We start from the raw sequence: 110,246 nt of genomic DNA, 5'->3' as shown, positions 1-110,246 counted from the left end.
TGTGGTGGTCCTGTGGGGGTGCTGATCATTGAAGAACAATAATAATAAATATTAATATTAAGCTCAACTTATATAGGGCCTTTCCCAAACCCAAGGATGAATTGGGAGAAAGCATGCAGTGTAACATATCACTGGATTAGGAACACCTACAGTACACTGTATTTACATTAATTGTCCATTTTATCAGCTCAACTGGCCACATAGGAGCACTTTGTTGTTCTACAGACTGTAGTCCGCCTGTTTCTCTGCATTCTTTCTTATTCAGAAAAAAGCAACTATAAAGAATGTGTCATAATCAACCTATTTACCAACCTGTTCATCATTTCAGTAAAACATATACTCATGCTAGAGAAAGGCAAAAAATTAAACAAGCGATACCCACCTATAAATTTCTTTCTGTCAGGGTTCTGTCAAGTGCGAAATCTAAAGAGTTTCTAAGAGTTGAGACCCCATATGTAAACTAGATTCATATTTTTTAGTCAGGGAATTACAACATGCACGTTGTAGTATACACAGTCCAAGCAGACTTTAGAAAAAACAAGCAGTGGTGTATATGTAGGCTATATTAGCTTTTTATTATCATTTGCAAGTCACAGTAGTTCTCCGCTTTTCATGAACTTAACAGGACGGCTCAGAACTCTGCAACACTTACACATGTGTATCAAAGCACTAGGATCTGAACCTGCTGTAAAAAAGAATTAATAATGAACCAGTCATGACCTACGGCTCTGGCCCAATGAGTGGGTTTGAAGGAAGATGAGAATCTGATTTTTGATTGGGAGTCACCACTGTGCTCACTGCTCATTTGCATGGAATTGAGCTGGATCCTGTTGCTAAATTTGTCCATTTCACGTTGCTCTGTTCCTCTTTTTGCTTGTGTACATGCATGGTAAGGGGGCAGAGAATCACTGCTGACAAACACACAGACACACACACACACACACACGCACACACACACACAGCATTTTGAAATTAATGTGTTTGTGACAGAGTCACATTATGCTTTTTATTAGCAGCAATATTTCTACACATTACCAGGACACAATTACACATACAGTGCTTGCTAATATAATAACAAGTTTTAAGATATTGGAGCAGAAAGCAGGCAGCATTTATAGAAGTATTAATTTCAAGCATAACTCTGTGCCTTCTCACTCAGAATACTGCCATAGTAGATAGCAATCTGCTTGTTTTAGATATAGCCATACACACGAAACGCCAACTGACCGTTGTCATTTCTGCAGCACAATATTGGCCAAACCTCATATATGAAAATCTACAGACAAAATAAATGTGTTAACACGTCCATTGTTGACCTCTTTAGACGTTAATATATGCCATCTCTAGGTGAAATTTCTTGACAGGTTTTGGCCCTTTTGGCCTTCCATAGTAAAGACGCACCACTTTTGCGAATAAACTTCGAATAACTTAGGCTCCTATGATCAGGTGCAGCATCAAAACAAGCAAAAATGGAGAGATTTGAGTGGATTTTTACTTTGATCAGAGTAGTTTTTACAGTCTCATATCAAAAACACACTTCATATCAAAAAGGTTAGTTTGATATTTATCTGTTGAGATTTTCTTTTCTTTTAAAGTTGGTATTTGGATTTTGGATTTGGATTTGGATAAGTCAATTCTTCTCAGATTGTTATATGCTTCTTTTCATAATTAGCAGAAATCTGCTGGAAATTGGGTTTTTCTGGCCTGATGTTAATTAAATATTCACATTTGATGATGCTTCATTATGTTGCCCAAATTTACAATCTACAAAGAGGATACCCTTAAAAATAATTTTCCAAACAGTAATGACATTTACTATTTGTGACTCTTCAGAATATATGTTCTTATGCTTTTAAAAAACTTTTCAGCTGAGGCACAAAGTCTCATTCAGGCACATTTCAACTGCATATGTTTATATTTTAACAAGAGCTGTCTCTGTACCATGAGGTCTTAATCCTGGTTGATTATTTCTATGTTTTTAAGGACAAGTTTATATTTTCTTTAAACTTTTAGACCACACTTTAAATTTAAACAAGACCTCATGTATGACTGGAGTGATGCCACTAGAGGGTACAATTGTACAGATGATGACAATTCAATAATTGAAGTGAGAATTTGTCATCCAGAACAAATCGTCAAAACTTCACCTCTTTTGGCTGAATGTCATCAAATCCTCACAAAAATGTTCCGACATCCAGTGGAAAACACGATTATACAAAATTATTTATTTTACAGGAGTAATATGTTTGTTATATATTTTTTATTGATTTTTCCATCATTGCATATCATATTGCACTAGGGGAAATAACTATTAATTCACTCTGTCTGCAATTATATGAGATGTGTGCATGCAATAATGCCTATACTATATGTATGCCTATATGCCTATGCCTATAATAATGCATATACTACTATGGTCTCTTAACACTGGTATGGCCAGTGGATTCTAAATCGTCAATCAGTCGTAAGTACTTAATAAGGCACAAAGATTGAGCTGTACCTGTAGGCCTTAAAAAATGTGTGGTTTGAGTACTCTGGGGAACTAGCCTCTGTGGTGACAGAGCACATACATACCACTTGTAGTTGGACAGCTGCTGAGCTTAGAATGATTGCCTGGAAAAAACAGCTTTTTTTGGCTGGAAACTTTTCAGGAGGAAGGATTTATGTGCCTTCATGTAGCTTCTTAACTTCCTCCACTAAGAGAAGCTAGATGATTTACTGATATTTATATTCTGCAGTCTGCACTGATCTTTAACCTGGTATGACTCAGACAGACAAAAAGCAGAGCATAAGAACAGAATGCTAGACAAGTTTTTGTTTAAGTTGTCAGCAAAAAAACATTGGTTCCTGGGAAAAAAAATTAATGGGTGTCTAAGACATGAAGAAAGATTAATGGCTTCTTGATGTAGGGTTAGGCAGAATTAGACCATGCAATCACCATCACAATAATGCTGTCACAGACAGAAATCACAAATCATGAAACAGTTGTTTTATTTGACTGAGGTAGTATAGATCTTTGGCATATATTACACACACACACACACACAGACACACACACACACACGCATATATATATATATATATATATATATATATATATATATATATATATATATATATAAAGAGAGAGAGAGAGAGAGAGAGAGAGAGAGCTTATATAACTAAACAAATAAAACTTAAGAAAATACTTATAAACATAAGTTGTAAAATTTAATGAACAAAATTGTACATTACATGTGAGGAAAAAGTTAGGTCACCCCTACGTTTATTACTGTTTAAAATGTCTATATTTAGAATCAGGTGCACTACATCAGCTGCAAATGATTAGACCATCGTTAAAGAGGACATTCGAGGAGGCTATTATTAAAACCCCAGACATTAGTTTGATTTGCCCTTGATTGTTAAAGTGAGTGGTATCACCATGCCAAGAGCTAAAGGCCTTTCTGAGGCCTTCAGAAAGAAGGTTATAGATGTATATAGAACCTGTTATAGAAGTTTGGGAATGGATGTAAAAAAAGATCTCAGAACAATTGTAAATTATTTTCCGGACAATAGAATGGCTTATTTCTAAGTGGAGAATATTTAAACCACCTGCCAGCATGGCCAGGTCAGGCCATCCTAAAAAATTCAGTCCAAGAGCAGACCGCAAGATGCATAAAGAAGTCTCCAACAATCCTAAAATGTCATTGTGGGACCTACAAGTGGCTCTGGCCACAGTTGATGTCAAGGTACATACATCTACCATCAGGAAACGACTGCACAAGGAGGAAACCCTTTCTATCAAAATACATCAGGGCAAGACTAAAGAGACTAAAGAGTTTGCCAGAAAGCACACAGACAAAGACCAGGACTTCTGGAACAATGTGCTTTGGACAGATGAATCCTAAGCTGAATTATTTGGACACAGTAACAGAAGACGACCAGCACAGCATTTGAGCACAAGAAGCCCGTACCAGTTGTGAAGCATGGAGGTGGAAATGTTATAGTTTGGGGCTGCTTTGCTGCAACAGTGCCTGGCAAGCTCTCCATCATAGAATCTGCTATGAATTCTTCACTGTTTCAGAGGGTGCTTAAGGAAAATGTGAGACTATCTTTCCAAAAACCGAAGCTGACATGGGCTATGACTATATGCTGTATCATATAAAGAGCAGCAGAAAATAGCCGAGTAACATGAGAAATGAATCAAGTTTGGACGTATATTCCTAGCTATGGATTGGGACAATAAAATATTCATCCTGTAAGAGAAAATAAAGTTTGAACAAGGCAGAAATAGATAATTGCTCTTAATGAAGCATCAAGACAATATTATTTTGCTATGATATAGTTCAGATATCTTATTATGTCAAGATTCTGAGGTATGGGGTCTGCTGACTGATTACTAAGTACACATTTTTATGGTAATGAGGTAATCAGGTTTAATCTGTTAATTTAGCAGTCAATAATCAAGATTTGCACATCACTCTCAGTATCAGTAAATGAAGAAAAAGCCAGAGGAAATACATTCTTAACTGTTATCGTCAAACATCTTCTTCTTTGCCATCATTGCATCAGTGCATCACACATAAGAGTGCAGCCTTTTAATTATTTACACTCCTGATATTAATCTGCCTCCTCCATTCCACTGGTAGTGTTTTTATGACTTCAGAACTGTGTAAACTTTACATCAACAGAGCAGATCTCCTCCTTTTGCATTTCTCTCCAAGCACCACCGTCTGCTCTGCCCACCACCCATGACTAGACAGGCAAGTATTTCTAACGGCAAACTGAAATTTCTCAAAGCAAATGTAGCACATATCCCATATTTACTGATCCTACAGTAACTCACAATTGAAGCAAAGTCTATGTAAAGTCATAATTCCACCTCTGTCTTGTTGCTTTTTCTAGTTTCATATTCAGTTCTGTTTGAGTTGGACTGGCTTTACTACTGGAGGTACTATTTTATGTATAATCTGAGATTATCTTTATTATATATTTATTATATATATTATATATTTAATATATTAATCCAGGATTAATTTGCAATGTGTGTAATTTTTAAAAAAATATGATCTCCACAGATGAACATATTGTAGTTAAATAATCTAATAAGATGAGGATGATATGGCAATATTTATTCATTAATTCATCGCTTATCCAGTTCGGGGTCACGGTGGGTTTGGAGCCTACCCGGAAACACTGGGCACAAGTCCTTCCGGCAATATTTAAGCAAAACTTATTTATTAGCAAAAGCACAAAAAAAAGCTCAAATATCATGGACATGCGGGTAATATAAAGCTCTGGTCTGTGAGAAACAAAACAGATAATACTTGTAAGTATTAATATAGGTAATATGGCAATAATCACAATAATAATAATAATAAAAAAACAGCATATCTATGGGAGAAAACCAAAACACTTCAGTAGGAAAACATTCCACAAAATTATAAATAGGTGAATGGTTATGAATAGAGGTGAATGGTTAATTCAGAAGTGTGGTTAATTGTGTTTTCAAGCAGCTTTATCATAAAATGTTAACATTAGCATTCTACTTGAAGAAAGAGTCAGAAATATCCACTAATCTAAATATAATTGGACTACCTCAGTGTCTCTTTTCCATCCCAAAATATTTTTTTGACTTCTACCATACCTGACTGAATCACCATGTAGACCAAGCAGCTAATGTTAGCTAACATTGTAATTAAATATTCAAATGTAGCCTGATGTGAGGCTGCATATTATTAGCACTACAGGAACAGATTTTACTGTAAAGCAGCAAAGTGTAGGAGATGAGAGTGCAATTTATGTATTTTATTCCCTTTGTATTCTTGTGCTCTAGCGAGATCTCTCTAAATGGGAACAGCAGAAAATTTCTGTAAACAAAGTGTGACTTCACCTCAACTCCGTCTCTGAAATGAAGTTTTATTTCCCCAAATAAACAAGCTCAGTTACACTGGTGGCAAACGCTGATACCAGACAGAGTTTGTTTACCCTAGCCATTTTATTTGGATACAGTAGTACAGTAAAAGTACAGTGCATTAGCTATTAGGTTTCATGACTTCAGCAAATAGCCCTTAGCATCATTGCAAACTAATAAAACAAATGTGGTGCTAGGTACAAAGACCAAAAACACCTGAATGTACAAATATCATCAATGGACAAAGAAAAGATAAAAAGCCCAAAAACCACAAAGAAACAACTAACAAAGGCATTCTTTACTAAAGAGACTAGAGGAATAAAAAATGTAAAGAAAAAGACAGACTGAAGAACATCATAAACCTGAAACACAAATTACCAACAAAGATAAAGACTATGAGCAAGGCACCTAACCTCCATCTGCTCCCTGGGTGCCGGTGATGGCTGCCTTAGTGTGTGTTTTTGTGTGTGTGTTTTCACTGCCATGGATGGGTTAAATGTGGAAAACACATTTAGTTATTTGTTTTAGCATGATAAATAATTGCACATTTAAACGTTGTTGTGTGTGTCAGGTAGATAGGGCACAAATCCTCCTATCTCCTATCAAATCCTTATTTTAGAGGCTGGGGTTCTTGGGATATTTTGCCTCATATGGATTTGAGATTTTATCACTGCCTTTAAACATATTGCAGGAATAACAGGAGCAAAAACATTCCCTGTTGAAACCTGTGTGTGTGTGTGTGTGTGGTGAATGGTTAGGACATTAAGCAAAACAATTGGTGGACAGTTTTATGTTCAGTCTTTGAAATGTGATATGATGGACACACACAGAGACTTTTCTTTCATTTTTTTAAATCCCTTAGACTGCATTTCATCTTTTACCCTCTGCAACTCCTGCACTACATTCTCTACTCCCTGCAACTCCTTACCTTAATGTCTTTGTATTTACATCTCTGTCTGTAAAGCCCAGTTTGTGAATGCAATTGTTCACTCTTAACTACTACAACTTTTCTGAAATTGTAAATTATAATCTGCTTTAAATTTTGTTGTTTATGTAGTTGTTGATATTATTATATGAAACATCTGACATTTATACATTTATATATGGAGGGTTCATTCATTCATTGTCTGTAACCACTTATACAGTTCAGAGTCGTGGTGGGTCCGTAGCCTACCCAGAATCATTGGACGCAAGGCAGGAATACCTTGGAGGGAGTCCTTCACAGTGTGACACACTCACACATTCACTCACACACAGGGACACTTTTGAATCACCAATCCACCTACCAACATGTGTTTTTGGACCGTGGGAGGAAACTGGAGCACCTGGAGGAAACCCACGAGGACAAAGGGAGAACACACCAAACTCCTCACAGAAAGTCACCCGGAGCGGGACTTGAACCCACAACCTCCAGGTACCTGGAGCTGTGTAACTGTGAAACCCCCTGTTGCACCACCATCACCCATGAATATTTTTTTTCTCCTTATTTGTTTAGATAATAGAACAAGAGAGAATTTTGTTGCAACTTTGATTTTTGGTACAAGGTGAAGACAAAACTACATCTTCACAGATGCAAAGTTATTCGTAGTTACACAGACCCTTGAGAGCTCTCACATATTTATAATAGAGTTTTGCAAACAACAAAGAGAGAAATCCGTAAAATAAAGAAACCGACACTATTGTGTAAAATGAGCTTTAATACTGCCAGTTCCTTTTACCAATAATATTTATAGGCTTTTGTGATACAGATACAGCCATAAAAATACAGCCATAAAACTGCTATAAACTATCAAAAAGCAATGAAAAATGTAAAGCATTTTACTGTGAATCTTTGCTGAAATGTAACCATGCAAAAATTGAGACCAACTAGAGTGTAGCAAGTTTGTGTGTGTATGTAATATTAAGGCACATTAAAAGTCAATACTCACATTTTACCTCATATTTTGGTGCAAACAGTAATCAAGTATGGAACAATATTTTATACATATAAAACTGTTTTTGAATTACTGTAAAAATGATATAAGCATTTTCTTTTGTCAGTGTAAACAAATAAATAATTATTTACAATCTCCATGTACTGCAAGCAACAATTCAGATGTAAATTAACTGAATTGTAAGCCACAGAAATAAGTTACAAAAAAAATTATAATACAGTGGAAATATAAACGTCTTCATTCCAATGTGTTGATACAATAGCCAGAACATGGAACATAAAAAAGAAGAATGAATAACAATTCTGACAAAAAAAAAAAAATACATTTGAAGAAACAACAGAACTTTAACAAAACAATGTGCAAGTAAAGCAGTTTTTGATGGAGAGTTCATTACATGCTAGATTGTAAATGCTAGACTGTAGGCAAAGATATGTAAAAAAAAGAAAAATCAGCACTCTGTCTCCTGCTACAGGTTTGTCCATTTTTATAAGAACAAATAATGTGGTTATACACAGAACTGGTCTGTTATTGCTTCTCTGTGCATCATTCTGATCTGCGTTTTTCCATCCCTTCCCTGCTGATAATGGAAACTTAGATATTCCATCTTGTTGATGGGTGTCCTCAATATAATTGTTCAAAAGTACTTACTGACTGGCATTACACTCTTTTATATGCTTCATGGCTTGTATTTTTCAGTTATCTAGACAAAGAGAAAGAATTCATTATTTAGAATCACAGCCCATTCAGCTTTACTTTTTCCCACTCTCCATCTACTAATAACATTTAACTACAGCCTGAGATATGTCATACAAACCTATTTTTATTTATTTTTATATATGTTTTAAAATTATTATTATTTTATTTATTATTATTTTTTGCAGCATGCAATTTGCAATCTATTATCTCATGTTTTTAGTGAGTAGCTACATGTTCTTTTTATTGCATTAAAAAAAACTTTTCCATGAAGGTATTTGTAGTTATTTTCCTTATTATGACTCATTTTGTATGGTTTGCTGTGGCAAATCCACTTCACAGTCAAATAGCCTGTAAACACCATATTTTACTCTGTGGGCTCAGTGATTCGGATTGCATTCAGATTTCACTTGACCACATAGAAACCAAGGCGTATACACCCCTAGGATACATCATGATTGAAATAATGCAAACCAACTGCTTTCTCCCGTGGATCACTGCCACAATCACAACAGTTGCAAAATCTTTACCTCTGCTAGAGCAGACCCATTTGTTTTAAATTGTTTCTTCCCATGTCTGAAATTGTATAATACAGTGGTTTTACTCAGTAAGAAACCATATATTCTTTGAGAAATAAAACCAGAACAGCATGTGTTGACATTCTTTTTACAGAAAGTTATAGACAGTTAAACTGGGGACCAAATTTACTTCATATTTTAAATGCAATAATGCAGAATTCCAAAATTCCAAAACATGCATTACTTGGTAATTTAAATGCCTTGAGGTTGAGAAACTTTGATGTACAGTACCAGTCAAAAGTTTGGACACTACTAATTTGCCATTGGCGTATTAGAGCTATTTACTCTATAGAACTGTGTACCAGGGCCTGCCGCTGCACAACTCAAGTTATGATCTCAAACAGTTCTACAAATTAACTCTTGATGAGCCTCATGAAGCTGATTGAGAGAATGCAGAGAGTGTGCAAAACTCTCATCAAAGCAAAAGGTGGCTACTTTGAAGAAACTAAAGTATAAAACTTATTTTGGTTTGTTTAACACTTTTTTGTTCCTTCATAGTTTTAATGTCTTCTGTATTCATTTACAATGTAGAAAATAATAAAAAACAAACAAAACCCAGAACATGTCTAAATTTTTGACTGGTGCTCTACATTCACAATATGCCCCAAAACAAAGGAAACCCTCACTGAGTGGGTATGTCCAAATATTTTGCTAGTACTGTACTTTGCTTCATATGTCAGGAGAAGGTCAGTTAAGTAGCATTCAAAATAACCAACCACAAACCATAGTTTTTATTCTAAAAAATAGGACTACCACTAAAATAAATCTGGAGAAAAGTCTACTTAATGTTATCTAAATACAACATATATTCTTTGAAGTAAAAAGTTGATTGCTTTAGCAGCTCACCATATAATGCTTTCCTTTAAGCTATTATACTCGCAATAGCATGCTAACAATTAACAAAATAAATAAATAAATAAATAAATTTGTTAAATTTGTTGTTTACATTTCATGTTCAATTACTTTTTAACTCACAGTTCATGAAAGTACAGGTGCATCTCAGTAAATAAGAATATCATCAAAAATTTTATTATTTTAGTAATTCAGTTCAAAAGTGAAACTTGTATATTATATAGATGCATTACAAAGAGTGATCTGTTTCAAGCGTTTAATTCTTTTAATGATTAAAGCTTACAGCCAATGAAAACCCAAAATCATTATTTCAGAAAATTTAAATATTATATAAGACCAATTAAAAAAATTATTTTGTGATAATACAGAAATGTTGGTTTACTGAAAAGTATGCACAGTATTTGCACTCAATACTTGGTTGGGGCTCCTTTTGCATGAATTACTGAATCAATGCAGCTTGGCATGGAGGTGATCAGCCTGTGGCACTGCTGAAGTATTATGGAAGCCCAGGTTGCTTTGATAGCGGCCTTCAGCTCGTCTGAATTGTTGGGTCTGGTGTCACTCATCTTCCTCTTGACTCTGTTCTCTATGGGGTTTAGGTCAGGTGAGTTTACTGGCCAATCAAGTACAGTGATACTGTGGTCATTAAACCAAGTATTGGTACTTTTGTCAGTGTGGACAGATGCCATGTCCTGCTGGAAAATGAAATCCGCATCTCAATAAAGCTTGTCAGCAGAGGGAAGCGCTAACTTTGGACTTGATATAACACAGTGGACCAACACCAGCAGGTGACATGGCTCCCCAAACCATCATTGATTGTGGAAACTTTGCACTAGGCTCAAGCAGCTTGGAATGTGTGCCTCTCCACTCTTCCTCCATACACTGAGACATTGATTTCCAAATAAAACGCAAAATTTACTTTCATCTGAAAACAAGACTTTGGACACTGAGCAACAGTCCAGTTCCTTTTTTTCCTTGGCCCAGGTAAGACACTTCTGGTGTTGTCTCTGGGTCATTAGTGGTTTGACACAAGGAATGTGACAGCTGTGGAAATGTCCTGGATACGTCTGTGTGTGGTGGCTCTTGAAGCACTGACTCCAGCAGCAGTCCACTCCTTGTGAATCTCCCCCAAATTTTTGAATGGCCTTTTCTTGACAATACTTTCAAGGTTGCGGTTTTCCCTGTAGCTTGTGCACCTTTTTTCTACCACACTTTTTCCTTCCACACAACTTTCCATTAATTTGCTTGGATACAATAGGGAGATGTCAATGACTAGATTCTGGACATCTGTCAAGTTAACAGTCTTCCCCATGTTTGTGTAGCCTACTGAACCTGACTAAAGGACCATTTTAAAGGCTTAGGAAACATTTGCAGGTATTTTGTGTTGATTATTTGGACTTTCTGAGATAATGAGTTTTGGGATTTCATTGGCTGTGAGCCATAATCATCAATGTTAAAAGAAATAAACGCTTGAAATAGATCACTCTGTTTTTTTAATTGAATTACTAAAATTAATCAACTTTTTGATGATATTCCAATTTACTGAGATTACCTGTATTATGGTGTTACCATCCGGATCTGTTGGCAATGCTTCAAGTGTTCACTGTCAGATACTGCTTCCTGTTTCCCTGTGTCCATGTGCTTTGTGCCACATGTATTGTTCTAAGCTTCTCCTTTCCTAGGCATGTGTTCTTTACCAGTGTCCAGGGGTATTCCACAAAGCAGGATTTCTCAGTTTAGCCAGTCAAGCCTGTCTGATAAGAACAGAGATGAGGGAAATTCTTTTTGGACAGTCCTCAGTTTTTGGCTTAAGTTAGCTGGCTAACAAAGAAATCCTGCTTTGTGGAATACCCCAAGGGATTGTTCAACGTGCCGCAAGTTCCGCAGTGCTGGCACTAGTTGTGTCTGTTCTTTGTTTGCGTAGATCTTTTTATCTGAAACACGCACTGTGGAGAGTCTGGTTTTGTTTTTTAGTTTCTATGGTTCTGTGTCATTTAAGTTTCATCTGCAACTGCATCAATCCATTTTTTGACTCAGTTACTTGGTATGCTTAGTGTAAATAGCATGGTGTTGCTTTGTGTAAAGAGTGTGATGTTACTATAAATATAAACATTATAATCCTGTTGTTTGCACTTAGTGTAAACAACATTTGCCAAATGTTTCAGTCCTCCTTCTGAGATGCACTGACACATTAAAATTCATTCACACATGAAGAAAATCTCAATGGAACTATAACATCCCAATAGATTTTTTTTCACAGCATATATGAGATTTAGAGAGGTATATTTTTGTACATGGTTCCTGGAAGATACCTGAAGCTGCCAACCACATCTACAAATTCTAAAATTAAAATTTAAGTTTATATCCTGCTGTTGTCTTTACTTGTTTACTTGTCAGTCACAGATAATTATAATAAGTTAAATTGTTCATTTTGAATATCATTGTTGAAAAGATTCTGAATTAGAAACGAGAATATATCTGATTTGAAAATTTGAAGTGTTAGGCCAATCCTTTTTTCATTGAAGTGGCAATACTTTTACTGTAGTATTCTTTAAGTTACTCTTCTCACATTTTGCTCACATATTTAATCAAAATATTGAATTTCGCTGAAGCTCATGAGAATAATTTGTGTAGTCCCTATAGTTTGCCATGCAATTGAGTAAATATTTTTGTTTGCAACATGCCTGATTTAGATTATTTACATAATTACAAAGCCCAGTAAATCAACACTTTAGACTGCAAAATCAAGTATAAGTTGCCTCTTTGTGCAACGATTTTAGCAGCGTTCTGTGAAAAATGTTTTTTTTTTTGGGGGGGGGGGGGGGGGGGGGGCTGGGTGGCAGGGGTGGATGTAGTTCAGATTTGGGAAAGTTTATCCAATCTCACAATTGTAGGTGCTCTTGGTGAATGCACAGATCAAAATTTAAATAAACCAAAAGTATAGCTTTATATCATGCTACTCATTTACATTCACTCACCTCGACATTCATATTTAAGGTCAGAGAAGAACACCAGTTCCTGTGAAAACACAAACAATCCTAATCGTCCTCCTGCGAATGTCTTGTCATAGACCGGCCCTGAGTCTGCCATTATTTGCTTCCCCTCATACACCACCACTCTGAAAAAAGAGAATGTAATGTATCATGTAATATAGCATATAATATTTTGTAACTAATTTCAGTTTAATCAAGCAGATTATATACAAATTTACAATTAACAGCAGTTTATAAATAATGTTTAATATTTAAGGTGTGATTTTTTTTTTTGCTTAACTAAAAACAGAAACTTAATCTGAAATAAAAATTGTTCTGGCTGTCTGTGACATTCAGGATTGATTGCAAAATTATTTGAATTCATTTGAACTTAAGTGGCCTAGTACCTAATTACTTTCAAGACTGTATAAACATATACATATATGTTCCTTAGCTTAGCTTGGCTTAGTTATTTTTTAGCTCTATCAATGCTGTCCTTATCCAGGTCCTTAGAGTTAAAGGGGCAATCTGTAATATCAAGTGTTTAAAATGGAATCTACAATACAGATTTAAAGCCGTGGAGAGAGCTATCAATCCCCTCCCCTGAGAAAGAGAATGCTGCAGACTGGAGACACAAAGGGGAGAGTTCTTGATTGAGGAAACTCTCAATAACTTTTTGCATCAGCCACTGAAAAACTGCTACTGGCTAATCACATTTTGCATTGGCCAATTGCAGATTGCAAAGAGCTGTCTGTCATATTTTCCCCCTAAGTTCAGCCACTAGTATTTTCACAAGGTTGCTTATCTCTTTAAACCTTAAAATTTACACTTGGAGATTCTTGCATGGACTTCCACAAGCCAGACAATAACCTAGAGGTGGGGAAATGTGACACAGCTATATATTTTTTTTGTTCTTTATTAAGCACATATGTGAAAAAGAACAAGTTTTAAAAGAATATTGGGTGGATTGGAGACTCAAAGGTGTATATAGGTGTGAATGTGTGACTAAATGTGTGAGTGTTTGTCACCCTGTGAAGGACTGGTGCCCAGTGATTCCGGGTAGGCTCCGGACCCTCCACGACCCTGAACTGGGTAAGCGGTTTCAGACAATGAATGGATGAATGAATGAATGGAATTTGGGGTTAATTGCAAGCATGAATTCTCAGTTGCATCTTGCAAAGGGAAATATGTGAGGTTTTTCAAACAACTCTTACTTGTTTAAAACCCATACGCAATGAAGAGACACTCTCATTTGCCTTAATATTTTTACAACAAACAAATGACGGTATTTACATTTTTTAATCATGTTATCATTCACCTTCTTTATATAAAACACACAAAACACAGTATTAAACACCTTTCAATAGTAACTATGCATCACTTATTTTAATCTATACATAGGAATCTATTTCGGAAATTACTAGCTTACCTTTTTAGGAGAAAATTAGCCAATTCTGGATTTGTCTTGTTGTGTTTCTAAGCTGCCTCCATCTTTCAAACACACGGAAGAACACTGAGGCTAGTCCAGTAAAATCTAACATTATCTCTGTTCACTTCATGGCTGAAAGACTCTGTGTTTGTGTGAGCATTAGTATGCACTGGCAACCTGGTGGGTTTGGACTGTAATATAATTGGACAGAGGGCAGGGTCTCATTCTATAACTCTGGTAAAGCTCCACTCCAGATCGGGCACTTCTTAGTGAGAATATACTGGCTTCAGCACTGATCTCAGTGATGGCAGTACTTCAACAGCCTGTTTCCTTAATCTATGATGACACACCCTGGATATTTATCATTTAGTACAGCAAATATATTGCATATTGCTCCTTTAACTATAAAATTTGCAGAGATTGTTTTCCTTCTGTATGCCTTTCTTTTGTTTTCCTTTTTTTAAACACCCTTCCACTGTTCCAAAAAAAAAAAAAAAAAAAAAAAGGCAGCTCAAGACAAATGTGTTATTTTAATTAAATCCTATCATCTTTCTTGTCATTACTATTATTACCTGATGAATCCAGTCTTGGGTCTGTGAATGAGATGCCACCTGTATGCAGTGTAATCCTTCCAGCCAATGTTTTTAGGGTCATGCCACAGAGTGTGAACCTGTAAAAATACAAATGAGCATTCATTGGATAGTCAGTCAGTGTGGTGGTCACACACACATTACTTGTTTGGTACCACCAAAAATATATATCTTCAGTACCTGTAGACAAATATACAGTATGTATCATATTCCACTGCAGTTACATTGTCTCAGTTTTACCACCACTTTGCTTTTCATATTATTATTTTTAAAATTTATAAATATGCCACCTGACCAAAAATGCAGTTGGTGAGCCTTAATACCAAAAGATGTTTTACTGTATTGCTTACCTGACCAGAAGTGTTCCCAGTGTGCCAGAGGGCATTGCGCAGGCTCTCACCAGTGCCTGTGGTAGAGTTGACCACTTTCAAAGAGACCCCTGATATACCAACAGCCTTTGAAGGCTTTTCTTCCCAGTATGTTTGAGTGATCTGCTTCCACATAACCACATAGAAGCGGCCACTCGATTGGTAGGCAAATACAAAACCAGCATAATCGTCATCCCTGTCAGTGTTCACATAAAACGTACCACTAAAATCCACAGCGGTGAACTCATCATAACCTGGAGAAGAAATAGAAGCACAGGAAATTAAGCATTGACCAACAGAATTTTTTAAATGCAATATCTGAGGTTTTTCAAACTCACCCACTGCAATGCCAGGGTCGGAGTTGGCTGTCTGAACCAGCTCTTTGCCCTGATGCCTGACAACCCAGTTCGGATCAATTTGTGTGGTGCCCTTGGGATCCAAATGCACCATCTGGAACTTTCTGAAGTCAGTTATACTAATGGCACTGTTTTCTGGACACACATCCAAGTAGTCCGGGATGCTGTCATTGTCAAAATCGTCTTTACACACATCACCTCGACCATTGCCTGAGAATACAGTTATATTTTGTAAGAAATCACTCACTATTGTTGTGCTTATGTGCTTTTGTCTGTGTTTGAGCTTCTGTGCTCTTTTGTATTTTCCCCTTTTTAAATCTGTTGACATTTTCCTGCTGTGACCTCTGTTTCTCTTTTTATTCATTAGCTTTGCACCTGCCTCTTTATTTAAATTTGGCTCTTAATCTTTTCAGTCATTAGGCAAAGAAACTAAGGATGATATGACAATGCCTAAAGTAATAAAAAAAATAAAAATAATGAAGTTTATTAAAATCAGACCGGAGATTTCAAATCAACCCTAGGCAGAGGCTCTTGTTTGAATGTCAGAGTTTTTAAATATCTTTTAACTGAGAAAGAAGTAGTTTGTTCTCCTTCATCATTTTGTTATTGCAGTGGGGCCTGACTTGACTATATCAAATAAACATGCACAATGAGGTGTGAAAAAGCCTAAAGAATCTGTCAACTTGTTCTCCTTGTTCACCTGTGTGCAGTTATTACCAACTAAACAAACTCCAGATGACCCTATTGAATCTGGGAGTTGCTGAAAAATCAGAAGCCTTTTTCAACCCTGCGATATTGAGATTGACCTAGGTGGTCAATGCTGCACGTATATGACCATGACATCAGCTTTAACCTCTGTGTACACTAACTCTGTCATGGTGTAATTTAAAATCAAAGAGTGTATATCAGAAAGTGTCAGAGAAAGTGAAGAAAATCTGCAAAATATGATGCAAAAATGTGTCTATTTGATTTTGTAACAGCTAAATTGTATATGTAACATATAGGCACAAATACATACGTACCATATATGTACAGATTTCACAATGCACTTTTAATGCTCCTAGATAATTGTCTGCCAGAGACACATGAAGTACCTACTTCTGTCTACAGATGAATATGTGTAAGTTCTTCCATAATTATTTTGAAAATGTTTTTGTTTGTGTTTAATGGTCAGTGTTTCGTTCTGTTTTTGTTTCTCATTTATTTGTTTGTTTTGCTAGACGTGCTATATTCTCCTCCATGTGTTTATTTTCTGTTGTTATGTTTTTTGTAAATGTTTTATTATATGTAATATAAAACTGTTTGCAACCTAATAAAATCATGCAAAATATTGTTAAAGTCTTTCTTCTATAATTCTGCGCATTTGTACAGAAAATGCCTACTTCATATGATGAAATTTGAAGCAATTAAATCATGCCCATTTGTATTTTATTCTAAGGTACAATTATAATTTTTTTTATTATTATTATTAAATGATTTCTTGAAAATGTTTAAAGGAAAGGCTTACTTTGCATAAACGTATTAATTTTGTGCCAGTCAAGACATTTAACAGCTACCATTAGAGAAATTAAATCAATAACAGGGTGGCACAGTGGCGCAAGAGAAATTATCGCTGTCACACTGCTCCAGGGTCCTGAGATTGTGGGTTTTAGCCCTGTCTTGGGTGACTGTCTGTGAGGAGTTTATGTGCTCCAGGTGCTCCGGTTTCCTCCCACAGTCCAAAAAGGCACACTGGTTGATTGGCTATGCTAAATTGTCCATAGGTGTGAGTGTGTGGTGCCCTGCAAAGGACTCATGCCTCATCCAGGGTGTGTTCCTGCCTTGAACACAGTGATTCCGTGTAGAACACGCTGTGACCCTGAAGTTGATAATGGTAGCTTTTCAGATATTGTTGTTGGCACTGAAAATAATTATAATTTGAATTAATTTGCATGTAACCAAAGACCCTCTGACACTTTCACCCACCATCTGAGTCTACTTGGTCTTTGTTTGGCACCAGCCTACAGTTATCTTTGTCATCAGGAATTCCATCATTATCATCATCTGGATCACAAGCATCTCCTTTCCCATCTTTGTCATGATCAGCCTGGTTGGCATTAGGAATATAAGGGCAGTTATCTAGGTTGTTCTGATGGCCGTCATCATCAATGTCATGATTGTTGTCACACTGGTCTCCAACTAAGTCATTATCTGTGTCAGCCTGTTGAGAAATATAAGAACAAAAATAAACTGCTCATGTTTAACATTCACTACATATTGGGCCTAACCTGTAGACAAGACCTAAGCATAGTCTTGAACTAAATTGCCAAACAATGTCAATGGACACATAGTCCAATCTCAGGTTTCATCTCAGAAAATCAGCTGTTCATGCTAAATGTTTTTATGCATATGTTTACATGCTTATGTATTTGTTTGCTGCATGCAGCTTTAAGGAACTAGCATCCCTTTGTACCTGATCAGGATTATGAAGTAGAGGACAGTTATCACATTGGTCTCCTACTCCATCCTTATCTGTGTCCTTCTGGTCAATGTTGTATACATATGGGCAGTTGTCCTGTTCATTTAGGACCTCTGTAACACAATCAATATGTAATATTATAGTGACAGTGATTTTCAAATTGCCATTTAATTTTAAAACAGTTTATAAATTAAATTATACCATCTCCATCAATGTCCACAGAGCAGGCATCTCCTTCCCCATTATTATCTGTATCAATCTGAGCTGGATTATGTTCATATGGGCAATTATCACAGCGATCGCCTACATCGTCCTTATCATAATCAAACTGCCTGGGGTTAAAAAGCAGTGCGCAGTTGTCCTGGTGAAAACAAGGAATTAAATTTAATGTGTGCAGGTATCAAATTGTAATAATGAATGACATATTATAAACATTTTTACTGATAAAACATAATACAGCAAAACCATAAATCTGAACATTAATTAAGTGCTTCAAAAGAGAATAACATTTACTCTTTCATCAATGATTCCATCGTTATCATCATCCTTATCACAGGCATCTCCTTGACCATCCTTGTCAAAGTCCTCCTGACCAGAGTTGGGAAGGTTGGGGCAGTTGTCCTGGATTATATAAAAAAAAAAAAACAGCATTTCCAGGGCAAGAATAAATTAGTATTCCAAAATTTTGGACAGAGGCCTTTATACCACCGTGTTGCCTCATCTCTACCAAAACCACTCTGTAAAGGTATGGGAACTGAGGAGACCAATTGTTCAAGTTGTTTAAGTAAAAGTTTTTCCCATTCTTGCTTATTATTAGGATTTCAGCTACTCAATATCTTGGGGCCTATATTACAATTTTTGTTGTTTCATAACATACCAGATTTTACTAGATTAAAACCACTTTGTAAACACCAGATTTATTAGTAGAATGTGTGTATGTTAGTAAATGCCAGTGGTTCCAAAATGGGAGAGTGTACACTCTTTTTTTTTTACAATCAGCATACCATTGCCCATGATTTTCAAAATCTCTACAGAAATACAAAAAAAAAAAAAAAAATAATAATAATAAAAAACACCTAAAAAACCCATTCATACATTCAAATCAGCACCTTTTATTTTTGTTCTGTAAAATTGCTTACTTGGGGGAGCTTATAATGGGGTATTAGATTGACAATGCAATCTCAAAGCTGAGTTATACTTTCACTGCAGATTATCCCACATGACTCTTATAATGCGGAAACCTGCATGAAAAAGTGTTTTATACTTGACACAATGTGCTTCTATTAATTTTGGGTGATTTGAATATCTATATGGTCTCTCACAGAAGGATAAATGCATGTGGAGTTTTTCCTGCTCTACTAGAGCTCCTTCAAATGTGTATGTATTGTATGAAGCAAGATATAAAAATTTGTGGGTGCATGACTATGCACAGTGAAAGTGCGCAGGGCCAACGCTAGTTTTAAATTCAATGCTTGGATGATTTAGGGCTTAAAAATTTCTGTATGTAATATTCCAGTGTCCAAGGAGCCAAGCACAGACAACATCTGTGCACGGATTGGAATAGCATGGGATCTTTTAGATTCCCTTCTCAAAGCTGGCAGTAAAATGTTGCACAAATGCAAAACAATGGATTTTGATAGTTAACAGCAATTAACCAGTGAGTTAGCTGGTCATCTCTCAGCTAATAAACCTGTACGATATGGTTCAGTGGTTCTCAACTGTGGTATGCGTACCACCGGTGGTACATGAAGCAGCAAGATGGTACATGAAATGACCTTGAAAAATGTACTACTTAATTAAGGTAATAAAAACTGAAAATCTAAGGATTTCGTGTGTAAATGAGGAAGAACCAGGTGTGCAGATGTTTCTGTGGTAAGACTCATGGGTGGTACTTAAAGTTTTGGTTTGATAATGTCTGGTACTTGGTCTCAAAAATGCCTGAGAACCACTGATCTAGATGCTAATGTTCACTGTGCATAGCTCTGCCTGTTAAATCCAGCAACATTGCAAGATCAGCCATTCACACAGGTGGGCATTGCAGACCCTAAAAAAATTTATTTTTAAATAATCCACATGAGTAAGAAAGTATATATATCCCTGCAGCTACTGAAATTTAAAGGCTGAGTAACAAGCTGTTCTTTGCTTGCTGAAATGCAAATTATCTGGATGGCAGCATGTTGCTCTAAACTTCTATATTATCATTCAGCATTAAAAGGGCACACACAGATGTGCAAGGCACTCATGCCATGTGCACTAATTCACCCTCACATAACCACAGATGCTTGTTTTTGTGCATTTATTACAAGCCAGATTGTCCCTCTAATATTTAGCCTGGAAAATGCAACATCCATGATTCCAAAATTAATTTCAAATTTATAATTTTGGACCACAGGACAATTTTCCACTTCACCCAAGTCCGTCTTAAATGAGCTTGTGCTCGGAGAAGATCATTGGCATTTCTGGATCCTCTTTATATATTCTTTCTTCTTTGCATTTGCAAAGTGTGATGCTCTTTTTAAACCAAATCATGTCATTAACCTTTTGCACATTCACAGTATTTTGTTGTCCCATCCCAACTTTTATGGAACAATCAATTGTATAAAAAAATAAAAAAGCTTTGAAATTAAAAATGGGCAAATATATATACATATAAAAATGTATAATAATAAATGTCTTATTATTCTCTCTCTTTCTCTCTCTCTCTCTCTCTCTCTCTCTATATATATATATATATATATATGACTAAAATAATTTGTACATCATTGCATTCTCTTTTTATTTACATTCTGTAGAGCATCCCAAAATTTCTGGGAAAAGGGTTTGTAGTTTCTCTCATGCTAGTAGAGAACCTGCCACATTAGAGGCTAAGGAAGCATTGTGGAGCAATTGCTACTGTTGGACAAATTTGATAATTGGTGTAAGCCCATTTGAATCACAGTCACTTCAGTTTGTGTTTAGTGTGTAAATACCAATATCCTTTCTTCAAGCCATGTACATAAAGTGTAAAAAGTGCAGACACTGTTTACTCTAGAAGGAGGACTATTAGAATGAAATCCAAGTGATGTCAGCATACCTTTTTGCAGTGGTAGGTGGCATTTGCTCTGCACACCAAATTGTGGTTGGGCCAACCATCCAGGTCGGGGTCTTCTTCACAGATAAAACCATCACCAGCATAGCCAATCTTACACTCACATTTAAACATGGGGTCACTGAAGTGGCCAAGGTATATGCACTCAGCAAACCTGTGACAGTTATGTTTTTTGTCCTTGCATGGGTTTTCGGGTTCACACATCTGTAAAACAAGGAACAGAGAAACTGCAAACATATTTCATTTGCATCAACATTTCTGTTTATGGAGAAATGTCTGTGATTTAATAAAATAAGCCACATTTAACAAAAGAGTCACATTGGTAAAACCTCAGGTGGGTAATGTCCCTTAACTAATAAACTGTAACTGGGACAGTGACAATTAGTGTTTAATTTTGGCCCTTTACTATTAATTTTATTTAAGCAACTTCTAAATGCATGAGGATATTACCAATGATTTCTAATATGTTAATGAAAGGCTAAAGTGCCTTACAGTGTCAAGTCTACATTTGTCTCCTATTCAAGCAGATATGAGACTGATCTAGCATGAATGCAAAGTAATTAGGAAGTTGGTATACATGACTGAGCTAAATTGTACACAATAGAAACTATACAAGGCCTTTTTAAGTCACAGACTGAAATAGAGTTTTTTTTTTCTTTTTTAATTTGTCACATTTTTTTTCATGTTCTGTATAGTTCCTCTGTTATGTGTTCTTTGTGTGTTTAGACTTAAGTTTTATTGAAATAAATCATGTCTGGCTATGTATGCTGCGTTTAAATTTATTTAAGATATATTACAAGATACATTGACAATACTCAGCACTGCAAACTGTATCAAATAGGTGGTTGGTCCTTTCCAGCAGCTCAACACAAAACGAATTGGCTTGATTTTATTTTAAGACAATCCAGTTAGCTTATATCTAATATCTGAACTCTATAAATAAATTTTATTATCAAACTAATTCTAGTGACTGGATTACCTGAAAAGTACACACTTATTAAACTGGAAAAATTGTTTTTAAGTTAGTACACCAGTGTGCTTGAATACTTCACAGGAATCTCAGCTGACTCATTGATTAATTTATGCGGCACGGTGGCGCAGCAGGTAGTGTCGCAGTCACACAGCTCCAGGGAACCGGAGGTTGTGGGTTCGATTTCTCGCTCCGGGTGACTGTCTGTTCTCCCCGTGTGGGTTTGCTCTGTGTGCTCTGGTTTCCTCCCACAGTCCAAAAACACACATTGGTAGGTGGATTGGTGACTCAAAAGTGTCCGTAGGTGTGAGTGTGTGAGTTGCCCTGTGAAGAACTGGCGCCCCCTCCAGGGTGTAATCCTGCCTTGCGCCCAATGATTCCAGGTAGGCTCTGGACCCACCATGACCCTGAATTGGATAAGCGGTTACAGAAGATGGATAATTTACAACAGCATTTTCGGGCCACTTCTTAAATCGAACACTAGTTAAGATTCAGTATTTTTCCCCTGGGCTCCCCTTACAGATGCAAAGTGCAATTCACTTTTACAGCACTGTCCTAAAATCATGTGGTTTACCAATAGCTACCAACTGCCTTTGGAACATTTTAGTGACCAGATTGGATTCTTTACTCACAGCTCAGGATGGAGAAGGTGGGGATATAAAATTGTCTAGAAAATGTAGAGTCTCAATTAATGTCTCTTTACCACTTTGGTACTGTAGAGTGACCACATTACTATTGTCACTGCATCTAACATACAGTTGAACTTATGATCCCATTACTCATCAGCAAAACCAAATATTCCAGAACTCTTCATTTGGGGTAGTTTCTCATGCCCTACCCTAAGGGAGCAACATGCCATATGTTTTTTTGGGAACATAACCTTGGTCTTAGACTTGGAGGCATTAATCTGCATACTGACTGCTTCACACTCAGCTGCCATCTTTTCAAACACATGGTTACGAAGATGCCAGAAGGACAACATCATCTGCAAATAGTAGAGATGGCACCTTCCGAGCCCCCTGATGAAAGCCCTCCTAATTTGCCAACCTGTTCATGAATATTATAAACAGGATTAAATAGATGGCACAACATTTTATTTGAAGTAACTCTGTGGACTGAAGGCTTGCAGGACCTCGTTGTGGCTCTGACAGCACTCTTCTTGGTCTGCTTGTCTCTCTTTCCTTATGCTTGGCAATGGGGAGACAGTGGGGGTGCACCAGATCTGTTTTTGTGTAATTTTATTCATGTGATGCAAACATATGCCTTCAACAGATGCCACAGTCCCCAGCCCCAAGGCCGACTACACCACACTGCCAAAGCTTACGCACTGCTTTTCTTATGATGCTCTATTCCATTTTAGCAGCTGTTCTGCATTTCCACAAATGCAATCATCCATGATGCTCTTGTTCATCTTTCGGACAGTGGGTAGAAGAAATTTTAAACATTTTATTTAATGAGCAAGTTTTCTTTCTGACATAGAAAAGAGTGAAAATCACTCTGCATTCTATATCCCATATAACAGTTTAGCATTATATCATTTTTTTATGTCATTCCTAGTGGTAAATAAACCTGCCCCTGTCAAATAGAACAGTGGCCTCATTAGACCTGATTTGGGGGGCCCTATCAGAAGCAGTTTTTGTATTATGTTTGATTTGGTGGCATGTGTCAGTGGACCTGCCTACCTGGGGCCACCTACAGATTCAAAAATACATTTATTTTGATTTCTAATTTTTAAAATCTCTGCTATTAAAGAAATAAATGATAACAGACTGAGTTGTGTGAGAAATGTTGTGTGAGACTGAGAACTGGAGAAATGTCTGTGATTTAATAAAATAAGCGAGTCACATTGGTAAAGCCTCAGGCAGGTAATGACCCTCAACAACCAGTGACAATTTGTGTGTAATTTTGGCCCTTTACTATTAATTTTATTTATGCAAATTCTTAATGCATGAGGATATTACCAGTGATTTCTAATATGTTAATGCAATGCTAAAGTGGCTTACAGAATCAAGTCTACATTTGTCTCCCATTCAAGTAGATATGAGCCTGATCTAGCATGAATGCAAAGTAATTAGGAAGTAGGTATAAATGACTGAATTGTACATTATGAAAGTAGGTTTGGGTATTCTCTGCTATTAAAGAAATAAATTATACCAGACTGTGTTGTGTTCTTTTAATTTCTCCAAACAGCTTTAAAGGTTCTCTAGCAGCTATAAAATCTAGAATGAGGCAAATTATTATTTCTAGGTTATATAAGAAAGTTTGCATTAGCATATGCCATTGTAATCATATAGACACACAGATTAAAACCATCAAGTTTAACTGGACTATCAGTGGTTTGCCAATACACGATAAATTCAGATCTGCAGAGCAGTTTTGGGGGGAAAAGTTCTCGAAATCTATTAATGCAATCTGACTGGCTGTGTAGTAATGGTGTGGGATTACAGCTTACTGTGATTTGATTAGTATTGTTCACAGGGGAGGGACTGTAGTTCAGGAGGCACTGGAGACTTAGACACTGTTCATGGCTTTAATGCCTCATGAGCTGAGATGGGTCTTTTTCTGCTTATACTCTACTTGGAACCTACTCAACTCAGCTTGGCTCTTTTGCTTTTCCACTGGCCAAATCTTTTTTAGTCCCTGCTCGCTTACAGTTCCAACCGAGCGGAGTTGGTACTAAACCATGATGTGTAATCCTTGCATAGTGCTAAAAAACCTGTCAATCACCACGAAATGCAGAGCTCCAGGACACAATAGCCACTTGTAAAATCTCTGAAGTTACAGCGGTGGTCACATGTTTTTATCCGACTCACAATGGCAGCTCGTAACATTATCCCGAGATGTTATGACGAGGTTCAAACGCTCCATGGGTCAGTGGCTGACATAAATCTCTAGCGAAAGTAGAACATGCAACAAGAAAAAGGAGATGTGTTCAGTCCAAAAAAAAAAAAAAAAAAAAAAAAAAACCATACAAACACACGAGTAAACAGTGCCTAACATTACTGATGACATTGCTGTGATTTTCAAAGCATGCGGTTCCTGTTAGAGACAGGGGTATGCATTTCATTTCATGCATCCATTTCCCGGGCGAGCATTGCTCGTGGAAAATCTATCACTAAAAAGCAAGTAGAGCCTAGCCCTGTCGAGTCTTATTGAGGCAAGCCAATCCCATGCAGTGGAAAAGTACCTTTTGTTTAAAGCTACACTGATTTAATATGAAAGGTTATTGGCACGGCATGGAGTGTACCGTGTCTTGTGTGAAATTTGTTTGCTAGCACTATAGCTGTTAGCATTTGGATCACCTACAATTGCACAACACCCAATGAGTTAAAGCCCTTCAGAGGTATTAAAACTGCCCATAGCTAATTTCATTGCCCACTGATGGTTTAGAACTTGAAAGTGTGTTTCTGGGACTTGGTGGTGAATTTATGTAATGCATGCCCTGTGAAGCCCCTAATGCAACAAGACACTTTCGACATGAGTTGGAATAAATTGAAGTGAGCAAGAGCAGTAGGTGGTGTCCTGGCTCCCATGACTAATACCAGTTGTGAGATGAATGTGCTTTAATTCCACTCATAAGAAATTTGACTTTTTGGGACTTTAATCTATCTGGATAACAGGTCATAAAACTCCCCTCCAGGCTCTATTTATGACACAAGGTCTCCAGGGGGCAAGAAAGGAATTCGGCTTAAACCCCAAAGTCAGAGACTCTATAAATGATTAACTTCTTCCCTCTGTGAAATGGCTTATAAAGACTGTTAAAACTAAAGACTCAAACAGTCCTTGATTTCATTAAAGGTTTATCACAATTTTTAATGTTCAAAATAATTAAAAAATAATTCCAGTTGGACAATCAGAATTGGAATTATAATTATGTATTTAAATGACCTTTTGTTTGAACTTTTATTCATGAATCACCAGCATCTTCACATATCAGCTATCTGCTAGATATTATGTGGGTGTCATTTGGTTAAGAATTTTGTAAAACATTATGCTTGGTCTGGATGATATTAGTTTGTGTTAACATTTAATCTTTTATACTGCATCCTAATTCATCTCTCTCAAATGTAATCAACTTGCTCTAGGCTATTGTGAAATAACTACACTTAGGTTAGAAACTCATGTGTAGGGTTGATTTAGCAATATTCAGCAATATTGGTTGGTAATAATTGCAAAAGCATGATTCAGAGATGTAAAAATTGAAAAATTGAATATTCATTCACCAGAAAGATTGCAGGATTCATTGTGCTGTTCCTTTGTCTAGTCAAAGGTCATAAATTGTCACCATATCAGGGAAGTTCTAGTCCAAAAGGACCTCTGAAAACATCCAATCAGAATTAGAACAGGGGCAGTTTTTCAGTCAGATTTGGAGTTTTGTAGTCAGTTTAGTGCTATGTAATATAGTGCTGAGGAGGAAGAGATAAGCACCAAGGAGAAGAACAGAACATAGGAAAGAGAGTGTAGAAAGGAACAAGAGAACTGCAGAAATGAAGTGAGAGAAGAGAATTAGTAGATTCACATCAAGGTGTGAAGTTTTACACATCCCAAGTATGAAAGAGACCTCAGACCTCGGAAAACTGAAAACTGTAGAACAAGAGCTTGAATCCCAGCCTTTGAGTTAATAATGTGTAATATAATTATTTGAAAATAAAAGGGATAGATAGTGGTAATACTTTATTTCAATGGCCAATTTTAGACATGCTTTATCCTTAAATTTAATTCAATAAAATGTTTAACTTGGACTCTAAAATTCACAGTCACGCTAGCCCTAACCAAATCTTAAATCCCACCCCTACAATAGCTTGTTTTACCAGATAGTTTATTAGTAATTTCAGCATTTGCCTATAGCGGAATAATACATTGAACCACAAATTTCATTCTACAGTTGTCTAATTTCACATAATTATTTTGGTAATGGCGTTAAATTAACCTGCTTGTTGTTTTTTGCCGCTTCAACTCCCATGCCAAAGGGCTGGTTGCCTTTGTAGCGTGTAGGACACGGAAGGCAGTGGAATCCTGGGTCTGTGTTCATGCAGCGCTGGCTCCCACCCACTCTGAAGCACACATCAGGAACTAGATCACACTATAAATAAAATATACAATGTTGTAATAGATGTGTAATAGTGTTGCACAAACACTGTAAATGCAACCACTTCCAAAATCACAAGGAAAATATTTCAAACTTTACTAGAGAATCTAATTTTATGTTGAAATCCAATCATTAATTTTCTTGAAACACTTCATCCTGTTTAAGGTCACATTGGGTCCAGGAACCTACCAGGAATCACTGGTAGCAAGGCAAGAACACACAGTGCATCACACATTTAAGCATTTATACACCCACTCATTATGTACAATTTGTATAGCCAATTCACCTTTCTTGCACTTGCACCTGGAGGAAACCCCCACAAACCAGAGAGAACAGACAGTGATCCGAGGCCAACTTTTAACCCATAAACCCAGGACCCTGGAACTGTGTGACAGCGATACTACATGTTGCCTAGAAGTTATAATTAATAAACAAATTTAGAATTTGATGCATTCAAAACGCCAAGACATTTGAGGCATAATTACCAATGTGGTACATCACTTTTCCTTTTCATTACACTTTTTGAATATTTTTGAATTATGGATAATAATTGTTGCAGTTTTGCAAGTGGAATATTTGCCCATTCATGCTTGATACAAGACTTCATGTGCTCAAGAGTCCATTGTCTGAATCTCCTCTTCATTATGCTCCATAGTAGACAGATCTGAACTGCAAGAAGGTCAATACTGTTGACTAATTACACACTAAGGTATGGAACGGTTATGGTAATCAATTAACAGTTAAAGATCTAAGAAATATCATGCTGCAGTTGATTCGAACCTTTGTTCAGTTTGGTCTGGACTGAGACCTGCTTATTTCATCAGAACAAGCGTTTGTTCCTGGGTCTAAACAGAGCATGTGTAAAATCAACTGTCAAAGGTCTCCAACATGACTCAGAACTGAAATTTCTTCTCTTTGATATTTAACTAAACTGATGGCTAAATAATATTTCATCTCCTTCCTGGTCTGTCTTTCTGTCTTTTCCAAGTGTCTTTGTCTTGTGCTCCTTTGTTTTGTTCTTGTCTCTGTCTTAGTACCTCCTTGTCATTAGTGTCATCCCACCTGTGCCTATTTTGTAGCATAACATTATATTATATAACATTATATTATATAATGTTATATTATCATAATATTTCCCAGGTGTTCATTGTCTGTGGTATTGTGAGTATATATACCCCTTTGTTTTCAGTGTTTCTTGTCTGCTCTTATATGTGTATGATGCCCTTTGCACATATGCACAGAAACCCATAAATATTCATCCAGGAACTTATCCTCCTAGTAAAGACTCAGGGTAAAGTCAAAGTCAGTGCATGTGAGATCGGTGTGGAAAACGTTCCAGAGATTCTCCTGGAAACCAATCGGGGACATCTTCAGACCCGATGCTCAGGAGTTCCTCTGAAAATTCTCTGAAGTTCATGTGTGAAAGAGGCATGAGCGTTTGCTTCTCCTCACATCAGTTCACTGTTGTTTTCTGTTTGTTTCCATCTAGTGTAAAGATTATTTTAGTTTATGCACTCTTGTGTTGTTTTTGGTGTTTATTTGTTTTTAATACATTACTTCTACGTACATCCGCTTTCTTGTTCTTGAACAACTGTGACACTGAATGGTAGCATTTGTTTTGGTTTAAGATGCTGGTGCTCTGGTATGGCATCTACTAGCAATGTTATAGTGGATTATGGATATAACACCTTTAAAACAAACACAAATCAACTCCCAGAGCTATTATATTTTGTGTTAAATTCTTTTTTTTTTGTTATCTATATTTCCAGCTCTCTTTTTATTGCTTTCATTTCCTTTGCACTTTAATTCTCTTTTTATTTCTGTTTTGTTTCTTTTGATCTCTTTTCTTTTAGTTATTCTTTTTCCAGAGATACCCCTCCTCTAGAGGACATCCCCAGATCCCCCCATTCCAACAGCATTATTGCCATGGAACTCACAGATGAGATGTAGGTCCAAAATGTGGCATGCTGGAACCTATAAGCACTCCTCCAGACTGTAGCTCTCCCAGCCTACTAAATACTGGTCATGTCCCCAGGTACAGGAGCATAGCATAGCATAACACGTGGGGTGGTTCTGCATACTCTGTGGTAGACGCAGCCCGTAAGTGAAAGTGTTAATTCATAGAACCACTTTAAACTGACTAGTATATCCAGGTGCCAACTTCTGGGACTCCACAAAGTGGGGAGGGTTGTGGGTGGAGCAACTGCCTGACCCACTGCCCTGGAAGGAAGGTAGCCCCTCATCTTTCCCAAAGCAGGACCTGCTTCCTCATCTCTGTAAAGGCTTGGAGGGAATCACAGGGATTCTGCCTTTCCTGCCAACCATGCAGCATGTATATTTCAGCAACCAGGAATCTGACCTGCTAGTCAACTATTTGTAAATGGTAACCATTTACAACTCACATTCAAAGGTTGACATACTCAAGGATGAATGCCAAAGGGTATTAGTGGCATATCTGGCACACAGCAATTGTTCTGCCCCGAAGGAGACGTTAGATGATAGCAACACAGTGTCCAACCCAGGTCCTGGTTGACCTGTGTGGTTTGGCCAAAGGATTACGGGTGGAAGTCTGATGAAGAAAGACTCACTGTGGCACACATAAGGCTTTCCAAAAATGGAATCATTGGAAATTGTATCTAGACAATACGTTGTATTAGGAGGTCAGCTGTCTCTGTGGCAGAAGGATGTTTGGACAAGGCCACAAAATTACAGGCCTTTGAGGCCAATCAACAATGACCAGGATAATTCCTTCATTTATTGTTGTCTTTAACAAATTATACAGTTAACCGATCGCTGTGGGTCCAGGGCCTACCCTGAATCATCGGGCGCAAGGTGGGAACACACCCTGGACAGGGCGCCAGTCTATCACATGGCACCACACACTCACACATTCACTCATGAATTTCCAAATCAATGTGATTATATTTATCACAGTCGCATGATGGGTTTTCATTTAATGCCACCTGAGGCCTTGAAGATCATGTAAATTTATGTGTTTTCCAGTCCACCCTACAGAGACATTTTTTTCTGGATTCTGTGATTTTTTTTTTTACAAATTTCAACTTGATTTGTAATTTAATAAAAAAATTTCCAAGTGAAGTAATCACAATGTCCCAACTTTTCTTGTATTAATACATACAACAGTACCAGAACAGTGTGGACATTTTGTAAAATAAATAAAATGAATTCTGTGGGGAAAAAATCAATTTAATTTACAAAGACAAGAAAAATATTACCAGTGTTTTTACTGACCAACTTGATTTTGTTTTCAAAGAAACTTATGATGTGCACCAGAGAAATGTGGTAGAGAATGATGGTCAATAATGTGGTGTCACAGTGTATAGAGTCCTGAAAATGAGTGTGTTTAGGAGTGGGGTTGCCACTTTCATGCATGAAGGTGTGCTTTGAGTTTACACCAGCTGCTCGGACTTGTGGGAAATGGTTAATTAAAAGTCCACATGAGTTTTAAACAGACTTTATTGTGGGGTTATTAGTGGCAAAGTGTCAAGTGCACAGATGTCTTTGCCAGCTAATTCATGGAGCACATCACTGGTTGGCTGGGTGAAAGGCACAGATTGTGGTTATGATGTGAGCTGGGCAGTGTCAAGCTGATGGCAATGGTGGACACAGGCTCAACAGTGTCTATCCTTACATTCAGAGTAGTGAAATAGACGGGAGGGACATGTGGTGAGAATAAAACAATGAGAATTGCTCTGTCTCAGGAGAATTGCTGGAGGCGGCGGGGAGCCTGAGGCTGCTCATAAAACTGAAACGGTGTGTTGTCCACCACGATTTCTGGATAGCACCCATTAAAGACCAGTGGATCTTGGAATATCCTCACCACTCTCTGAGCCCACATTGACCTTAGACGCTGAATGCTGCAGGCCCTTGGAATTAGTGTACAGCTGCTGCAGGTGAAAACTGAAGCAGCAAGGGTAACAGAGAGAGGTGACCATGATGACAACCACAAGTGACAGAGTGCAGGGTCCACCAGGGACCATACTCAGTTAGTACTTAGGGATCCATTGGATCCATTACCCAGTACACCAGGGGATCACCATCACCCAGTACTACATCCTCAACTGATTGAGTTAGCTCAAGACAGCCGGAGTGGTACACCTAAGCCTCACAAGGGTCCTGCCAGAGTGACTTACGCTGCGGTGTGGGTACTGTGGGCTAGCAGCTGTGACGGCCTAGTAGTTACGGGAGCTACTGTCAACTTGTATAGATCTGCACAGTGACTGATATGATGAAGCACTAGATCAACACTGCAGATTCCACACTGATTAAGCTTAGGCCACACCTCCTACCCCAGGGTTAAGCAACAAATTGAGGGGGAAAAAATGTCCAAGGGGTGGCACCATCTGGAGTGATCGAGCCGTCAAGTAGCTCCGGCTTGTGTAATGTCCCGGCCTTTGGAAAGGCTGATGGAAAAGGTGCTGGCCAAAATTCCTAGAGATCGCTGTGTGGTATACATTTACTTTGGAATTGTAAATTGGAAGTGCTTGAAGCTAAAGCTACACCCCAAGAAATGCAGCCTGCTGTGTTACAGAGTGAATGAACAAGGTGGAAGCAGTGCAGCAGTAGCTCACACCCACCAACCTGGAGCAGCTTATGAGTTTCTTGGGGCTGGCATCGTACTACCAGATTTATTAAGGCTATGTAAACACCAGATTTTTTAGTAGAACATTGTATACCAAATATTCACAAATTGGTATACAAAAGTGGGGGGGCCTACCATTACCATAATCCATCTCCATGAATGTCCAATAACCACCATATAAAGAAGCGCACATGGTTTGTTATTATTTTCTTATTTTTTAATTTTGGGCAATCTCTACGATGTCTCACAGAGGTATAAATGCCTGTGGGTTTGTTCCTGCTTTGCAAGAACTCTTCATGATGATTTCATTTTTTTTTATGAAGCAAAAAATATATATCTGAAGTGCACAAACGCGTGAGGCACTGACACTGCGAATGACTAATTTTGGCTCACTCACCCTCATAGGAGTTCCAGTGCGTCATGTACAAACATAGCTTAAAATTCCTAAGATTAAGCTCGGATGATTGAGGACTTACAAATTCCTGTCTGTATAACGTCCCATTTTACAAGGAGCCAAGTACAGAGAGCACCTGTGCAAGTTCGGGAACAGCATTGGATTGGACTCTCTTTTCAAAGCTGGTTCTGAAATATTGCACAAATACAGAAGGATGTATTTCGACTGACGAGCAAGTCATCGCTCAATTAATAAAACATAAACATGTTTCGTCTCCAAAAACGCTATAAATTTCTCAGTGCGGATTTGTTTGTGTAAAGCTGGCAGCAGCACAAGAGTTGATATTACAGACCTAAATCCTTTTACCTTGAAATAATCCACATTAAGCAATAGACCACATGAGTATTACATTAGCGAAAAATTTCCCTTTAGTTACTCCATGTTGCTCTTAATAAAAGCATGCATTAGGCAGAGGACTGTTTTGTCAAATTTCATTAGATTTTATTTTATTTCACTTATTTTAATAACATTTTTCTTGCTTTTTTTGATAGTTCAGTCAAGTCAGATGACACTTTCAGCATATTTTTACGTGTTTTCAGGACCAGATGTAAATTTTGTTCAGACCTATGAACATTTTGACGAATCCGGGTATTTACATAAAAATGGTTTAGGAATGATACACACAAAATTGTTCAGCTCATGTTTCATCAATGAGGGCCATTCTGTGTTCCCTAGTTGTTAATTTTGTGTGTTTGCATGCTGGAACAAGTCTGTATTCCTTGTTTTCCTGTGTTTATATTAAATCCCCACCTCCGCGATAGCTTATGTCTCCTCATCTCCTCCCTTATGTGACAAAGCAACACTCCAAAACAAAAATTTGGAATGCCACAAAATGATAATAAAAAGTTTATAGAATATTCACTGTTTGGAAGCCTTACATTAAGGTGAATATACAAGGTATAAAAAGAAGCATTCACCAGAGGTACCAAAAGTCTCTGCAATCAAAAATAAGTCATTGCTCATCACTTTATGCCAAACTTCAGTTCAAAATTGTCACGCCTACATCCCAGGACTCCATTTCCCAGAACGCACCAAACAGTCACATGACTATCCACCAGTCTCCCTCACCAGAATTCTTATCATGCACACCTGTTTGTATCCCTATATATACTCCAATCCCTGTATTGTTCACTGCTGAGTATTGCCGTGGTTTGTCCCAGCATACAAAGCGTTCCCTTGAAACTAGTCCAACGAAATCCTGTTGCCTGCTCCTTGTATGTTATTTCGGTTTACGTCTCTTGCCTCGTCCCTTTTGGTATTGTTTGCATTCATCGGTATTTGGACTCGGATTTTTGACTACGCTTATCGCTTCTTCCCTGAGGTACTGTTTGCTCCTTGTGATTGAACCTTGTTTTGGTTTTTCGACTACTCTTTTTGATAAGCGTTAATAAAATGTTTACTGTGATCCGCAAGTGTCAGCTCTCTGTCTGGTCCTGACAGAATACTCAGCCAAACATGCAGACAGCGGACACGGATGCCGTTAGAATGGCTATAACTAGCCAGGGCCAGATGCTAGATCAACACCAACAAATGCTAGCTAGTGTGACCCAATCGGTCGACTCTCTCGCTCAACAACAACAGAGCCAACAGCTTCAACTTAAACAAGTGTTGGAGAGTGTTAGCGCCCTTATAGCCCGTTTTGCAGCTCCTAGCCCTAACCCTAATCCTCCCACAGAGTCTGCTAACTCTACGTCATGCTATCCTGTCAGTAAACCGGAAATTTGAAGGTGATCCGGCTAAATGTAGCGGGTTTTTACTACAATGTTCAATATTTTTTGAGAATTCGCCTCCCAGTAATGATCAGGCAAAAATCGCTTTTTTGGTCTCCCGTCTGTCTGGTAAGGCACTTGAGTGGGCCACCGCAATTTGGGACAATATTGTCAATAACACATATCCCAAATTTGTCACTACATTCCGTGAGGTATTTGACCACGCTAAGGAGGGACGTTCCTGTGGTGAGATTCTTCTCACTCTTAAGCAGGGAGCTCGAACAGCAGTTGAGTATGCGTTAGAGTTTCGGACTATTGCGGCTGGGAGTGGGTAGAATGAACCTGCATTAATAAATGTTTTTCGGAATGGTCTCAATCCAGAGATACTTAGAGAACTGGCCTGTCGAGATGACGGATTATCCCTGGATCAGCTAATCTCTTTATCAATCCGCCTAGACCAACTCCTTCAGAAACGGCCCCGGACTCTGGGTCAGAGACAAAACATGTTGAAGCATCAATCCATTCCTGGTTTTTATTACTGCTCGGTACAAAGTTTCAGTCAAACTCCCTGTCCTAGTCTTCCTCCGGAGCCTATGCAGTGTGACACTATGTGGCTTTCACAAGTGGAACTCCTGCGTCGACTCCACTGTAGATTATGTCTATACTGCGGAGGATCTGATCATATCCGACGTTATTGACTAGAGGACTTTGACCCACTACCACAGCTAGAACTGGAGAAAATCATCTACTCGTCAAATTGTACGACCTGCACACTTGATGCAATACTAACAAAACTATTTAAAGAAGTATTACCAGTCATAATCAATCCCATTTTAACAATCATAAATTCGTCCCTTAGACTAGGTCACATACCCAAAGCATTTAAACTAGCAGTTATTAAGCCCCTGATCAAAAAACCGAATCTTGATCCTAGTGTACTATCCAATTACAGACCCATCTCTAACCTTCCCTTCATATCTAACAACTTAGGTCATACTTGCATAAGAATAACATATATGAAAAATTTCAATCTGGTTTTAGGCCACACCATAGCACCGAAACAGCTTTAGTTAAGATAACAAACGACCTTCTTCTCGCCTCTGATCGAGGCTGCGTATCCATGCTAGTTCTACTAGACTTCAGTGCAGCTTTCGATACAATTGATCATACTATTCTGCTAGAAAGATTAAAAAACATGGTTGGAATAACAGGAACAGACCTATCATGGTTTAAGTCTTACCTCACAGATCGCTATCAGTTTGTAAACGTAAATAATGTTTCTTCTACTCATACAAAAATGAGATTTGGAGTTCCCCAAGGCTCCATTTTAGGACCTTTACTATTCATATTATACATGCTGCCACTGGGTAGAGTTATTAGCAGGCATGGCATTACCTTCCACAGTTATGCAGATGACACACAGTTATACATATCAGCCAAACCAGGCGACAAACCAACACTAAAGAAAATGGAGGACTGTGTTAAAGAAGTGAAGCATTGGATGTCATACAATTTCCTTCTGCTAAACAGCAACAAAACCGAGGTTCTCCTTCTAGGTCCAAAACCTGCTATAAATAAGGTATCAGACTTAATACATAATTTTGACTTACCTGTTCTCCCGAGCTCATCAGCTAAAAATCTGGGTGTTATAATTGATTCAGATCTATCATTTGATCAGCATATAGGTAACATTACAAGAACAGCTTTCCTACATCTTCGGAACCTCGCTAAGTTAAGAAATTCCTTATCCCTCCCAGATGCGGAAAAATTAGTTCACGCTTTTATTACATCAAGATTAGATTATTGCAATGCACTTTTATCAGGATGCTCCAGCAGAAACTTGAGTAAACTCCAGTTAATTCAAAATGCTGCAGCCAGGGTCCTCACTAAAACTAGAAAATTTGATCATATCAGCCCAGTCTTATCGGCCCTTCACTGGCTTCCAGTTAAATTCCGTATTGATTACAAAATTCTTTTACTCACGTATAATTCCTTACAAGGTCTCGCCCCTGAATACTTGCAAGACCTCATCACACACTATGAACCACCAAGTTACTCAGATCTCAGGGCACCGGCCTCTTACTAGTACCCAGAATTCATAAGACTTCAGCGGGGGGGAAAGCCTTCTCCTACAAAGCCCCTCAGCTCTGGAACAATCTTCCAGCTAGTGTTCGGGATGCAGACACAGTCACTATGTTTAAGTCTAGGCTCAAAACACACTTGTTCAGTTTAGCCTTTGGCAACTAACCTCTGTCTAGTTTAAGGGTGTCATTTCAGGAACACATGGACATGGAGAATCAGGGTAAACCTGGATGATGTGCTCACAATTTCTCTTGCTTGGAACGAAAGGATGTCTTTGCCTGAGCTCCTTCTGGTTTCCCTACTCCCAGTCTGTTACAGTCTGATCCGTCACTACACTAAAGAAAATATTCACATGCTCTTATTCTCTGCTGCACTCAACTAAACTAACTGCTTCCCTTTTACTGTTTTACTGTTTTCTGAGAGAATGGTGGCCCACTGATGGAAGATTGTTTGCTGGATTCTCCTGCAGACCAGACCAGACCAGACCAGCTGCTCACCTTATTATTATTATTATTATTATTATTATGTAGCATAATGACACTTCATTGGTGATCATTTAAAATTCAATCTATAGTTTGATCAGAGGAGGATGGGTCCCTTTTGTGAGTCTTGGTTCCTCCCAAGGTTTCTTCCTCCAGCCTCGAGGGAGTTTTTCCTTGCCACTGTCGCCTTCGGCTTGCTTGCATTGGGCTTTGATTTAAATGTTCTGTTTTGAAACTGTGACGCTGCTTTGTGACAACGTCAGTTGTAAAAGGCGCTATACAAATAAATTTGATTTGATTTGATTTGATTGTACAAGACGTCCTCAGCGAGGTCCGACTCAAAATCCGGGGAGGACTTCACATGCTAACGTGGTGAGTGTACCCACAAAGGGGTTAATTTCAAAATCCTTCCTCATACCAGTCACTGTATACTGCCAAGGAACTTCTCTTGTCGTTCCAGCATTAATTGATTCCGGAGCCGAAGGAAACTTCATTCACCAATCCCTCATCACCCGGCTGAAAATCAAAGTCCAAGTCCGAGCTCTCGATGGCTTTCCCATTGGAGGAGATCTTATCTCTCAAGAGACAGTTCCTGTCTGGTTCCAAACCAGTTTCTTGCATTATGAGTGGCTTTCGTTTCTAGTATTACCCAAGGTGGATTTTCAGATCATTTTAGGAGTTCCTTGGTTAGAGACTCATAACCCAGTTATATCATGGAGTCAGCGCGAGATCATGTCCTGGTCCACTTTCTGTCAATCCAATTGTTTAGCCCTGAATCACATTTCTATCCATGCCATGTCAGTGGAGAGCCCTGATTCAAATTTACCTGTACAAATTCCCCCCGAATATTCTCAGTACTCAGAAGTATTCAGTAAAGTCAAAGCTATAAAATTACCTCCACATAGAACCTATGACTATGCCATAGAACTCATAGAGGGAGCTACTTTACCTAAATCACGTATTTACCCGCTTAATTTAGAGGAGGAGAGAGTCATTGAGGAATATGTTGAGGAAGCTTTGGCACAAGGGTTTATTCGCCCATCTAAGTCTCCAGTAGCATCTGTGTTCTTCTTTGTCAAAAAAAAAAAAGATAGAGGATTAAGGCCCTGTATAGACTATCGTGCCCTTAACGATATTACTAAGAAATTTGCATATCCACTACCCTTTATTCCTGTAGCATTAGAATAATTAAGAGGTGCTACAATTTTCACTAAGCTAGATCTTCGTAGTGGGCGGCACGGTGGCGCAGCAGGTAGTGTCGCAGTCACACAGCTCCAGGGGCCTGGAGGTTGTGGGTTCGATTCCAGCTCCGGGTGACTGTCTGTGAGGAGTTGGTGTGTTCTCCCCGTGTCCGCGTGGGTTTCCTCCGGGTGCTCCGGTTTCCTCCCACAGTCCAAAAACACACGTTGCAGGTGGATTGGCGACTCGAAAGTGTCCGTAGGTGTGAGTGAATGTGTGTCTGTGTTGCCCTGTGAAGGACTGGCGTCCCTTCCAGGGTGTATTCCCGCCTTGCGCCAAATGATTCCAGGTAGGCTCTGGACCCCCCGCGACCCTAAATTGGATAAGCGGTTACAGATAATGGATGGATGGATGGATGGATAGATCTTCGTAGTGCCTACAATCTCGTCCGAATTAAGGAGGGCGATGAATAGGAAAACAGCGTTTAGTAGTACTAAAGGTCACTATGAATATCTGGTAATGAGCTATGGGCTAGCAAACGCCCCGTCAGTGTTTCAGGCATCTATAAATGATATATTCAGGGATATGTTAGGAAGATTTGTAATAGCATATATTGATGATATCTTGATTTACTCCCCAGATGTCAATATGCACATAACTCAAGTCAGTCAGGTGCTTCAATGTCTTAAAGAGAACAATCTTTATGTCAAGGGAGAAAAATGTGAATTTAACCAGCAAACCATTTCATTTCTAGGGTATGTCATCAGCGTGTCTGGTATAGTTATGGACGACCAGAAAGTGGAAGCTGTTGTGAACTGGCCAGTCCCGAAAAACGTTAAAGATCTTATATAGAAGATTTATTAGTTCTATTGCAGCACCACTTACTGTGTTACTGAAGGGTAGTCCCCAACGGTTGTGTTGGTCCTCTCAGGCACAGGGTTCATTTGACCGTCTCAAGAGTGCTTTCACTACTGCTCCCATTTTAAAGCATCCAGATCCCGAACTTCCCTTCGTTGTTGAGGTCGATGCATCGGAGACAGGTATAGGGACAGTACTATCCCAGCACAGTGGAGAAGTTCCAAAGTTATGCCCTATTGCTTTTTTTCCACACAAATTATCACCTGTGGAACGAAACTATGGCATAGGAGAGAGAACTTCTGGCGGTAAAATTAGCTCTGGAGGAATGGAGGCACTGGCTAGAAGGTTCTTTACATTCCTTCACGGTTCTAACAGACCACAAGAATCTAGAATATCTCCGTACAGCAAAACGAATGAATTCTCGTCAAGCCAGGTGGTCACAGTTTTTTCTCTAGGTTTCTGTTTTCCATTACGTTCCGTCCAGGTAGTCGTAACATTAAGGCGGATGCGCTCTCTTGTATAAATCAGAATGAACCAAGGGAGAACTTTGAACAATTCACAGACTTTATATTACCTCCTTCCGTCTCTGTGTCGGCCATTAGATGGGAACTAGATGAACAAATTGAACAAGAAAATGGGTCTAAAGGGGTGCCTGAAGATTGTCCTGAAGGCAAAACGTATGTACCACCTAAACTTAGAGACAGGTTGATTACCTGGGCCCATTCGTCCCTGTCATCTGGTCACCCAGGAGAGAGACGCACTACACAGCTTATTCTTGCACGTTATTGGTGGGAGACATTAAGAGCTGATTTTCATCAGTTTATTGCGTCGTGTTCAGTTTGTACCCAGTCAAAGACACCTAAAACTCTTCCTGCAGGTAAATTAATGCCTCTACCGGTTCCGGAACGTCCCTGGTCACATCTAGCCCTTGACTTTGTCACAGACTTACCTCTATCTGAAGGTAGTACTACAGTATTCACTGTTATTGATTGGTTCTCTAGGGGGTTTATTTTCATACCGTTTCCATCACTACCCACTCCCCTAGATACAGCTAAGACTATTTACACACACGTGTTTCGTCATTATGGAATTCCTGAAGATATCTTATCTGATCGAGGTCCTCAGTTTACATCACGTGTCTGGAAGGCATTCTTTGAACACTTAGGAGTTAATGTTAGTCTTACCTCTGGGTATCATCCCCAGAGCAATGGTCAGTGTGAGCGGGCCAATCAAGAACTGGGAATTTTTACATATGTATTGCCATCAGAATCCTCAGGACTGGTCTCAGTACTTGGTGTGGGCTGAAATAGCTCAACTCCCTGGTGAATTCAACTACAGGACTCACCCCATTTCAGTGTATTTTAGATTATCAACCCCTGTTGGCACCCTGGACTGCAGTGATCTCTGGAATTCCATCAGTGGACACGCAGATGAGATGCAGTGAAGAGGTGTGGGAAGAAACTAACCAACACATATCAGAGGTCCTTTCCCGATATAAACAGGCTGATAAACACAGATCCAGTTCTCCTTCATTCCAGATTGGGGAATGGGTGTGGTTGGCTACTAAGGATATTAGGTTTGAGGGGAGGTGCAGGAAACTCCTGCCCAAGTATATTGGTCCTTTCCGTGTTTCTGGTAAAATCAATGAAGTTTCCTATAAGTTGGAGCTTCCTGCTCAATATCGTATTGCTAATTCTTTTCATGTGTCTCTCCTCAAACCTGTGGTTCCAGGACCTTTGAACGAGGTGCTGCCAGACGATGTTCCGCCCACGGCTGTTGACTTTGGGGACTCTTCAACTTATGCTGTGCGTGAGGTGCTGGATTCACGTAGATGTGGGGGGTGGGGGGGTTCTTCAGTATCTTATTGATTGGGAGGGGTACAGTCCAGAGGAGCGTTCGTGGGTACCTGCAAAGGATGTTTATGACCCGGGTCTCGTGTTGGCATTCCACTCCCGCTATCCTGAGAAGCCGGCTCCCCGTCCCAGAGGTCGCCCTAGAGGATCATTCTCCAGTCCCACTCTGTCCCGTCTTACGTCTAGATCCAGAAACCCACGTCAGTCTCAGCCCTCCGCATGTGCAGCCGTCCCTAGCTCCGGTAACTCCATTCCGCTGGGTGGTCGTCGTTGTGGCTGTCCTTGTTCCAGGCCTCCTCCGGTGCCTTCGGGGGGGGGGGGGGGGGGGGGTCTCCCTCACCAGAATTCTAATCATGCACACCTGTTTGTATCCCTATATATACTCCAATCCCTGTATTGTTCACTGCTGAGTATTGCTGTGGTTTGTCCCAGCGTACAAAGCGTTCCCTTGAAACTAGTCTAACGATATCCTGTTGCCTACTCCTTGTATGTTATTTCGGTTTACGTCTCTTGCCTCGTCCCTTTTGGTATTGTTTGCATTCATCGGTATTTGGACTCTACCTCAGGGAAGAAGCGATAAGTGTAGTCAAAAATCAGGCACTGTTTGCTCCTTCTGATTGAACCTTGTTTGTTTTTCGACTACTCTTTTGGATAAGCGTTAATAAACTGTTTACTGTGATCCGCAAGTGTCAGCTCTCTGTCTGGTCCTGACAAAACAAAATATTCCTCAATGCAAGATAGTAAAGAATTCATTATCTACTGCACTTAATATTGTGAAATGATTCTGGAAATCTGGAGAAATGCCAATCCTTCTAATTTAATGGTGGACAGCAATGTTGAATACGCATGAATTTTGAGTCCTCAGCTGGCACGGCATGAGAAACTGTCATGAACAGTTGCCACTGCTTCAAGAAATGCAACCTGAAAGTGGATTACTCAAGGACAAATCCATACTTCAATTCTATTCAAAGTGTTTATAAGTTTAACGGAAGCAGGCCTCATCCGAGATGTTCCAAAATGGAAGAAATGTATGCCATGGTCAGAGAAGTCCATGTTTCTGCTTGTTTTCATAAAACAGGGAAGTGATGTTTGCCATGCTAATAGCAAAAGCGACCATCTAGACTGTTATCAGCAATAAATACAATCAACACATGCCATCAACACAATGGATTTTTCAGAAAAATCCAAGGTTATTTAAGCAAGACAATGCCAGGCTTCATTCTGTACATCCTACAACAACATGGCTTTGTAGCCAAAGACTGTATGTGCTTGACTGGCTTTTTTGCTGTCCCTATTTATGTCCTGTGGTGCATCATGAAGAGATGTATTAGGCAAAAGCAATCATGGACTTTTGAGCCTCAGAAGTCTTGTATCAAGATGCATCTGTTCCAATTTGTTAGTGTGTTGTAGGTATCAAATTCATAATATTTACATAAATGTGCTTATATTTAAAAAAATACACTTGAAGGTCTTCAGAGAAAACTGGAATTCTTTTCTTTGTGCCTTTGTCAGTTAAATAAAAGTTTCAGTAAAATATATTATACAATACATTTTTTGTATGCACACACACACACACACACACACACACACACAAATCTAATCTCATTGAATCATATATATGCTATATGCACCAATTTAATAGCACCATAGAATGGCACGTTTGTTATACCATGCTGATTACATTAACATACTCTTACACAGTCCTTTCCACTCTTACCTCATTGACATCCTCACAAATTGTTCCATTACCATGGAAACCAACAGGGCAGAGACCACATTTCCAAGTGCCATCCGGGGCACTTGTGCAGTCCACCCCTCTGAAACAGGGACTGGACAGACAGCCATCTAACAGAGAAAAAACGAGTTAGTAAGAACGAGTGACAGTGTGAGAGAGGAAAGAAAAGATAAAAAAATAATTCCGAGAGGAAAGAGAGAGAAAGAGTACAGGGTGAATGAATGCGTGAAAGTGAAAGGTTGGGAGAAAGAAAAAGAAAAATGAAATGATAAAAAAGTAATTGTAAAAGAGAACAAAAGTATATTAGAGAAAGTAATACAATAAAAAGATTGAGTCAATGAAAGAAAGGAGATAAAGTGGTGGAACAGTGAAAGCGAGAGGGGCCAAAAGAGAAAAAGCAATAAAATTAGAGAGAGAGGAGAAATGTAAAGGGAAAGAAGAGAGTGAAAAGAGAGAGACCCAGCCCTTTGGAAATCTAATTAATTATATTACATTTTAATAAGTTCAGTCATAAACTCAGGAACCCAAAATAAGATAATGAACATTTAATCATCTAAATATTTCCACTTGTTCCCTGGCAGCCAGCTTTAACAGTGATAATCAATGTGTGTTAAAGAAAGAGCATGAATCTTTCCAGTTCTGAAAAAATATATATAAATAATAACAGGGCACAGTGCCTGCTGTTAACTTACCTACAGGGCAGTCTTGCTTGTTGCAGACCTCCATGTCCTTGCCCTCTCCTGAGCACCTCTTACCACCATGCTGAGGCTGGGGGCTGTTACACACTCGAGTTCGACTCCTCATGCCACCTCCGCAGGTGGCTGAGCATACTGCCCAGGGGGACCATGGGCCCCAGCCTCCATCAACTTTAAACATAAGGTCATGGACTTGGAAAAATGCCAATGTGCAAACAGACATTTCATACCAAAATTCATGAAAGCTAACACCAATTAATGTAACATACAGGTGCTGGCCATAACATTAGAATATCATGAAAAAGTTGATTTATTTCAGTAATTCCATTCAAAAAGTGACACTTGCATATTATACACATTCACTACACACAGACTGATATATTTCAAGTTTTATTTATTTTAATTTGATGATTATAACTGACAACTGAGGGCGGCACGGTGGCGCAGCAGGTAGTGTCGCAGTCACACAGCTCCAGGGGCCTGGAGGTTGTGGGTTCGATTCCCGCTCCGGGTGACTGTCTGTGAGGAGTTGGTGTGTTCTCCCTGTGTCTGCGTGGGTTTCCTCCGGGTGCTCCGGTTTCCTCCCACAGTCCAAAAACACACGTTGCAGGTGGATTGGCGACTCGAAAGTGTCCGTAGATGTGAGTGTGTGAGTGAATGTGTGTGTGTCTGTGTTGCCCTGTGAAGGACTGGCGCCCCCTCCAGGGTGTATTCCCGCCTTGCGCCCGATGATTCCAGGTAGGCTCTGGACCCCCCGCGACCCTAAATTGGATAAGCGGTTACAGATAATGGATGGATGGAACTGACAACTGAAAACCCCAAATCCAGTATCTCAGAAAATTTGAATATTGTGAAAAGGTTCAATATTGAAGACACCTGGTGCCAAACTCTAATCAGCTAATTAACTCAAAACACCTGCAAAGGCCTTTAATAGTCTCTCAGTCTAGTTCTGTAGGCTACACAATCATGGGGACTGTGTAAGGACTGTGTAAAAGACGTGAAAGGCTGGATTTTGCGTAACTTCCTCCTTCTAAACAGTAATAAAACAGAAGTCCTGCTTTTGGGTCCAAAAGTGGCAAGAAATACATTTTCAGATTTAATTTTAAATCTCGCTGACTTTCCAGTTAAACCTGGTTCAGCAGCAAAAAATCTTGGTGTCATAATTGACCCGGATTTATCATTTGATCAACACATAGGCAGTATCACTAGGACAGCTTTTTTACATCTTCACAATATTGCTAAGATTAGAAATGCCTTATCCCTTCAGGATGCAGAAACATTAGTACATGCCTTTATTACTTCAAGGCTTGACTACTGTAACGCACTACTGTCAGGATGCACCAGCAGCAATTTAAGAAAACTTCAACTAGTTCAAAATGCTGCAGCTAGGGTCCTCACTAAAACTAGAAAATTTGAACATATCAGTCCAGTTCTATCATCACTTCATTGGCTGCCTGTTAAATTCCGCATTGACTACAAAATTTTGTTATTAACATATAAAGCTCCACATGGGCTTGCTCCTGAATACCTTCAAGATAAAATTTCCTATTATGAGCCTCCACGTTTACTCAGATCACAGAATACTGGATTTTTAATTGTTCCCAGTATTCAGAAGCCTCAGCTGGTGGAAGAGCCTTTTCTTATAAAGCCCCCAAACTCTGGAATGATCTTCCAGAAAATGTTCGGGACTCAGACACAGTCGCAATCTTCAAATCTAGGCTAAAAACTAATTTGTTTAGTTTATCTTTTGGTAGCTAATGCTCCCCCATAGATAAAGGCAGCAGATCCGGGGGGTCCATGGACACAGGGAATTATAGTAAACTGAGACGCTGGTGCTGTTGTCCCGCCGCTTCTCGCGATCACTCAGGTTTGTTGATGGTGGATCGGAGGGATGCTAGTGTTTCAGGATGCTCCCGTGTCTGTATGTCCTTCTGGTTCTCTCCTTTTAGTTAAAGCTGTCATAGTCATAGTCATTTACATCTTTCCGAGTAAACGACTGCCCACCTGTCCATCTGGACACTGATGGATGACTGTCGAGATCCTCCTCCACGCTTCAGATCAGCTGCCCACGCTCCAGCAACCACCAAGTGTCTTGAAGCTGCCCCTACACCGAAGTTCTCACGGACTACTAACTATTATTACCAGTAGATTGACCAGAGGAGGATGGGTCACCCCTTGTGATCCTTGGTTCCTCCCAAGGTTTCTTCCTCTTTTCCTTGCCACTGTTGCCCCTGGCTTGCTCACTTGAGGGTTTTACATTTTGTTTTTTACATTTCATGTCAAATCTTTGTCTTACTGGAATTCTGTGAAGCTGCTTTGTGACAACATCAGTTGTGAAAAGCGCTATATAAATAAATTTCATTTGATTTGATTTGATGCCTTGACTTGACAGTTGTCCAAAAGACGACCACTGACACCTTACACAAGCAGGGCAAGACACTAAAGAGGCTGGCTGTTCACAGCTCTGTGTCCAAGCACATTAATAGAGAGGCGAAGGGATGGAAAAATGTGGTAGAAGAAAGTGTACAAGCAATAGGGATAACCGCACCCTGGAGAGGATTGTGAAACAAAACCCATTCAAAAATGTGGGGGAGATTCACAAAGACAGGACTGCAGCTGGAGTCAGTGCTTCAGGAACCACCACGCACAGACGTATGCAAGACATGGGTTTCAGCTGTTGCATTCCTTGTTTCAAGCCACTCTTGAAAAAGAGATAGAGTCAGAATCATCTCACCTGGGCTAAAGACAAAAAGGACTGGACTGCTGCTGAGTGGTCCAAAGTTATGTGCTCTGATGAAAGTAAATTTTGCACTTCCTTTGGAAATCAAGGTCCCAGAGTCTGGAGGAAGAGAGGAGAGGCACGGAATCCATGTTGCTAGAGGTCCAGTGTAAAGTTTCCACAGTCAGTGATGGTTTGGGGTGCCATGTCACCTGCTGGTGTTTGTCCACTGTGTTTTCTGAGGTCCAAGGTCAACGCGGCCATCTACCAGGAAGTTTTAGAGCACTTCATGCTTCCTGCTGCTGACCAAATTTATGGAGAGGCAGATTTCATTTTCCAACCGGACTTGGCTGACCTTAACCCCAGAGAAAATCTATGGGGTATTGTGAAGAGGAAGATGCAATACGCTAGACCCAACAATGCAGAAGAGCTGAAGGCCACTATCAGAGCAACCTGGGCTTTCATAACACCTGAGCAGTGCCACAGACTGATCGACTCCATGCCACGCCACATTGCTGCAGTAATTCAGGCAAAAGGAGCCCTAACTATATATTGAGTGCTGTACATGCTCATACTTTTCATGTTCATACTTTTCAGTTAGCCAGCATTTCTAAAAATCCTTTTTTTTGTATTGGTCTTAAATAATATTCTAATTTTCTGAGATGCAGAATTTGGGGTTTTCATTAGTTGTCAGTTATAATCATCAAATTAAAAGAAAATACACTTAAAATATTTTAGTCTGTGTGTAATGAATGAGTATAATATGCAAGTTAAATTTTTTGAATGGAATTATTGAAATGAATCAACTATAACTTGATATTCTAATTTTATGACCAATATCTGTAAATTGTATTTACTCTTGCTTTTTAGCTTTAATATGTTGTTAGAAAGCCACAAATAATGAGACCTTTGGTTTTCTGTATATAATATTCCAGTGGATAATATGCAGTTGAAAAACTCTGAATGGGATCACTCACTGGGACAGGGCCTGGATTCACAATACTGTGTCTCTCTGCCACTGCCTTCACAATCCTTCCCTCCAAGCTGGGGCACAGGGGAATTACAATGGCGGATTCGGGTAATCTGCCCTGCTCCACACGTCACAGAACAGGAGGACCAAGGAGACCATAAACTCCAGCCACCCTCTTGACGAACTGTAAAAAGCCAGATTGGGTATTTTCTTTTATATCCATAGGCATCCAAAGAGTTCTTTATATATTACTTTACAAATTCTGTACTGTGATATTAAAAAAAATGTGAAACGTCACTTCCAGGTCCAAACTACTGCTCGGTATTAGAGGTGGGCAATATCAGGAATTTTGGTATCGATCCGATACCAAGTAAATACAGGGCCAGTATCACTGATCTCAATACCGATACCGCTAGTCTTTACCACATGACAGTGCCATGGCAAAAGAATGGAGGGGGGATGCATGCTACTCTTTGCCACATGTTGGTGCAACAGCAAAATACAGGGCGAGGATGGGGGTTGCGCTACCCTGCGCTGTGTCACACACAAACAGAGAGTAGATTTACATGAATCCGCGTGCGCAGCAGTCACTGCGTGCGGGAGAGAAAAAAGCTTGAGTATCAATCTTTTTACACAAGTATTGCTCAATATCAATACCAGCGTTGGTATCGATATTATCGATATTTCGATCGATCCGCCCACCTCTACTCGGTATAGATAGTCATTTTGCAGCTAGATTTAGTGAATTTTCAGACCTTCTAGCAAATTATTATGAAGAAAATAGTGCCTTTCTTTACAAATCTTAGCTACTTTATATTAGATCATCGATAGTACAACTCTTTTGTAAGTCGCTTTGGATAAAAGCATCTGCCAAATGCATAAATGTAAATGTAAATGTCATTAGAACACCAGGACTGGTCATGTGCGGGAGGCGTCTCACTCCGCGGCTCCTGTACTTCCAGAGACGGAACAAAGGGAGACACGGAGAAACCAAGATAACAATTAATCGAGATATTCAGCTTTAATCAAACCATAAACCCATGCCTTATGAATGTATGAGATGAGACCAAAGGCGCAATTGGACCCGGAAATGGCAAAACGTCACGCGTTGCCTTACACTTAACAAGCAGATAGCCCTGCAATTTAGAGCCTAATGAATAGCTTGGTGAAATGCTACAATGAATGCCCTAAGAAAAAAACTGGGACTAGATGGGTGCAATTGTTCAATGAGTGTTTGAACAATGTTTGTTCTAAATGAAAATAAAGAAGGATGCAATCATATAATGTTAACTGCGTCTCCATATTTTTTTCTTATGTTCTCCCAGGAAGGAAGATTTATTTTGAAGAGTGCATAAAATCTTAAGTGCTGTATTTTATGACAGTTATGTAAATGTATCCTATTACCAATAGGTCACACCTAGTTTCTTAGCAGAATATAACCATATGTACCATTGCTGTTCATGTAGAGCTAATAAAAGCATGTTAGCATGTCAAGAATCAAGAAAAGCTTGATTCTGCTGTAATGTATAATAGAGTGTCATCCATGTACTGCTGGATTTTCTTACCTCGGCTGTCACATTTGGCCAGGCTGCACGTGCGGGTCTGGATGGATGAACCACTGCAGGTGTTGCTGGTGGCATCACATGACCTGCCTCTCTGCTGAGTGCCGACCCCACATGTGACTGTGCACTCTGTCCACTCTGACCAAGGTGACCAGCCATCTTCACTGTCCTTAGCTAAACATGTACACACACACACACACACACACACTAACTAAATAGTACAAGAAAAACCAAGCAGAATCTGGTTTGATTTTGCTATAACCAGTACACTCCTTGCCATTTTAGAAATGTTTAGAAAAATGAGGCAAGGCTGAGCCAAGGCTTTTTAGATGCTGTGTTATACACTGACTGTAAAATTCTGAGCCCACGCTAACCACTTCAAAGGGTGGAATCATCCCTTATTGGCCCTTAAAACATTGCAACAACAATGGGTGGATGGCCTTTAGTATATAACAAGCTATAAAATAATGAAAGTGATGTATCCTTAAATTCACTAAACAGTGACTCACACAGCAGACTGGCTCAGTCATAGGGAAGTCCAGCTCAGTCTCTGCATACAGCTGTGTGTAGGGAGGCCAACAATGTCTGTTCAGTTTAACACAAATTAAATAGACTTTCACACACATGTCTTACGATCATTGAAAAGAGAGTGACTTGATTTCCCTAGTGTTCTGTGCCAGTCGTATCCTATGCATGGATAGGCAAAACCAATAGTTTTGTTTTCAGACTGTTACTAAGTACTACCAGTGATATATCTTGAGTATCTCAATCAATATCTTGGGTATCTTGATATAATTTCTGCACATAAACATGTGAAAATATGTTTGTGAATATTAAAGGGAAAGTAATTCCTATCATTCACCATTATTTACTACAATCACAAAAGCAATCTCTACAGGAGACGACTATTCATTGGATGATGGTTATCTGAGTAAGCTCCTAATACTCAACATAGCAGTTTTTACTGATAAAGATATAAATATTAAAATTCCCCTGGATTTTTTTGTTCTGGAGAAATTTACATGTACATGTGGTAGCTGCAACAACAAGAAGAACATTTTTGTTTTTGCTATCTGTGACAAACACAAAAAACAAATGTGAGATTTTTTACGCAGTGGCTTCAAATACGTTGTTGGCTTTGAGTCTTGGGTTTATTGGCCTCTCTGGGGCGGACTACAGCCAAGTGAATGTTTTCCTAAAAGGACATTCATGTTACTCACACATGCATGTAGGGCAGCACTCTCCTTCCAGGAATGCAGGAGTGGCACAGGCCACAGGAGGACAAGTAATCTGGTGACACACTATCTTCGACTCCTACCAAAAAAAAAGAGGGGAATAAAACAGGAATGGAGCTAAAATAAAGAGTGGTACAAAATGGTATTTATTAAAACTTACGTAATAAACTCAAATTAAGTTGTAACACAGGGAGCTTATTAACCTGACAGGTACACTTGGTGCAGCTATCCACCACCCAGTCCTCCTTGTCCTCAAACAGACGGCCATCTTGCCAGCACATGTGCTTGTCTTTGATGTTCTTCATGTTTCCAAGAGCTTCCTTTATTACTGTGTTTTCCTCAGTCTGAGAGACACACAGATCAATAGGATGACACAAACATTAGGTAAGAAAGTGTATGTTCATTACATAATTGTCTTCCAAACTGTGAGTGACATGGCCAAAAAAAAGAAAAAAAAAAACCACCACAAAACTGAACTGCATAAGCAGTTACAAACAATGAACATATGAATGAATGTGGATTGCACAGAAACTAACTACTTTCTTTCAGACTGGTGCTGACAGGATCCAGGTGTCACAGTCAAAAACAATGCATTGTTAACAATGGTAGAATATATACTGAAGAGTACAATTTTGGGAGGGTGCAGCATTAAATTCTTCATGCATGTTGTTCCTATCACCACCATTTGTTTTCACTCCTAACAATTTAAAATAATAAGATAAAATAATTTCAAGGTTCTGGAGGTTTTTTCTAGGACAGTGAAATTGTTGTTAGTGAATGGGATGGAAGTCAGCAAGAACAGAAAGAAACACAAGTAGATTTTTTTTCATCCTTTTTAATTCAGCAGCAACAGCAATGAATAAAAGTTTGAGTGGGTCTGTGCAAAAACATGCTTATTCATGAGAGATTTCTGGATTAAGATGGAAATTATTTGCATATGTTTGTGTGTGTGTGGTTAGAGTCTTGCAAAATGTTGCACCACTCTGTCTGCATGAGCCTCAGGGACCAGCTGTATGCAGCGGCTAAATTTCCCAGAGATCATTGCCTAGACTCCCTCACTGCTGGGGCCTCCCAAAGGAAGAATGTGTGTGTGTGTGTGTGTGTGTGTGTGTTTAGTCTAAATGCCCGACAACATTTAGTTCTCAATTACAGCCAAGGGATCACTTCCTAATGTCCTGATAAAATAAGCCATAAAACGCAGCCACTGGAAAGTGTGCCATTATTATAATTTCAGTTAAAATAACCGATTACAAACATTCATAGGTAGAGAAAAATATAACATTGTTTTAAAACCTAATCTTGTTTTGACAATAATTTACCGCTAGTTATGCTGCACGTATTCAGTTTAAATTGTGGATTAGCTGCTTATTTATGGTCAGCCACATTAAATCCAGTAAATTAGAAATATGATATTTACATTTAATATGAAGTAGAATGATACTGTTTTATGAAAAAATAAATACCTTTTTTTTATTCATAGCCATACATTTACAAATATATCAATGCCTACTCAATAAGAACACAGTAAACATCAAAACCCACAAATGTCTGAACATTTCTGCTGCAAACTCCTACTGAAAAAACTGCTGCTGCTTTATCTAAACTCCAGGCAGCCAAGTTAGAGGAGTGGATATAAACCAGAAGCTGGCAGAGTTACAGCACCAGCAAAAGAACACAAGCATAAAACATAAATGTAAATGTGCTTTATTATAATCATACACAAGATAAGATGTAAAACATCCTATGCCGATCCATTAGAGTGTCACACAGGGCCCACCACACTTCCTACCTGCAGCCACCGAAATTCCTGTTGAATCCTACACCTCAACACTAAGGCTGCTGTGGCCATTTAAGATCCGATCAGCAACCAGCTACCGTTAACAACTACGGTTACTCATTGAGCCCAGCCCCTGAGTACACAAACCACCCACTGTATCACTACCTCTTCACAGTGGTTATCAGGCAGGCACCTCCTCTCGTTTGTGTTTTGCTGAATTAAGCTCACAACAGAAAGCTTATAGTTATAGTGTTGCTTGTTCAATTAAATTTTGCCTCCGCATTTAACTAATGTGTGAAAACACACACCCACACACACACACACAAGTACACGAGGGGAAGTAAATGCAGCAGCCATACCAGCCCCATTGGAGCAGTTAGGGTACAGAGAGAGCTGTTTTTTCACCTCGCCTACCCCCAAATTTCCTGTCAGACAAGGAGATTGCGGCAGCCTACCTGTCCCAAGCTAACTTCTCTTGATATTAGGCTATGGCTGGCCTCAACTGAAAGAAAGCATAATTGAGCAACTGTACAAGCCGTTAGATGACCGAGAATGTAAAGCCCTTTCTCAGAACTGATCAGAGAATTGTGACTAGAAATGCACTGATCAACTAGCTGGTGTCTGGAATTGGCCGGATTTCAATGTGAAAATGACGACTGATCATACTCATATAACCAGTTGTGTGCCATTCACATTTAACGCACGAGGGTGAAAGCAACACAAACACAAACAAGGAGCACTGCGGTAATGTGGTTAGAGCTGCAAATTGTTCTGATGGACAGAAAACATAGAAGTAGTGTTGCAGTCACACATCTCCAGGTCCATGGATTTTAGAAAGAAAAAAAATCTGCCAGATATATTCTCAAAAAAAAAAAAAAAAAAAAAAAAAACGAAAATTGGAATCAGCCAATTTCCAATATTAAGAGTCTTAAGCAGCAAATAGGAGCACAGACTTCCTAATCTTGTAATTATTTCTTCAAAGGTCTTTAAAAGACTAGGCTCCAGTATGATTAATGATGGAATGGCAAGCCATATTCCAGATTCCATTCCCAAACTTTCAACATAATTGCCTTACCCACTGCACCCCCACGCCACCCTAACCAAAGGTCAGTTATATCTAACCCTAGACAAGCATTGGATACTTCCCAATTGTCTTGAAAAGTACCCCTGTCACTGAGAAAAAGAATCTGAAATATGAACATATGATATTTTGGTATCCATATCGCCTTATATATTTGCCAGCACATACATTTGAGATATCTTTTGGGTTGTATCCTATATAAACTAGCTATGGACACAAAACACTTTTGTACATCCCTCTAATAAGACCATCTGCTAAATGTCAAAAATGTAGTTGTGAAATGGCTAAGATGGTAGGCCAGTAATACTCCATCTCAGCTGTGATTGCTCTAAGACTGCAAGGGAAGCTCAGCTTCCCCTAAATTGTAAATAAATAAGTGATCAAATATATACTGTTGTTAGTATGTGTCATTGAATAAATATGCACTGCAACGTGCTCAACCTTTGTTCAGATTCAGCTTCTTATCACTGGTATAGACGCGGCTTTCCTCTCAATCATTCCTGCAGCTTCAGTGCTTTAAACGGTGTGGATGCTGAGCGTCCACAGAGTTCAATAGCGAAGCAGCAAAGTGCAGCAAAACGAGACGAGTCATTGGATAAATGCTGGGCTTTGTCCCGCCCATTGGATGCTCAGCGTCTCTGGGGGTCTATGGGGCAGTGGGCTGGCTTCGTCTGGCCCGGACGCTCAGCTTCTGCATGATGATTGGATGATCTGTCTGAGGCTGAATCCCTTTTTGATTGACAGCGAAATGAGCGAATCAGTGATCCTTTGGTGTAAAGATCCATGGGAGCACAGGCGGACACACTTCACATGGGCCAAGGCCGTTTAAGCAGCCTAGCTCTGATGGCTATTGAGAGGACACTAGTCAAGTCCCTGGAAAAGACACCTTGTTGGTACGACGGGGTCAAAGATCATTTTCTTAAAAAGGAACGAAGGTTAGAATTTACATATAAATAAACCTACACATTTTATGATGTAGGCCGAAATTGAGCTTCCCCTCCTTGAAAGACCAGCATCCGCCACTGCTCCATCTGTAGTGGAACACCTCTCGTCTGCAGCTAAAGCTATGTGTAGAAAGTTAAGTCTCTTCTAACAGTGCAGAGTCCCATAAAAATCTACTTTAGGTCTGTGGCGGACCTGTCTCACAGACTGTTTGGCGTACAGGCACAGGCCCTGGATTTCTTTGTAAAGAAACCTTTACAAATAAAACAATGATTTTTTTATTAAATATTTTTGAATATTTATTTTACATAAAGTCCCTAATGATTTTTGTAGTTGAAGTTGACTTTACTGCTTTTCCATATCGAGCTTGCTCGATTGGCTCTTACTGCTGAAGGGCGGGACTATATCCGTTAACAGAATCCATGTTCAGTGTTACGAGAATTTCAATCGGTAATCGTTCCCTTCTCATTAATGTTTCTGGTCCCAAAAGTGTCCAAAAAGTGCTTTTATCACACCCCTTGGGTTATTTTTATTGGCCCCAGGACATAAGCAACTTATTGGAGATATATGAATATTGTTAACAACCCGCCAGAACACATTGCTGGAATCAGGGCCCAAAATTCCATCCGATCACCTTCCTAATTATAATTCTAATGGTCAGCTTCATGCACATGTGTGAAAGGCTACACCGTTTAATACAGCAGCGTATTGTGCATGGCATGTTTACCCTGTCTGGTGTGAAATTGGCTTAAGCACATTTTTACGAAAAAATATTTTTTTACCCATTATCATATAAAGACAAAACAAATGTGGGGGAGAATTATTTAAATGCATGGTGGTAAGTTGTGTGTTTCCTGATCTCCTAAAGAACACAGATGTTATTCTGGATGCATTGCAAAGGATTGAGACCAGATGTGGTAAGCCCTTTGAAATTCCTTTGGACAATTTTTGGTGTGGCGCTGTGGAACATACAGAAGCCTTTATGTCACTGGAAGACCCAGTTAGAAACCTGACAGATCATCTTCAGATTTAACCCACCAAATGTACCATACACTGCTGACATAAAATATGTTAAAGTGGTTCTCAAAGGATTAAATATGTTAAATGGCTCTCCAAATAGTATTGGAGAATCAGACTGCAAATGAATCTGTACTGCACACTGTCCTGATAGCGGGTGAGGGCATCATTAATTCAAAGCCTCTCTGAAACATCTAATCAGTCACTGATCCAAACACATTCATTCAAAATCTGTTGCTGAGCTACAATGATAAACCTCTCCCTCAAGCCACCTACTCATCAAGTGCATGGTGTTCTCAGTAGACGATACTGGCGACACAGCCAGATTGAATTTCATCTGCAGTCATCTGCTAGACCATGATCCACTTGTGAAGAAGTAATGGTGGTTCACCCTCAGTTGCCAGTAGCTAAGTGTCTCAATGGCAGAATAACAAATACCTATCCCCAGAACGAATGTACAGCAAACATATAGGTCAAAATTGGGACATCTAACAAAACAAAATATATATCAACTTAGAACACTGCATGGTGAGTTGGTGAGCTGGTGGTATTGGCATTTGTACTCATTCTCATTCATTAGCAGGGATTCAAACTCGCAAAGTCCCTAGGTTTGAAACTTTGAATATACAAATCCATTTATTGTTCTTTCTTTTTTGTTATGCAACATAGTCTATGCACCATATTCCAGCAACTTTTGTGAACGGACAAACGGTCTTTGGAAAATCCAAATGTCCAGCTTATACACACATTTAAGTTTCTTTGCCAAATCTTTCTCAGGAATGGCTTGTAAAGCCTCACAATTGTTGACCTTCTATTGTGTTAATTAAATTCCACTTTAACGTGCATGTGCAGCAAGATCTTTGACCATTTGTACAGCTTCAACTTGCTATGGCAGGCTCTTCAATCCATCACCTACATAGCAGTTTCCTAGTACAGACCATGCATGCAAAGGCTGAAACGGGGAGGTGATCTCATGTATATATTTGGGCAGAAGTTCAGGGTGGCTTCCGAATGAGTATAAAGCCAAACCTCCCATTGGATAGATGAATACAAGAAGAAGTTTAGAGATGGGGTGGAGGTGGGCGTGCTCCTACTCCCAACATTTTTTTATTAAATAACTTCCATTATTGTAAACACAATAATATGCTTGTTGTCTTGTGCTGTTTTTCAAAGAGCACAGCAGGCATAGTTTGCAGATGATACTGCTCCAAACATATGAACAATTGACCACCACAAGAACCTAAGAAAATATTTATCTCCTTCTGCAACTCTGACTTGACATAATATGGACTTGACATCAGTCATAAATGCTTGTCTAAATTGTAGCAGAATGCAGATTAAAGAACTAGTAAGTCTTTTCTTACTTTACAAGAGACCTTGTGGCGGATCACTTTTTAGAATAACTATTTAGATTTAGTCACTGATAACGCATCCAACATGGTTTTTGCTGCTGCTGGTGTCAACGCTACTACTGAAGATTAAAAGGCATTACTGCATTTTCTACTGCAGCCCAATCGCAAAACACTTGTTTGAAGAGAAGCAGAAGCTACTTGGTCTGCCAAAACACAAGTTAAATGGACGTGAGCACCAGGTGGAATAGTGAATGTGAGATGGTTGACAGGTTTCTGGAGCAACAGCCTGCAGTCTGTGCCCCTTTACTGTCTCCTCAGGTAAGCAGAGGAGAGTCTGTCACCTATATTCTCAGTGAAGCGGACTTCTTACATGTAGAGGATGTTATCAAGGCCCTAAAGCCAATGAATATATATATATATATATATATATATATATATATATATATATATATATAAATATAATGAATGTATATACATATATACTCACTTGTCAGAGAGAGCAGCCTCTACATCTGTTTAATTGCTCCTTTACTGCTTTACCCAGGACACTAAGGACAGTTTCATAAATTATCTGGGAAATAATGCCAGTGATCAAAGGGACCATCAGCAAGAGATACACTAGCAAGCAGGAGAGAAACACACTTTTCACTGGGGAGGAGACGGTGAAGGCATACTGAAAATTGCTGAGGCTGCATAATTCTGCCATTATACTTCTTAGACATTTGCACTTCCACATATTGTCATGATTTCACTGTTTTTTTTGACCACAAAGAAATGTGAACATTTTAAAAACCAAGTTTGTGGGTTTTGTACAAATTGTGTGTCAAAAATGGATATACAATGGACCCAGTGGAAGTTGCTCTTGTAAAAGCTCTGAAGGATAGAAAACAGTTATAATTCTAATATAGTCCAGGAAGCTCAAATGCTCATGCAGACTGTTTATCAAGAATGCCTTTAGACATGAGAAATACATGCTGACTTGTTCACAGCAAATGCAACCTGAGATTCTGGAAGAAGTCTGCAAAACAATGTCCATAACACATTAAGAGAGAAAAGTTTGGCTGTGCCCAATGATCTCTCAACAAATTCCAAACGGTCATACCACCCCTTACCATCCACAGGGGAATGATCAAGTTAAGAGATCCAACCATACTCTGCTGGCCATGTTATGCAATCTCACAGATGAAGCGAAGGCAGACTGGAAAAGCTCTCCATCCCAACAACACCAGCTCTTCCCACCATGAGTATGTCCATAAGTGGAGAAAGAGAATAGCTGAAGCTTATGAATTGGCGTCAAAATTGGTTTAGCAAAGTTGAAGGAGAGGAAAGGACAGCTATGACCTAAAGGTAACTGTTTAATCAGGAATGCTCGATTTGAGACACTGAATGGTGTGGCAGCGAGGAAGACCACCCCTCCTCCCAATGACAGTGTTGTACCTTACAACAGCTGATGTGAGGAAAACTCTACACAGAGTTAAGCCACGGAAAGCTGCAGGACCTGACAACATTCCTGGTAGAGTGCTCTGGGAATGTGCAGACGAGCTCACAGATGTCTTCACCGACATCTTCAACATCTCCCTGAGCTGTGCCACCGTCCCAACATGTCTCAAGGCAACCACCATCATACCTGTGCCCAAAAAGTCATCTGTGTCCTGCCTCAATGATTACCATCCCAATGCACTCACACTCAATGCCTGCATTGTTAGATCCCCTGCAGTTTGCGTACCGTCCCAACCGCTCAACAGATGACACTATATCCACCACCCTTCACCTGCCACTCACCCACCTGGACAATAAAGACACATGTTCGAATGCTGTTCATAGACTTTAGTTCAGCATTGAACACAATCATTCCTCAGCACCTGATCGGAAAGTTGAACTGACTGGGCCTGAAGATTTTTCTCTGCAATTGGATTCTGTTCTTCCTGACTGTGGTGGGTCTCATCAGTAAGAATGATGAGTCAGCGAACAGAGAGGAAGTTCAATGGTTAACAGACTGGTGTAGAAAACTGTCTCTGAGTGTAGACAAGACCAAAGAGATGGCCGTGGACAAGGCGCGATCACGTTCCACTACACATCGACAACTTCACTGAAGAGATTGTCAAGAGCAACAAGTTCCTTGTAGTTCACCTGGCAGAGGATCTTACCTAGTCCCCTTAACACTAACACCATAGCCAAAAAAGCCCAGCATCTCTAATTTCTGCAAAAGGCTTAGGAAGGCACATCTCCCACCTTTCATCCTCACCATATTCTACAGAGGAACTGTTGAGAGCATCCTGAGCAGCTGCATAACTGCCTGGTTTGGGAACGGCATCATATCGGATCGCAAATACCTGCAGCGAGTAGTGAGGACACTACTCGTTTAGCACAAAAAGTAAGGAAATTTGTGTAGATTATTTTTTTTTTTTAACAATGCCTCTTGGCAATAAATCTTTTACTGTTGGAATTTCCCTTTTAAATGGTGTCACATTTGTAAGGAATATGCATTTGTGGGATGAGCAGTAGAGCTTAGTATGTCGGTTGCGCCCATGAAATATTTTCCAAAATAGCTCTTTCCCTGCAACTTCCTACCTGTTGAGAAACCCCTTCAAGAAAAGGAAGGCACCAATAACAAAGACAAAGAGTAAAAAAATAAATAATTGACACAATGAACCTGTTCTGGGGATCAGTCCTAAGATAAGAATGACATACAGCAATATAGTTTAGAACCGCTGCACAGTGGTGCACCAAACCAAGTCAACAGTAACATCAGGGTAGAAGCTCCTGAATATCAGCTGCAAACTGTTACAGTTGACCTGCTAAGGAAGGTCACATGGAGAAAGCAGATCCATAATTACAGAGTAGGCAGGAATAGAGGAACAATGTGAAGGGTTGACAGCACAGGACACCCCTGAAATCTGTTAAAGAAAGAGTGGACTGAGTTTGGGGGATGTTGGGTTGACATTACATTTTGTAGGGGAGAGTATGATATAACATTACAAAAATATAGAATTGAAAATGCAGAGCAAGAATTGCCTGTATGGTTTTAAAACCCTTATAAACTGATTTTAACATATTATTCGGACCTATGGCTTTGTTTGGTGAATATCTCATGATTATGTGATTGGTAAATTCAGTTAGATGTACATTACTGTCACTAAAAGTACAAACAATTTAAATGTCTTTTTAAACGTACAAGAGTTTTTTTAGAATCCACCTTTTCCCCCCAAAGGTACATTACATTGTCTTCTCCAGAACGAGAAGTGAATATTTTTAATATTTCAATATAGAACTGTGTAAAATTAAAGAACATAATCTAAGTCTTGGAGATGAAATGGGGCATAAGAAATCAACAAAACTTTTAAAGGATTTAAAATTAGTAATTTTGGAGCATTTTTATTGGTCCATTCATCATGAAACTTTAGCACAATGTGAAAGAAAGCTGCTGTGTTCACATTATGTAGAAAAATGGACAAAAATGGACATGCATGTTTTTTTATTGGACACAGACCAAACTATGGAGATTCATGTCTGTGCATTTGATTTGGAAAGTGTTCCCTGTCCAGGCCTTGATAAAGCCCAAGTGACTATTGTAGTGAATATTGTATTGAATGCCTTGTTCTATGCTTCCAAGCACACAAACGTGTTAAACGTGGATGAAGCATGTAAACCATGTGCTTGATTTAAAGTATTGATACTCAAGGTAAAATATTACTCCAGTTAGAGATCCACATTTTAGATCTCCACCTGAGTAAAAGTACAAAAGTATTTACCATCAAATGTACTTAAATTTCAAACGTAAAAATACTACTTATAACAAGACTCCTGCTTAATCAGCATATTGTGGGTGAAAAGACATTGTCACTGGCTTACTACCAGACATCGATTCTGCTGTGTGTTTATAATGGCCAGAGTTAGACTTTGTGTAAGTGTAACTGAAGCTTATATATATATATATATATAAAAGCAATATATGACTTTTATCATGCAGTCAACATGATCAATGTGAATATTCCACCTCAGCCCATGTGTGTGTGCATTTGTCTGTGAGAAGAGAGAGAGGTGCACATATGAGATTGCCTCTGAGAGAAGAGAGAGGTGTGCATGTATATTTGGCTGTGAGAGGAGAGAGAGAGCGAGAGAGAGAGAGAGAGAGAGAGAGAGAGAGAGAGAGAGGTGAGACTTGTTTTCATGACAGGAGACAAAAAAACCCTTCTTACATAGTATTCATTTAAACTGCAAATAAATGGTCTTTGCTCTCATCCCAAGCATCAGAAAAATGTGATGTCATTTTGCTTTGTAACTAGCAGCATGAATTATTTGACATAGCAAAAATGCCCTACTGAATGGTTGTTTTTTTAAAGACTATTGACAAAATTGACAAAAGTTTTTAAATGCATTTTTTGAACTCTGGGAAAATACATCACTAAAGTCTATCACACAGTCTTTAACAAATGAGCCATCAACAAAAGGGCAAGTTGATTTTGCAGTCATATCAGCCACCCTGTATCTAGCGATGGTACACACACAAGACTCCTTTCATCTCTTTTCAAACACTTTATATTGTCTCACCAGTTGCTTTATTAGTGTTTAAATCTTGGACTTTCTGTCCTCACCTTGGAGAGTTTTGGGTGTTTTGTTTGGTAATGCCCCTGTAAAATTCCTTTGCTATGCATTCTAAACCTGTGGTACGTATGCGTCTGTTCTGGGTTAAATTTTCTGTTTGAAACCAACTTTTCTTTAGTTACTCGTGCTACGTTTGACAAAGTCATGCTACCAATGAAATACACTACATGCACATTACATGCACATACTTTGCAAGTCAACTTCAAAGTTCATTCACACATCTAGTCATTATAATTATACACACGAAATATAAAATGTTTCTTATCCCATAACCTTCTAGGTGGAACCACAACATTTTGAAGGTCATAAAACCAATACACTGTTGCCTGTACATTTGGGACAGAATTTAGGTATTAGAAATTCATCCTAAAGTGTCTGTAAACATTTGTGAAGAAATTTCAAGCTACAATATTTTGTAAGGTCACAGAGAATGTAATGTATTAGTCCATCTGGAATCAAGAAATGCATTCTCAAAACTAATTCTTTAAAGATCTATTTCAGTGCAAATACATAGGAAAGCTCACAAAGTGGCTTCATCAGGTCATTGGATTCCTCCTTTTACAATATGGCACACTTCTACCTCCCTTCCAGAAGGAGCATTATTTCACACATTTCACCAAAACAACCAGGAAGAAACACATACACTTTCCCCGTCTTATCACAAAAGAGGCCAGGAACTATTAACAATCACCACAAATAATGTAAATTTAAGGCAGCAATATACTGAAGGTATCAGTGGGACTTATGCAAGGTAGCAGTGCATTTAAATTAGAAGTGTATTAAAGGGACCTGTGTATTCAATGTTCCAGTGATACAAAGTAATACTAAATATATTGTAGCAGTGCATTTAAGGCATAAGCAGATTGAAGGTTCAAGTGATTTCAAGTAGCAGAAAATAAAACATATCCATGAATTTAAGGTAGCAGTGGATTTAAGATGCCTTTATATTTAAAAGATAGTATTCTGTAACTTGTTTTAATGTAACAGTAGATTTAAGGTATCAGCAGATTTAAGTTTAGAGGGATGTAAGGTATCAGAAGATTTAATGTTTCAGCAGATTTAAAGTATCAACAAATTTAAGGTTCAAGTGCTTTTCGATGACCTATTATTTAAGGAATCACTGGGTTTAATATAACCAGATTCACCATAGCCATAGATTTAATGTAACAGTATATTTAATGTGATAGTGTATAGAATGTTTTTAAAACACAAGGCACTAACTACTGATTGATTTTTTATGATAAGAAAAAGTGAGGGTGATCAAAATGAATTGCATTGTTCCAGTTAAATATTTCCTTGATAAACATTTGGTGAACTCTGTATTTTTTAGAAGGATATTCTTTAAAAAATGTAATAGTGTAAGTAAATGTTATATAATGACAAATATTAAACTGAATCAATATTGAAAAATGTATCATTAAAAACATTTTGGCCATTTCACCCAGCTCTAGAACTAGTTGATTTAATGTGGCAGTAAACTTAAGTTGGCAGTGGATTAAATGTAGCAGTTTTTGGGTATACAGTGTATGTAAGTGTGTAAATAAAAATAAAGCAATGATTTACCACTTTCTGTAGGCCATCCATAAGGTTACCAACCACAATACGCAGACCCTTGAGCTCCTTAAACATAAGGCTGAGTTCTTCACAGGAGCGCTCACATGTGTCTGCAATGGTCTTTTCTGTCTTTTGGTCAATGTAATTCATGGATATGGCTGGACTGACATCGACAAATACTGCATTCTCGCTGAACATGTTCTCTTGTTCTGAGAGGGAAACAAAATTAAATTATACATAATTTAGCTATAGTAATACTATTGTTAATATATTTATTATATATGGATGAATTTGACTAAATTCAAAATACATTAATTCAAACATCAAAAATATGGTTCAAGAAGAATGTAAAGTGGCATTTTTGTCATAAATCACTTAGCATCAAACACAATGGAGTGATCGTTTTATAAGGTAAACCACATACCATACAGATACACTTTATATGTTTGCAAATACTAAAAATAACCACCAGTTGCTGCAGTTTATAAGCACACATCATTCATTAATTATGATAGAAGAGCAGATATGTAGGTAGTGGATCTGTAATACAAATATAAAAATGGAATGTGTATCAGTGGATTTGCTGTTTTCTTTTTTAAATCACATGACTGCACATTAAACAAAAAAGTAATCATAAACAACAGAGGAGCTTCAAACCTTGACTTATCATCATTTAGTTTTAGGGGACGACATCAGCTATGACAGAACACAATTAATTCTGTGATGACTTCATGTAAACTTCATCATGGAAATGATGAGAACATGCATAGTCCCTGTCTCAGGATATCCCTGCACCATACACTTCTTTGTGTCCTCCCCAGCCTCCAAATAATGATCACCCTCCACTGTCTCACATCTTCCCTCCTCATCCAGACTTCACAGCTGATGAGGTTACAAGGGAGCTACACTACACTAGCAAAACTTACATGCAGGAAAAGCAGCACAGGCCCAGTTGTTGTCAGCGCTAAGTACAGAAGGCCAGTGTGGAGCAGTAATGTGATGTTCGCCAGTATATCTACAAACTCAATTTAAGACTGCAGAGCTTGCTCTTGAAGACCAGCACTGTTCCAGTACCAAGGATCAAGAACTCAAGGGATCAATTAACTGAATAATTACAGACTAGCAGAACTGACATCACAACGGTCAGTTGAAAGACCTCCATTTGGAAACCATTGTTTGGAGTCATCTCAGGGCAATGGTGTGAGGGGCATTGTCTCCCTTACATTTTGTCAATCAGCCACAAGTTAGGGTTGAGGACACTGCTATGTCCTTGACCTGGCAATAGCTGGGAGAACTGTGAGTGTTATGTTCTTTGACATTTCTAGTCCCTTCAGCACAATCCAGCCTTCCTGTTGAGGGCATAGGAAGAACATGCCTTAGTGTCCTGGATCACCGACTTACCTGACAGGAAGTCCTCTGTACTTGAGACAGAACTGTGTGTTAGAGCAATAAATCAATCATCAATTTTTTTATATATATATTGCACATTTCACAACAAAAAATGTCATCACAAAGCAGCTTTACGGAGATCCAGTTCCAAGCACCAGTTCCACTAGGCAGAACACCAGGAACAGGGCATCTCGATTCATGAGAAACAGGAAAGAAAACCCAAGAGCAGGGGAAAAAGAAGTGGGGTTAGTAGGTTCGTGGCAAAACAGTAGAAAAATCACCCTACAGGAAAAAAGTGGTTCAGAGACCAGGCAAAAGTGCACAGTAACAGGCAGGCAACAGTCATGAGGGAGAGAAAGAAAGACAAGAGAATGTGCAGTCTGGTAAATCAGCAAACTTACTTATATACCTAATAATTAGATGCTTTAATAAAGGCAGTAAAAGACATGCTAGACATGCAGAAAATGTAGGTTTTTTGTCTAGAGTTAAAGATTGAGTGTTTGTCTGAGCCCCAAACAGTAACAGGAAGGCTATTCCAGAGCTGAGGAACATTATTATAATCATGTGAGGAACTAAGTGTATACCAGCATGTAGAGATTTATATACCAAGAGGAGTATTATATGGTCAATGTAAAATGTAAAATATAAAAGAATGCCAGTGTACGGATGAAAAAACAATATTTCAAATTTTCTAGCTTCGGTGAGCACACTAACTGCTGCATAATTGAATAGCTATTTTTTATCTTTTAAGGATATGTTGAATTTTGGTAATATTATGCAAGTGAATCCGAATCCGTTAATTTTTTTAACGAAGTTACTGGGAATTAATGAGAAATTAGACAGGCTGGGTCACATGTTATATGAATCCTGTATTCATAATGCATTACAAATATATTATATGGCATACATAATAGCTTATGATTAATGTTATGCCTGTACATAACACTCTATAAAGTATGAATATGTGACTTTATAAATTCAAGTGTTATTATGTAATATAGTATCCATTCACAGGAGCATTTTTCATACTGTAGCAGCGCTGGAATCTGAGCATGGCTGAGATCACACAGTGGAGCTTCTAGTATGCTCCACAGCCTCCCCCTGTGCATTGTTTTGGGGTTTTGTTGGGGATGTTGCTTTGTGTGTTTTACACCATGTGGGAGACTTATGAAGTGGCTGGTGATGCTTTGCCACTCATGATCGTACATCAACTCCAACACCAAGCCCAAATACTGCCTTGTTCCTATTCCTATGATCAGGACAATAAAGGGCATATGTCAATCGTCACACATGAGCCACACGAACACTTCCAAACACGCAAAACAACAACACCAACCCACATAAAACACAACGAGACAAAACCCCAAAACAACTCCTAAAACTATAAACATGGGAGGCTGTGATTCAGCAGTATGTTCTTATGAATGGAATTATAGTGCATTATAACAACTGCTTATTTAAAGCTGCACTCTCATAATTTATAAAGTGTTATGAACATAGCTACAATATTATAAGGTATTATGTGTGCCATATAATGATTTATAAATGTATTTATAATGCATTATGCATACAAGAAGTGTTATCATGAAGGGATAACAATCAGTCAAATCAGATCTTTTAATTCCTACTAGATTTTCCAGCATATCAAGTAACATCACATGATCTATGGTTTCAAAAGCTGCACTATGTCAAACAACACCAGGATAGGGATACAGCCCCTATCAAGTGAAAGGATAGGTAATTGATCACTCTTGTTGGAGTTGACTGTACAGTTCTGGGGCTCCAGTGGACTGTTCTTGTTCCCTTTCTGTTCACTTTTTACACCTCTGATTTCAGGTATGCTTCTGAGACATACCACCTACAAATGTTCTCAGATGACACTGCTATTGAAGGAAGAGGAATATATGAGCATGGTGAACAAATTTGTGGACTGGTGCCAGCACAACCATCTCCAACTTTATGGCAGGAAGACAAAGGAGCTTGAAGTGGATTTTACAAAGAAAAATCTCCTCCACTTTACTCCGGACACTTCGTCTGTAATTTCCTAATCCACGCATCTGTACAATTGTACATCTGTTTCACTAGTGAATCTTTTTTATGACTATGTTTAAGGTTTTATTTAGTTCTGTTTTATTTTTCTTATATATTTGAACTTGTTTTTATTTTATTTAAGACACTGTGATGTGTTGTAACACACCTGTTTCCTTTCAGGGGTTAATAAATGGGTTAGTTATCTTAAACTTTACATTTAGTCAGAAATACTTTATTGATCCCAGGGGGAAATTGCAATTATTACAGTAGGAGCCAGTTGTAAAAGAATAAACACTCTAATAAAAATTTAACACAAAAGGAATTTTTTACAATATGTACACATCTATAATAATAAATACGGATATACTGTATACAGCAGTATGAGTATTGCACATTTGAGTTGTTACACTCATAATTAAAAAATTTGTTCTATTGTAATTACTGTACATGTGAAAGGTGTCGTGCTTTAAGTGTGGAGTTATTTAGAAAATGATATGCCAATACAATGTGAACGTTCTGTTTCTTATAAAACACTGGAAGGTATTCCTTCATATAGCACTGCCTAAGTTTCATGCAGGCCTGGCACGTTCATAATTCTCAGAAATGAGCCATGGAGACAGCCTCTGTCTGCTTCCAGATTTTCCAAGGTTTCATAAAAGGGATCAGAATCTTTCCAGAACACAGTCCAAATTTAGCCCTTAGAGCTGCTCAAAGGCAGCGAGTCTGCTTGTGCTTGGCTGTAGGCTTTTTTATGCTTTTGTCTGTCTGTTCAGATGGGGGGACGTGATTTTTCAATGAAAGCACACGGTTTACATATATAAGCTTTTGAGACTGAAAAAGAAAATCAGAGAAAATGTGTGGCAGTTATAATTTACGTTTTCGTCCTGCTCTCACTTGGTTGATAAACACTCAATACAAGCTACACAGAAATAACATTTCATATTGAAGTCCCAGAGCATGTCCAAGAAATGAGGAATACGAAAAGTCAAAGGAATGCTGATCATTCAGCCAAGAATCACATAAGGTTGTAGCAGCCATTTCAAGGTCACTTGTGTAAATTTTTGCAGATAAATGTAAGACAAGATACCCTAAATCACAGAGTGGGGTTGGCTCAACACAATGTCTTCGTATGCACTTTTACTAAGTCTGCTTGTCTCATTCAAATCTCCTAGGGGTTTCTATCACTGTCGAGATGTGAATGTATGTGTGTTCGTTTGAGAGAGAGAGAGAGAGAGAGAGAGAGAGAGAGAGAGAGAGAGAGAGAGAGAGAGAGAGAGAGAGAACATAGTTGCATTTTATGGTTGTAGATAGGTACTGCTCAGAGACAGTTATACTTAGAAGTCTGTTTATATGGAGAATGCCATACTGAATATAGTCTTAAGTCCCAGAATTTGTTATTAAACTTTGTAGCCATGATACTCAACTGCTGGATCCAACTACAGAAATTAAACTGAGAAAAAAACACAAGAAACAAAAAAATAGGTAAGCCCTGTCCAGTGTGTGTTCCTGCCTTGACAAGTGGTTGCACAAAATGAATGAATGAAAAATAGGTACTTCATCACCTTAGATCATATACCTACCATAGATAAACACACTGACATTACTGCTTATTACTAAGAACAACGTGGCACTCTGTTTATGGCCACATCCACAAGGTACAAGACCAAGCATTCACCATGGAGAGCATTCCACTGTGATGAGTGATAAATAAATGAAAATTCTTTGAAACTATTTCCTATTTATTCCCATTTTTTCACTACATTTCCTTAATTTAGACTAATCATTTGACAGCTCTTTGTCAACTTTGGTATGCTTGGAATGAGAACAGTTACAGGCAGTTTTGTTCTAGAAAAGGCTTTTGCCATTTGTGATTTACTGAGTTATCTTGCTGAAATGCACGAGTGAGTATGGTATCTTGCCGGGGAGGGAGTGGGCCTCATGGATGGGCCAGGTTTAAACAAAAAAGGGAAGCGCAAACTGTCTCTGGGCAGCTCATAGAACAGGGCATAGTGTGATTATAAAGCTCTCAGATCACCTATGTTTCCTCAAGGTTTCTTCCTCATGAACTGGGAGATTTTCCTTTCCAATGGCAAAGTCACTTGGGGCTAGGTCACCTTGAGTTAGGGCCAGGATTCTGTAAAGCTTCGTTAAGATGCCACCAGTCGCATAAAGCACTCTATGTAAAATTGAGTTGATTATAATGTTTTCTCATATATTAAGCCATTTAAAGCATTTTAGGTTTCTTAAGTTACATGTAAATTTTATTTCATATTTTCTGTTGAGGATTTAGAATGTGCTGGATGTAGGATGTGGCAGGTGTCTCAGTTTATTTAGAGCTTATGCAGCCATTGTTAGATATTTTACTTTGGTCTGTGTTTCCCTAAATGAAAACATTGTGACTAAATAACAATGTATGTTGTCTTGTTAATTGAACTTCAAAATATTCCCTTTTTTAAAACCTTTTTTTTTTTTTTTTACATTTTTAAACCATGTTTGGTGGTAACATCCTGGTTACATTATCCTTACCAGGCTTGGCATGCTCACAGCCCTTGTTTCTCATAATATCTTCCACTGGTGTACTAAAAATGAAGCGGACATTCTGTAGCAAGCCCTGAAAGGCAAGACAGGTGTTATTAATTTGCTAATCTACAACAGCAAAAGTATGAGAAACACTTTCATATCTATCAGCATAATACTCAGAACAAAGTTTAGTGAATATAACCTTGTGGCTTTTTGAGTACTACACACGTTATTTGAAATAAAAAGTGGGCTACTACTTGCCATATTTATTTCCAGCAAGCCATTTTGCAAAGAAGAAGGCTTCTGGAGGTACAAGAGACACTTACCCTGAAGTGATTCTCCCTGAGTGATCCCTTGGCCACATACATCTTGCTGCCATCCAACTGCAAGTGCTTGTAGAAACGCTCATCCAGGATGAAGCTGTCTATGAGGGTGCAGCCCACATAAAGGTCTGCGTTCTCCCCATGAACATGTAGTGTGATGTTTTTCCACTGTGAGTCTGACAAATTCACATTCTTGAAGGACATTACATTCTGAGAGCTCTCTATCCAGTAAACCAGGTCCAGAGTGTTGGCATGTCCATTGGACACAATCTCAAACTGGCGGCCACCATCAGGTCCTTCCAGGCCCATCAGGGTGCCTCGGGAACCCTGGTCCTGGCGTATGGAGGCCACAAACACAAAGCCTTTGTTGTCCCTGATCTGCTTTAGGAGCTGATGGAGAATCGGGGCACTGACTGATGGAACATGATCGAAACGAATAAAGCGATATGCTGGCAAATCCCAGCCATGACCCTTGAAGATCTTGGCACCAATTGTCTTTCTAGTGATGTGGCTGATCTCGAAGAGGTCAAAACTGGACTCATAATCCATTTGGCTTTCTTCAAATTAATAAAAACCAAAAAGTTGGCCACCACAGTTTTATATAATGAACTGCTAGTTAATTAAGTAATGGACCAGATAATATCTGAAGCTTAAATCGCAGACCTAATTTATTTATATATATATATATATATATATATATATATATATATATATATATATATATATATATATATATATATATAAACACACAATAATCTAAGAATGATCTAAATGGAAAGCATAACTATTATTACATTTTCATAAAAACAGCAAGACATGTAACATTTATTATCCTGACCGAATAAGTAAAAGAAAGAATAAATAAGGAAAATAGCTGTTGGATTACCTTGAGGTAGTACTGTGGAGCATATTAACAGCATTGGCAGTAACAAAGGAATCCCCCTGAGTATCATATTTCCTTCAAAATATAAAACATTTAATGCATTATGTATATATTTGTTTTACTTGTAGATATCTGGACAGACACTGCGGTTTTTACAAGTATATAATACATTACAAAAATAAACGTACCATAACGTCTACAACAGCATGAACTGAAAACGTGTAGCTTTGAATTCACTCATGAATAAAATACATCAACACAAGTTTCGGAAAACTCAAATAAAACTGTCGGCAGCATTTATACCTTTCTCAGAAAATACATTTTTGTTACCCTCTGAGACACACGCTAGAAAGAAATATAAGTAAGATTTACCTGGTAAATGTCCAATCCCAATAAAATGGCAAAACTCTCCTCTGAGAAACAAAAAGAAAGTGGTCTTAAATTTGACCAATATATAATAATATAACGTTAATGCAGGTCGCGTCGCAGTCCACGCAGTAGATCCACACAAGTCTTCACTTAAATGGTGTGAGAGATTACGGTGCACTGTCGTAGAGGTTATATATAGGCAAAACTGGTTGTCAGTATATGAATATGAGATCTGTGGTTCTGCTCTTGTGGCATCATTTACTGAAGTCCGTTCCGTCGGCGTTTAAAGTCTACGTGCGCTACCTGTGTGTGATGCACATACACTTATTTCCCCACCCGTACTCCGAAAGCCCGCCCTCCTGGCCGTGTGTACGAACCATTAAAGGCAGAGTATGTGGCTTTTAATAAAATCACTTTTTGTTATATATCTTGAAATGCTCTTTACAAACTTCACTAAAACAGACTGATCAAATGTCTTCTTAGGTACGAGTAAAAACTCCACCCTGTAATTTCACTCTGACCGTTAAATCACCCTCAGAGCCATAGCAATCAGCCTGTGTCCATGCACGCGCACTGCCTTGAGGAATGTGCTGACAAAAATAAATAAATAATTAAAAAAAAACTCTCAAGGTCAAGGTTTCAAACGAAAAGAGGCAAACCAGACTCATCATAAGTGTAGCTGGTGGTTATTTTCTACATTCATTGGTGTTGCATGTGTATGAGACGTGAGGTACGATTTGAACACGGTCTGACTCTCTGTTACAGTAATCGGTTTGGACAGGAACAGGTGGAAGAACTTGAGGGACAGTTATGTTCACTTCCAAAAAACTCACTAAAAGGAGTGGGTAAGTAGGCAAGAAAATGTATGTTATTTTTTTTTCTACGGGATGCCAAACACCTCTAAAGTTATTTGTTTACTATGGGAACCTCTAGCGCAGAAAGAAACAATGAGCAGAGTAGAGAGAACCAATGAGCAGAGAAGAGGGAACCAATGAGCAGAGAAGAGGGAACCAATGAGCAGTGCAGTGAGACCCAGTGAACAGTGCAGCATGACCCAGTGACAACTATTTTTGTATATTGCTCACCTTGAAAACACTCCGTATGAATATTGTGGCAGCACCAAGTATGCCTTTTGTTACTTATGGTTTGTTTTGTAGGTTAATTTAGGAGTTTTTGTGTTGTGTGCTTGTGGGTGGGGGGTTGCGTTTGTGTTGTTGGACTTGATGTGTGGCAGTCTCTATTGGCGAAGTATTATTCACCCTCCAAGGGTAGGTAAGAGTCTCTGCCTCTTCCGTCATACAACCAGCCCAGATTGCTGTTGTTCACTTTCTTCTTTCTGCTTAGTGCCCTTGGAAGGACACTTAAATAAAGTGACCAAGCACAGTAATGGCTAAGTTTAATTTCTCTGCATCAGAGAACGCCACAATATGAATACGCATAAACTGAATACATTGAGTCTGCTTTTTTAGATATTTACCAATTCACACTAACCAGTCAATGTGAATTTGTAATAAGTTTCAAAGGGTTTTGTATTTATTATGGTTCAGCAGAAAGCTCAAATAAATATATACAGGGGTTGGATAATGAAACTGAAACACCTGGTTTTAGACCACAATAATTTATTATTATGGTGTAGGACCTCCTTTTGCGACCAATACAGCGTCAATTTGTCTTGGGAATGACATATACAAGTCCTGCACAGTGGTCAGAGGGATTTTAAGCCATTCTTCTTGCAGGACAGTGGCCAGGTCACTATGTGATGCTGGTGGAGGAAAACGTTTCCTGACTCGCTCCTCCAAAACAACTCAAAGTGGCTCAATAATATTTAGATCTGGTGACTGTGCAGGCCATGGGAGATGCACTTTCATGTTCATCAAATCAATCTTTCACCAGTCTTGCTGTATGTATTGGTGCATTGTCATCCTGATACATGGCACCGCCTTCAGGATTCAATCTTTGAACCATTGGTCCTTCAGAATGGTTTGGTAGTCCTTGGCAGAGACGTGCCCATCTAGCACAAGTATTGGGCCAAGGGAATGCCATGATATGGCTGCCCAAACCATCACTGATCCACCCTCATGCTTCACTCTGGGCATGCAACAGTCTGGGTGGTACGCTTCTTTAGGGCTTCTCCACACCGTAACTCTCCAGGATGTGGGGAAAACAGTAAAGGTGGACTCATCAGAGAACAATACATGTTTCACATTGTCCACAGCCAAGATTTGGGCTCCTTGCACCATTGAAACTGTTTGGCATTTGCATGAGTGACCAAAGGTTTGACTATAGCAGCCCGGCCGTGTATATTGACCCTGTGGAGCTCCCGACGGACAGTTCTGGTGGAAACAGGAGAGTTGAGGTGCACATATAATTCTGCCGTGATTTGGGCAGCCGTGGCTTTATGTTTTTTGTATAAAATTGGGGTTAGCACCCGAATATTCCTTTCAGACACCTTCCTCTTGCTTCCACAGTTAATCCTGTTGGATGTGTTTCGTCCTTCTTGGTGGTATGCTGACATTACCCTGGATACCGTGGCTCTTGATACATCACAAGGACTGGGTGTCTTGCAAGACGTGCACCAACAATTTGTCCTCTTTTGAACTCTGGTATGTCACACATAATGTTGTGTGCATTGCAATATGTTTTCTCTTACCCTCTGCTAATTTAACCTTCACACCCAGATTGGCCACCAGGCTGGTCCAATTGAGCCATGAAACCCCCCACACAAAAATGACAGGTGTTTCAGTTTCATTGTCCATCCCCTGTATATTTGCATGTTCAAATGGGTCTTGTTGTGGTGAAATGGTTCTTCATATGATGAAAAATCTGTTGGAAAAAGTTTATTATAAAATGTATTTATCAATGCTTTAAAACGGTTACAGATAATCCATGATACATGGTTTATTTCATGTGATTCTATGACTGAGAGTTGTTATATGTATTCATCCATTCATTCTTTTTCTGTTACCATTTTATCCTGTTCAGCATTGCGGTGGGGCTGGAGCCTACTCTGAGTCACTGGGAGCAAGACATGAGCATCAGTCCCTCACTGGGCTTCACACAGGGAGGACCAGGGCGGAGTAAGGGATTGATTTATTAATATTAAAGAAACATTTTAAAACAATTGTGGAGGTTCTTTTAGCCAGTTACTGTTGCCAGAGTTCTGACAAACACTAGACCTGGTAACCCTGCCAGTTGTTGAAGACAAGTGAATCACAGCCGTCAGCAAAAGAAAGTGGTTAAACTTCAACAGAGTCAGCATCATCGATTGCTGGTGAACATCAGAGAGATGTTTCAGGTGAGTCCACACTAGTGAGTGGGTGAATTGGTAGATGTAATAAACAAATGTTAGCTGCGGTTAGCTCACTGGCTAAGGTCAGAACCCTTGAGATAGGGCTCTGGTTACTCTGAAAGTTAATAAAGTAAGATTTGTGTCTTGTAAGATATGTGTCTGGCTCTGCCAAAGTGACTTAAGAGTTTTATTCTGACCCATTCAAATAGAAGAAATCCAGACTTTTGTACCTGTTTAATGCTATAATAAAATGTTAAACTAAGAAACAGTGATTAAGACTTCACAGATGTAAAGTTATTTACATTTTTTATTTAATATATTAGACAATAAGTAAAATATGGCCAAGTTATTGTGCTAACTGATACAAATGTAAGCATTTTATTAATGCTATGTAAAATTTGAATGGCAAAAATTTAAATTACTTAGTAATTTAAAATTTAAATTACTTTTATCATACTCCAAAACTAAAATGGAAATTATCATACTTTTTATATGATTAACTTTGTTCTAATTGTTGCACTGCATCCAGATGGTATACTGAATATATGTAATGTAATTAAAAACAGAATCGGAAAGCAAGCCATGAAGGTGCTTTTAAAATGGAAGTTTGCCTTGTGTATGAATTTTGCAATTCTACAATTACAGTGTTTTAGCTCCTTTTTATTTTATTCTCCAATTATCAGGACCACCACAGAGCTGGTGGATGACTTTCAGTGGCAATGATGGTAGTGTGTTAGTGTGTGTTGTCCTGGCATGATTGGATCAGACAGAAGTGATGAAGTTTATCAACCCCTAGGTTTCACTCCACAATGTTAGCGTCTTTGTTGGGGGCAGAAATGAAAATTAGTCAGCAATTATTATGATATGCACATAGAATGCACATAGATGTGTTTAGGAATTCTGTTGTCTCAGATGGCTTGAAAAAGAGTTCATGACCAGAAAAACAGTTTGTATCACTATTGTGAATGGACAAATAAATCTTCAGAGGTGAGCAGAGTTTTGGACATTTGGGTTACGCCCTGGATTTTTTCAATATTTGGTTCTGCCCATGTAAACATATAAAAAAAAAGAACATATAAAAAAACAGCGACCCAATGTGGGGTTTGAACCCACAACCCCAGAACCTTGGAGCTGTGTGAAAGCAACACTACCTGATGCACTACTCTGTCTCCGGCTGTGATATTTCCCAATATTTATATAAAGGTAAAGACATTTTTGGCACCAATAACACTTTTCAATATTAACCTTTCATTCATTCATTCACTTATTGTCTGTAACCGCTTATCCAGCTTAGGGTCATAGTGGGTCCAGAGCCTACTCTGAATCACTCAGAGGGGGCGCCAGTCTTTCACAGGGTGACACACACTCACACCTATGGACACTCTATTTTTGGACCGTGGGAGGAAACGAGAGCACCCGGAGGAAACCCACGTGGACACAGGGAGAACACACCAAACTCTTCACAGTCACCCGGAGCAGGGCTTGAGCCCACAACCTCAGGACCTTAGAGTTGTGTGAAAGCAACACTACCTGCTGTGCCACCGTGCCACAACCAATATTAACCTTAAAATATTTTAATAATAGAAGAAGAAATAGGGTGAACTTGACCAGTTGTTTGCCAAATAGTGAGCCTAAATTTGTTAAGCCAGATCTTTCTGGTCTATCATTTTTCTGATAGTTTTATATGATTTATATAAGGTTTCTTTTCCAAGAGCTAAATGGCTGCCAATTCATGGAACTACCAGCTGCTTGCCAAGCCCAGTGCAGGAGACAGCTCTTGTCAGAATTAGGGGAAACACAAACAAACAAACACTTTTACTTCTATAAAATCAAAGGGTTTTTTTTCTTTTGAATGGTGTTCAGTTTCTCAGGGGAAGCACACACAGATGTCTCTCCATGCTGTAGATGATTCTGGAACCCACAAATACATCTCAAATTAATTTGGGATTCAGCATGTTTAGATTGTGCTCTTGTGTGACATATTTCCATGCTTTCCATAGTGGTAGACATTTCTTCAGATTTAATAAATGATGAGGTTAATGTTTGCGTATTTTAGTCCCTGGTTATGTGCCATGTGTATTGTTGGCAAAAATCCCCATCTTGCCTGGAAAGAATTAGTTTTTGTACAGACTTCCCTCTGTGGTGTTAGACTAGAACAGCCTGTATATTTCACTACTGGAATAAGACATTCCAAGAGATTTGCTTTGGGGTGCAGTGCAGTTCCCAGATCTTTTCCAACACCAATGAATCATGTGACAGCTTTGCTCTGTTTCAAAGAATAAACAACCAGGCTATTTCCTTATAAGGTCATAATGACTATGATATTATCTTTGCTCATAAACCGTCAGAAGTTTAGTTTTTTTTAGTTAAAAAATCCAGTAATTAAATTTGAGCCAAAACACATGGCAGATAAAATGGTCTTATTGAAGTGTTATTGAAAAAGCTTAAAGTTTAGACCCATAAAGTGTCTTGACTTCTCATGGCAGTACAAAATTTTGTTATGTAATAAGTTTGTGTAAAGGACCACCTGCAAAACAGAGAAAGTTGCAGGAACAACACAGCCCCATTATTATGATTTCAGATGTCTTCTCTAGTTTCAGAGGAGGAGATTAGGGTTTTTTTCAGACAAGGTTTATTCAGTTCTTCTCAGTCAATTCGGCAGGGCGATTGTTCGTGACAATTGACTTGTCAGATGCTAATATTAATACAGACATTTACCCCCCACCCCTACACCCCATGTGGGGAATCTGAAATCTGCTGATAGCTGCAATTATTGCAATTAAATGACATGTTCTTCACTAAATAGGGTGAGGAGCTTTTTGCATTTCTGCCAGAAAAATGTTGGTTTCGTGTGGGCGGGAGGCCAAAAGAGACAAAAAATAAATAAATAAATAAACAAACAGATCCGTGTTGACGTGTCCTCAGTTGTGGCAGAGATAAGGACAAGTTACCGCCTTTTTTGCTCTGCTTTTCTATATGTTGCACTCGCCTGTTCTGATGGGTTGTGCTACCTTGTTGAAATGTGCAACATTGCAGCTCTGCTCATGCTCAGACCAAAAATTTTAATGTTTCTATGTTTTTTGTATTTAATATATTTTTCCTCATATAAATGGATTTTGGCTGTGCATATCTCTTGCTTATACTTCTATGGGCAGCATCTTCTGATACACTACATTTATCTTACCATGCTGTTTTATTTAAACAGCTGTTCGTATAAAAGTACACCATGACAGCTCATTTCGACAAGGTAGATCATTCATTCATTATCTGTAACCGCTTATCCAGTTCAGGGTCGTGGTGGGTCCAGAGCCTACCTGGAATCATTGGGTGCAAGGCGGGAATACACCCTGGAGGGGGCGCCAGTCCTTCACAGGGCAACAAACACACACCAATCCACCTACCAACATGTGTTTTGGACTGTGGGAGAAAACCCACGCAGACACGAGGAGAACACACCAATTCCTCACAGATAGTCACCCGGAGCGGGAATCGAACCCACAACCTCCAGGCCCCTGGAGCTGTGTGGCTGCGCCACCGTGCTGCCCCCAAGGTAGATCAACTTGTCAGAAAACCTAGAAACAACTTCAACCCATCAACTCTACTGGACAATGAATGATATACATCAACATCAATTTTTAACTATCAAATACACTGGATTTGTGGAGTGTTGTTGGAGTAAAGGGATCAATTCAAATAACCTTGCCCTGTGAGAGCTACACATTTTGTCAGGTTTTTAGGTAATTTCCTTTGAATTTAAGGAGCTTTTTAAGGACTCGTGAATTGAATAAATATTAAATTCCTTTCATTTTTAATTATTTTGTTTATTTTTGTGATTATTTGTGCAACTTTTGCATAGTATGCAAAAAAAAAAACTCTAGTATGCACAATAAAAATAAAACCCTAGTATGCACAAATAAAACTAGTGGTTGTTCCTCGCTCATTTCATAAACTGATAACATGTTTGCATAATTGTAACATTCACAACCTCACAAGAAAAAAATCTATGAGTATCCTCTTTGTCCGCCACCCTGTTCACAACGGCACAATAATTTTATTTGCTGTGGTGCCTCGAGAAAGCTCACCTACTGAACAGAATATTTGTGGTCTTCTACCCCTGAGCCCATTCTCAAACTGCATCCCAGTGCAGTATGGTTTTTGTTTCAGACTGGAGAGCATGCCAACAGATGGTGAAAACTGCCCAACATACCATTGGTACTCTAAACACAATTGGCAAACCTTTTCATTTGCGCTGCTAATGCAGAGAGAAAATCATTAGTGTGGCTTGCCATCCTAATCATGGACTATTTACCCTTCTCCCATCTGGAAAGTGTTATAGAAACACATGTAGGCTCAGGAAGAGCTTCTTCCTTGAGACTGACACTGCTGAACTCCAAACCTCCATTCTATTAGCAACATTGCAGTCATTGCTTTATAGTAATTTAACCTGATCATGTATTTTACACTAATTGTATTTTGCACAGTGTAGCATGTTGGTGCAACAGGTAGAGTTGCTGTCACAGCTCCAGGGTCCTGGGGTTGTGGCTTTGAGGCCCGTTCCTGGCGACAACCTTGTTCTCCCCCTGTCCATGTGGATTTCCTGCAGGTGCTCTAGTTTCCTCCCATGGTCCAAAAACACGTCAGTAGGTGGATTAGCTACTCACAAGTGGCCATAGGTGTGTCAGCGTGTGAATGAATGTTGCCCTGCAAAGGACTGGTGCCCCCTCCAGGTAATGGCAGACACGAAAATACTGCTTTCTCTTCCACCTTAAAAACTCCTGTAAATTAAACTTATAAAGTTACTATTGCGCTGTGTTGTTTCAGCTGAGGTCGTTTACTTACTTACATTCAGGGCACATTTTTTGTGTGTTTTTCCCCATGCTCCTGACCTGTAGGAACCTGTTTTTCTACACTCCTGTCCAAGAGAGAACATCTATTTTGAATCGCCTATGCGCCAGTGAACTGTGCGCACTCGTGACGTCGCTGACCTGTATTCACAAGAATAGAGAATGACTACACACTGCATCCACAAAGTGAGTCCCCTCATCACAGTAACTACTCCTGTTCTCCCTGGATATCTATATTCCATGTTGGTTTGCATCTTTTGTGTTGGTGATTGTAAACCTTTGGATGTGCTTTTGGTGATGGAAAAGCACCAAGTAAATATGATTTTTTTTATAATTGAAATGTTCCATGTTTGTTTCTTGAGTGACTTGCATGATAATGTGAGCTGTTATGGCATTATGAGTTTGTTGTGAATGAGTCAATGTGGCCCCTGGAGCTGGTCAATGTGGATTTATTTTTTCAAATTTTGCTAAGGTGGGGTTGAGGCAGAAAAGAAGGTGATGCTGTATGGAGTCCCAAAAGAGTTTAAATTATGGCTATGCCTTAACTCTCTTGTGTCCTTGAACATCCACCCTTTTTGACTAATGTATGTGTTAATAATGTGTGTAAGGAATTGACATAAATTACGTCGTCTCTTTGTTGTCTCTGTGTATATTTTCTGCTTGTCTTTGTAACAGCATACTAAACAATAACTATTAAAAGCTTATTTGTAACATTAATATTCAAATAACACTGTTATACTTTTGTTTTGTAAAATAAAGTTATAATCCTTACACAAACTATATCCTTACTCAGTGTTATCACTGAGAGTATTAAAGAATGTTACATTTTAACACTTCATTTAACACAATGTTGCTATAACACTGGTGAATTTGCTGTGATAGTTATTTATTTATTGTAATTCAAATTAACCATTTTTTTCTAAAGTGGCAAAATAATGTTTGTTATTGTTATGTTTGGATAGTATACAAAATAAATAACATCTCAGTTAATAAGTAATGTGTTATTTATTGATATAACTTTTTTCCTAAAACACTACAGAAGTGCCATGATCCCCTACTCTTAGCCTTAGGATGTCATCACCTCCCTAAAGCTGGGATCAGACATCAAAAGACCATTTCATCTTTACAATGAAAAGGTGTTACTGACACATACTGATCTACAGTAATTATCGTATAATGTTTATAGCATAACCACAATAATAATAATAAAAAAATTTAATTATGCATGTTATTCATGTAAAAAATATGCAATATAATCTTAAGCACATAAAGAATAAAAGAAAGGCTAACCTTTGCGACACCTGTTGGTAGAAAGAGAAGCACAGCCTTGAAATCCCTACTGGCAGGGAGACTTACATTTTCACTCAGAATGAAATCAATCTAAAAACTAGCCTTGACAGAAATTATTCAAAATATTAAAGGATCCTTAAAAGGGCAATTCTAGGAAAAGCCATGACAGGAGGGCTATGGAATTCAATCCAGTGCAACAATTTTTTTCCCTAAAGGGTTGCCTTGGTAAAATGACCAGTGCTTGATGTTATTAAGTGAATACATAAAAATATATTTTAGAAAATAACACATGAAGGAACCTGTAAAATAATCAAATGATTTTGGTTTCCAAGAACGTTAATAGCTTTTAAAATCACAAATAGTGCAGTGTTATTTATTTATTGCTTATCTAAAACGGATGTCACCAAAATAAATGTTATTTTCATGTTTTTTTTTATGTAGTTTTCATAGACCCTAATTTTATATTAATAATTTATACACATTAAAATCACAAGTCATACAGTGTTGTCATTTTTTTATTTTAAATAAGACTTTTATTTCACAAATGTCATTTTAAGGGCACCTCAGTTATTCCTGAAATGTATACAGTAAATAAAGACTGATTCTGAAACGTTCACAGATGACGCAAAATGTGTTTGGGTGCTGTTGAGGTTCACAGTTTGGGTCAGAACTCTGAAGGCACACATTCTTTGTGACCGGCAGATCGCTGCCCAGCAACACAATGCATGTGGTTTACGTGTTGTCTTCGTTGAAAATAAACTGGGGAATACACACAGCAGGTACATGCTAATATACACAGAGGAGTGAAACGTAGGCTTTGTTTTGATCCTTTTGGGACCCCATAAGGTTGAAGGGAAGGGCGTTGCAGATTTACTGTTTATGTTTGGCTTTAAGAGGTTAGTGCGACATCTGCTGGAAAAATCTCGGGTAGTGCACCTTTAAGGATGAGTATCGGGCCAATTTGTGCATTCTATAAGACACTAGTAAATGTGTGTTTGTCAGTATCCAGACAAGGTGAGTGCAGTAGGGTAGTTCATGCGATGATTCATGCACTTTTCACGGTCGATGAACAATGAGTGTGTTTTGCAGTTGATGTCTTTCTCCAGAATCATCCTGCTTTCCTCCAGCTGAGCCAAGGAGCAGCGAGCTTCAGAGAGCTGCTGCCGCAGAAGACTAACACTGCTTGAGATCTCCTCCAGCTCATTCAGCAAACTAATACACATACAAAGAGAGCAAGTTTTTAATGTGATTCCTTTTAGTATTTAAAAAATATTTATTAAAATAAGTGGAGACATTCCAATAAAAATGTATTTACTAAAATTTCAGTTAATACATTAGTGTTGTTCATTCTGAACCTCAGGTGTCAAATCCAATGAGAAATAGAATTGTCTGTCACATGCAACTGGAAATGAGTCTACAATTGTTTGGGAATTCAGTACCATCCCAAAAGAGAAAGGTATTCAAGTGCTATTGGTGAGCAAGTTGTAAAGAGAGCAATGTAGTGAGCCTTTAGCGGGACCACAGTGGCAGTGAATTTTAAACCCTGGTTTATAACAGAAGAGTGAAAATGTGCAATGAATGTCTGAAACAAATAAAACACATTAATCACATCAAACTTCATTAGACATTTGAAAGCACACCCAGATAGGTCTGTTTAATTTACATTCAGTGCTTAGCCTTCATTCCAGTGATATACATTACAGTGCTTTTCCATCTCTCTACCCGCATTGTACTCTGGCTTGACATACAGCTGTATCTTAATGAATCTGAATATCATGAAAAAGTGAATTTATTTCAGTAATTCAATTCAAAACGTGAAACAGACCGAGTGATCTATTTTAAGCATTTATTTATTTAAAGGTAGATTATTATGGCTTACAGCCAATGAAAAACCGAAAGTCATTATATTAGAAAATTTTAATAGTAAGACCAATTAAATTAATTGATTAATACAGAAATGTATTTGCACTCAATACTTGGTCAATGCAACGTGGCAGGGAGGCGATCAGCCTGTGGCACTGCTGAGGTGTTATGGAAGCCCAGGTTGCTTTGATAGCGGCCTTCAGCTCGTCGGCATCATTGGGTCTGGTGTCTCTCACCTTCCTTTTGACAATATACCATAGGTTCTCTATGCAGTTTAGGTCAGGTGAGTTTGCTGGCCAATCAAGCACAGTAATACTGTGGTTATTAAACGAGGTATTGGCACTGTTGGCAGTTTGGACAGGTGCCAATTCCTGCTAGAAAATTAAATCCACATCTCCATAAAGCTTGTCAGCAGAAGGAAGCAGGAAGTTCTCTACAATTTCCTGCACTTTGGACTTGATATAATACAGTGGACTAACACCAGCAGATGACATGGCTCCCCAAACCATCACTGATTGTGGAAACTTTATACTAGGCTCAAGCAGCTTGGATTGTGTGTTCGCAGCAGTCCACTCCTTGTGAATTTTTGAGTGGCCTTTTCTTGACAATCCTTTCAAGGCTGCAGTTACCCTGTTGCTTGTGCACTTTGTTCTACCACACTTTTTCCTTCCATACAACTTTCCATTAATATGTTTGGATACAGCAGGAGGGTGTCAATGACTGGATTCTGGACATGTCAAGTTAGCAGTCTTCCCCATGTTTGTGTAGCCTACTGAAACTGACAAAGGGACCATTTTAAAGGTGTAGGAAACATTTGCAGGTGTTTTGTGTTGATTATTCTAATTTTCTGAGACTTTTGAGTTTCCATTGGCTGTAAGCCACAATCATCAGCATTAAAATAAATAAATGCTTGAAATAGATCACTATCTTTGTAATGAATCTATATATTAGTTTCAATTTTGAATTGAATTACTTGAAATAAATTAACTTTATGATGATATTCTAATTTACTATGATGCACCTGTAGTTACTATACACATGACAAAGTTAATCTTTTGTGTTTTACTTTTAATCTGAATATAAAAGTAGTTATTTTTATGCTACACTTACAATATATTCATTCATTATCTGTAACCATCCATCCATCCATTATCTGTAACCACTTATCCAATTCAGGGTCACGGTGGGTCCAGAGCCTACCTGGAATCATTGGGCGCAAGGCGGGAATACACCCTGGAGGGGGCGCCAGTCCTTCACAGGGCAACACACACATTCACTCACCCCTACAGACACTATTGAGTCACCAATCCACCTACCAACATGCGTTTTTGGACTGTGGGAGGAAACCGGAGCACCCAGCGGAAACCCACGTGGACATGGGGAGAACACCCGGAGCAGGAATCGAACCCACAACCTCCAGGTTCTTGGAGCTGTGTGACGCTACCTGCTGCGCCACCGTGTCGCCACTTACAATATAGGCTTTCTCTATGTTATATTGACTCTGACCATAGTCTAAAGACTCGTGACTTGACTTAGACTTTTCTGTATTTTGTGACTTGTGAATATCTCTGCAGCCCAATGAACTGAATCTTCTGAACTGGGAGAAGAATGCTTTTTCCCCAATTTATGGACGGTCCCAAGGCTTGGGCTTAGTCTAAAGGTCCCTGGGAGTCCTGGGAGTACCTGCCTCTTTGAGTGAGCACACATAAGCCAATCGTATAAGGAAGGATGTTCAGTCCTTGTTCCATGTGGGGTGCTAGGGCTGCCTGCATGCATTTTGAGAACGTTCCGGGGTTAGGGATAGTCCAAATGGAAGAACTTGGATTGATACACTTTGCCCTGGAAGACACAGCAGGAGAAACACGTGTTCCTGTGTAATTGGAATGTGGAAATATGCATCCTTTAGGTCTGCCAGTTTGAACCACTCTCTCTATGAGATACTGCAGAGAACAACAGTAGTGTGAAGCATCCGACAGGGAAGATCTTCAGATAAGACTTCAATGGACGGTGGTCCAAAATCAGTCGAAAGCCCCCGTCTTTTTTCAAACCAAGGTAATAAGTTACGAAGAACCTGAGGTTCTGCCAGCTCTTTTGCTTTTCTTATTATGAGGGAAGGAACTTCTTGGAACGTATCTTGTCCAAGTGTCTGCATTAGTGCTGGGGCAGCATCGGTTTAGAGGGAGAGCTTCATCAGGGGACACTACTTTTAAGGTAGTGCAAGTGTCTAATGGCAGCAAGCAATCAAGCCCAAGTGATGCAGTATCCGATGTTGATGCAAGAGCTCTGCAGCACTTGCCTGTGAGCATTAGCTGCTTGCTTAAGAGCCAGTTATGAATTCAGCAGCAAAATATTTGCCAGTGGGAAGAGAAATATTTATCAGTAGAAGATGCTCGCATGAAACATTTACACTCTTTGAGAGCTGACGTTCTTGGTCCATCAAGCTTAAGTTTAGATAGAGCCCGCTTTAATGTGCTATGAATTTGTGTGGAAGGGACTGTGCAGAAGATGGTGCACAAGCTTCTGTATTTCGAGAATGAGAGGCAGAGAGAGACTGTGGGTAAGCTGAGGTGGCAAGTGGAGTCCCCAGGTTGCCACTGTTGACAGCACATGATCAGCAACCCAGCCATGCTTCTGAAGTCCTCAATCCACTCATTCAGTATGACTGCTGAATTTGCTACTAAGTTCCACAAACTATGACTTTTATTGTGCTAAATCATCAGAATGATCACAGAGTAAGAGCTCCCAATAGGGTAAATGTAGTGCTCTACGAGGTCAGCACACACCTGCGATTCAGATTTCACATTACATCCTAGGTCTGGAAAATCCCATGTGATATAAACGGTGGGAGTGCGTTAGCTCTACTTCTTATGCTATGCTAACTCAGTGACACTTCTCTCTAATTCCTTCATGCACCAAGCATACTCTAGCTGGGAGCAGGGAGGGGAAGCAGAATAATAAGTCTCAGGAGAGAAAAAAGGAAAAAAATAAACACAGCATGTAGAGGACGAGCTTGCAGTGAGTCACAGGTTGATATAGCCAGGGTGACATCACAGGCGAGGCTCACATGTGACTATTTTGGTATTCACATCCCAATCTGAAATGTGCATGCGAATGAGGAATATCCACTAAGTAAGTACAGCCCTGGCAGTCAGGAGATACAAAACGCAATGTCTTCAAGAGACAAAAATCAAGGATATTCAGGTGTTAAATTCCGCTTTCTCTATGTTATATTGACTCTGACCATAGTCTAAAGACTCGTGACTTGACTTAGACTTTTCTGTATTTTGTGACTTGTGAATATCTCTGCATCCCAATGAACTGAATCTTCTGAACTGGGAGAAGAATGCTTTTTCCCCAATTTATGGACGGTCCCAAGGCTTGGGCTTAGTCTAAAGGTCCCTGGGTGTCTTTGAGTACCTGCCTCTTTGAGTGAGCACACATAAGCCAATCGTATAAGGAAGGATATTCAGTCCTTGTTCCATGTGGGGTGCTAGGGCTGCCTGCATGCATTTTGAGAACTTTCCGGGGTTAGGGATAGTCCGAATGGAAGAACTTGGATTGATACACTTTGCCCTGGAAGACACAGCGGGAGAAACACATGTTCCTGTGTAATTGGAATGTGGAAATATGCATCCTTTAGGTCTGCCAGTTTGAACCACTCTCTCTATGAGATACTGCAGAGAACAACAGTAGTGTGAAGCATCCGACAGGGAAGATCTTCAGATAAGACTTCAATGGATGGTGGTCCAAAATCAGTCGAAAGCCCCCGTCTTTTTTCAAACCAAGGTAATAAGTTACGAGTCACAGGTTGATATAGCCAGGGTGACATCACAGGCGAGGCTCACATTATTTATTATATATATATTAACTATTTTGGTATTCACATCCCAATCTGAAATGTGCATGCGAATGAGGAATATCCACTAAGTAAGTACAGCCCTGGCAGTCAGGAGATACAAAACGCAATGTCTTCAAGAGACAAAAATCAAGGATATTCAGGTGTTAAATTCCACTTGTTTGTAAAACAAACAGTCATGCGTCTGTAAATATGTTAGCCAAAGAATGCACAAAGCCTAAATTATAGGTTTGGAAATTACAAACTGGATAACCAGTGTAGTCACTTTTTTTATATTTGGAGTCTGTAATTTCCATATAGTCAAAACATACAACCCCCCTTTCCAGAAAAGTTGGGGCACTGCAAATTAAATAAAAAAACAGAATGCAATGATATGCAAATCATTTAAACACTGTATTGAATTTAATATAGCACAAAGACAATATTTTAAATGTTGTGAGAAATCTTACAGGTTCTTTGAACATATATGCCCATTTTGAATTTGAAGCCAGCAACACATGACAAAACATGTGGAATGGGACACCAAAAGACTCGTAAAACCCTGTAATGCAACAATAAAATAAATTTAATATAATATATTTAATAAAAGTTAAAAAAGACATCCACAATTGTAGTCAAATACACTTATAAAATTCAGAAGATGTTTCCTCACCATTTGTTTCTGTCGGGTCTCTTTGCATGCTCAAATTCTGTCTAATGTGTTTGTTAAGCCCAAGTGTCAGTAAATGGCCAAAAAAAGGGTCTTTTTTGGGTATGCTAGGCAGTGAAATGGCATCTGGAGTTTTTTAGACAACAGAGAGAAGTCCAGATGTTGAAAAACACGAACTGATATGAGGGTATTACTCTTGAGCAAGGCACCAAATCCACTCCAAACTCCTCCCCGGGCGCCATGGATGACTGCTCGCCATACTGGGTGTGTGTGTGTGTGTGTGTTCACTGCCACAGACAGGTTACATTTGGAAGACACAACAAATAACTGCACATTTATTTAACTATTCCTGCTCCATAGGTGGGTAATATTGATTTATTTTTGCTGTTTCGGATTACTTAAGATGGAATTATCTCCAAATTCTGAATTACAAATGTAGTAATTCAAACAGTGAGTAAAATTTACAGACAATTTAAACTTCAGCCATGTACGAACAAGAATCTTTTTTCCCTCAAACGTACTGTTCTACCTTTTAAAGACATTGAGCTTCTGAATGTAAGCAAACCGGAGAGAACTGCAGCTCCCCACAATTGTAGACGTTGCCTTCAGGGGGCAACAGTTGAGTGACATGGCTGGGTTTAAAAAGAGCATATCAGACAGTCTTTCAGAAATGATGCATGAATCACTTTTTTCAACTTAAAATCACAAAGAACCTAGGGGAAAAGTCTCCATATTCAAGGACAAGGCCCAAAACCAATATTGGCTGTCGTCTTTGGGTTATAAGGCCGCACTGAATTAAAATAGACACATTTTTGTATTGGAAATCTGCAAGACTCTGTAACACACTTCTGTCTGGGAACACAGTTCATGGCTGCAGCCATAAATTCAAGTTAAACCTCATAAATGCAAATAAGATACCATATATGAAGAGGAGCAAGAAATGCTGCCAGCTTTTCCATGTCTGAGCTAATTTAAAATGGACTGAGGTGGAAAAAGTTTTCTCTGGTCTGGTGAATCAAAATTTGATATTCTTTTCTGAAATCCTGGATGCTGTGTTTTCCAGGCTAAAGAGGAGAGAGACCATCTGGCTTTGTTATAAGCTCATAGTTCAAAAGCCAGCATCCATTATGTTATGGGGATGTATTTCTGCACATGGTATGGGTGACTGTGAAGGCACGATTACTGCTCAACAATATATACACATGACTTGGAGAATCATTCTCCCGTCCACTCAGCTTCTTTTTCTGGAAAGGCCTTTTCAGTAAAACAAGGCCAAGTCACATTCTGCATTGATTACAACAGTATGGCTCCTTAGTTAAAAAAAAAAAAAAGAAAGAAAGAGAAATTCCAGGTACTAAATTGGTCCAAATCTGTCACTCACTGAAAACAATTGCTAGACTACGAAGCGAAAAACACTGTAACAGAAACTATGGAGCTAAATCAATGTATTAGCTCCATATTTGAATATTTGTATTTGAATCTGAATTCTGAATATTTGAAATATACTCATCTGAAATATTGAAAATATATTGAAAATATACAAATATTTTGTATATTTTAATTATATATATATATATATATATATATATATATATATATATATATATGCAATTATGCAATATTTGAATTATAATTGTATGGCATTTGCTAAACTTGAAATTTTGAGGTGGAGAAATTATGGAAGCAAATCTGTCTCATCAGACTTTGAAATATTACCACCTTTTTTTTGCACTGAATTTATGCATCTGAATTTTGTTGCTTTTGAATTTACGTCTTCAGATTTCCACCTTTGAATATTTTAATTCGCAATTATGCATCTGAATATAATTGCTCTTGAATTGAACTCATGAATTTTCAAGAACACGTTTTACCTGTTGTTATTCAAGGTTAATAAATTCAGATAAAAAAATTCAAGCTTAAAAAATTCAAACAATATATTATGAAGTTGCTCAAATTCAAAAGACGAAATTCAGATGAAAAAAAAACGAGTGGAAAAAATTCAGAGTACACATCCGGGATACAAAGAATAAGGACTCGATATATTTGGATTTTCTTTTTCACCTTAAATGGTGCACTAGTTGCATTAGTTGCATTCTGTCGCCGCTAGATGATTACAACTTCCATACCGTGGAAAAACTACATGTTTAGCGCTCCTTCCCTGGATATTATCTCTTTATTTTCAAAGAAAAAAAAAACACACAAACTCTGATGTTGTGTCTTTATAATCTGGATATGTGCCCTATTTTTGATATAGTTAAAGTTAACCAGAGGCACTGTGTAGGTAAGAATTGGTAAGTTCATTCAGTATTTGTCTAGTTATGTCTAGGTATATATTGTTATCCGATTTGTTTTTTTTTTCAAATTATTCCGCGTTTCCTTGTCCGCTTAACTAGTCCCGCAGTTTTCGAGCTATCGACTCTGTTCCACCTGGAAATCGTGCGTCCTATAGCGACAATGTGGGCTTGTATACAGCTTTCCGATACCCGCACTCGTTCGTCCGCTACACTCGTTTTTCGCTCCGTTTTTCCCCAGTCATTTCTATGGAATTAATTTTCAAAGCGCTCTAACTCGGTCGTTTTTCAAACTACAGACATGGGATTTCAGACGGTCGGACCCGGGCATACCGGGTCCCATCACGTCCATTTTCGGACCTCTTGCACTCATCCTTCTCTTTCTATCCCTCTTTCAAAATCCCCCCATTCATTTGAATGGAGGACGTGTACAGTGCGTGACATCACCACACTCTAGGATTTTTGGCCAAAAGCCTTTTTTCACTTTTCAGCCGAACAATTCACCATAACTTCCTCATACTTTCACCTAGAAACTTCATTTAAATTGTAAATGGTCCTTTCTAGCACCTGTAAATGTGAACTTATGAATTTTCGTTCGGCACTAGGGACGGTTTCGGCTCCCATAGAGTTCAATGTATTTTTAGAGCGGCTCAGAGTGCAGTTTCTAAATTTTTCTCCTGTATTTAATTCGTCATAGTTTTTATAACATATCGATCCCCAGACTCTCCTTGTCGCAACGGTATATATGGTTAAGTGATGTGGGGAAATCTTTCCGAGCTATAAGCTTTTGTTCAGAGGGTGGGTACGCTCCCATAGGAACCCATTGAAATTATTTTTTTTTCTTTTTCAATTTTCTGCCGAACATTTCACCATAACTTCCTTATACTTTCACCTACAGACTTCATTTAAATTTTAATACAATGTATTTTAAGAGCGGCTCGGCACGCAGATTTTCAAAACTTTGCCTGTTTTTAACTCGTCATTACATCATCAATTCCATCTCGAGCGCCAGACTCTCCTTTTCGCTACGGTATGATTCGTTCATTTTTGGACCTGGAAAAGTTTTTGAGATATTTGAGGTTTTTTGGAGGGTCCCCCGGGTCGAAATTCATTGAATAGTGAGTCTGTCAGTTGTATTCTGTGAGTGTGCGTCTGACAGAGAGGGTGGGGGGGGGGGGGAGCCCGTGGCAGAGGCGGAGACTGAGGGGGCGAAGTGTGAGGGCCACAGAAATACACAGGCAGTCTCTAACACTTTAAAGGTCATTTTTAAGGGGGACGTCTTAATTATCCAGGGTTTCTTAAGGTGGAATTTTTTTTAGAATACCTCATTTACAATATACTGGCTGTCTTTTCAACATTTTAAGCTTTATTTCAAGTGGTCATTTTTAAAGGTGGACGTCTTAATACAATTGTGGGTTTGTTAAGGTGGAATTTTTCTTAAGGTGGTATTTAAAATGTATTGGCCATCTTTTTTTGCTTTTAAGACTCTTTTGGCCTGCGATGTGGACATCTGAATACAATTCTGGGTTTCTTAAGGTGGAATTGTTTTTAAAGGTGGAATTCAAAATGTATCATTTTCCTTTCACGACATACGGAGCTCCATAGAGTCCAATGTAAACTGCTGTGGGAGAGTGCTCTTTTAACATCCCAGTACCCACAGCTTAGCAGTCAACTCCTTCACCATAGCGTGGCCTAGTGACCCACGCGGATTTTCCGTACCGCCGATCTCGCTTTAAGCGGGAAAGACTCGGATTGGGGGACGGGGGTTTCAGCGGCGCAACATCTCGTGTTTCCTCCTGGAAATGCAGACCTCTAGTTGAAAACTGCGATCCATCTCTCAGTGGAAGTTTACTTTTCCTGAGAAGCTCTCTGGTTGACCTCTGGCCTGGCCTTTGAATATATGGGTCTGAATTTTTAAAATCTGAAAATGCACGTTTTTGTAAGGCATCATATTTAAAGTGGGCATATATGTTTTAAAAACAATATATTTTCTAAGATTCGATATTTAATAAATGCTGTCTCTGGTAAATATATTAAATACAGAGTTTAAAGGATTCACATATTATTGCATTTGGTTTGTATTTACATTTTGCATTGCTTATTGATTTGTTTGTTTAGAAACGGGACTTGTATGTTGTAATGTTAATGTAGTAATACTTTGAATCTGTGGTCCTAGCTGCCGAAGGCCAGACGGAGGTGGCTCGCTACTACTGCACCACAGGACAGGCTCCACATCTCTGGCAAATAAACTAGCATTCAACCCAGGAGGTGGAGTTCAGAGCCAAGCCTCAAGCTGAAACAATGGAAGTGTGGCTGAGGTCATGTAACTCAAGTAAACTGAGCAGCTGGCCTTCAGGCTGCAATACTAAGGATGGCATCAAGGTTCAAACTGGAAAAAAGTTCATTTTTGCAGTAAAATAATAATTTTTGCAGTGCTATCAGTATGTTATTAACATGTTAATTTTGATACCATTGATGTATGTTCATGTGTGTACCTGATCTGTGGCTGGTCTTTGCAGAGCTCCATGTTAGGTCTCTGTGTTCTGTAGTGCAATCTGGACTGAGCCACACGTAGGGGACCTTCTTTGTCATACACAGCCTGCTGCAGAGAGCTGATGTTATGCTCTTGGGATCCAATCTGCTCGAGTACCTGTCACACACAAATAATTAGATTATGTCCTTTACTCACATACAACATTATGTGTAATTAAGATGTAAATGTGGCCAGAGACTGTGTGGGCAGGGACTCACAGGGAACTCCCAGCAGGCACTGCAGCTCCCAGTTCTTGTTTGCTGACTATTTACTGGTTCTTTTAGAGGCTATTTGTTATGTTGGGGGTTATGTTCTTGGTGTGTGTCTGGGTGGGCTTAGTGAATGGCGATTGATGTGGGTAAATCAGTATCCATAATCAGGGAGTATAAGAATAGGGTACTGGCCTTTAAAAATCACTCGATCTTAGGGTATAGGGAATGTCCCTGTTTTACCAAAATCTGGCAGCTGCTGCATATACTTATGAAAAAAGCATCTTACATTGTGGGACATAAAGTAGGATTGTACTCTACTCACACATTACATGTATTATTTAATTGAACATTTTATATTCAACAATGCAATCAAAAAACCTTATTCTGTCCACTCCCAAACTCACCATACGTAAAGTCATGAGAGTAAGACTGTGGAAAGAATGGTCATGCCAGATGATGGGCTCCTCCATAATTGCAATGTTATTAAACAAAAAATTCTGAAGCCTAGGCAGGATTTGCAGACTGAGTCTCTAAATGATAATAAATTCATTTGGTTTGGGGATAGGTCAAATTTTAAAGGCTCTAAGGGGATCCTTATGTGCAATGAGGTCATGCAATACTGCCCACACAGTGACTCAGTTCGAAGTTTGATGAAAACCAAATTACTCCAAACATGTTCTGCTTAGCTGGCAGAAATCAAACAGCACAATTTACATTGATTCAGCATGTTGAATTATATTCAGCACACAAGCCATTTTTGTACTACCAAAAGAACTCTGTTTTATGAACCAATTCTGTTCAGTATTCTTAGAAACTTGGTGCTATTCAGGGGACTAGCCCACGTTTCCACCACTTATGATGAGAACCAAGTAAATGTCAACAGTGAGGGTGTTGCAAGCAATACTGTGGCTTAACTCAGCACCAGAGCCATAGATCAATGAATAGAGTGTAATGTACACAGATTTATCTGCTTCACTGGTCTTTTACCCAGCAAGCCATAGAGGACAATATAACATGCTGCAAATGATCCTGTCCTCCACTACGCCATAATGCTTTATCTGATGCTCGTTCTTTAGCTCGACATTCCCATGAACACTGTCACAGTTCGCACTGAAGAACCTACTATTCTTTGGCTCCTTGGAACAAACATATCTGGTTCGGGAACCAATTTATGCTGGTGGAAACAATGATTTTTTTTCCCTGTTTGTTTTTGGGCTAAAAGAGTTAGAGATGTCTCAAACATTGTTCAAGTGATGGCACAAACATGGTAAATGCACAGTGTAAAGCCATTAGTGCAAAGCTCAAAACAGGAGCCCAACCTTCTTAAGAGAGTGGCAACCTGTGACTCTGATGGGAAACAATCTTACACACATGCAGAGTTATATTTGAGGTGAGATGTACATGCAGAACGCCTTGCAACTGGCAGAAGTAACTCACAATGCTTACAACTTCCCATGGGCTGAGCTTTCAAGGAATATGCACTGCTATAAAAACTGTGAGAGTTTTTTGACCTAAAAATCATACAGTATCAGAAAAAGCATTTCTTAATTCCATGTGTCAAAGCATTTTCTTAATAAATCTTTCTGTTTATTTCTAGGTTTAAATAAATAATCAACATTTTTTTCAATGTGGCTTTTGGAACAATACTATACTCCTGCACTGATAATTCACATTTCCCTAACACATACAGTAATTCTTTATTTTTAAATGTAGATTTGCATTATGTATTCTGCAAATTCAATGATTAATATAGTAAAATGTCTCTCTTGAAAAAGTTACAATTAGAGTCTTTTTGTTAGGTATCGTCTGGGTTATGACGCAGTCTCAGTAGAGTTATGTAATTTTAAATAACAATATGTGTGAGTACCTGTGATAGCTGCAGCTCCAGCTGTCTCTTGGCTTTGCTAAGGTCCTCACAGCGCTGGCTAAAGCATTGATTCACCACAGCACTCTGAGCCAACAGGTTCTCTGCTGCCTCCTGCAGCATTCTCTCGCAAAATACATGCAGAGACTCACTAGACTCACACTGATATTTTGCCTTAGCCAGGTTATTCTCAGTAAACTTAAGCCATGCGTCCTCATCACACAGTCTGCAGAGTAAGAAAGAGAGTTAGAGAGGGAGAATGTGACATGTAGGCCTTTTTTTGTTATTGTATTATCTTAACTGAGTTATCTATGCTTCATCTAGAAATGTACATTTTTTTCATATTCACTAACATTCTGGGCTGAATTTCTGTGTTTCTCTCTTGTAGATGTGCCCATGTTTTTGATTTTGCTTGTAACCTTACAATATAATAATTTCTGAAGTTTCTTGTGGTTTACCCTGTATACATATCCACTTGATTCCATTTTTGTGCCATGCATTTTTGTTTATTCCTATGGTGTTCTGACTTGTCTTGTGTTTTTGCCTCTTTTGTTTAAATATGTTTTCTAAGACAGTTTTCTGAGTTGTGTTCTTAATTAAGGTTTGAATTTTGTTTGATAATTTTGTTCTGTGTGTTTCATTATGGACTCTGCTTATAAATAAAGCCTGCATTAGCAACCCACTTCCATGTTTGCATTTTTGCCCAATGCATGGACATACAACAACACAGTAAGTTGTTTTAGTTGGCTCCAGCATGTCACCACAGATATTTTTAATTTGTATATATCTATATACAAAATAGCACCCACATCATTCCAGCTTACAATGCCGTCAGCAGTGGCTGATTATTATGCAGTGGGTGGGAAGCAACCTGGCTTTTTGGCTTCACTCCATTCGTCACAGAGACAGCAGACAGGCCTGTAATATCATGCAAGCAGACCTGCATGGATGATGTCACTGTGTATGGTAGACACCACATTGGGTACCTTATTACCTAAACATACTATTGAAAAAAAAATCATATTCCAGTGAGTTTGTTGTTTCTTTCAACATTTTAGGTCCTCATTTAGATGTTACACTTAAAGAAACATATGGATCCTTGACCTGTTTATCCACATCATATTGTTAAACAGAGCTCTGTTAATCTGAGTCAGTCAATAGAAAGGAACTTGGGCTGCACCTCAAATATTCCATGCACAGTGCACATCACAAATAATAAATGAAAAATGCCCTACCTGGAAAGTAATTAGACACTAATTCAACAGTAAACCTCAAAATATATTGCTGACTAATAAGTATCTTTTACTCGCTATGTAAGAAACCATTATTTACTGACCAGCACCCTGCCCTACATAGGGTGTAGGGAGACATTTGGGTTTGTGAAGCTGCAGCATGGAAACATCACTCATATTTTTAGATGGGGAGAACTACTTTATTAAACTTAAAACAAAATCAGATGAATAAATTAGGTGGTCAATATAAAACAGTATCCTCCAAAAATCTGTTGTTTACAGGATCAGATTATTTACTCTGTAAACAGCTTGTAAGCTTGTATATGATCTGTGTGTGAATAACTCATTTTATACTCATAAACTGATAATTTGATCACAACAGCAGAGACAAGTGTTAGAGTCTATTCTGCTAACAGTTTCCCTTTAGATCCTATGAAGAAATGCTAGTGTGGCTAACAGAAGATAACAGGTTTTTCTTCTCCTGATTATGCAACACACAAGCGGGATCTTTACTACCACTGTGCTTCTGGGTGTTGTGAGACTTTCTATAGCACAATGAATGAGATGAGCTGTGTATAAGATAAATGTATCCATCTTTCCCATGTTTACATTAGTACTGCACTCTGAAACCAGACCATCAGCACCCACAAAAAAATACAACAACAAAAAAAAAAATAAAAACACATGCAGCTGCTTCTCCAGTGCTTTGATATTGTTTTTGTGTAATTTTGACTTACTGATTGTGCAATTTAGCTGAGCTGGGGTGGTGTTGTGTGTCTGTGCTCCTGTTGTTATAATGACTGCAGAGTTCATCCAGACTGTAGGTCTCATTTTTATCTGACCAGTCAAGTTCCAGAGTTTGTTTAGTCTCCCGGTTAAACCTACCAGCAAAGAGAGAGGAAGCACTTAATTTCACAACAAAACAACATCTGTTAAATGAAGTCTCGTGCACACCTTGTCTGAATTTGTGTACAACTTAATTTCCAGAAAAGCTGGGATGCTGTGCAAAATGTAAATAAAAATAGAATACATTAACATACAAATCACATAAGACGTATATTTAATTAATTCATTATAGTACAAAAATAAAATTCCAATGTTGTAAATGAGGCTTTGTTTTTTAAACATATTTGCCCATTTTGAATTTGATGCCATTAACATACTACAAAATTTCAAAGCTTTATAAACATAAGAAGCAATAATTTAATCTAACATTATGCATTATAAGAAAATAAGCCATTGAAATTTGTTATAACTGTGATATTTGATTTATATGATATGTGATTACATTTTGATTAAATATTAATAAATGCATAAATATTGATATTTTATTATTTACTGCATTTCAAGAAGGTCAGTTTTGGCAAACTAGTGAGGCTCTTAAAATACTAGACACAGATCTCCTGAAAGACATACCTTAGTTTTAGACCAGTTAGTCTAAAAAGCACATGCAAAAAGAAAATTAAAATGTATGAAGGACATTAATATAGGCCAAATTACAGTATAAACACTTTCCATATATTACAAAACCTATTGGGACATTTTGTAAAATACCTAAATCTGTGATGTGTTAAGTCTCTTGACACGTTTTTTAACTATAAAGGTCAAATAAACTTGCTATTTTATATTAGGTTATATTAGGTTTATCATTATAAACTTGCCTGCAACACACTCCAATAAAGCTAGAATATGATATGAATTTGAAAACATTTAATAATAATAACCAAGTTACAGGTTTGCTTATATGTGCATGCATGTTTGTGTGTCTGTGTGGATATGATTGTGTGGGTGTGTTTATGTATGTGTACAAAGTGCAGATGCAGAACTTAAAATATGAAGTTGCAAGCATCTGGGTGTAACAAAAGTTCTTGTTTGGCACATGTGAGAATGTCCTTGTTTAAAGGGAGGGGATGGATGGGGCAAGAAGCTGAGGGTGACTGTTAGCCTGAGACTTCACAGCTCTCAGTGACTGAGGTGCAGTGGTTTGGCCATGATTTTCCTTGTCCTCTTCTTCATCCTAGATAAATAAAGATCTTCGAGGGAAGAGAGCCAACAACCAATGATTTTCTCCACAAAATGCACAATTCACCGCAGGTTATGCTTGGTGTGTGAAGATGCAGAGCCAAACCAGACAGAGATGGAGGATGTGATGATGGGCTTTATGATTGCAATGGTTTGAGGCAGCCAGAATTTCTTAATTTGCCACAGAAAGTACAAGCGCTGCTGGACCTGTTTCATAACTACAGTGCTGTCTGTCACATCTGGTATCCTGCTGAACTTTAATATTGACACTCACTCACATATCTACCACTTAAAATGTTTTTAATTTTACTGTATTTATATTATTTATTGTATGCTAGTACAGACCACACCCGCAAAGGCTGAAATGGGGAGGTGAACACAGAGGTTTTTGGGGAGGAGTTCAAGGTAGCTCATGAATGCCTATGAAGCAGGATAGATGAATACAAGAATGGGGTGGAGGTGGGAGCAAGTCTGTCTGACATGGAAATGAAGTTTGCAGCGTATATATAGGGCTTAGGGGATGAGTTTTGGAGTGGTCCTACTCCCAAAATTATGTTATTACATAACTTCAATTATTCTATTCTATCTAATTCATACAAGCACCATGCTCATTTTAAAATAGTACTTTAAATAATAATAATTTTAGGTCCCTAAGACATTTGGGTCGGCATGGTGGCGCAACAGGTATTGTGGCTGTCACACAGCTCCAGGGTCTGGGTGTTTTGGGTTGGATCCCCACTCCAGGTGACTGTCTATGAGGAGTTTGGTGTGTTTTGCCAATGGCGGTGTGGGTTTCCTCCGGGTGTTCTGGTTTCCTCCAACAGTCCAAAAACACACAAGTCGGTAGGTGGACTGGCGACTCAGGTGTCCATAGGTGTGAGTGTGTGTCGCCCTGTGAAGGACTGCTGCCACCTCCAGGATGTGTTCCCACCCTGCGCCCAGTGATTCCAGGTAAGCTCTGGACCCACCACAACCCTGAACTGGATAAACAGTTACATACAATGAATCAATTAATAAAACATTTGAATCACTGATGAAGGACTAGTGGATGATCAGCACAAACTGTGCAGCACCCGATGAGCTAATATCTCTGACTTTACATGTACAAGGTGGATCAACGAGTTACGTGTCTAAGAGAATGAACAATGAATGGACAGTGTTTAAAAACCGCAGCACTGCTGTGTCTGATCCACACATACCAGCATAACACACTGCATAGAGTCACTGCAGCAGTGAGAATGATCTGTGGTTTTTGGTTTTTGAGGGTATTGACCATAGAAGAGAAGGGTAAAATGGGAAAAAGAATGTATGCATAAAAACAGGTGGGCTACAATCTGTAATTTTAGAATTTCAACCTGCTACTCTATGATCCGTGGAGCTGTAATAATGGACTATGGGTGTCTATACAGGGGTGGGTGTTCCTAATCCAGTAACCATTCAGTGTAGTAAATAAAGATATTATACAAAAATTTTGTTTGAAAACAAATATGTAAATATACACTTAGGAGACATTTTTTTGCAAGCGCTCGTAAGCAGTGACCTGTCATTTCAAAATCTTCCCACATTCTTTACAATTCCAATGTTTTACAGTTTTCATATTGGCACAAATACATAGTCTTTAAGCATTTAAGTATATACAGCTAATATATAATGTGTCTGCTGGTTAACCAGAATGAAAATGACATTTGAAAGTGAAATTCGCACTTTATTGCCATTGCACAGCCTTGCAATGAATTTGCCCTCTGAATTTAACACATTTGTTGCAATGAATGAACATGCATACTAGGGATTGAGGGCAGTGAACACAAACATCCAGAGCAGTCTTCAGCCACCCTTGTGCATGGAATATTTGGGCATTAGGTGCCTTGCTCTAGGGCACCTTTCCAGTGGATTGAGGGAGTAGACAAATTTGTTGCTTCTATCCTCCCAAATGGCCATGGCAAGATAAACTAGCTCTTACTACATTACTATAAACATCATACTGACCGTGCTGTTCTTTTCAGCTGAGGTGCTGTCCAAAGTGCCCTGTAGGTACTAGAGCTGAACTCTGACTGACCTAGTGTATTTTCAGAAAGTGTCAACTAATATCAAATATATTTCTAAACATGTCAACCTAATTCTCCCTAAGAACTGCATACCTAAACAATTATCAAAGATACTCTGAAATACATTATATGCCTAAACCATTGCTGACCTTTCGTAGCTCAATATATGGCACACACACACACACACAAACTTCCCTTTCTCTTGTACCCATGATATGAATAATGGGAGGTGATTTTATGGCATCAGATAGAAAACATTCTCTTCCTATACTTTTTGACTGTTTCATGCTGAAATATTTATTTTTAATGTCTTCGTTTAGTCTTAAATTACTGATGTTTACAACAGTAAATTATATTAAAGACAATAATGCCATAAAAATGCATGCAGGTACTGGGAATATATACATACCTAATTTGATTGACAGCTTGATCCAAAGTTTCTTTCAGAAGTACCTGGACATTTCTGATGAGTTCAACTTCCTGCAATGAACAGAGGTCTGTAAATACATGTACTCATATACTATGTAAATAAGAGTGACAAAAAGAAAATCATTTTATTGTTGAAATTCTTCCTTTTTTTGTCTGTTTGCAGGTTGTGCTCTTTATTTCTTTATAGTGTTTTGGCTTTACTGACCCCAATTTAAGCACATAGAATTTTTCCCCATTTTCAAAACACAAGTAGTGGTTTAAAAGTTGTGAGGTGTGTACTAGTGAGAGGGCATATCATTTATGTTCTATGTCATCAGCTGAAGCCAAGCCTTACAGCCTTACAACACAACAGGGTATTATCCTAGCAACAGTAATTGCAACAGAACACCACAGTTTACATATTAGTTTCAAATACATTATAACACCAAAGGTTGGTGTACACAGGTTCACCCCCCCCCCCCCCCCCCCCGTTTGGTCATTCCTGTCAAACATGCTATATGGACAAATGTCAAATATTTAACTCGAAGCAAAGAGATTTACTAGACTTTGCTCCCTTTGCTGAAAGAATGTCATAATCTGAGTGCCAAAGTATATTTTCTTTCTGATTAATTTTCTGATTAATATAATGGATAATGGAAAGATCTACATTTAGAATGCAAATTGTTCCAAAGAATGTAAAGAACAATGTGTGACTTAAGTTCATTCATTCATTTAATTAGAATTTTGTATTCTACACACAGGTTTTAAAGAGCATATTAACCTTACAGGACATCAATCCTATTCTCCCAGCCTGGTTCTTCAGTAGTTCTGGATGCCTTGCTCTGCCACAGATTTCCATGTTTAACCTAGGGCTAAAAAGTGTTATACAGGATGTAGACACACAAACTCTTAACTGTTTTTTAATGTGTGTGAAATGAAGTAAGCAAATTGTGCACTGCAAATGAGATGATGTCATTAAAGCCTTGACCATGTTGTGTATTTGAGAGGAATGAACCAACCAGGGATATGTTGTAGTTACTGCTGCTAGGATGTGTTCCTTTGTGTTGTCAGGATGTGTATCATGAGCTCCGGCTGATGGCATGAAGTGTAAATGATACGCCCTCTTACCTTGGCACACCTCACTCCTAGCATCAAAAAAGGGTATAAAACTAAAAAGCAAATAAGAAAGTGGAACACAAAGAGCAGTGCAAACAGACAAATTTTTGCAGGCAAAAAGGAAGAATGTAATACAAACGCAATAGCGTTGAGAATATAAAATATCACAGTGACAAGGCCTCCATGATTTACAAAAATGATCAGATATGGCAAAATAATACTTGTATTGATTTAGGGGGAAAAAAAAACAAGAAACAAAGGGGTTGCAATGTAACTTCGGCAATCTGTTTCATGTTCCTCCTTTTTTGTTTTGCAATTATTGTACTAATTCGATTTATCTATTTTATTTGTACTCTGTTATGTAAGACTAAATCTATTTGACCATGAAACTGGATAATATGGCTGACCATTTAACAGTTCCAACTCAGTCAGGCAAACAGCTCACAGCAGTCATCTGGAGTTTTTTTTAGACAATGGAGAAACATCTCAACTTTCAAAAGCATGAACTGAGATGAGAATATTGCTCTATTCCTGCTCCATAGGTAGGCCGATATACTATTTGTGGATATGTGGTTTATTTTAGTTATTGTTATCGGTCCGATATTGGAATTTTAGCCGAATTATTACAATCGATAATTTGGTGCCTTTGTGCTTGACGCCTGTAAATACACAACTATATTTTCCATACTGACATTTTTCACAGTTTTTGCAGTGAACAGATTCAGGGATTAAATTGCTCCATGGTGAAAACTAATTTTAAACATATCAGCGATGCTGAGTATACGCACACACCAGTGGCGGATGCTGGTCTTTCAAGAAGGGGAAGCTCAATTTCTGCCTACATCATAAAATGTGTCGGTTTATTTATACGTAAATTCTACCCTCCGTTCCTTTTCAAGAAAATGATCTGTGACCCTGTCGTACCAACAAGGCGTGTTTTCCAGGGACTTGACTACTGTCCTCTCAATGGCCAGCAGAGCTAGGCTGCTTAAACGGCCTTGGCCCATGTGAAGTGTGTCCACCTGTGAGTGCTTTGTGAGGGGCTCAGCAGCACCCGCTGGACAGAAACTGCGATAGAAGTCAGAAAGAGTGATAGAAATCAGTCTCCAAACACAAGCAGCTACAAAAACCCCACCAGAAATAGAAGCTTGATTTGTCGCTAGTCGTTTTTAACAAAGAAAATACCACTAAGTGTCCGGTTCAACACAGAACAGAATGAAAATGTAATGCTCCCACGGATCTTTACACCAAAGGATCGCTGATTCGCTCATTTCGCTGTCAATCAAAAAGGGATTCAGCCTCAGACAGATCATCCAATCATCATGCAGAAGCTGAGCATCCGGGCCAGCCGAGGCCAGCCCACTGCCCCATAGACCCCAAGAGACACTGAGCGTCCGATGGGCGGGACAAAGCCCAGCATTTATCCAATCACACGTCTCGTTTTGCTGCACTTCGATGCTTCGCTATTGAACTCTGTGGACGCTCAGCGTCCGCAATGTTTGAATCACTGTGAATCTGCGGGAATGATTGAGAGGAAAGCCGCGTCTTTACCAGTGATAAGAAGCTGATTCTGAACAAAAGTTGATCGCGTTGTAGTGCATATTTATTCAATGACATGTACACACAACAGAATATCTTGTTTTTTGACATTTTAGGGGAAGCTGAGCTTCCCTTGGAGTCTTAGAGCAATCGCCTCTGGCACACACAGTGTAATAACAGTGTAACAGCACACACACAGCAGATTAAACAACAGAAAAATATTCCAATACAACCACCACAGTGCAGGAGCTCCTCGTATATAAAACACATAAAAACTGATATAGAGTCATTCAGAGTCTGAATTTATTACTGAAACACGATAATAAACGTTTACAAACACTCGCTCAAACTCCCTCTCCCTCACTCGCTCCTGAGGAGCCACATTGAGCCACTCTCTTCCTCCTTGCTCTCCAAAACAAACCTGGTGCTGCACTAATTAGTGCCCCACTAGAAATCATTAATGCGAAACTAGCTGCTGAACAAAAGACTTGTCCTATGACAACGTATGGTAAAAATAATTGGTTTTCCTTTAATCCAGTGTGAATTTGCTTAAATTACAAAAAAATAAAACTACTTGGCTACTCCAAAGTGCTAATTGTCGGTTATCGTTTCAGCCCAAGGAATTCAAAATCAGTGCATCCCTAGTACTTTTGAATTATTTTTGCTGTAGATGAAAACACTGACTGCATGAAAGTAAACATAGACATAAGTGCTACAAAAATAAACAACTCAAGATACAGATGAGTTTCTGTGGTAACTCAACCAGAGAATAAAAACTTAGAGACAGGATAAACTTCAGCCACTTACAAATAACAGTAGTTTTTTTCTATCAAACATGCCATTCCACCTTATAAGACATGGAGCTTCTGAACATAAGCAAACCAGAGAGAATTGCATTGCCCCACAATCATAGATATTGCTTTTAAGTAAACTTCATGTACTAACCCTAACCTCAGGTACAGTTTTAATGTATCAAGTATACTTGTGGGCGGCACGGTGGCGCAGCAGGTAGTGTCGCAGTCACACAGCTCCAGGGGCCTGGAGATTGTGGGTTCGTTTCCCGCTCCGGGTGACTGTCTGTGAGGAGTTGGTGTATTCTCCCCGTGTCTGCGTGGGTTTCCTCCGGGTGCTCCGGTTGCAGGTGGATTGGCGACTCAAAAGTGTCCATAGGTGTGAGTGTGTGAGTGAATGTGCGTGTGTGTCTGTGTTGCCCTGTGAAGGACTAGCGCCCCCTCCAGGGTGTATTCCCACCTTGCGCCCAATGATTCCAGGTAGGCCCACCGCGACCCTGAATTAGATAAGCGGTTACAGATAATGAATGAATGAAAGTATACTTGCAGTTGGTATTCTTTTCTAGTTAAAAACAACCTCAAGTGAAAAAGCAGCCTTAAAATCTTCCCTAACTCTAAAATTGTAAGCCTAAACCAAACCCTACCTCGAAACTTAAAATGAAAATTTAACTGCAGAGTCAAGAAAGTTAGAAAAGCAGTGTTTTGTATGTTTATACTTAATGAAATAATAATAATAATAATAACTGATGTCTTTATACTAGCTCCTATAGATAAATAACTGAGACTGAGTTTAACCAGTGAAACACAGCCAATCAGGACAGAGTACATTCAGAGTTTAAAAGCTCAGCAACAACCGTCTGTTTAACTGTCTATTGAGAAGGTTGGAAAATGGTCATTGCTTTTTTTTTCACAATAGGTTTGATGGGGAAAAGGACCAAAATAAAGCATTTTACTTTCAGTAGTTCTTCTTCCACTTGATCTCTGACCAGATCTTGACCAAGTCGTCTCTCTCTGCAGCTCAGGTTGTCTGAAGCGATGGTGAGAGGCATGTCTGTGGCCAGCAGAGCTTTTTCCAGCCTCCTTTTCAGCCCCAGCAGTAGGTCAGTGTGGGTGGACAGACACTCCACACTGCACTCCAGCTCTGTCCTGCATGTATCAGTTGCCACATTTCAGCTTTGTTCATACAGCACATATATGAAGCTGTTACACTGAACCAGTAAAACAGTACATTAAAAGTTATATGTTATTGTCAGGGTGGCAGCCCACAAATACTTCTACATTATAATGATGAAAGTCAATTTTAGAAATTTTTTTAATATTTAGTAAAGTATACAACAAAATTTGTTTTCAATGTTGACTATAATATGCACACTCAAAATATTGTCACCTGGTAAACATCAGTAAAACAGACTGTAAATGATTAATCTTCGTTGCTTTATTGTTCTGTATAATTTTGGGGCACCTTGATTACATACATTGTGCAGCCTCCCTTTGAAAGATAAAAGTTCTGAATCTTGCTTTTTATGATTGGATAAGACAGGGCAAAAGATCTGAGATCATTCATCCACACAGAATCTCTTTACGACACTCTAGCATGAGTAGACTATCCTCTTAAGGTAAAAAATAAAATGTTTGGGGCTTACATCAGAGGACTAAAATGACCATGGCAACCTTAATTCTTAATTCAGTGGTCACTGAACCATTGTCAAACTGGAAGCAACTGTTGGATGTTTAAAAGTGACTTATACTAATCTCTGGAATGACTGTTGATGTTTGAACAGTAGGGCAAACAAGCCCCTACCTCCATTGCTCTTTCAGAAGGTTAAATTTGTGTTGTTCCTTGGTTTGTTTCCCATTTGCAGAGTCGGGGCTTAGCACAAACCCCAGACTTTTTTCCAGCATGCAAACTGGAGAGCTAGCAAACTGTGAAGAAATATTTGCTGAACTGTGTACAGTGCTTTTATAATAGGAATTTTAACACCATAAAATATAAATATATTTAATATTTTTCTGAGGGATTTCACTCAAAATATTTATTTCATAAGAAAATGTATAGACTTCTAATGAACGTTAAAAATTTTAAATTCATAATCTAACCAAATCAGCAACAGGTTTTGTTGGTTTGTTTTCGCATGCCTGATTTATTTATGTTTAACAAGGTCACCAATATGAGTGGATGCCACTACTTCAAGTAACTTATATAGCACAAGACGTGATCAGTAGGTTTTATTTGCCACAAAGACAGAATATTGATCAAAATCAATGTAGATGTCATAATGTTCACTTAAGTGCATAAATAACATTTACAAACCCTACTAACAGTATTTACAGAAATGATTGAATTTAACAGTTTAAAAAAAAAGTTTGTGTAGTTGATGTGGACATATTTGACAGAATAATTTGGACATTGTAATATATTGTTGAGAATACTATGCAGACACAGGAAAGTAGAGCTAAAACCTGAGCCCTACCTCTGGCTATGAATGTTCTGAAGTCGCGTCCCGAGCAGCCTGGTACCGCGGCCCTGAGCGCTAATCGCAACTGTCTCCACCTCAGACTTAAGTGCGCGGGAGCTGCACTGGATCCGTTTTGCTTCTTGTTGGTCGGAAAGCGCCCGCTGCAGTGTAGCCATTGCGCCGGACAGCCACTCGGTCGGAGAGTATTTAGTAGAGCGATGCCCCGCCGTGTGCACACACGCTAATGGAGCAGCAAACAGCTCTCGGTCAGCCCCAGCATTCGCAGAAACCTCAGACATTCTGGTCAAATCAGAAGTGAAAATCAGCAGAAACGTAAGAACGTATTTTGTAGCCTTGTAGGCTTCCCAGACAATAGCTTCACTCAGCGAAAAAAGCTGCACTGTTTACGATTTTGTTTCCGTTGCCTAGAAACCGGCAGTATCCAAGCGCATTGAACTGTAGGCAAGTAGATTAATTTGAATATTTGTTTGAAAATACCTCTATAGGTAATAAATATTGATTGATAGTCTTGATAATAGTGAATTTGAGCAAATAACTTATTAATTAAATGCACCTGTAGCTTGTAATTGCTGATAAAGTAACTCTGCGTTGTGTTTTTAATATGCCATTTCATTTATATATTCATTTTATTCTCCAGAAATAAACAGCCAGTATATGGTGGATATGGTGGGCAGCTGCACGCATTTTAGCGGCAGATATAAGGCAATCTCAAAATGTTTTGGACACTCCGTGTTAATACATAATTACGGGTTAACAAACACGACGTGTGTTTGCGTGTTACCGTGACCAAATAGAACATTTAGACGTTTTTTAATGTTTCCACCAATGGGATGCCTCAAATCTGAGTATATATTTTCATAACATGAATACTTCACACTTTAAAACGAAAACTGAATCCTATGAACATAGTCCTTTGGTTTCATCTGAATTATTGATAACATAGTGAGCTAAGAGCTTACACATGGCTACACTGAATACACCTCATCAGACAGGGTAATTCCCCTATACACATCAGTGGAGCATCACAATGGTTTTAAACTGCAATTAAAAAAATATTTCATAATGTTGCATAGCCAACGAATGTTGTTTTTGCTATATTTATAAGCATACTTATAAGGACCACCTATGTCCACAATACAACAAAATTTCAAAATTCAAAGTGTTTCACATATGCAAGCTGCAGTAAACGGTAGCGACAGTGCAGGCGATCCACAGCATCACAATGGCAGAAAGTTTTGAAGAAAGCCATGTCAGAGCCAAATCTGCAATTACCCACATCTTTCTCTGGTCTGCCCTCTCATGTAAGTCTCCAGTTACAAGTGTAGCACATAGGCAAACATGTGAACAGTTACATTCACAACACAAATGGTTATCTATTCGAATGCATGGCCAAACCGCAAGTACATCTCTGTGCAAAGTGCAAGAGACTAGTTTCACAAGGAAGGTAAAGAAAAACTTTGTAAGATGTTGGCTTTAGTTTTGGATAAAAACATACACTGTATTTCTGCAGTAAAAGTAATAATTGTCCTTATGAAGAACTTGGGTTCTTTGGAAGCTCCAAAGGGACACTTGGGGAGGACACCTGCTCACTGTCTACTCCTAAATACTGTCTAAGGCCTAGATTGTTAAGAGACACGAGCAAGCTAAGGTATGCACTCAGTTGTACATTGTTTCAAATTCTTTGACACTAAACACCAATAAATACATAATTCCTGGTATTTGATTATGTCTGAATATTTTATCCTCATCATTTACACAGATGCAGTGATGTATCATAGAGAATTGTCTTGCAATATACAGAGTATCGCAGAACCACAGTACTGTGATATCATCGTTATCGTGGGCAAAGTATCGTGAAAATATTTTATCGTGTCATGCCCTGTGATTTCCACCCCAATTACTTTCATACCCATATTTCAGCGTGGAAGAGAGCCCATTAGGATTGTTACATTCCATGTGTGTTTTTTTTTTTTTTTGTGTGATTTAGTTTTGTAGTGATATTGGTGTCATTAAGCAGATTCGCTTGGTCCCTATTTTTAGAGCTGTGGTTCTCAAACTTTTTCTATCATTCTCTATCTAAGACAAAGGGGAATTTCTGCGCCCGACCTGTCTCATATTGCCCCCATCCACCCATCCATCCATTATCTGTAACCGCTTATCCAATTTAGGGTCGCGGGGGGTCCAGAGCCTACCTGGAATCATCGGGCGCAAGGCGGGAATACACCCTGGAGGGGACGCCAGTCCTTCACAGGGCAACACAGACACACACACATTCACTCACACACTCGCACCTACGGACACTTTCGAGTCGCCAATCCACCTGCAACGTGTGTTTTTGGACTGTGGGAGGAAACCGGAGCACCCGGAGGAAACCCACCCGGACATGGGGAGAACACACTAACTCCTCACAGACAGTCACCCGGAGCGGGAATCGAACCCACAACCTCCAGGCCCCTGGAGCTGTGTGACTGCGACACTACCTGCTGCACCACCGTGCCGCCATATTGCCCCCAATAAAATGGTAATAAAATACACATGCAAGTTTACAATTCTCTAATTTATTCAATTAAATACAACTATCTCTAAATGAGTAGCTTAACATTATAACACCATTAACATTGACATCAATATTCAAAAATACAGAAAATTGGTCAAAACACAGAAAGTTTAATATTTAAACTGTGCTTCAGTTTCTCACTTTTCAACATGTGCAAGAATGAGCAAAGGCAGGTGCAAAGGCATAGGAGTGAGTTTGATATTGGTGAGGGACATATTTGCTGAGTCAAAGTCCACCCCATACCCAAAATATTAGCTATAAGCTCATTCCTGTAGATAAGGCAGTAAAATACTGCATTTATAATGATGTGGAACAGCATTTGATTAACATTAAGGTTAGAGCCGTTGTGTCCCAAACAACACACAATAGAATTTTACACTACAGAAACACTGCTAACATATAGCTATACATATATTTACATACTATTGAGAACAGTGTGCAGTTCATAAAATTAACTAATAGTCTCAGACATTCATATGGCATTCATATCTAAAATCAGTTGTAGTCTAAGTGTATGTTGGCTATGGATCCTTAACAGTAAGTTTATTAAATGCACTACATGTATATGTTTACAATATGTACATTGCTTAAAACTAAATATTCATATGTATAAATAAATAAAATTGAGATGGTTGTTAAGGTTGGCTATTGGTGTGTACCTCCCGTTTGTTGTATGTTATGTTTTGAGTCTTTATTAGCATCACTAACTCGCTGCTCATCTATGTACATGGTTTATGTTTTTAAATAGGTTCCGCACTTTGCCGATGGTCCCTTAGCGTCTTGGGCACCCACTTCCCAACTACATATCTCTGCAGGCCACAACTACATATCTCTGCAGTGCAAGTGGGAGGGGCGTACGCAGCAAGTGGGCAGAAACCAGCAAGTGGGCGATCTATTTTTTGTGGGAAGGCGAATGTAGGAAAAGCAGCCTTTGTGATTTGAAAAAAGGGCATAGTTTATCTCCAACAGAACTAGGTACACTCTACTAGTTATAGTTTAAAATATTAGGTTTCAGTGAAAACGAAATACATTCGTTTCACTTCTAATATTTTAATTATATATTTTTGGTAATCTGATTATGGGGTGAACTGCAAACTTATGGAATCCATTAGGTTTCTCATGTCTACAATTATTTTAATTTGATTACAGACTGTATTTATAACACTGTATTATTTGTTTTGTACTCAGCACAGTATTGGATTATAATCAGTTTAAATGTGTAAACCCTTAAGTAACACTATAGAAAATGGCCCATTATTCAAACAAATATTTAAAACAGCTCCTTTCTATTAATGGACATGGTAGAAATGGTGCTAACAATTTGCAAATAATCATCACTGTACTTCATCTAGTTCCTTTGCATGGTTATAAATGATTATTTATAGAAGTATATCCTTGTTGTAGAGTATTATGTATTTCTCTTTGTGTTCAGATGATCACACATGCTTTGATTTGGCATCAGAACCAGGTCCTACTCATCAGAGCCAATACCCTACTCACAGAATTAGTTGAATCAAGTTTGTTTGAACAGGTAGAATAGGATCAGAATGGAATAACACTGGTTTAGACGGTCAGAAAGCCTCCCTTTCTTCTTACCTGGATTGTGCATGTGAATTTGTAGAAGGACTATCATTCATTCATTCATTCATTGTCTGAAACTGCTTATCCAATTCTCTCTCACACACACATACTTGTCTTTATACGTTGTGGGGGTCACCTGGAGGAATACTCACATTGTGGGGTCCACCCTTTCCCAAGGTGCTACAGACTTGAAAAAAATCATGCTTTGTCAAAATGCACTTGTGAATCTTAATATCACTTCAAATTACAAATATCTCACCAAAATTGATTCTGACCAGACCTCCCCGTGAATTGTGGGGACATTTCAGGTGGGGAGTATATTTGGGGGCCGAATTTTACACAAATCACCTGTTCTCATTCATTGTGGGGACCAATTTCATTTTGAGAGAGAACAATGTGTAATCTATAATTAATGCAGAAAAACAACTAATCCAGGCCGATGCATTACTTTAAAGATTAATTTATTAACCTTTAACGTTATTTGAACTAATTTGTTCTTTTATTAACCTCTGAAAAAGATAGGCACAGATGTGTACATACTGTAGAAGCAATGAAGTTAGCCATAAACTGTGAGAATAAAACACAATATAAATAAATAATATCTTGAATAACTGATGAGCTTAGCTTGGCTAAAGAAAATTAAAAATCAATATGAACACACACAATATACACTCAGAATAATTGACATGAAACAGTCCATCTATGATATTAACCAAGAACTCCATTACAAACACTGTACTTACACTCGCTGTCCGTTATATTAGTTGCTCTTACCATGTAGGAGCACTGCCATGTCTGATCCACTCATACCAGAGCAGCACATTAATTGTGCTTGTGCAATGCATGGGATCTACACTACTGAACTGTTTGGTCCCTGGTTGGATTTTCACTACCACAACCTCACCCCAAGAAATGTATCTGGAATCAAAACAAATCGCGCTAGGTGGGGGTCCTCTAGGGGTACTGCCCATTGAAGAACAGGGTGAAATCTGGTAAACAAAGCATGCAACATAAGAAATGGACACTATTCTGTAAATGCTGAACTACAAAATGCTTCTACATTGTAAATGGAGCTGATGAAATGAACAGTGAGTATAGACACAAGGTGTTCCTATCAAAACTGCCTGGTCCGAGAGTGCTTTGATCAAGTCTGAAAACAGAAATTTTAAAACAATATAAATCACATCACAACATTGCAGAGACAGGTTTAAGAGCCCACTGTTCAGATGTATACAGTGAACAAACAGCTTTCCAGGAACTTTCCATCAACATGAGCTTCTCCACTCCAATTCACTGGACCTAGGTGACAAAAAAATATATATATATATATCAAATGAAATTTTCCTATGCCTAAATTTTAATAAAAATTTTGTTCTTTTACCAACATCTTTTTTGGCACAAATTGCATGATTTAATAAGGCTGTTTTTCTTACAACATGCAAAAGAGAAAACAGACCTACATTGGCACTCAAAATGGTATCAAGCCATATTAGCAATTTTTTTGCAAAAAGTGATTAAAATAACAATTTAAATAGATAAAATTGTTTTCTCCCAATCCAACAAAAAATGCCCAAAATAACTACTGCCTCAGAATTATTAAACACCTTTTAAAACCCTTTGTGACAGGTGTAATTAATACTTAGTAGAGTACCTTTTTACCATTTCTTTATACTTGAGTGAATCCATCTCATTCATAAAACAAGTACGTTCATAAATATCATTCAATTACATGTTTCTTGATGGATTCCTGATATATGATCACACTGCACGATTGTAGCCTAGATTTTCTTGTCAAAGACTGTTTTAGGGGATCACGGGCACAACCCTTAGGTCAGAGGCAAATCAACACTATCTCTAGATGTCCAGGTTCGATCGACTTCCCATCTCCCTGAGGCGACCCCCCGATAAAAGGGCCGCCTCGGGGACGGTCCGAGGACCTCACCGAGCCATCCAATCGGTAGTAGCGACGGGCGGTGTGTACAAAGGGCAGGGACTTAATCGACAAGGGCTGGTGACCCGCGCCTACTTGGGGAATAGTTGCAATCCCCTGTCCCCAGCGGGGAAGGCGTTCATAGGATTGCCCGCGCCTCTCGGCATAGGGTAAACACATGTTGAACCAGCCTTTGTAGCTCACGTGCGACCCCGGACTTCAAAGGGCATCACAGACCTGTTATTGCTCCATTTCTCAAGTGGCTTCTGTGCCACAAATCACTCTAAGAAGTTTAGCCTCCGACCGCCGATTCCCCGGGGCGACCCCACCCGCAGGCCCGCGGTAAGAGGTAGGGCACCGAGGAAGGCGAAGCATGGACAACCCACCCCGGGGAGCAGAACGAGGTGCGGACGGCATCGGGAAGGGAACCGAAAGCAACGGGGAGAGGCTGAGGCGACCCACTCGACGCAGAACTGAACCCCCGTCAACCGCATCACACCCCCCCGAACCGATCCAGGGCGGACCGAACCCCCACCAACCCCGATGGGGACCCCCCGCGAATGAGGACCCTCGGAGGGGCCACCCCCAGAGAGGGCCATGTAACTACT

At 38.8% G+C, this 110,246-nt stretch overlaps 2 protein-coding genes across 2 annotated transcripts; both read right to left on the bottom strand.

The window, feature by feature from the left end:
* Window positions 1-7,589: 7,589 nt before the first annotated feature.
* thbs2a (thrombospondin 2a) lies at window positions 7,590-69,557 on the bottom strand. The gene is made up of 22 exons (XM_066659968.1): window positions 69,253-69,557; window positions 68,884-68,955; window positions 68,001-68,554; window positions 67,681-67,765; window positions 61,744-61,943; window positions 49,610-49,750; window positions 49,392-49,485; window positions 48,175-48,345; window positions 46,617-46,793; window positions 42,918-43,091; window positions 42,208-42,335; window positions 27,112-27,264; window positions 21,197-21,415; window positions 18,637-18,744; window positions 18,325-18,484; window positions 18,118-18,236; window positions 17,631-17,865; window positions 15,648-15,875; window positions 15,292-15,563; window positions 14,924-15,021; window positions 12,929-13,068; window positions 7,590-8,527 (listed from the first exon to the last, which is right to left on the bottom strand). Exons 2-22 carry the CDS (start codon window positions 68,948-68,950, stop codon window positions 8,520-8,522), a joined length of 3,531 nt encoding a protein of 1,176 aa, XP_066516065.1. The 5' UTR covers window positions 68,951-68,955; window positions 69,253-69,557; the 3' UTR covers window positions 7,590-8,519.
* A 9,626-nt stretch (window positions 69,558-79,183) lies between these two features.
* On the bottom strand, window positions 79,184-103,964 carry tekt4 (tektin 4). Its single transcript, XM_066661448.1, has 7 exons — window positions 103,565-103,964; window positions 102,047-102,239; window positions 97,649-97,719; window positions 93,910-94,053; window positions 91,944-92,166; window positions 89,827-89,981; window positions 79,184-79,884 (listed from the first exon to the last, which is right to left on the bottom strand). Exons 1-7 carry the CDS (start codon window positions 103,846-103,848, stop codon window positions 79,671-79,673), a joined length of 1,284 nt encoding a protein of 427 aa, XP_066517545.1. The 5' UTR covers window positions 103,849-103,964; the 3' UTR covers window positions 79,184-79,670.
* Window positions 103,965-110,246: the final 6,282 nt, after the last annotated feature.

The sequence above is a fragment of the Hoplias malabaricus genome, chromosome 2 (assembly GCF_029633855.1).
Source record: "Hoplias malabaricus isolate fHopMal1 chromosome 2, fHopMal1.hap1, whole genome shotgun sequence".
In the NCBI taxonomy this organism is placed as follows: Eukaryota; Metazoa; Chordata; class Actinopteri; order Characiformes; family Erythrinidae; genus Hoplias; species Hoplias malabaricus.
This window is presented reverse-complemented; position numbering and strand designations above follow the sequence as displayed.

Excerpts from the sequence above, each read along its gene's own strand:
- thbs2a (XM_066659968.1), bottom strand. The coding sequence starts at position 68,950 with ATGATACTCAGGGGGATTCCTTTGTTACTGCCAATGCTGTTAATATGC. Across the intron at positions 46,794-48,174 it reads GGCCAAATGTGACAGCCGAG|TTCGTCAAGAGGGTGGCTGG; the intron begins GTAAGAAAATCC and ends GGCTTTTTACAG. Across the intron at positions 15,564-15,647 it reads CGACCCTGGCATTGCAGTGG|GTTATGATGAGTTCACCGCT; the intron begins GTGAGTTTGAAA and ends TTTCTTCTCCAG.
- tekt4 (XM_066661448.1), bottom strand. The coding sequence starts at position 103,848 with ATGTCTGAGGTTTCTGCGAATGCTGGGGCTGACCGAGAGCTGTTTGCT. Across the intron at positions 97,720-102,046 it reads TGGAAGAAGAACTACTGAAA|GAAGTTGAACTCATCAGAAA; the intron begins GTAAAATGCTTT and ends TGTTCATTGCAG. Across the intron at positions 92,167-93,909 it reads TCAGCTAAATTGCACAATCA|ACTGTGTGATGAGGACGCAT; the intron begins GTAAGTCAAAAT and ends CTTACTCTGCAG.